Source organism: Myripristis murdjan, chromosome 9 (genome assembly GCF_902150065.1).
Source record: "Myripristis murdjan chromosome 9, fMyrMur1.1, whole genome shotgun sequence".
Classification (NCBI taxonomy): domain Eukaryota; kingdom Metazoa; phylum Chordata; class Actinopteri; order Holocentriformes; family Holocentridae; genus Myripristis; species Myripristis murdjan.
In genome coordinates, this window is record NC_043988.1 from 24,619,403 (window position 1) to 24,758,332 (window position 138,930).

General features: G+C 39.9%; 11 protein-coding genes across 14 annotated transcripts in view; 5 read left to right on the forward strand and 6 right to left on the reverse strand.

Annotated features, from left to right (window-relative positions):
- commd10 (COMM domain containing 10) overlaps positions 1–14,448 on the reverse strand; it is a 57,830-nt gene extending 43,382 nt beyond the window's left edge. Inside the window, exons 1-5 of one of the 2 annotated variants that reach the window (XM_030061100.1) lie at positions 14,179–14,448; positions 13,786–13,876; positions 12,694–12,804; positions 11,978–12,133; positions 7,416–7,526 (exon numbers count right to left, since the gene is read on the reverse strand). In XM_030061100.1, coding sequence (XP_029916960.1) covers positions 7,416–7,526; positions 11,978–12,133; positions 12,694–12,804; positions 13,786–13,876; positions 14,179–14,207 — 498 coding nt within the window. In that variant the 5' untranslated portion in view covers positions 14,208–14,448. The remainder of the gene's footprint in view (positions 1–7,415; positions 7,527–11,977; positions 12,134–12,693; positions 12,805–13,785; positions 13,877–14,178) is intronic. The other variant, XM_030061099.1, reaches the window with a different exon arrangement.
- Positions 14,449–15,407: 959 nt separating this feature from the next.
- On the reverse strand, positions 15,408–27,456 carry ap3s1 (adaptor related protein complex 3 subunit sigma 1). Of its 2 annotated transcripts, XM_030060308.1 has the most exons (7): positions 27,163–27,456; positions 23,104–23,195; positions 21,925–22,036; positions 21,725–21,796; positions 20,237–20,344; positions 18,576–18,617; positions 16,148–16,258 (listed from the first exon to the last, which is right to left on the reverse strand). In XM_030060308.1, the coding sequence occupies exons 1-6, from the start codon at positions 27,229–27,231 to the stop codon at positions 18,582–18,584; spliced, it is 489 nt and encodes a 162-aa protein (XP_029916168.1). In that variant the 5' UTR covers positions 27,232–27,456; the 3' UTR covers positions 16,148–16,258; positions 18,576–18,581. The 2 variants fall into 2 exon arrangements, with proteins under 2 accessions (XP_029916167.1, XP_029916168.1); XM_030060307.1 differs by lacking the exon at positions 18,576–18,617 and having other exon boundaries at positions 15,408–16,258; positions 27,163–27,453.
- A 2,128-nt stretch (positions 27,457–29,584) lies between these two features.
- On the forward strand, positions 29,585–36,539 carry cdo1 (cysteine dioxygenase, type I). Its single transcript, XM_030060831.1, has 5 exons — positions 29,585–29,822; positions 31,362–31,439; positions 32,339–32,490; positions 33,131–33,300; positions 35,527–36,539. The coding sequence occupies exons 1-5, from the start codon at positions 29,653–29,655 to the stop codon at positions 35,554–35,556; spliced, it is 600 nt and encodes a 199-aa protein (XP_029916691.1). The 5' UTR covers positions 29,585–29,652; the 3' UTR covers positions 35,557–36,539.
- A 4,885-nt stretch (positions 36,540–41,424) lies between these two features.
- Positions 41,425–62,006, reverse strand: cep78 (centrosomal protein 78). Of its 2 annotated transcripts, none has more exons than XM_030059385.1 (16): positions 61,870–62,006; positions 61,098–61,366; positions 60,644–60,819; positions 60,471–60,543; positions 60,001–60,104; positions 59,579–59,753; positions 59,358–59,471; positions 58,702–58,766; positions 57,720–57,825; positions 56,901–57,012; positions 55,733–55,775; positions 55,317–55,466; positions 55,045–55,122; positions 49,689–49,870; positions 43,530–43,698; positions 41,425–42,497 (listed from the first exon to the last, which is right to left on the reverse strand). In XM_030059385.1, exons 2-16 carry the CDS (start codon positions 61,357–61,359, stop codon positions 41,964–41,966), a joined length of 2,343 nt encoding a protein of 780 aa, XP_029915245.1. In that variant the 5' UTR covers positions 61,360–61,366; positions 61,870–62,006; the 3' UTR covers positions 41,425–41,963. The 2 variants fall into 2 exon arrangements, with proteins under 2 accessions (XP_029915245.1, XP_029915246.1); XM_030059386.1 differs by having other exon boundaries at positions 61,857–62,006.
- A 1,486-nt stretch (positions 62,007–63,492) lies between these two features.
- On the forward strand, positions 63,493–89,113 carry lifra (LIF receptor subunit alpha a). Its single transcript, XM_030059384.1, has 17 exons — positions 63,493–63,615; positions 72,712–72,920; positions 73,861–73,997; positions 74,452–74,605; positions 74,965–75,240; positions 75,661–75,790; positions 77,716–77,852; positions 78,341–78,483; positions 78,824–78,977; positions 80,166–80,230; positions 80,426–80,666; positions 81,853–82,140; positions 82,324–82,473; positions 82,653–82,790; positions 83,385–83,478; positions 83,782–83,848; positions 84,199–89,113. The coding sequence occupies exons 2-17, from the start codon at positions 72,821–72,823 to the stop codon at positions 84,901–84,903; spliced, it is 2,979 nt and encodes a 992-aa protein (XP_029915244.1). The 5' UTR covers positions 63,493–63,615; positions 72,712–72,820; the 3' UTR covers positions 84,904–89,113.
- A 613-nt stretch (positions 89,114–89,726) lies between these two features.
- spef2 (sperm flagellar 2) lies at positions 89,727–111,686 on the forward strand. Its single transcript, XM_030059328.1, has 38 exons — positions 89,727–89,784; positions 90,127–90,229; positions 91,228–91,480; positions 91,747–91,917; positions 91,998–92,144; positions 93,118–93,194; positions 93,620–93,833; positions 94,950–95,138; positions 96,178–96,365; positions 97,543–97,717; positions 98,274–98,496; positions 98,638–98,711; positions 99,359–99,462; positions 99,965–100,212; positions 100,427–100,586; positions 101,129–101,283; positions 101,494–101,679; positions 101,795–101,928; positions 102,496–102,623; positions 103,141–103,279; positions 103,414–103,551; positions 103,857–104,002; positions 104,540–104,608; positions 104,732–104,810; positions 105,598–105,660; positions 105,750–105,875; positions 106,323–106,362; positions 106,665–106,793; positions 107,063–107,201; positions 107,350–107,422; positions 107,654–107,810; positions 108,325–108,431; positions 108,801–108,983; positions 109,340–109,432; positions 109,583–109,753; positions 110,032–110,247; positions 111,088–111,210; positions 111,545–111,686. Exons 1-38 carry the CDS (start codon positions 89,727–89,729, stop codon positions 111,608–111,610), a joined length of 5,244 nt encoding a protein of 1,747 aa, XP_029915188.1. The 3' UTR covers positions 111,611–111,686.
- Positions 111,687–113,022: 1,336 nt separating this feature from the next.
- LOC115365366 (UDP-glucuronosyltransferase 3A1-like) lies at positions 113,023–119,244 on the forward strand. Its single transcript, XM_030060335.1, has 10 exons — positions 113,023–113,383; positions 113,784–113,885; positions 114,382–114,502; positions 114,796–114,959; positions 116,134–116,298; positions 116,878–117,086; positions 117,177–117,322; positions 117,564–117,649; positions 118,401–118,620; positions 118,761–119,244. Exons 1-10 carry the CDS (start codon positions 113,281–113,283, stop codon positions 119,026–119,028), a joined length of 1,584 nt encoding a protein of 527 aa, XP_029916195.1. The 5' UTR covers positions 113,023–113,280; the 3' UTR covers positions 119,029–119,244.
- A 3,313-nt stretch (positions 119,245–122,557) lies between these two features.
- On the forward strand, positions 122,558–125,189 carry pdxp (pyridoxal (pyridoxine, vitamin B6) phosphatase). Its single transcript, XM_030060062.1, has 2 exons — positions 122,558–123,445; positions 123,904–125,189. The coding sequence occupies exons 1-2, from the start codon at positions 122,845–122,847 to the stop codon at positions 124,236–124,238; spliced, it is 936 nt and encodes a 311-aa protein (XP_029915922.1). The 5' UTR covers positions 122,558–122,844; the 3' UTR covers positions 124,239–125,189.
- A 106-nt stretch (positions 125,190–125,295) lies between these two features.
- Positions 125,296–130,198, reverse strand: kgd4 (alpha-ketoglutarate dehydrogenase subunit 4). The gene is made up of 4 exons (XM_030060063.1): positions 130,078–130,198; positions 129,461–129,524; positions 126,461–126,669; positions 125,296–125,948 (listed from the first exon to the last, which is right to left on the reverse strand). The coding sequence occupies exons 1-4, from the start codon at positions 130,129–130,131 to the stop codon at positions 125,931–125,933; spliced, it is 345 nt and encodes a 114-aa protein (XP_029915923.1). The 5' UTR covers positions 130,132–130,198; the 3' UTR covers positions 125,296–125,930.
- Positions 130,199–132,000: 1,802 nt separating this feature from the next.
- Positions 132,001–136,626, reverse strand: LOC115365871 (betaine--homocysteine S-methyltransferase 1). The gene is made up of 8 exons (XM_030061071.1): positions 136,473–136,626; positions 135,475–135,607; positions 135,146–135,258; positions 134,281–134,472; positions 133,801–133,948; positions 133,075–133,257; positions 132,642–132,870; positions 132,001–132,526 (listed from the first exon to the last, which is right to left on the reverse strand). Exons 1-8 carry the CDS (start codon positions 136,491–136,493, stop codon positions 132,349–132,351), a joined length of 1,197 nt encoding a protein of 398 aa, XP_029916931.1. The 5' UTR covers positions 136,494–136,626; the 3' UTR covers positions 132,001–132,348.
- Positions 136,627–137,055: 429 nt separating this feature from the next.
- The window catches only part of LOC115364959 (betaine--homocysteine S-methyltransferase 1-like), a 2,838-nt gene continuing 963 nt past the window's right edge, over positions 137,056–138,930 (reverse strand). The window contains exons 3-8 of the mRNA XM_030059662.1: positions 138,842–138,930; positions 138,456–138,647; positions 138,182–138,329; positions 137,912–138,094; positions 137,560–137,788; positions 137,056–137,386 (exon numbers count right to left, since the gene is read on the reverse strand). The exon at positions 138,842–138,930 is cut by the window's right edge and continues 24 nt beyond it. Coding sequence (XP_029915522.1) covers positions 137,197–137,386; positions 137,560–137,788; positions 137,912–138,094; positions 138,182–138,329; positions 138,456–138,647; positions 138,842–138,930 — 1,031 coding nt within the window. The 3' untranslated portion in view covers positions 137,056–137,196. The remainder of the gene's footprint in view (positions 137,387–137,559; positions 137,789–137,911; positions 138,095–138,181; positions 138,330–138,455; positions 138,648–138,841) is intronic.

Below are 138,930 nucleotides of genomic sequence, written 5' to 3' on the forward strand. Positions count from 1 at the left end.
GCAGCCTTTGTCCTCCCTGGCTGGTGGGTGGCTCGGTGCAAAGGATTTGAATGTGGTACCGTTTACATCAGAGCTCTCCAATATATTGATCTGGCCATGTAATCCCTCCAATGATAAATAAAAGGTTGGCTCTACTCTGCAAGTGCTGTTTGTTGGGGCTACATGACAGAGCCTGTGGGAGGCAAGAAGCAGGCTTTACGTAACTTTTCAGGGGAGCTTTGCATCCTGTTAAAAGTTTGGCCTGCTGTTCGTGATGCTGGTTTGACAGGGACACGTGAGGCAGAGGGGAGCAGGCAGGGATGTTGAGGGAGGTGCTGATCACAGCACCTCCTCGCGTAAGTCAAAACGGGATGTTTAATTGCGTTCTTCATCTCTTGGTGTTAATAAATAAGGTCGCAGCCTTCACTGGGAGGGCTTAATATTTGTGTGAGTATGTGTCTGTGCATCTGTGTGTGTGTGTGTGTGTGTGTGTGTGTGAGTTTATGTGAGTGTGTGGGTGCATGTGTGTGAGAGTGTGTGTGTGTGTGCTTTCAAACAAAGAGCTTCCGTTCCTCTGTGATTACAGCAATGCTGCTGAAAGCCAGAACAGAGAAAATAAATTAGAATCACAAGAAGAAAAGTCTTTCATGTCTGATGCTTTGATAACAAAAACAAGCAGGTTTCCACAATCTAGAATTAGTTGGCTGGGGACAACTTGACACAAAAATTTCAAACAACAAATGGAAAATTCGCTCATGAATAAGTCACAAATAAAAGAAAGGAAAATAGCGTTATGACATTTATTTTTGGGATCTATAAAAAAGAGAAGGCTAGAAAAAGCATTGCTCGTGTTCAAGTAGACTGATGCAAAATGTAGCAGTCGAGGAAGCCGCTATGCTGACTCTTCTGCTAGAAATATGATCTTTCAGATAATTTTGCAGCACTTGTATATGAATGAGCACAATTAACAGCAGTGCTATCTGTGACGTTTGCAGGCACTCGTCCTATGAGAGGTTCAAGATAAAATAAAAATGCAGCCGTTGTAAAACTCCCACCTTCTACTGCATGCTTGCTGAACTGTTGGCACACTCTGGCATCATATCCAAAAGGAACTCCTTGGATTTTTTAAAATGTAGTCTGGTAGTTTGTCAGCTGAGATGCACTACAGTTTTGTTATTTATATTTTTAGTTGGCTGTAATATACAACAGGATGAATAAAAAAATTTTTAGAGGGCTTTTTTGTCTCCTTGATCTGACTATTGAGGAATTTTGATCGTGTTCAGGGGCAACAAAATAATAGAGTTGCAATGCATATTAGCAAATGAACACACACAATGAACGAGCACGATTTTTTTTTCTTTACCATAAATTATATCACAGATACAGGGTAACAATCATAAATCTTTTCAGAGGGCACTGGAAATGATCACCCAGTAATAGGGTCCTATTTATCACTATTTATTATATGGTGAAACACAGTGGTGGCACTCGTGTGGAAAAAAATACAACTCAGTGAAAATAAAACAGGGATCAAATGCAAAAACGGCTATTCCTTATTACTGTGGGCAATTTTTTGCACCCTCATTTTTTACCCTTATGGGCATTTTGTAAACTTTCAAGGCTGTTTTCGCCACAAGACCTTATTCATTTCTGAGCCTGCAATTTAACATTCAAGAAAAAAAATATATGTAGTAATACAGCAGGATAGATGCATTTAAGGTTAATACCTGTTTGTGATGTTTCAGTGAAAGAAATCTCATTTGAATTGAAAATGGGCAGCAGGGTGGCACAGTGAGCAGAGAGAGCATCCTTCAACTGAAGGACCGAGGTTCAAGCCTCTGTGTAGACAGCATCAGCCCTGCTGAAGTGTCCTTGAGCAAAACACTGAATCCCTACCACCTCCAGGGGTGTTGACTCTGACCTCCCTGTGGAGGGGGGTAAATGAAAAGAGACTCTTACTACACAAATCAATTAAGCACTGGAGTATTATAGTTCAAAAAAACGCTTTAAATACAGAGACTCATTCTCCAGGTCATTTCCATTACAGTAGCTTAAGGTTGTGCCTGTCTGTACAACATCACAGCAGAGTCACTCAAGCAGATTTGCTATTCTCTCTCTCTAGGAGAAAGTTGTATGTTCACAAATGTTGATGAAATTGTCTAAGATCACAGGAGTAACATATGCGAATTATGCTTTGGAGTGGCATTTGCTTTAAAGCTACATTTACCCAATTTTTTTCCCTGCTGTGCTTTTAAACTCTGAGAGCCTTACTTCATCAATTCTCATCAAGTCTGTCTGAAACTATCAACTAAAGACATCCTTTGAAGTCCAGGCCAGTATATTGAAGCTGCATTAGCTCACTAGCTATTATTCTAGGCCTTTGCGGTCGAGCATGTCCACAATAAATATTGAAATCGGCAGCGTCTGCCTTGCAAGTGGATGTTCTGTATTATGAATGTCAGTCTCCCCTGGGTCAGCAAAGCAGTGGCTCATTTTAATGCCACAGGACAGAGAGAGAGAGAGAGAGAGAGAGAGAGAGAGAGAGAGAGAGAGAGAGAGAGGAGAGAGAGACACCAACACTGTCAAGGGATTTCAACTTTCAGACTCATCAAAGTGACATCAGAATGTCTACTTGAATGAGTATTAAGAAAGAGGAGGATGGATGGAGAGCAAAATGAGCGTCATAAAAAGAGACTGGGTGAGAGAAAGGTTGAGGGATACAGAGGAGAGAGAAGAGATTGAAACAAAGAGAGAGAGTGGGTTCTGTCTCGCCAGATGTTCAGTGTGCCTGAGCTCATTGTGCTCTTCCTGATTGCACATGCAGGGGTACAGTATGCTGTACAAGCACACTAGACTGCACACCAAGCGTCAGTACGCACAAATGTAGCAGTTAACAATTAGTTTAACAATCATTGTCTTAATCCTACGATTTACATATTTGCTGCACTGTTGAGAGGACGTGCAAAACAAAGGAGTAACAGGAAAAAGAAAGATGCAATTTCTCAACTGGTTTGCACTCATTGTCTTTCATCTGTCAAGGTTTGACCTCCTTCACTGTGGGCCAATGCAGTGTGTGTCTCTTGGTTATTCTATCACAGAAGCAATCATCTGAAAACTATGAAGCCACTAATTTTGTCTCAGTTTTGATCTGTTTCTCTCCAACTCGCCTCAAATTCTGAGGTCTGTTGACCTCATGAAATTTTACAAATCCTTGGGCACCCGCAAGTTGGCCGACACTTATTTCTAGGGAAGGAGAAACTGCACAGCAGCCTGAAACACAGTGGACAGCAGACAAGCATGTGGTGCGTGGACCTCTGGGACACACCCAGCACCCACCATTAGAAGAGACAGCACACCAGATCCTGGGCACAAAGCAGTCTAGCAGCAGTTTTTGTGTTGCTCCTCTTCATGCACAGCGTTACCCCACTGAGACAAAACCTCTACTGACAATGCGCTTCAGAATTAAAATGGGTAGATTGTGCATTTCTATTTCAAGGTCTTTGCAGATGGCAAATGACTAAATCTGGTTATCTGCATTCACGGTGAGGTGCATGCAAACATCCTCTCAACATACCAAACGGCACAGTTTCTTGCTGTGTCTGATAACAAGATACATTCTGACATAACTGCAACTGTAGCTGGCGGAACTAAAGGGACAACCCATTCACGAAGGAGAGGGAAATGTACCCTAGAATCCCAAAGCAACCACTTCTACCACTGTCATTACTACTGCGCATACTGGAATCCACAACTACTTTCGCTTCATATTTTGCATATTCCACAATGAATGGTGAAGGAAGTGCACATAAGACACCCTCCACACCTCCTCTTCCTCCTGATACTCCAGTAGACTGCAGACCACTAGGGAGGCAGGCTGTTATGCATGGCGAGGGAGTCGTGCTCTGAGCTATTCTGTCTCAGCTGCTTATGCTTAGGGATAGTAGAGTATAAGCTACACTAGGCGACAAATCCCTTACCGTAGCTACAGTGAAAAAGACATGCTGCATATTGCGAAGCTTGTTTCAGATTCTACCTCTGAGGGCTGACTCTGGACCACATTGGGAACATTAAGGGCTGGGCATGAGTATATTTACCTGTGTGTCAATGTATTGTGGTATTTCCCCAATGCAGTTTTTGTGTTGGAAAGGCCTATGAAATAGTAACTCTCCACTGAACCCAATACAAATTCAATTAGGCAGGTAGTAGCTCCCCTAGGTGGGGTGCATACCTCGCCTATCCTGTGGTAGTGGAAACAATGATGTATTAAATTTAATTTCTGTTATGCACTGTTAGTCCCCACACTTTGGGGAGGACAGACTTGTGTTGTGGTCAAGGCAGAGAGCGCCAGAGCACAAGCATTTCATTGTTTTTTAATACACATGACAATAACGTTGGACTTGTATATAGAGAAAAGTTAAGAAAAGCAAAACTTAGGGGAAAAATCACTACAAATAAATCCCTCAAGGGAAGTGGAAATATCCCATATTCTAAAAAGAAGAGAACAGTCCATTAATTTCAACTAAAATGTCTTCTAATATCTCCTCTACAGTACTGTAGGGATATATCACATACTGTTTAGTGAAGGAGGTATGAAGCACCCCGGATCTACTCTTCTGCCTCCTCCTCCTGCTCCTCAGGGAGAGCGCTAATGAAGCAGGAGGCTGGTCAGATGGAAGAGTCTCTTACTCTCCGCTTGGGTTCCATTCAATCAATAATATACAGATGGTTCCCCCTTGTCTTTCTCTCCTTCTCTTTCATTTCCTCTCCTTTATCCTCCTCATCTTCATTATTTTACTCCCGATGCCATATTTCATTTGTTTTTCACCCCCCTCCTTCCCCTCATATTTCTTCTCCTCTCCCCCTGCCTTACCACTCCCCCCCTCTTCTGTCACCTTTAATCCTGTAATTTCCCCCATTTGCAGTTTTGCACTTCCCCTCTCTCACACACTTAGCAGCGAAGGTGTTATAAATCTGCATTCTAATTAGAATGACACTGCAGATGAGTTTCATTGCTATTCACAACTTATTTACTTCTCAGTCGTCACAATGTTTTGACATCCCAGAACTTATACTGAGCAATTCACAGAGTTCGGAAGAAAACAAACTTACTGACAGGAAACTCTAATCAGAAAACACCAATGGAAATGCTAAAAAAAAAAAAATGTGCACACTCAAACTCCCTGAACATAAAGTTAAACGACATAGCCTATCCTGCTCTAAAGCACTGAGAAGCTCTGAGAGGCTCTTCCTTACATGTGAGACAACACTGTCCCCTGCTGCTTACCAGAGGAAGTGCACATCGGTATTGTTTAGTGAAGTTGTTGGTGAACTGTGGCAGCTCCCTCTACACTATTAACCAGTCTTGCTTCAACCCCCCGGCTGTCTCCACCCACAAGGAGAATTGTGTAAGTGGATTTAAATAAATTAATTCCTCTTTGACTAGCCTGAGGAGAATATAGTGAAAAACAGTGAAAAAAATCCTCCTTCTGTCGCATCCAAGGAGATAAAGAAAAACATATATTTTCCCTTGCTTAAGCCTATAGGCCTACACTTAAGGACGGCAGCGATTTGAATATGTCATCCCTAATTCCATGTTTGAGCTGAGCCGGCATTCTCTAGGGACAGAATACTAAGCAGCGTACAAAAGAGACACTTGACTGGTCGACTAGAACAACACAATCTAGGCTAGAGAATAATCAGTCCCACCATTTTGTGACAAAAAAAAATATATTTTAAAGTAGACCAGTCAATTGCCTAAAGGCCTGGAATAAAATTTGCAGTGTCTATGCTAACAACCAGCTGTCCTGGCTTGTATTTAGTATCTATAATGATGATGCTCTAGTTTTTAAACAGGAATTTTATAGCAATAATTAGGAGCTAGATTCTAACTGAGCTGTAGGCACCACATAAATAAAAAATTGTAAGTTTCTCAAGTTTAGAGTGTCAGATATTTGCCGGTATACGCTTTATAGTATATGAAACTGTCTTCTTTGGTTTGTTTTGGACATTAATAGGTGATCAGTTTGCCACAAAGATGGGTTTTGTACATGGAAGGGTGGAGACTGTAATATCACATAGCCAACTTCCTGACATAGATAAGGCACCTTAAAGTCTTTCAGAAGTCTCCATGTTGCAAAGCAACGATGGATCTTATTTTAACATTGTGAAGTTAAAATTTCCTTTTACTTTCTCTTTTGTAACTGTTTAATACGCAGGAGCAACTCTGGTATCAGGCACTGATAACAACCAAATAACACCAGAGAGCCTGCTGCCACAATGGAGCTTTTCCCATTAAAGTTATTGAACAAAATCCTATGAACATGTTTTGTTATATTTGCCTTAATGTCTAAAATACTTGATTAAATTTATATCAAAAGAGATGGCTCCATATTTGTGGGTATTAAAGTGCCTAGCAGAAGCCAAACACTTAATCTGACATTTGATGTCAACACTATTGGTTTAGGTTCACAGCCTTTGTAGCCCTCACTGCTCCTGCTATAGCTACACAACTATTCGTCTCCCATAGGACGAGACAGAAATGAACAAGGCCACTCCACAAGGTCCCAGCTATGAGACTAACAAGGCAGCATTAGCTAATAGGGATCCAAACAAACGAGAGAGTACAAATGAATAGAAACAGTGCAATGCTACAGTGGGGAATCTAAAGTCAAAACCATATGCTTTTTTAGGTTTGCATTTTGTAAGAGGCCATTATGTTTTCACTGTTATGTTTACATGTCTTTTATACATCTGTTTTAATTTAAATACTACTATGTCAACAATTTCTACTACTGCTGCTACTATTACTACTCATACTAATAAAAATATTTAAATCACAACAAGAGTATTAATATGACACAGTAACTAATGAGATCAATAAGGTCTTTATGTACATAAATGGGAACATAAGGGCTACAAAATTTGCATAAAGGGACTCAGTGCAGTGCTAGCCACAACATAAGCCCTTTATAAATGCACAAATTGTCCAATCCCAGCTACAGTGTAAGCCTCTAAAGAGAATACAGAGACCCTGGAGGTTTGGGATAACAAGCTCCCTGGTCTCTGGTCTTAACACTCCACAGTTGCTGTGGACTCAAATGTACCTCAGGGTCAAACAGACACAACAGTGGGATTAGGATCTATTGACAAAAGAAGTTTGGATTGGATGAAGGACAAAGAGGTTCCTGAAGGAGGTATAAACACTGAACTGTTCTCTAATTAGAATCAGTAAGAAATACCATATGTGTATGTGTTTTCCGCTTGTGTGTGTAGATATGTGTATGTGTGAAAGAAAGTGATGAAGCGAGACAAATACAGTCTTTTACATTGTGTTGACAGATGACAGTGTGTGTGTGTGTGTGTGTGTGTGTGTGTATGTGTGTGTGTCTATTATTCTTATTATTACTCGTTGTGTTTGTTGGTGTGTGTGTTCACACCTCAGAGTCTTCCTTGCGGAGCCCCAGTTGCAGGACGGCACTGGGAGCCTTCAGTTTGGCTTGGCTGGACTGGGCCATCTGCAGGTTCAACTGCCAGCCGACATACTCCAGCTGGAACACACAGACACACACAGCATACAAATACACAGCCAGGCCTGTGCAGACACACAATCAATACACAACTTCAAGATTCAGAGCGGGGCACCACTGTGGTTAGTGGTTAGCACTGCTGCTGCACAGTAAGAGGGACTCAGATTTAATTCCCAGCCCTGGCTCCTTTCTGTATATTGTATTTCTGTGATTGTGTGACTTCTTCCAGCTACTCTAGCTCCCTAAAATATTCTCTAACAACACACAAGTCAGGAGGCTGTGTGAGACACTAAATTGCCCATAATAATAATGAATGGAAGTGTGACAATTTGTCTGCAGGCCCTCTGAATGACTGACACACTGAATAAATGGATGAATGTTTTTTGTTGTTGTCCTTTTTCCCACTATGAGCATTACGTCGGGGGGTGTCATGCTGTTTGTTATAAACTTGTGGGCATGTAAAGCCCTTTGAAAACAGTGATATTAGGCTTTAAATAAACTCGAACTTGAGCAAACTTGAAAATGAATGAATGACTCAAAATGAGGCAATGCAATATGCAACAAGGCCCGGCTTTGATCCCGTTAGGCCAGACCTGTCAAAGTATTCTTGACACCGATCTGCTCTAACGATGTCACAACCTGGCTGGCCTTACACTAGACCTAACTAACTGACTGAGCACAAGCTACAAGATTTGAAGAAAATTTATCAAAAATTTATTTTCAGTTTGCCAATTTCCATGTAATTTCCAAGAAAAAGAAGGTGTCACATTCAACTCTAACGACTAAAACTGAAGGGCAAGGCCAATTTGATGCTAAAATCAGCCAAAAACCTTGTTTTGTCTCCTCTAACCATCCTTACCAATACACAGACTGTCTGGCTGATTTACCGAGTGATACTTCACCAGTCAGCTGTAGCAGTGTGATAGATTAGCAGCACTGGGCCGAGGAAGGGCAGTTTAGTGTTTTATGATGCAGAGAGAGGCCATAATAATAAACCAAGTGTAACTTCTAGGCTCTACATGCTTCCACAGCATTAGAAGACAGGTGTGAAGAGTCTGACTCCTCGGGGAGGGGCTGTGTCACATCAGTCACAACAACATCCACACTGGCAAGAAATGTTGCTCTAAAGTCGAAGTGAAAATAATTCAATTAATTAATTTGAAATCACTTTGTAGTAAAACAATACATATTCAAGACTAAATAGCACATTTCTTAATTCAGATTTCAAAACTCACTTGTTTCTGCGTTCCTGCTTCATAATATGCTATTTATTAAGATTTTTCAGTGCACTGACGTCACACTCAGGCACAGCTATTAAGCTAGGGGTACACTGACTACAAGAAATAACCAGTAATGAGGGGAAACATTGTTATCCTCTGTAGTGGTAACAAAATGTCTTAATTCTCCAGAAACCACAACAATAATCACAGCAATTGGCTGGGTCAATCTTCTTGGAACTGGCCCACTTATTGGCTAACTGTGAAGTTATGTCACCGATGAAGAGAGACTTTAAGCTTGTTGCAAAGTTGTTTAGACAAGTATGAGGCAAATCCAGTTGAGCAATGCACAGAAGTTGTATGAAACACCACACAGTTGTGTGAAACACCACTTGCATGTATGTGATTGACACAGCCTCATTATGAGAGTGGGAAGAAATACAGAACAGGGAAATAAACAAATGCAGATACTACTTATTTATCTATCCATTTATTCTCAGTTTAGATATGTATTCCTTGTTTGTTTGTTTGTTTTTTTTGCATTTGTTAGTTTACAGTAGCAACATAATAGCTAGTCCAGGGAGATATTCCATAAGGATTAGTAAGTCATCAAGATCTAGATGATAAAAGTGGATAAAAGTGTTACAACATATCTTCTGAAATTTTGTATATTATTAACAATCATCAAGATGGGTGACTGAAATATAGTTTTACACTCAACATTCAAGTTTCGTTCCACAAGGTGTGTATTGATTGGTTCCTAGGGGGCACTATAATAGGTCCTCAAAGTCTGAGGCTCAAACCCACCATGCCTTTAGTTGTAGAGGTGACAAACTTGGTACAGATATGCATATAGAGTTATCTACTCAATATTTTGTCTCCAGGGCTTATGATGTTCGCTATAAATCTTTTGCTGTTATTTGCTGTTACTTTAAAGGCTTGAAAAAGGTCTATGACCAAAACGTCGCAATAAACTCTTTATTCTGGAAGTTGGCCAGTGTGTGGGAATTTATCCTTCAATTACTTTGGACTGTTTTGTCCTTTTCCGACGCACCTGCCTGAGGAATAGATGTGTGAAGTTTTTTGCTGTTCCTTTAATGGAAAACGTTTTAATTTCCATAAAGAGGGCCAACTATAAAATAATAAAAAGTAAAAATCAATCCAATTTAAACTAGTCAGAAACATCATTAAAAATATCTGGTAAGCCACATATTGATACTTTTAGATTTGAAGGAGCACAGCCATTTTCAACTTAAATGCTGTGAAAAGTCAACACTGCCTCACAGCTCAATCAGGGACAGTGCATTTTGGTCATGCTGTGGTAACCTGCTAATTGTTGATTGCAGCTTAATTTATTTTCATATTTATTAGCAGACCTTTCTCTAATTATGTCTGATTCTGTACTTATTAAAAAAGGACAAAGAAGCAAAAAGACAAGTATAGCAGAGTGATTTAGATGTGAAAGCTGCGAGAAACAGCTGCAGCAGCAACAGCCCCAATAAAAACAGTTGTTACTAATAATACCCAACAGGTTTGTTTAAGCTGTACAGTGTCCAAATCACTTTCAAGTGCTGGCAAACTAGCCTTGTTGTTTTAATCCTTCACAAGGATTTTCAACAATTGGACTCTAAAGAGCAACCCCATCCAGCTGCCACATGACATCAGATGTCGACTATAAGTGGATTTACTGGTATCCCTGAATCTGTACAGTGTGTTTTTTTGTTTTTCTTATTACTTACTACTTGCTGAGATTTTTTTGAGTTTTTGCAAGAGTATTTTTGCAGGGTCCTCTAAAAGAACCCTATATTTAAATGGGATTGCTTTTTAAAGAGGACTTAATAGAGCTGACTAAAAAATAAAAAGCCTTCCCCTCCATTAATGTTAAAAAAAAACTGGGTGAGCAATCATATATGTTGGTCATATACAGTGTCTTGTGTGACTTGACTTTTCCCCACAGCAGTGGCTGTCATTCTCTATTATAGACCCACCATGCCTTTAGTTGCAGAGGTGACAAACAATACTAGGTAGGGAGGGAGAAAAATCAATGCAGCATGGTATCAAATATTTCCTTTCCTGTGACACATTATCAATACATCGATGCCAACTATTGCTACTTCATTTTAATTTACGAGCATGCTATAAAATCTATGGTTTGGATGAATATTTTATAGTGGTTCTGTTCAACTGCCCTTACTTAACTATTAGCTAATGGCCTTGGTTCATGACTGAAGATATAGTCATCAGTTATCACAGGTCAGTCATGTTACTGGGCCTTGCTGAGAACCCACCAATTTGTTTATATTGCCTTACATGGGCTAGTGTCTGATTGTTGGCATTATGATAGTCCTTGTTCAGTTTGGCTGCTGAGCTTCTTGCTCTGCAGCACAGTAAGTTGTGCCTTTTTGTGATATAAAAGAGCTTTCTATATTTTATTATCAGCTCTGCTCTTACGATATGTGAGGCTGAGAGAGCTCTAAGACTGTAAACTTGCAAAGTTTTGATATGGAGAGAGGTCATGTGAATGGAATTTCTAAAAATCTTAATCCCAAATTCAAAAAATAGTTCACTAAAGAGATTTATGAATTGAAAGGTATTATTTTGGTGGTGTTCATTATCATTATTATTATTACTCGTATTTATTAATTAATTATGTTTAATTAATTTTATATGATATAGTTATATTTATCTTAGTAATTTCATTTAAACATCCTGATATCTCACTGTGCACAGAGCTTCAGCATCCTGCAGCATCATACTGTGAAGTGATTCTCACCTCCACTGTCTTGTGCAACAGTACCGGGGAGAGAAATATGACTTGATATTATTAAGACAGAACAAAGACACAAAACACCTCTGTGGGTATGACAGCAACAACAAGAACTCTAGCATAATGTGACTCATGTTTACCAAAGTATTTAGTTACATATCTGCATTAAGACCAACTGCTCACCAATTATTTTAAAGGACAATTGGCTGGACTAAACTGTACATTCTATACATTTCATACTCAAAGTCTGAGCGCAAAACTGGCTGGTAAATGATTTTTGAAAATCAAGAGTTCAAATGCCATTCATTCAACCATTCAACTACAGCACCTGGCAAAAAATGATGTTTAATTCCTGAGGAATTTGATCAGCAATACAAACTTTCCTGTTAATGACTCAAAGCTGTCATCTGCATCCTAGTAGCTTTCCATAATGTTTGAGAAATAACTCTAGGTGGAGCAAGGTGGGTCATTGTGCTCATCAGCCTTACCTTCTTCAGAGCAAAGATGCTCTGCTTGAGCCTCTCCACCAGCTCAGGGCCAGCAGTGGCCCAGGTTTGAGTAAACACTTCAGCCTTGTCTGGGTTCAAATGGACCGCCTCTAGCTGCTGTTGGAGAGACGCTGGCTTCACATTATGATACACTGCCTGGAGTAGAGGAGGGGAAAGGAGAAGAGAAAGGAGGAGAGAAGAGGAGAGGAGAGCAGAGGAGAAGGTACACATGAAGGTACAGTGGTCATAGTGGTCAGCCATGTTATCCAGGTGACAATGATGCTAGCAGCACTAACAGCCACTTCTTTGGCAGCAACATTCTGCCCTTAATAAGACTGAACACAGCAGTGACACAGTACTTTCACTCACACACACTCACACTATACAATACAACAGTGGCCCCTGCTGGAGAACCAGGCTCACTATGTGATCCGGATCAACAGGCACCAATGCTCTATTAAACACCCTATCTGATTGTTTATGCTGTTTTTGATGGAAATGTAAAAGCTGTTATATTTTTCTTTCTTTTCCATGTCTAAAGCTTTTGAACTAATTTATATAGAGCCTTTTGGTTTATGAGGGCTATTCCATGAGATCCAGTGGCCTAATGTTGAGTCCTTTTTATGGTTCAGTACTGAGTGTACTGCTACATACATGCCAAAGACTGACAACATCACCACCTAAACCACTCAAATGAATCACTCTCTCACACACACCTGCTCTAAAATGAACGCAGCAGTTTCCAGGACGAGATTGAGAGCCTGTTTGTCCAATGACAGGGCAGCCTGCAGTTTTTGCTCCTCCTCTTCACTGAATGTACGTTCTCCCTATGAAAAAAAAAAAACACATCATTGTCATTTTGGGATTTTTGTAAAAGGTATTTTTTTCAACAATTAATACTTGAAGAATATGTCATGCACTCATGAAAATAAACCATTCAGTGGCTTTGAGGTAGACCAACAATGAATAGTTCCCAAACTAGAAAATATATCAGCGATGGAGTTATGGTATTTTGGCAGGAGCACTAGTAAGAACTAGCAATATAATCAATGAAATTTAACTGTCTGACTCTAACAAGATCAGAAATAGACAACAGCAGTACTAGCCACTTTCATGACAGTGGCAAAGTGGCGGGTTAAAGAACATCTCAAAAATATCAAACATCACAAATAGGCTGCCAGGCTATATGAGAGATCTCAGTGAATCGCCAGGCTATGTAAATGAGGTTATAAAGTGTTTTCTTCAAAAGAGAAAAAAAAAGTGCAGCAAACAGTGCTCAACTCGGTGGACTAAGTCAGTAACAAAGACAAAGAGCAATGCAAAATTCAAAATAAAAGGCTTTTCAAGGTCATTAACAATACTGGGAACAAAACTTTCATTATCTGTCTTTCAATACCAAGTGCCAATCAGATTTACTGCCTTCACTGAACAGTGAGTGAGGGCATGGATTATTTGGTGTCATTATAAAAAATAATTGATATTGGACATTTTACTGACATTTTGCTCAATGCTTTTGGTATCAAGTATTGATCCTGAGTAAAATCTCTGCTGCTGATGCTTCATTTTAGCCAGGTAGCAGCGGATCCATAATAAATGGGACAAGAAGGTACACTAGAGGCAGACATCAAAGTCATTCCTCACTCACTAAACTAAATGAACACACAACTTGGACGGGTATGAATGAGTGGCACCTTATGGTCCTGTGTAACCAGACGGATGTGATCAGCTCATTATGTATGCACAGCTAAGCCTGCTGCAGCTCATGTTGAGGAACCTCTTTGATTTGATGCAGACACATTGCACTGTACCTTCAGATGGAGCTTCTGGATGATGCGGGAGATCAGTCTGGAGAACTTGTTCACGTCAATAGCGTTGATGAAAGTCACCGCCTCTTTTATGCTGTTGTGGATTAAGCATTAGTGTGAACGACACGCTTCAACAGAGTAACACCGCACACATAAAGCAGATTTCACACACCAAGGCTGGGCAAAACGTGGGTCACAACTCACAGAGAAGGAAAACCCGAAGGAGATACAGTTTAATAAGAGCTAAAATAGGCTAAATGTTGATGCAACAAATGACAAAAACGGTTATCTTTTATGGATAACCGTTACTAGCTAGCAAGATGGCCTCAGTGAAAGCTCGTACAAGATTTATGTTTTTATTTAAGACTTAAAAATATACCCTACGCATCAGCCTACCTTTGAGTTTCTTTAATAATAGAGGCCATGTCAGCCTTTGTACTAAACAGATAGACAATTAAGAGACTGAATTAGTCAGAGTAGCATCACAACACTGCTGTCACTTCTCTCTTCCTGTTGTCACAAGACGATGCACGTGACAGTCAAGGCTGCGCAATAATACGCTCATACCCAAGCTCAAAACCCAGACTATATAAAATACAATATAGTGCGCAAAAAAAAGAGTTAAAATGTATATCTGGAAGTGTTTAGACGAAATAATATATGCAATAACTATATAAACCGCTGACTTGAATGTCGCAGAGGATAGCCTGCCGGGGTGTTTGCGCAAAAGCTGCGCATAACGATTCTGTAAATAGGTCTTGTGCATCTGTCACTACGGCGTGGACGAGGGACAAACAGAGCGGGTGGAACTTGAGGGTAACTGTGTCATATATAGAGAGGTTCTCAAACCTTTCATGTCAAGGACTCCAAACTAAGTACACAAGTGCCCAGTGACCCCATTTAAAAGGATTTTGCCACAAGGACTCCTCTGTGGAGATTACTGTTATCAGGTGGGGAAATAAAGGAAAAACTGGTGCAGTAAAACTATGATCAAAAGATGATCACCGTAAGTAATAATCAAAACAGTCCCTTGGTGTTCTAACATCTGGGGAATATCATAAAACTGAAATAATCCTTATACTTCTTTTGCTGCAGACCTCCTGCAACCCTCATAAGGACCCCCGATGGTCCCTGGACCACAGTTTGGGAACCACTGCTTTACAATAGTCTGTTGCTGGATTGTTTCTGTGGAAGGTTAATCAGATATGTTTGACTTTATATTATATTTGATCCTTTGTGTTTTCACACCATGAACAATACAGTTAACACCCACCATGAGCAACAGTGCACTGGATGGCTGACTCAGCAACCCCTGGGGATCTTAAAAAACAATTAAGTATAAACTTTTATACTGGAGTAGGTAGTCCTACACATTCTCTAATGTAGGTACATATTATTCAGCCAGGCTTACTTTCTTTATGAAGTGTTAATAGAAATCCTTGACACTCGGAGCAAATCATAGCACAGTAGGCTACTGTTTGCTTTGGCCCACTGTTCACACTGCTCCTCTAATGTGACATGGATTAATATTAGGCCCAAACCTGCTGTTACATGCACATGAAAAGATCCATGTGTTAAGTTATACAGTAAAATATCATAAACTCACAATGAGAAATGAACACGCATTCAGATTGAACAGTTTATTGTGTTGCAAAAGGAGAGACAAAAAAAATCATGCACAGAAAACTGAAAAGAAAATTATTTGTTAAGACAAGATATATTTAAAATAGTTTTTTGCATACAGATAAGACTAAGGAAAAAATACAATTTCAGCATATATATTATTGTCATCATACAGCATATTTGCAATATAACAATATTTGTCATTTGTATTGAGTTTGCAAACCATCTGTATAGTTTTCCAATACTGTGGCAGACCTGTTCCAATTTGCTATTTGAAATGACTGCATTTACATGCCACCACTGACTGACTGATGGCTCTAGTCTGGCACAGTCAAGCCAGGCTGTCCCAAATCTTCATTGCCTGCCAATCTTTCTCTTCAGACAGGCTAAAGTAAACACAAATAAAGTGAAAACATTTCAATTAAAAACTGATCCAGGTCTGCACTGTAGCAGCTGAATATAAGGGCAGGCCTCCAGAAAGGCAGAGGGAATGTACCACTGCTAAATAAATACTTCACTTTTCTCTCAAACAGAAAAAGCCACATAAAACACATTCATTTCATAACAGGAAAATCAAAGAGATAACGCCAAAGGAGGAGTTTTAATTCACAGAGTACCTTCAAGAGTTATGCTTTTGATAAAACTTGTTTTTTGAGGTTTTGGTAAACAGATTGCATCACGGTAAACACTGGCTGACGTCTGCAGGCTGAGGATCTTGCTGCCACTATTTGAAGGAGGGTAAGTTTGGCACTTTTATGCTGATGTCACCAATGTTGATGTTTCTGGGCATTTCTGGGAGATTCATGTTCTTAACAGCTGAAACGGCACGAGCAGGTGCTCCTGCGATACCAGCCTACACACACACACACACACACACACACACACACACACACAAAACACACACAAAACACACACAAGCAAGGTTGATAAGAGTAACACCAGTAATTAAAAAAATTAATGCTGCACATGACAGAACATCACAGCCCACACAAGACAACATCGGACAGACGTACACACACACACACGACACAGTGCTAAACGTGAGACTGAACAAACAACAGTCAACTACTGACAAAATGCAAAAGCACTGACAGCTACTCAGACAGACAACATGTGCAAATGTACATTCAGATGCCTTTGTAGCTTCATATGCACATGCATTATTTGGTTCTATAATGATTTATATCACAACCAGAGCCAATTATGAATCAACTGTGAGGTCATTCTACGTCATTCATTATTTGTTAAGTAATCAGCAGTATTGGACATTTATCAATGGGAATAGGCAGCATTGCTCGGAAAGTGGACCCACCGGACTCTTGAGGACCGATAAGGGTAAAAATGCAAGGAGAGAATTGGGTAAAGCAGAAAAATGGATTTGGATATGGAAAGGGAATGATGTTTTAGATAGATAGATAGGCATAGAGTGTTTGTGTTGAATTTCAAAAACATTCTTCCCCAAAATGAGCAGTAAGTGTTTCAATTTAGGCCCAAATGCCATAGAAATTACAACGTTAGGGATACCTCTTGTGGGTTGACTTTACTCACTACTACTGGAACTAACACTTACAAAGAAAGACAACATTTAACTATAGTTGTATCATTTGACTGTCTAAATACTCTTTGTTTTGCAGATGCCTATGGTGTTAACTACTAATGACATGGATTGTAAGCCTAGGACTGGGCTAGAACGGGGAGATCTATTCTCAGGGAAAGAGGAGGCAACTCACTCTAACACAATGAATCTCAATGTGAAATTGTGTAAGCAATAAATAATACCACTAACACCCTCTGGGTAATGTGGTTTTCTGTGACAATTAACAAAAAAAAAAAAAAAAAAAAAAAAAAAAAATCTGGAGTCATTCAATGATTTACTTTTTGGCCTAAAATATAAAGAGACATTTGAGAATCACTGAGGTTAGAGATCCCCCAACAGAATCTTTAGCAGACAGACCCAAAAATGACAACTAGTCTAAAGCAGGGAGCTGCATGGCCATTGCCCAGGTTTTCTAGAAGAAAGTGTGAATCACATTCAAATGAATAAGCGCCTCAACATTCTGGTGACACAGAATAGTCCGGAATGTACATTTATCCACTTAAATTATTTTCACAAGGTTCTATCAATGGACCGTTTGTCTTTTGGGCATTCCTCTCAATGCCAAGTATCAAGGAGATTCAGGTTAGGAGGAAAGACAACCGTTGTGTTAGCTGATCCAGCACATGGGCTCAGGATTCAGGTGTCAGACTAAAGATTTTTTTTCTTTAAAAAGCATGTAACCAGGAGAACCTACTGTTTCAAGTCCAGTGCAGTGGGTTTCTGGTCACATGCTGATCATACCAGTTGTGTAACACATGGCCATGCTTTGGTTCCCTATCTAAAGCAATGTCTATAGGCTTTTTCAAAAAAGCGAGCAGGGCACCATCCCGTGTCTGAGAGCCACAGCAGAGCACGAGAGCCCGAGGACTGCAGTCTGGAAGGTTTTGATGCTTGGTTCCAGCACAAGTATTGGTGGTTCAAATGTGGGACCATTTCAGGACAGAGAAATCTTGATGCTGTCAAAGCTATATGCATGTGAATTTAGACATTCTCCATGTATATCTGATATGCCACAGCATTGTTATGCAGCTGCCATTTTCAGTGAGCAGCCAAGCAAAATAAAGGGGCCTCCCACACAAGGAAAAACTTCTAAAATTATGAAAATGTTTGCAAAATGTGTGTTTTCAAGCAGTCAACTGCAGTGCACAAAAGTCCAAAGTGTAACAGGGTGACGGGAAATCCAAAAAAAAAAAAAAAAAAAAAAAAAAAGAAAAGAAAAGAAAAGAAAAAACCAAAGCAACAGAAGGCTGACTAACAATGTGTAGGATGTAACCTTGCAAGGTGTGAGGCTGGCACTTTCATCTTCTGCCAAACTGCTATGAGACGTCTCTGTAGGCAGAACCTTGTGTCACACATGTTGCTTTCAAGTCTTTCATCTCATTGTGCTACACAACACTGAAGCAGTGTCGGCTACGGTGAATTAAGGACAAACGGCTACATTTTTGGGTCTGCCGTGAAAGATTCCTATGTTAGTGAGGTCAGTTTGCTTTTACATGGAGGGCCATATGGAAAGACTCGAGGGGTGTAAACTCCAGTTAAAGTTACAGTACTTGTTTGTAAATTTTGGCAGTACCTGTGTCTACCTGTCCTGCCTGGTAGACTGAAAGATAAAAGTCTGTAAAGAGAGAGAAGAATGGAAAGAACTAGAAAGGGTCAGGAAAAAGAGAGGAATGAGGAATGTTAAAGCAGATCAAAGTAATTACAGTTTATCTCCACAGAAATAGTGATAGGACCAATCATAGACCGCATCTATAAAATAACAAGTGACTGGAAACTTTTCCAACAATTTTAGCAAAAAAAGGTGTTTCAGAAGACACATCGGCTCAAAGAAAAAACAAATGCCACTTAATCAGCCCTTGCCAATTGGGAAGAAAAGCTATATTTAGCATTCTTTGTTCCCCAGGTATTGCCCTATAAATGGACAATGTCATTTGGAATTACCATCACCGTGATGAAAATCAGACACTGCAGTCTAGGGTAGGTCCAAGAGGGAAGAGGCAGAGCAGTTCTGATGATTGTTGAACAGTAAAAGACTGCTTACACAACATCGGTCAAAAAAGGAGATTCTGTTTGGTTAAAAAAAAAAAATCACACAATGCAGCTCAAATTATTCAAAAATTGTATGCTGTTAATTACTGCCCCACGACTCTGCAATTTGTAATTTCTATAAACATTAGAGCACACAACTGATTAGATGCATTCCTTATAGTGTCAGCCAGTTAGAAACCCAATTATTCTCATCATTCGACCTTTCACTTTGTCATCATGTAAACCATATACAGTAAAACAACCATGTAAAAATGTATAAATGCAACTTTAAGACTTCTCTCTCTAGACTACTTATTGCCAAATGAAATTTATCCCTCCAAATAAATGTATTGTATCTTTTTAACAGTGTATGATTTGTTTGTCATCATCAAACTAGGGACATAGCTTAGGACTGCTAATGTGTAATATTAACAGTAAACTCAAAGATAAATACAAAAAATACTGCAGTTAAGTCTTATGGTACCATAGACTGAAATGCACATTATGCAAAATAGAAATGATTTCATGAAATTGTCTCTGGCTGTAACAGTGGTATACAGTCACGGATGAACTTATGCCAACATGTTCCAATAGCTACATGAATAATGTTTATTTACTAGCAGAAGCTGTATGGAAAGCAAAGCCGTGTCCTTGCTTAGAGCAAAAATCTACTGCATGGTCTATATTAAAAAAAAATTGACTTACAGATCTTAGAAAACACACGTGGAAAGCATTTACTCAAACATGAAGGGCTTACTGAGTTCACATTCTCCTCTAGGAATAACAAGCACAGAAAAATGCAACCTACAACCCCCTCTCGAATTCGCCAAATTTGGATGGACAACATATCAAATATAAGATGGTGATTGAGAGTTTTCATGATCAAAGATTCCTGAGATGCATAAGACAATGGTAAAAATTAACCGTAGTAAGGACAAAAGTGATGACTTTGGTATTTTATTCACATCAACGAATACAAGAGAGCATATGTTGAGTCTTGATCTTTGTTGAGAGCAGTGCAGTAGCAAGAGGAAAGGCCAAAGAAGAGCACAAACACTCAAGAGTAGGTAAGGAGCATCCACAAGGGCACTGAAGAGTAGCATGCAGGGTGCAGCATACACACATGCCTGCATACTGTATACAATACCTTGAGGGGTAAGGTACAGTCAGGTCATACGTACAGCGGACGAGCAGGGTCACGCTTACCTCAGACTTCTCCATCTTGTTCTGCGCGTCCACCTGCGTGATGATTTCGTTCATGTTGGTCTCCAGGACCATGCCGCCCATCACCATCTCTGCCAGAATGTTGTGGACCTGCCAATGAAGACGTGATGCATACGCTAACAGAATTCAGCCATTCATTCTTCGTGCAAGCTGACATTATTTTGAAAAACAGAGCACACTGAGGTATGTTGTGACCAGAGCCAGGCTTGAAATTTGAGTTGAAAATACCAAAAAGCCTGCATCAAACATCTGGTAGCATCAGTGTATGCCTCAAGTTTTATTAATTCAACTTGACTTTTTCGCGGCAACCATTTCGAAATGAAATAGCAGGGTGAACACAGGTGTTACATGCACAATAGCAGGGCTCTGGGTCTGTTCCGCCGCGTTCAGATCCTTGTTGGATTCATGGGATGGATTTCTGACTTTGCACAGTCAGAAATGGGAGCCACAAAAAATCCAGTTGCATTCATGTTTGACGCAGAAACACTACTGTCATTAGCTTGCTAAGTTAATGACAAAGCTAGCTTTAGCCAATGGGTTTTTCACTGGTTCACAATAACAACCATAGCAGAAAGCAACCCATTTGGGAAGTGTATATATTATATATGTACGATTATGTTTTAAAATTTAAGCTGTGGCTAACTGAGATAATTTCAGGTCAAACTTATTATCATTCACAGAAAACTGCACACTATTTTGTGCTGCATGTAGAATCTTGATTTGCCTGACTTGAATGTACAATTTAACAGGTTTTCAGGTGCACTTCCTGCCATAAAACTGGGAAAAAACAAAAACAAAAACAAAAACAAAAAAAAAACAATAAATGCAGCACCACGTGAATGGGGCATAAGACCTACATGGAATGGAAGCTTAATTAATGTCATTAGTGGCAGTAAATTTGTGTTTACCCTGCTATTTATTTCAGAATGGCTTCTGCAAAAAGGAAGGTGATTGTTGTTTATTTTTTAGCCTCACGCTGAACAAATGACTCCGCTGGGAAGGAAACTATAATGTTGACCATGAACACATGATTATCATTCAATATCTGAAGCTCCCTATTTTGGCCAAAGGCTATTTACATTTACATTTGCAACAAGTCAGACAGAATGTCAAAAACGTATATGCTTATAGAATATAATTGTTAAGCTGCTTGTGACACTACAAAATATGTATTGCCATTCAGACACAGATTATGACGTCATTCAGCCAAACAGATTATGACTGTGGAAGCAGAACAAACTGTGACGCATCAGAGAGTAAGAAAGTACGCCACAGTGAATTTGTGACACCACAATAAGTCAGATGAAATATGGGATCAGATAGGCAAGACATTATAATGGCTCACAAAGAATGATGCAAACAGTTTGTGATACCTCAAAAGGGAAATTTTCAGATAAAACACTCAGAGTAATAATATGTCACATTACAACACGGTAAATGGAAGGGAATATAAATTTTTTTATTTCTTACCTTGTCTACGTGGAAAATTAAATCAAGTTCACACACATTCTCAAAGCATTTGTCCAGCGTTTCGACAAACACCTGTAAAAAGATGGATTAACTGAATGAAACAGAGTCCCCATTGATTGTAAAACAGAATAAATAAAGACAGGTGCTCCACGTCCCTCGCCAAGCACGGTAATAGATACTGTGATTTCCCAGGCTTTTACCTGGATTAAGTCTAAAATTCCTAGTTCACTCTCTGAGGAGTCCACACAAAACACAAAGTACAGTGTGGCGTAGTGTCTGTAGATCAGCTTGTTGTCTGATCCTCCGATCAACCTAAAACACAGGAAACAGAACAGAAGTAAGTATTAAGTATTACAGCAAAAACCATTCATGAGTATTCAAACACATTACATGCAACAAAAATATGTCATTTTTTTCTACAACACAATTACTGTCCACATTTACACAAATAAATCCATTGTTCTGGGGCATTTTCTGCTTTGAAGATACATCCTGAAAGAGTTATAACTCACACAATGCTGCACTTTAACCTGGACAAGACATAATTACCATGTGGTAAACTAAAGACAAGGACAACAAACAAACATACAATGAAAAACAAGTGGATGTTTTCAGTCCTGAGTCAACAAGTGTAAAGATAGGACACAAGATACACTAACAGGGGCAGCAAGCCCAGCAGAAATAACATCGGGCTATTAAAGGGTCAGAAAAGACCTCATTGGCCTCAGCCTTATCACATATTTTCCTTTGCAGAGGGCTCTTTCCCACAGAGGTGGTGCACACTCTCTCTCACATGAACACACACACACACACACACACAAGCACATGCAAACAGGCAGCTTGAGAAACAGGAACAGTGAGTGACCAAATGCACTGAACATCAGCTATGGTGAATAGTGATTTTTGTAATTGTTTTATATACAGGCCACTTGTGATACTTTAGAACTGTTCAAATTCTCAGCTGGACACTGCAATAGAATATAATGTCTGCAATCACTATGAATTATAAAATATTTTATAAGAAAGTGTGCATTTCCACATTTCCACTTGATGTGACAATTTCCTGAAAAAGTGGTGAGAGAGAGAGACAGACAGAGAGAGAGAGAGAGAGAGAGAGACCTGAGACCTCACTTATGAATGATAAATGATAAGTGATAACTTCATGAATGATGAATGAATATCAAACAATCCCTGTAACGATCGTCATTCAGAAAGTCCTCTAAGCTTTCCTTGAATAGCGTGAACTTATTTCCTGTGATGTTACATCAGAGAATAATGACTCTCCTGGATGAGGCAAGACACACTGATCTACAAATAGGGAGAGCCTTTTGCTTATTCGGCAGCAGGTCGAGCAAATGCACACAGACCTCAACACTTACATTCCACCTTCAAGGAAATTACAGACGTTCTCATCTCTTTTTGAGACCAAGTGAAAGGTTTCCCTGATGATCTGTTGCTCTGTGTCTTCACTCTGAGGGATGAATAAGAGAACAAAGACTGTTAAAAGAAAGACAAGAAGGCAAAATAATATGCACTTCATTGCATTCAGTGAGACATTTTATCACTATTAGCAAAGAGGAGGCCGGGCAAGGAAACTGTTGGATTCGCTTACCTTTTTTCCCCCTTATCTCTATAAGAAATAGGGCACACAAGCCTTTCAGTGTGTAAAGGAAAAGCATTATTTGGCTTCACACCGTCTCCCTTGTCACACTTAAAGAAAATGCCCAATGGCTGCATAGTCAATGATTCTACTGTGCAAACTGAACTGGGGCAGGTTTTTCTGATTGTTTTTCTGATTGATGAGATTGTGTTTAAAACCTCCAATATTCTAGGCTTGCTGGCAAACAATCACTAAAAGGGTGCACTCAAACCTCAAGATTTCTCAAAATGATAAGGAGCCATATTCCCACGGCACTCTTAAAAGCCAGAGCTCAGTATTATAAAATCTCTAACTATCATACTACTGCTCTAGGATCGCTTGTTGGGACACATAAAACATTTTTTGGCATACGGCACATGTGTCAAACGCATGGCCCGCAGGCCAGATTGGGCTCTTTGGCACAATTATATCCGTGAGATGATTTTTGATTTTCTATTGAGCATGCACTGCAACGCCACACGCTATCAACACCACAAAACCCCTGTGTGGCCCTCCCCCCTCCTCCTCGCGACGAGCTCATCAGCAGTGCAGCGGATCGCTTGCATCAAGACAGGTATTAGTTGGCAAGCTCACTAGCAAGCCAGCCAAAAGCAAAGTCAAAACAAAAAGTGGCAAACAGGTGTTCAAGACATGTGGGAGGTGGAGTGCCTGTTTGTTGCAATAAGGACAAACCTGTCTGTCTCACATGTGGAGCTGATGTGGCTGTAATGACACAGTATAACCTTAGGAGTCATTACAGGACAGTTTGCAGTGACTGTAGATTTCTCTTCAGCAAAATATCAGTTAGCTCGTTATTTCTGATTCCATGTGATGAAACTATTAGTTATTTGAAAGAATTCAGGGTAGGCTTGCAGATACAGTATGTGAGAAATAAAGGAAAGATGCAGTGGACTCTTCATGTCATTTTCCACTCTCATCAGTTGGGTTTTAGATATTCTTGTTTTTTTTTTATAAACCTTTGTCCTGTATATGAATCAATATTTTTACAAAGGACATATTTTAATTAAAAGAATGACCACTTTGGGTCTAAAGCATTTGATAAATATCGGTGCTGTTTGGCCCTTGAATTGGTTATGATTTTTTAATATCTTTTAGTGATTGAGCTTGACAATCCTGGCTAAGGGAATCATGGGTTAACATGTTTTAGGGTGAAATGCATAGAAAACATCCGAGAGAAAGCATCTGAAAAAACAAGATTTGGGATTTTCAATTTAATCTTATCAAACTGAGCAGAACAATCAAAAGCAACATGTGGTTGTAAGTTGTAAAGTTTGTATTCATCTATACTTATCCAACATGGAGTATTTTAATGAATCTGTTAATGCTCAGGGTCCATACTAGGTCAGTGGGTACAAAGAAAAAGGATGCTGTCAAGTGTGCAGCTGCATAAAGAGCTAGATCAGTCAAGTGACCTCCCCCATGGAACCAGCTGAGTAAAAAAAGCCAGCGTTTGCGGATGCTGTAACACAAAAACACAACAGTTAGACCCTAAATATCTGGCAATACGGTGCCACTTCTTAGCCATCAAATTGGGATTCAAAGTGCTTCTCTCCTGGGAAGTCCCAGGGGAAGAAACATTAAAATATAGTGTTTTGATTATCTGTGCCAGAATTTGTAGGAAATCACAATATTCAAAAGAAAGAAGTTTAAAAAAACAGTTTAAACATGTAATTCCCTTGACTGATGGAGTCCCCCTGTGGGCCAATCAGTAAAAAATATGTCACTTTGTTTTGACAATGTATTCTTCCCTTAAACTTTGGCTCAGTCACATCTGCAGTGGCGCCGCTCTGCCCGGTTTTATTTTGAAGGACATTACGAAAACAGTTTGCTGGACAATTTTTATCCAAAGCACCTTTTAGTTCTGCAAGTGCACTTATTTTTAGCATGGGTGCTCCCAAAGGGAAATGGACTTGTAACACTGACAATGATACACAATTAGCAACATCACACCACATAAGAGAATAGATAATACAAGGACAGAGAGACTGACTAAAAAAATACAACTCGTTTTTCACAATACACTAACATGTTTGTGAGATTTTCACTTTTTCCTCAGTGTCGGTGTTGTCTGCCCTTCTCCATTGTGCTATGAGTTTAATAAAACACAGCAGTCCACACACTACCATATGAATGCATGGTATGTGTGACAGAACAAATTGTTCAAGCCACATTCTGATTCCAGAGCCTGAAACTCCGGCTCGTCCCATAGTAATTTAGGCTTCGCTATCGCAGGACAAACCCCACAGCTGTTCCTTTCTCCAAGCTTTTTATTTATGTCGACTCAGCAGATCATCAATTAAGGGTGTGTGTGTGTGTGTGTGTGTGTGTGTGTATATGTGTGTCAGTGTGTATTACTGAGTATGTTGCTCATTCTCCTTGTCCACATGTGACCCTTATTATTTACAGATGCTTTCGCTACAGTCTGAGGCACCAGGCCGGTTCTAATTGATAGGCCACCTTCTCCAGCTCTGAAACTCAATTCTCCCTCTCCCTTAACGCTCCCACACACGCACACACACGCACACACACACACACACACACAGATATGTTCCACTGACTCCTCTTATTTCCAAAGCTCCTAACACATACTCTCACCTGTAAACACCAAACACCTGTGGAGACCCTACCCCCATCCAAGACTAACCCCAACTCCAACACAATAAAAATGTTCTCAAAATGGGCAGCCTGTGTGGAATATTATACCGTGCAACCTGTAACTCAACACCTCAGGTATGAATGCAAAGCCTGCAGATGGTGCCTGGACGGCCTGCTTATAATCCAATCAAATTCCACGTAGCCTCCTGAAATGAAAATACATCCGTGTCCATTTCAATAAATAGCATGTGGACACAAAGAACACGACGCTGCACTGTATTATTCCTCATTGTGTTTCTAGATGTAGAGAATGGGTTATTTGGGACAAGAACTGACTGAGTCACCTCGTTATTGCAGCACAAATGTTAATATGGGAGCCGGGCTCCTTGAGATATAAATCCAATTACTAAAACAAGCCAACACAGCTTGCCCAGGACAGGACATTACATAAGCGCTCATTTGCAACATTAACTCGTTCACTCTTTTTCCACGTCAGGTGAGGCCCAAGTCTAAATTACTGGCAAAATGGTTAATTCTAGGAGAAGTGGTGGGAGCGAGGGCTCGAGCACGAGTCAATCACAAGGGCGTGATTAAGTCATGTGACGTAAACATTGTGAACTCGCTACAATGTATCCGTAATGACAGCTCACTTTAACAGCGGTCTGCGAGTGAAAAAAAAAAACGCCGGGTTGGGGGGGGGAAACCTCGTATGGTCTCGACGGGAAGTATCAGTGGCTGGTGTAGCTTCGCCTCGCACATGATCAATTATTCATAGTTAAACGGACAGCACGGTTCAGACTGACATCTTACACTGCAGGATCAATGATACTCGCAAACACAACACCGCATCACTGAGGCGGTAAAGTCGGTCCACCCAGCCTCCCATCCAGCCCTCCGCGTCCTATGTGCAATAATGTGAGAATTTAGTATGTTCTCTATCGATACTGCATGCTCACTGGGAGAGGTTATCCACCCGGTTATTGCATAATAAACATGAAGCAAAGTAGCTTAACAATCACCACTGTGAAATACCAGAGATTTATTTTTTAGCCTATAATAATTTTACGTTGTGCTGTAAATCATTAATAGCTCGTATCGAGAATAACTGGAATTTGATCAACTCAAAACAACCCTACACGGACACAAAAAAATATATAAAATAAATTATAAACATGTTACTTACATAGTGCTCGTAGAATTTAGAAAGCCTCGGTTTCCCGTGGTTGTTGAATATTAGAATGGCTTTTATCATGGTTGTGGCTGAATGGAGGCGGGGGAACACAAAGGGATCAGTCTAGGAAAGACTGTTGTCTGTCAACCCACGTGAACCCAGATCTAACTGGGATTCAGCGCTAAATCCCGGCTCGGTTTGAGGTTAATACGGGCTAGCTTGAAGCTACACGCTACTACTCCATCGTATCCTTGCGGAAATACTCCACGTCAAACCAGCAGCACGTCTACCTCCCCCTACAGCAGCCGTGATGGCTCAAACCGATACACTTTGAATTGGTAGCACATCAGGTGATGCTCGGGGGGTTGTAGGCTACATCCAGCACCGGATTGAAACACAACGACCTGCAGTAACCCCAATTCATGTAGACGATAAAATACAATGTGAATAAAGGTGGCATTAAATCAAAAGTAAAAGCTTTTTGTCGCGCGATACTATGAGATGACATAAAAATAAAAGCACTACAAATTCACCTGTGTCCACCATCGACACACTAAATCGCAAAGGATCATACTGATAACTTTACCTGCTGAGGAGTACGCTATAAAATGGAAACAGCTTCAATTTGGGTCATTTCTCCACATAAAAATAATAGAACACTCAGCTCTTGTGGACATGCCACTTGGTTTAGTGCAGTTTGAGCCAAGGAGTGAGATGAATAACATTTATTGCATAAAATGGCTCGCTTAAGCTGGCTTAATTAATTAACATTTGAGATGGAATTACCCTATTTGTTTCCTCGGTCTCATTATTCATTCAGAAACACTGTTTAGTATAGCAGTCTTGCCTGTGTGTTTTGATTTCCAGCTACACAGATGTCACACTGATGTTATATCTTTTTTTTTTTTTTTTTTTTTTTTTTTTTTTTTTTTTTTTAGCAGCTATAAGGTGCTGATTACTTTTAGAGTCATATCTTATTTAGACCAGTGCAGGCTTACAGAAGACTAAATACGTTGAAATTATCACCAGGGTCTAGTGAACCATTCATATGCAGCTTGAGAAAATACCGGGCAAAGTTTTAATGTATGTAGGCCACAAGGTGGAGCACAAGTACATCTGGTGTTGATGATGTGGCACTCTGCAGGAAAAGTTGGCACAACCTCCAGCGCAGAACCAGTTGTTCTGCCAAGAAAACATATATGTCTGAATATTTTCCCTGGTTGGGAAGATTTCCTTGTGACCCACTAATGTAAGAGCCAAACAAAAGCACATTTTCTCTCGTGGGACAGCACAGTTCAAATCTGTTTTACAGATCTACACCATTCAGCCAAACCATCATACTTGTGCTCCCCAGTATATGTCACCTAAAGCCTCTCTGGATACATTTGTTCTGCAGCGCTGCTGCTGCTCTCGATGTCTTTAAAATCCATGCCTGAGTGTCCTTGAGCAAGGCACTGTGTAGCACTCTGACATCTCATCAGGGGAAGACACATTGATGGTTTATCAAACTTTGTCTGTGTAACTGCTGCAGGGAGACACATGCAAAGCACACTGTGCACATGCTTGTGATAAATGATTGAATCATTAGACTTTGTTAACTGTCATAAACTTGGAATGCATGGTTGTTTGTCTAAATAGAACATACAGAAGAACAAGTTGACCAATGTGAACAATGCATGTTTTTGCAGTGGGGAAAAAAGTGCATCCATGAAAGTGGTGTATGGGCAACGGCAAGAAGCTGGCTGGGCTTTTCTGACACTCATCTCTGAGAACTTTTTGTCAACTTTGTCATCCTAATATTAAAGTGTGCAGGAGGGAGGTGATGCCTGGGAAAACGACATGTAGAGGGATAAACTACTCTGCCCCCCACTTTCTCTCTTTCTCTCTCGGTGTTTTTTTTCTCTCTGTTTTTGGTTCTGTGGAGCAGTCTGTCTGTGAATTGCTCCAAACTGTCCCAAAAAGCATCACACGCGCGCGCACAACCATGAATCGCGCGCACACCTTGGACACCCTATTGTCCATTCAGTGTCTGAAGAAAAGGCCCACAAAAAGAGGCAGGACAGCTATTGTTGGAAGAATGCCACAGTTAGAAGAGGGGAGGTTGTGTTAGTGACAACGTGGTGGAATTGGGCTCAAAGAGGATTAGTCCAAGTTCTTAATCTGTGGAATGAATGGCCACATTGATAAAAAACAAAACAAACCAAACGAAACAAAATTTAAAAAACACAAATTAGAGCACTGAATGAAATTATAACCACCATGAAGGAAGTTTGTTGAAAGTTTTGACGATCGTTTCCGCTATAATTTATTATGCACTCATCCAAAGTTGATTCAAATAAGGTTATTCTGTGGGCGTTCACCTTCTCCCGTAATGGTACAGTCCAGCGCAAGTTCACCCCCCACCCTCTATAAAAAGTATACAGCTCTGCAAAGTTGGTTAGAAATTTCTATTGCTTTCAGAGAAGCAAAGAAGACCAAACGAGCAAACACCGCAGCACAGAGATGGAGCACACAGAGGTAGCGAAGCCAGAAACTCTTGATGATCTGATAAAGATGCTGCATGAAATCTTTAAGAGTGACAACATTAATGTGGAGGAGGTCCAGACCCTCATGGAATCATATGAGAGCAAGCCACAGGAATGGAAGAAGTTCGCCATATTCGACCAGTACAGGTAAACAGGATCATGAGAATTCAGATTCATGTGTATTTCTACAGCAAATGATCATGTACTGCATGTTTATCAAGATGATGCGATTTGCACTCTTTGTGGCAGCTACTTTTTATGATTTTGGGTCTGCATTGCTATGTTTTTGTCTTCCCTAGGTGATGTATAAATGTTTTATATGTGATGAATGTAATAGAAAGTGAATCGGGGCTATCTGCAAATTCGCAAACAGCTGCATGCGTTCTTTTAAAATCCTTGCATCAAATAGGCTGCGTTCAAAATATGTCCATTTCAGCCTGTGCGATGGATATTATCAACGGATATTTGTCGCTGGCAGATTTTATTACACTCCGTCTGAATGAAAGGAGGGGGGAAAAAAACAGAAAAGCACAGACTCGGTATAATGACGGTCTAAAATACTGATAGTGCCAGTGATGGTCTTTTTTTTTTTTTTTTTTTAATTAAATTATTTTTAAGCACAGCTACTTGGTTTTAAAAACACATATTTTCTTACTAAATGACTTTTAAAATATTTTATCTTAATTTTTTCATAGATGCTCCGTCACCGTGTTTTGATTAGTGAGGGGTATAGGGAGGGTGGGCTAGCGGGCTATCCAATCAGCACTAAGAACGGATACACACCCGTTGATTTTCACTGCGACTATTTGCTTGTTATGTGGTGCGCCCACCCACGGACCGCAGCTACCTCGAAAACAGCCGGGGACTGACGGAGCTGCACGGAGCGGGGAGAAACGTGCGGAGTGTTACCCCTGTTATCAGAATGTGTGCAAACAGCAGACAGGCCAACTTGCTTCTACGCCCTGAAGTGAACGGCAGAAGTTTTTCTATTTGCAGCCAAATATTTGATTTGCGAGCAGGGAACATGACTGGCACAGGAGAAGTGACCCCTTTGGCCAGGACGGTAAATAGCCCTGTCTGAAGTAATAGTTACATGCGTACTTGCAAAGCGTTGGTTTTCTGTATTCTGACAAGTAGAGCATGACAAATTAATATAAAGCTGTAACGCAAATAACATTTAGGCATATAGATAAACATATAGAACCCCCACCTGCGAGAATCCGGTTTTATTTACTTTTGCAAAAGGTAGACCTGTTGAGAAAATGTAAAAAGCCAAATAAATATCCTTATATCGACAGATACATATGGTTTAACAGAGAAACTGATTATAATATGAAATGAAATGCATGATATGAAAGGAACACTAACATGTTACAAAGAAGAAACTGTTGAGTACAAGGAATGACTGTGAAATCACTCGCTTTCAGATACTGGCTTTCTTATTGTGACTTTAAGATTTCAAACAATTTTTTGGATTTCAAACAAGTTTTGGATTTCAATGTCATGCCTAATGTCTTAAAATATCCCTCAGTTTGTCTCACATTTCAACTTTATCAGAATCCCCACATGACTCTGGTGCCAGCGCCAGCGTTCAAGCTTTGTTTGTCAGGATAACAGCAGAAAAGATGAGAGGAAGTGATGCTGAATTGCTTTTTGTTCATTTTAATAAATCACTGTAATTTGCAGGTACACGAGGAACTTGGTCGATGAAGGCAATGGGAAGTTCAATCTGATTATTCTGTGCTGGGGAGAAGGCCATGGCAGGTGAGATGTTCGTACATGCAAAATAATACTAATTAAAATAAAAAGTATTCTTACTGTTAGTGCAAGATTGTGTCAAAATGTGTGTTTTCTAATGTTCATTTCATATCAGCAGGGACTCCTAAATCAACAGAGTCAATTAGAAGAAACTGATTTGAATATGAGAAAATAAAATATCGTAGACACAGTACTGAATTGTTTTCTCTTGCCAAAGTTTCCTTTAGAACTACGTTGCCAGGTCAGAACTTGCATATAAAATACATTTTAACAGAAGCATTAAATGACTGTGATTCATACTGAGACAATAAACAGCTGATGCCAGTGGCCATCAGTCTAATCAAAAGTGGCACAATTGCACTGTTTTATATTCATATGAAGTAGCTTCCTATGGCAGTTATAACTATGCTGCACCGTGATAGTGCAGATAAGAGAGTCCAATGTTCTGCAGACAGACAGGTCGTATAAATATATATTCTTTGATGATACCTACACCATAACTGTATTTACAAATTAAACTCCACTTTCTCTCCTGAACTGACATTTGCTGTCGTTTATGACAAGTAAAAGAGCAGATTCGGGTCTTTTAACGTTTGATAAGACCGGATCTTGTGTTACAAAGCTGTGCTAACTGTAACTGTCTGTGAGGTTGGGGATGTTCCACAGTGGACACAGTATTTTATACTTTTCATCTGAATTCCACACATTTTTTAAAAAATCATATGACTGAATATTTTTCACAGATCGAGGAAGGTTATCAGCTCGCACACAAAAGATGGCACAAAGCTCCAAAGTTTTATAAGTTGCAAAGCTCCTGTTTCTCAGCAGCAGTGCCCGTCTGCCAGTTGAGATGACTAGGCATGAATTCTGACACTGTACTGGTTTGCTCTTTAACCACTTTGCAGTAGTATCCACGACCACACAGACTCCCACTGTTTCATGAAGATGCTGCAGGGCCAGCTGAAGGAAACACAGTTTGAGTGGCCAAAATCCCAGGGGGACATGGTCCAGAAATCACAGAGGATTCTACTGGAAAACAAGGTTGCTTACATAAATGGTAAGAAGCCAGATTTACCCCCCACCCCCCCACCTCCCTCCACACACACACACACACACACACACACACACACTCTCTCTCTCTATGTATGTATGTATATACACTCATAGATTTAATGAAATCATACTGTACATTCACAGTGTCATTGTGCTGATAATGTTGAAAGAGCTTCACTTGTTCTCCACAAGAGAACAAACATGTTATACATGTTCTGTCTTGCGTGAGATACACTGATCAGAGGTATCTGTTTGCTGCTCTAACCTGACTGGCTCAGGTTCAGACAGTGCACTTGTGGTGAATGTGCATGACATTGTGATGAACACTTAATTTTTGTAGCCTGCCCGGCAGTGGCACCGAAGTTTCCATCCCCTGCACTGTGTAATGTAATGTAATGTGACTTTGCAAAGAATGGTATTCAGGTCTCTCCCCAAGACTTTGCTGACTAAGTATTAGCCCAAAGCCAACAGAGCCCTGGTGCTATGTTTGGTGTGAGTTATTGGTTATGGCACTGCCAGTAACTGGTTATGTCCCCTAACCCTATGACCCCCTGTCTCACAGCTATCTGATATGTTCATACTTGGCATTCCAGTGGTGTAGAGTGTCATAAAGTATGTTTGTGCATGTGTGTGTGCGTTCACAGACTCCATTGGCCTGCATCGGGTGGAAAATGCCAGCCATACAGAGGGCGCAGTCAGCCTGCATCTGTACAGCCCCCCTTTCCAGACCTGCCAGACCTTTGACCAGCGGACAGGCCACAAGAACACGGTCCAGATGACCTTCTGGAGCAAATACGGAGAGAGGATCCCAGTTGTAAGGAACATTTGTGCAATTCTACCAGTCACTTAGTCACTTAACAAGACTTGAGGGGCCAGTGTAATTGATCCTAGTAAGATTTAGACTTAAACAAACACTTTTCAACAGAAAAATGTGTTGATGAATCTAAAGGTTGGTCTGAACCTAAGTATTTATCAGACGTTGAAAACCAAACCATTTTAAGGCATTATGTTTATAGATTCATATGGATACAGAGCGCTCGCTCAATGATGGCTTTGTACGCAAGGCAGGCTAAAATCCTCTCAGCAGCTACCAGTGAATAGAAAGAGATAAGATTAATTTCTTACAAGCTCAGAGTGTCACACATTTACAGGATAAATGATGCAGTTCATGAAGTTCAATGGAAGTCACAAAGACCATTTTATGTAGTTTGTAACTCCCCTTGTTCAAAAATCCATCACTGACTTGGCCCTATAGAATCACACCTGACAATGGAACAAAGTATGTGTAAATGCAATACCCTGGAATTTTAGTTTAATCTCAGCCGTTATTCACTCTCAGACTGCCTCATGAAATTCCTCTGAACTCATGCTCAGACTAAGAAGGACCTTATCTTGGTAGTTGAGACACAGTGATAAAGACAAACTCATTTTCTAAACTCATAAAACATAGGTCAACAGCACAGCCATAATGTGGTAGATTTTGCTGGATTGAAGGGTGACAGAAGTTAATGTTTAGTGATAAGCTATAACAGAAAGACCATATTTGACTCAGTATACCTATTCATATCAGCTTGGCAAAACACGAGTGCATGCCTGCTATTTTAGATTTAAATGCCTTTTGACATATTACTTTACCGGAAGACGTACTATAAACATCAGTTAATTGAACACAAGAAGTCCCCGGTAGTTCTTAACCAAAGACTTTTATGGCCTCATGCGCAGGATGTTGGTTGCTTTTACAGTGTCTCGACACTCTCATTAAGCCCTGCTGTCAGAGCAATTACAGCAGCACGTCTATTACGTGAACTTTTAATAATCCAATAGAAAGTTTCCATTTCATTGCGATACAATCTGTTCCCAGTTGTACCCAGATGCTTGGGCTGGAATGCCATACTCTACAGGCAAATAATTTACTGAGCATGTGAGAGCTTGTTTATTTCTTAATTTTCAAGCCAAGATGCTGCATGCTGTTTTTCATTTTACACATACAGTTTAGACTGTATACCTGCACTTTTCCAACAACAGTGAACTTATCTGAAATCTACTAGTTGCATAAGTATACCTTGACCATAGCACTGTCTGGTTAGCGCATCAGATTACAACACTGCACACAGGAGATAAGATAGTGTGAGTACATAATGAACTCCCCCTGCTTACCTCATCATACGCCTCTTCCTCTCCACCTGTTGCTGTTGAGGTCAGGAGTTGTTTTTGAATGGATAACCACTTGGTTCTCAAGAGAACAGATTAAGGGACTGCACCGGTCCTATTTGGACATTTTTATTTTAACAGTCCTGTTTATTTCTGTCCCTCATATATATGCTAAGTGCATAGGTTGCATAAGTGTCTACAGGATATGCTTTGGTAGCTTAGAAGTCGAGGCTAACCTTTCTCAATTCACTTTATGTTAGAAATGTGGCAAAAACTGCTCTGTGAAACTTGAAAGCTGCACCACACAGGTCATCCCATCTTGTGAATACTTGCACAACAGGTGCGTTCACTAAAATTACCGGTTAATGTAATCAGTTAAACACACAAATAACAATTGTATTCTGTGTTTATGCCTTCAAGAGTTTTTGGATCCAGTGCACAACTGTCAGAAAATTGATACAGTCATTCCTTTCCTCCACCAGACGTGGGTTCTGCCCTTTGGGCTGTCAATCACAACCAGTCACAACAAGCTGAAGCAAGCTATTAAGTACAAATTTTAATGGATTTATAGTACTTTTAGCAAAGCTACATGACAGCCAAGTATTCACAAAGTGGAATCCCATGTACATAGCAACCTTCAAGTTGCATAGGGCAGTTTTTCACACTTTTTCAATGTGAAAGACTGAATTGTGATAAATCAAGCCCAGCTTCTCAGCTAGAAAACCATATTCTGTGCACACCTATATAACCACTAATTGTGACAAATATGATCATGACTGTTGACTAGGAGTCAAAACAGGACAGGGATGATCCTTTAACTTTTAGATTAAGATGGCTTAACTGCCCTAAGATGGTCTAACTAACTGCTTGTTTTCACATTTTTTCCTAGGAAACCAAAAGGTCACAAGAGAACAACTAAGATCACCAAAGGAGGAGACGGAGGAGGATGATTGTTGCATTTAAAATGACAATGTTGTGTGACTGAGGCGAGGGAAACTGCAGAGGAGGTGAAATGTGGACGTACTATGACTAAGCAACCCATTTAAAATCAGGAGCGGGCCAGTTCAAAAGGACAAGCTAGTAATTAGAATGGCTTTATCGCTGCCCAGTGTTAGCTTGGCAAATACTGATGAGCACAGGACGAATGCATGAATAGGCTCGGCCACGGATTGAATCTGCCTTTTGTTTGCTAGGCCTGAGGAGACCCTTTTCCAATAACAACATTCCTGTGTGTCCATGACCTGTGTAACCACACTTTTGTACTGTTATGGCCCGTAGTTGAAGAGTAGAGCTTTAGCATTTCAGAGGGGGAAATAACTGTTAACATGCTTCAATTAAACATCTTAAGAAAAGGAAAACCTTTTACAATCAACAGTTTCTCTATCAATAGAGCACATTTATAGCTGTATTTCCTGTTGATTTGTGCCACTCAAAAATGTGTAACAAAATTGTGATGAAATGTAACATAAAATGTGTTTGTACAGCCTAATTAGAAAAAAAAGGCGATGGCAAAAAATGTAAAGCTTTAGAGATGCGTTGTTTTCAAAAGTGCGATGTCTGTAATTTATTTGCAGAGTATTTTGTTCATGGGGTTATGAAAAGGGTTTTAATCAGCAAGCTACTTAGTGTCACTCCTAAATGTGTTCAGACTCAAGCATTAGGTGACCATGAGAGTCTCGGGGAGGGAAGATTTTGTATTATCTGCAGGCAGCGTGTTTTAGGACAAGACTCTCCTTTTCTCAGGATTTTGGCCTATTTTAATTGTAGTTGTATTTATATAGTTTGTAGTTTTGCCACATAGCATCACTTATTGCGCGTCGGTTGCATGCATGATTTATATGATACAGTGAATTATAAATTTGAATATGTGCACCATTAAAACAACATTACTCTTTCACAGAACATTGTTTTGTGTTGTCTTCTCTGCCTATGATCTATATATTTGGTGACTGTGTTTTATCAAGACAGAATTAGTGTTTGTTATTAATAATGGATAACAATTATTAATGCATGTAACATAATCTAACATTTAAACAGAGAGCACACACACTCACTATGTAGTGTGTGTGGCAGACCTGTGACAGAGACTTTGGCTTTCCAGATTAACTTTTTATTGCATGTGTTGCACTTGAAGTAGACTGTCTGCATTCAAATTTTCACATTTTTGCAGTACCAAACACAACATAGGCAGTCAAACACAACTGCGTAATAACCCCTACTCTACCACATGGAACACACACACACACACACACACACACACACACACACACACACACAAACACACACACACACACACACACACACACACACACACACACACACAAACACACTCACACAAATCATAAAAAATAACCTGAAAATAAAGAGACATCCCTGAATACAAATGAAATACTAACAAAAAATAGAAGTGCATGTGAAAAAATGGTGTAATCATTACAATATAAACACTGCAGCACTTTTTTTCCCTAGTGATTATTTTAACAATTTGGACATATTCCTGGGGAGTGGGTGTGGCTATCTTAAATTTATTTTAAGAACCCTCATTGATAGCTAAGCAATATATTCTAGCAATTCCTTAATGATGGATTGGTACTGGTATAATCATTACAGCACAGCTACGGCAGTTTCTGAACAGATAACCTGTTGGATGGTATTAACCTGGCAAGCAAACAAATGTGTTTCCATCTGTACTTTGGCTCGTGAAAGGGTGTTGACTGATCATTGTTGTGATCACTGCATTATGGTTAATAGCACTGATTGCAGCATTAAGTCACAACGTATGAGCTTAAGGTTACGTTTGCGTACCACTAGCATTTGCTTGACAAGCAATCAAATGTATAGTTAATTGGCTAATCCAGTGTGTACATGTGAGATAAAGATGTGCAAGAGGGTGCGTGCAAACTTTGCTGACCAATAAAACAGACTATGGTTCGACGGCAATAAATATTAATACCTCACTCAGTCCACTGTGCCAATCACTGCTCTTTAGCTGGTGTTGCAAACTTGCAGGAATTTGAGTCTGGGTACAAGAGAAGGAATTGTCCAAGCAAGTCCAAGGAGCAAGGCCCATATATCGCACTACGAACGAGCACAGCGCAATCTGTCCTATTTGAATTAGCTTGTATATGCAAAAATAGCTGTGTAAGGATAGGTGTGTAAATGAAAGTGTTAAATCATCAAAAATTTAAGATTTTAAAGACTTCAAAAGCATGCAGTATCAAGTATCATTGAAATCAGATCATTTAAAATAAAACATACACACGCATTTGTGTGCCGTATAGTTAAGATTACACTGCCAGCATTCATCTCCATCTTTGGGAGGATATTTCTTCCAAGATGCAGCTCCTTTTGCTCTCACTGACCAAAATTTTGAGGCTTGTCAAATAATGAACTCAAGTATATTGCCAGTTACATTTCATCATCACAGCCCTTTAATATTAGCACACAGTGTATTTGCGAGGTAAGTTTGGTAAATAAACCTCCTCATTTTTCTCTTCTACTAATTCAGTGATAGGACGGCCCATAGCCAGTGTTACATAATCATCATGGCAGAGCCTGGATTATTTCTGCAGCACAGCTATTTCATTGGAGGCAATGGTTGTAGTGTGCCAGGCTGGATTTTGGCTCTTCCAGGGGAACCTTGACCTTTGTCTGATGACAAATTTGGGCACCAGGATACTCAGCATAAATTTGGTGATCACAAGGCTGCCCATTAGGGCAGGAAAACTTAGAGAAAACTAAGGCATCCCATGACTCACTCCTTGCTTACTTCAAAGTTAAATTCTTTTCCCATGTGGTGTTTCTGTTAATTTGTCCACTTTGTCACATTCATCTTGACATGAATGTTTGTTTCTCTTTTAGCCGCCCTTGCAATGTACAGACTGTCCTCTACAACAAATACACATTATCATATCTGTACAGTAGCTAGGTATGTCCATATTCATAAAACATTAATACAAGATTATCTCCCTTTTCTTAACCCCTTCCTTTGTTCTGGCTGAGGTGAGAATGGTGGAAAGTGCAAAGCAAAGTCTGGCATTCTGTTCTATAATAACAACAAGCCAGTGTTACAGAATAATAACAAAGGACTAACCTTGACATTTACTTCTCAAGGATGTCTCACTAGTGAAAGGTTGATTCAAAGATAAAATAATCAACCAACTTTGCACCTATTCTATATACAGTGCCCCTTGCTTATAAAAGACATTAACAGGACAAAAAAAAGGGAAAAATACAATAACATCTGCAGACAAATCTGGGATAGTTAAAGGTCACGTTAAAGAACTATTCCTTGCACATTATACATTCCAGATACATTGTAAAGCCTTGCATTATGAGACAATTTCAGTTTTGTTTTTGAATGTTTCAGTGTATGGCCTTTCAATAATAGGCCATCAATTTGAGGTTACCAATTGAGCACAGACTTATCGTCACTCTGAAAAACAAAGGTTGGAAGTTCAAAGGAGGAACATCACTGTAGTCTTTGATATCAATAGACCTGATCTAGCCAATCATACTGACTAGGCAAATATTAACAGCAACATCCTCCAGCTTGCACAAAAACATATTGTACAACTTGTATAACTCCAGATTGGTAAATACTTCCATGACCCTGGCTTGGTCAGGTTTATTTCCAGTACCTCGGTTTTTTAAGGTTACATTCAGTTTCATTCTAACTGTCTCTCACCTTGCTCCAAGCTGGATCAGCATACATAGCCTACCTTGTTTTGTTCAGCAGTTAGTGTTAAATCATTTTTAATCCTTATCTAACAAGGAAAGTTGACTAAGAGGACAATACATCCACAAGAAAAATGACCCATTGGGCAATTTTTGCCTATATTTATTTAAGATTTTATTTTATTATTGCTTTTTTTCCCCTCATTTCTTACCACTATAAAAGAGGCAAGTGTTGAACACACTATTAGTTTTTCACTGCTACGGTGCATTGCTCTGCTGGATATCCCTTTTACTTTCTGACCACAAAACAACTTTGTTTGCTACAAACTTCAAGTGCTTCTGTCTTGTGACATAACAAAATTATAGGCTGGCCACTGCCAAGAGGATTGGCCAGGCCAGTTCTTAGCAAATGAATCAGGAGTTCCCTGACTCACTTGCTGTAAACGAGTGTCTGACAGCAAGCCTACTGAAATATCTTAGTAGTATGCAGCAGGAATTACAGAAATAAATACCCTAAATAGACAAGTACTTCAGTAAATTGATGAGAATCTTTTTTATCTTGATTCTCTGTATTGTTTTCCTCAGTTTTCAATTTTAAGTTCAGTTATCAATTTTAATTTCTTGTCAAAATCTCATCACATATTTAATAGATTTATTGATTTTTGCATTTAATTCTAATTATTGCCAGTTTCACCATACAAAGATGTAAGCCTCTGCACACTGGAGCAGTTGAACTTCACTTGAAGGTTAAGTGCCTTACCTAGCTATACAGCACATCAACAGTAAATGCTTAGAGAAGAGAAACTTCAATCAGCATTCTAAAATAACTTTTTTTCCTGCTTCATTCCCATTTTACCACAAGCAGCACACCACAATATAATATTGGCATTCCTGCGCAGATTGCCCAAATGCAAACATAAGTTAAGAGTGTTGACTTGTGATGGCATTCCTTCTGTATGAAACTATAAAAGCGTAAACATAATAGCACTACAGCAATGTAAAATTGATTCTCTTGTGGGCTTTTTTTTTTTTTTTTTGCCACTCCAGCTACACTTCTAGTCTGACTGGGAAAAAACATAATGTGTAAAATATGTTTTCCACATAATAGTAAAAGCTCCATGAGAAGACACTTGAGATGAGAAAGCTTTGCACCCTTCTTGTCACCTTCGTAGAGAGCTGTAGTGGAATACTTTTGGCTTTTTCTTGGCTTGAGTTCGGTGCTCTCTCAGAGTGGAAAACATGATCATATCCCAACAGAACACTTTGTCCAAGGACTGACTGACTGACTGGCTCGAACAGATCATGCTTTGCTCCTGATTCTGTGTCACCCTGGACACAGCACCAAATAGGTCTGTACACAAGAAATGTAGTAAACATAGGCTCTAGTGCCACTGAGGGATCCTCTAATACTGTAAGTTCTCTTCATATCTGTGGATAGACTGTTCTTTTTGGCATTCAAGAGTGATTAGAGGCCACATTAAGGTGATTTCTAATAAGTAAGATAACTTACAATAAATACATCACTAGCAGTGACTCAAAAGCAGACTTTGAAACTCAGATGTTTTTTTTTTTTTTTTTTTTTAAATATTGGACTCCACCCATGTAACAAATTCTTTGTAGATGTATCCTCCACTGACAGCAACAATCTACAACAACTGCTCATGTTGGAAATTCCTTACATGTCTCAAGGCCAAGGTCATGCTGTTTATCCAGACAAGACCTGTAAAAACTTATCTTTAGACAAATAAAGCACATGTTGGAAAAAGTCTTCAGGCTCCACTTTACCTACTGAAAAGGTGAATGGGATGGGCAGAGTAATGAGCTTTAGCATGTGGGACAAACCTTGATGAAAGCCATGTACCAAAACACATGACTAATAAATTGTTATCAATACTGCAAGTGTTGCTGAGGCATGCCCGTAGGCCCAGGCAGGGCATTAGACAGATAATTAACAAATCTGCAATGACAACATGTTTATTGGCATCTGTGGGCTCACTATCAGGCTCACATCTGAATATGTATACAGTGTGCAATTGGTGTTACAGCTTAAAAAACTATTTTAATTTTACATTTGGACAATCAAAAACAGTATTTTGATAGAGAGACGAAGGAATGTGAACATGTTTATTGTAAAATATACACTTCAGATCAATATGCACATGACAAAATAGGAATCAAAATGTTTGAATTCCACATTATGAAAGATTTAAAAAGCACAAAACCAACTAGTAACAATCAAGTAATATAAACCGACTTATGCATTTAATGCATTCATCAAATTAAAAATAGGTTTAAAGCTACCATAAAAACATTAATATCAAGTGTGGAACTTGCATTAGCATTTATTTTCTAAGCTCTGTTGTGTTTTACTGTATATGCACAATGGTTGGAATAATTTAACTACCTTTAACGCAACCATTAATCCAGTCTTGTTTGTTCACTACTTACAAACAGAAAATTTCACAAATTTTCTTAAAGACAGTGACAAAAAAGGCAAAAAGAATGGGTACCAGGAGACAGCAGATTTTTTAATATTTCCCTGGCTGGCTGTCTAAAGGATCTGTTGTCTGACTACTGTCCAAGACTGCCCAGAGATCTGACCTGCTCCAGAGTCTCCTGCCCTCTCAGATCCCTCTGACCCTGAATTTCCTACCGCCCACTGCCCCCACCTCCCCTGTGTTTTGATCCTGATGATCCCACAGACGCTGACTTCTCACTCATGTCACTTGGACTTGACCTCACAGACAAGTCACTATGGGCCCTGTCGCTACGGGAAGCATCACTACAGACAAAGCTGTAACTGAAGCTGTATCCAGTGGAACCATCACTATGGTGGGCACTGCCATGGCTACGGTGGGAGTTGTCACTGTTCTGGTGGTGGCTTGGTTTTGACACATTTCCGTGAGAACTTTTGTGGCCAAGAGACACTATGTGATTGGATTTTTGACTACGGAAACTGTGCTCAGAACCAGAATCTTGCTGGGTTTCAGGCTTGGCGTACTGATCTGGTTCCTCTCCTCCAGATTCCATATCCACACATTGGTCTATAGCAGGTTCACTTGCTTGCTTCAGAGGTATTTCCAGTGGCTGATAATCAAACAAGAACTCTCTGGCAGGGGCTGGAGGTCTGGGAGCAACTGAGTCAGCTGGGCCCCCTGAGGGAGCAGGCAGGACACGATCCACCTGGGGACAACAGTTATGAGTTTCAATAGGAAAAAATAGAATCCTGTATAGATACAACACAAACATTTAATTATTATTATTATTATTTTTTAAATCAGACACTCAATTAAATGTCCACTACCAAAGATAAGCAACATATACACCCATAACAAGACCACAACTGGTGCAGAATACAGAAGCTAGACTTTTAATGAACACTAGAAAACGATCCCACATTTCCCCCATCCTGGCTTCTGATTAAATTCAGAATTGATTTTAAAATTTATGTTTGTTACTTTTAAAGCAGTAAACAGTTTGCCCCATCCTTATATTAAAGAACTTTTGCACCCTTATATTTCTGCAAGAGAACTCAGTTCTGCTGGTGGTGCCTTGCACAAAAACGGTCCACTAAGGACTGTGCTTTCTCCTCCAGGTTACCCATTCTCTGTTAGATCTGCTGCATCTGTTACTCAGTTTAAAAAGTTCTTAAAAACACATGTTTAAACTGGCATTTTTTTAATATATAGTTTTAGTATTCAGCTGGGTTTTATTGATAAAATGTACATTTAAAAACAATCATTTAGTTGTAATGTGCAATTGTCTTATGCTTTTAAGTTACTTTTACATGCTAATGCTTTCATTCACAGAGCAGGAATGAGTAGAACGGGCATTGAACTGTTTGCTGTGCTCATTTGGCGAGAATGAAGCGGCTCTTGTGGTTAGCTGCTGGAGAGACAACACACTCACAGGGCAGTAGAGTGTGTCACAGTTGCTAGAGATCTGAGAAGATATGTTGTGCAGCCTGCTATTGTTGATTATGTTTTATCATTACTATTGTAATTATTATTTGACATATTTTACTTTTTCCTGTAAAACACTTTGTAACTTGTGTTCTGAAAAGTGCTACATGAATACTTGTTGTTGTTGTTTTCAATTGACATATTAAGGTAACACTTCATCACCTGACCTGACCTGAATTTGCATCTTAACAAAATGGAGGACAATTCATATCATACCTGGTCTTCAGCCAACTCAGCTTTTAAGTATCCTTACCAAAGCTGCAGCATTAGTCTTGGCCCAAATATCCCGATTCTGGACTCCACTTCCAGTCAATGATCCTGCACCATTTGATGGCTTTCCTAATGTAGAGGAGAACTGAGGTTTTTCCAGGGGGCGGAAATCTGACTGGTCAATTCCAGCAATGGATGCCAGCTGACCTAGGCTACAAAACAGAAGAGATGGAATGCACTGGAATTAAAATAAGGGGTGTCTTCTTTGATTACAAGACTGTTCATATACAACAGGGAGTAAAATTTGAGTTACGTGAATGAGAAGCAGTCTTCCCTTCCTCATCAGTGAAGTGCCCTTAAGCAAGGCTTGATGCCCAACTCTTGCAGTGTGTTGGTGTATGACCCTCCCTTCTTTATTAACTGTCAAGACCTTACTGTAAAACTACTGTTTGTGGTTCCTCATCAACCTACCTGGTTAAATAAGGGTAGAAAAACAGAGATAGACAAATCAATCATCTACACCAGGGGTTTTTAACTGATTGTGATCAAGGGCCACCATCCTAACTAAGAAACAACATGGGGACTGCTGTTGTTAGGGTTACAGCATAGCAGTAGCCCACTTCAAATTCAGGTTCATCAGACAATAGCACACGTTTACTCACTCACTTTTCACTGAAACCTGCAAAATGGTCTTTTCATTGGCATAATCAATTAGCTATGTTGATATTTTTGGGTGCACATGTGTATATATAGGCAAGCAAGGAAAGCATGAGATGTTAATGATAGATTCCAACATTAGCAGAGGTCACCAAGGTTGGTGCCATTTGTAATCATCAGCCAGAGACATCACATTGACTTTACTAAATTTTTTATATTTGCATGAATTTGCTTGTTCACAAACAAGAAGTAATAAACGTAAGTGTGTAAAGACAACAACAAAAAACAAAAGAAAACCAACCCTTCCAGCATTCAAATTCACTCAATGCATGGCAGCAGACCACTTGCAATACCTTCACAGACAACCAGGGGGCTGTGGACCACCTGTTGAAAACCCCTGATCTACACAGACAACAGTGTCTGTCAGAGCGTCAGTGACCATAAATATCAACTGCCACTATTAGGACACAGAGTCAAAATGAAACTAATATTTAAAAAGACGTTTCATTTTCATTTGAACTCAAATCAAAACACAGCTACGAAAGTAGGAAATGAGATACCACAATGTTCAATGTTATCTATGAAATTAAGTAAGTGTGTACTAAGGCCAGCTCATGACTGCACGGAAGCTTGATTGATTTTCCACACAGGCTTTAAGGAAACAGCCGCATAAGGGTGGAGACCACAGCAGCTTACAGTCAGAATGAAACTGAAATTAACAGGTTTTTTTTTTAAAAACTCTGAACGTGATGAAAATGATCTCACACTGGGCAAAGAAGTTTCAGAAATACTTTGCTGCTCCTACTTTTGTACATTGTAAAACAATTTGGGGGGGGATTTAATGGATTCAGTTACTGCAGAAAATACTATATAATGGAGCGTGTGACTTGCACTCATACCAGCTTTGACTGGACGTCTGGTAAATGCTGCATTCTGTGGGCCATTTGAACTGAGCTTGTGAAGTTGGTGAAAGCATGAAGATACTGCACGTTATTCCAGCCTACATAAACCCTTGTCTGCAAAAGCAGAACTTGTGGGTGTGGCGGAATCATATTGCATATTTCTGTGTACAATATCAGTTCCCCGCACATTTGTGTCAACTTCATTCAAAACATCTCTGAAACTACACATTCTGCACATAAATGTATCCAAATTTCAGATCAATTGCACAAGTTCCTCTGCAGCTTTAATGAATAATAGTAGTTATACTGTAATTTAACTACTACAGAATAATTAATAAAAATATTCTCCATTGATATCACAGTCCACCATACTAAACATGCTGTACTGTCTGACTGAGTACTTCATGCCAGTGGCCTCTTTGTGCTACATTAATCTCAAAGTGAATCCACATGAATCAACATGAGTCGTAAGTTGTCAGTCCAACTTTGGTATCTGATAAAGAACAAGATACAAGCACCAAGCTACTTGCCAAGCTGTAAGACTCCACTACAAAGCACACTGGTTTGCCACTGGTTTGTGCTCTTCTTGAAATGTGAACTGTGTAACCTCAAGTGCTACAAGCGCTACTGATTTGTATGCCTTAGTAAACATGGATGCAGCTGCTGTCCAGAAACATGACACTGCATTGGCAGGACGTCTCCACTCCTCCATGATGTAGCAGCCAAGTGCAATTTCCCATTTTGAAAAGTGAAACAAGCCATAATGCAGCCCACTAAGACCAAGCTCATGCTCAAGAATAATTCAGAATAGATATGTTCCCAAGACACTGACAGTGCCATGAGGCACTGTAAATAGCAGGGGCAACAGCACAACCTTGAGCCCTGAATTCAAAACCATGTGTTGCAGCCTAATGGAAACACTGTCTTAAAATAAACCAAAGTACAGTGTTTCTGTCAGAAAGAAACTGAAACTGAAACTGAATTGAATTCCATTACATTTGATGAAATTCAATAAGACATTATGAAACATTACATTAAACACAAAACATGGGGAAGTATGATGAGGGGAAACATTGACTTAAAATAAATTGACTTAAAAGTATGGTGTCTCTGTCAGAACAAAACTGAATGTGAAAGTGAATTGAAATTGATGACAACATTAATGATACTTGATTACTTCTCTCTTTCATTTGTTTTATTTTCATAAAACATATCAAAAGGTAAGTGCAATGATAGTCTTATATGGCTTGGCTTTTCATTTCTATTATGTCCACAACACAGTTTGTAATCAAATGAATTTGCCACATTTTTCTTCGATACTGAATAAATCTGTAAGTGCAATTTGCACATTCAACACAAGCAACTTTTACATGAACAGCAAATGTACATGAATAGCTTTCTGTCCGTCTGTCTGCTGTCAAGTGGGTTAACAGTGAAGATACCTGAGCACATCTCTTTCAACTGCTTCACAGAGTCATTTATGACTTGGCCCACATTCAAAATAAATCTTTTGAGTGAGGGCAGTCTTGACTGTTTAGATGAGTTATTAATTATATACTAAAAACTATGGCCTCCAAAATTTCCATGAAACTGAGCCAACACCTATGCATCAATATAGTCTCAATCACCCAAACTTTTGCAGAGTAAGCACAATCAAGGTCACATCTTTGCCTACGTTACTCATGAGATCTGACATGGGGGCCCAAAACTGAATGTGCAAGTGAACTGAATTCCAGAAATGACATATGTTGAAATGTAATAAGACACACCCAAACAAACACACCAGTGTAAGAACAAAACTAAAGTTATCAGAATGAAACTGAAGTCAAACCGCACCTCCGATGATCTTTACCACAGCGTCCTTAATGTTTACTGGCACACACATGACCATTTCTTTGAAATCAATAGTATCACTGAATCATCAATATGGCCAAAATATATTATGTAAACATCTTGACTATTTTCAATTATGTCACATCTATTTTCAACTATAGTGGACATTCTCACTGAAATTAGAATTAAATGTTTAAATGTTGCCAGTATATTTGAATTCTATGTTTATGAATCAACAAAAACTAAATGACATATAATTATAGATTAGCAACTGTGCAGCTGTGCTTAAATAATACAATAAAAAAATGCTACATACAATGCTGTGAAAAAGTATTTGCTCTCTTCCTGATTTCTTTGCATATTCGTCACTTAAATGTTTCAGCTCATCAAACAAATTTTAATAATAGACAAAGATAACCCGAGTAAATACAAAATGCAGTTTGTAAATGATGATTTCATTTCTTAAGGGAAAAAGGCTACCCATGAACATCACCAAACTCTGAGTTTCCTCCCTTGAGATGCTCTGTCAAGCCTTCACTGCAGCTGCCTTCAGTTGCTGCTGGTTTGTGGGTGTTGCGGCCTTCAGTTTGGTCTTCAGCAAGTGAAAAGCAGCTCAGTTGGGTTGAGGTCTGGGGATTGACTTGGCCATTGAAGAATATTCCACTTCTTTGCTTTCAGTAACTCTTGGGTTGCTTTCGCAGTATATTTCATATCCCATATATGTGTGGGTCATTGTTCATCTGCACTGTGAAGCGCCGTCCTATCAGTTTAGTGGCATTTGGCTGAATCTGAGCAGATAGTATAGCCCTATAAACATCAGAATTCATCCTGCTGCCATGCCATAACACTGCCTGCACCATGGTGGACAGATGATGTGCTCTGCTTTGGGTCATGAGGGTCATGTTCCTTTCATTCTCCACACTTTTCTCTTCCCATCATTGTGGTACAAATTAATCTTCCTTTCATCTGTCCAAAGAACCTTGTTCCAGAATTGGGCAGGCTTTTTTTTTTAGATGGTTTGCAAAGTCTAATCTGGCCTTTCTGTCCTTGAGTGACACCAGTGTTTTGCACCTTGCTCTATAGCCTCTGTATTTATTTTCTCTCAAACGTCTCTTGAATGTAGATTTGGACAATTATGCGCCTACCTCCTGGAGAGTGTTTTTGACTTCCTTAGACGTTGTGAATAGGTTTTTCTTCACCTGGGAAAGAATTCTTCGGTCATCCACTTTAGATGTCTTCTGTGGTCTTCCACGCCCTTCGGTTTAGCTGTGCTTACCAGTGCATTCTTTCTTTTTCAGAATATACCAAACTGTTGATTTGGTGAAATTTTTGCCTTCTGTCTGATAGATTTTTTTTTTCTTTTTGAGCCTAATGATGACGTCCTTGACCTGCGTAGACACCTCTTTGGATTGCATGTTGAGGGTTCTGATAAACAGCTACCAAATGCAAACGGAAACACTTGGCATGAACTCCAGACCTTTTATTTTCTTAATTTGTCATGGAATAACGAGGGAAAAAGCCACACCTGGCCATGAAACTGGTTTTTTTTTCATCAAGTGTCCAATTACTTTTGAGCCTCTGAAAACGGGGTGACAATGTATAAATCTCGCTGCAATTCCTAAACGATTAATGTCATATTTTTGTGTAACCCCTTAAATTAAAGCTGCAAGTCTGCACTTCAGTCACGTCTTGATTACTCCATTTCAAATACACTGTGGTCTTGTACAAGGGCAAAATTATGAATATTATGTCACTGTCTAAATACTTATGGAACTAACTGTAGTTCAAGTGTGTAAACAAGGACCACTGGAAACTTTTCAGTCTACATTATTTTAAGATACTTTACAAGACTTGCAATAATCCTCATTTCAATCCACAAAGTCTGTTCCTAAATTTCAAGCACAGTGATGGATCCGTAATAGTTTGAACAGTCATCTGTTGGAGTCCTGAGGTTCAGTGATTACTTGGATGGTGTATAACGGTCAGGAGCACACTATGGTACAAAGACTGCTCCCTGTATTTCTATACACCCAGATGATAACGCCCCTACATTCAAGAAATGTTTCATGAACACCAGGATGAAGTCAAAGACATTCCATGGCCCCTTCATTCTTCACAAGATCTTTAATTACAATTGGGTAATATCACAGGAGAAGGAGTACTGTTATACTGAATATCAGCACAGGTGTGAATCGACAGAAGATAATCACAGCTGGGATTATACACTGATTTGAGTATTTAATGCATTTTAGGCTCCGCCAGTGCAAATAATTCCATCAGAATTCAAGCTTAAACTGAACTGGAAATAAACATTCTCTGACCACAAAGTAGCTTGCCTTAAGATTTCCTTTGTAGCATCCGCACATTGTACTTTGTTTCCCTGCCTGTACAGCAGTATTTCCTAACCCTCTTCTTAAAAGTACTTCCTAACCCTCTTCTTAACAATATCCCTAACCACAGCCAACTGCTTCAGTTGCGTCAACTGTAGAGGGGAAAAAACAAAGGGAGTGGTCGTTCCCAGTGCTGTCTTCCCTTGTTCTCTTCTCACAACCATTCCAAATTTAAGCCACTTGTTTTTGGAAATGTGTCCATCTTTGTGCTTAAATGTCAGACCGTCATACTGAAAATCAGCACTCATGGAAGGCCTCTTGTCCAATCAAATCACTTGGTCATATCTAACTGTTGTAGAAATCAATCTGAAGATCTGGAATTTATCAAATCCTACACTTTAACCAGTTTTACCAACTATAATGGTAGAATTAAAATGAAACCAGAAACTTTATATTGGAAGGTTTTGTAAGACTACCTACCCAGCATCCTTGAGGAGATCCAGGAAGGCATGGAACTTGGTGAACGAGTTCTCAATGCTCTCGAGAACTGCCTCGTCCTCAAGAGCACTGACAGCAGCTGCTGCTGATGAAGATGCAGGGGCTGCAAGCGCCTCTGACAGGGAGAAGTTGATGCTGCGAAGACGGGCATTCTCCAACTCATACTTAAGAAAGAGGAAAAGACAGAGTAAAGGATTATCTCAAAGCCTGTGTCTTACTTTTTCACTTACTATACAATATGCTATAAAACTTTAGTAGTGTTACTATTATAAAAATGGCCCCCCATATTTGGGCCAGCAAGAACATTGATGAGGCCAGCAATGAGATGGCCAGGAACAACTAAACTGTTTAGTGACAGTAATTTGAAAAATCCAATCAAGTTCTGCAATTTTTGAACTTTTAATTGACAAACTTATTTGCTTATGAATTAAGGCAGCTTATAAACTCTGTATATGCTCTGATCAAGAGAATCCACAATAGTGCATAAAAACTGTGCATAAAAGAGATAATAGAGTAACCAGTAGTCGGCTAGAGGACCATACTCAAGGATGAAATGAATAACCTGTTCGAATAAGCCAAATATTAAAAGAAAGAAAGAAAGAAAGAACCATTTACAATCAGTGATATAGGGCCCTATCTTATGCCACCCGCTACCCGTTACCACTACCCGCTACCCTTGAATTGCACATTTAGGAGCTTCCGCTATCCCTAAACGGTATCTTGTGCCCACGCTACCCGCTATCCATTATGCCTACTCCGTTATTTGCGCCTGGAGGTGTGTCCGTGGGCGTGTTCTATGCGCTTTCCCTACAATTGCTATCTTGAGCACACACTTTAGGATAGCGGGTGGTCAGGACCACCCGCTATCCGCTTTTGGGCTTTTACAAGAGCGCGCCCAGGGGGCTTCAATGCGCGCCCCGACAGAGCCACGCCACACACACGGTCGGACTGATATTGGGACACCGTCGGAATGGACTGAGTATATTACTCATATAGACTGTTTAGAGGAAAGACTGTTTTAATTGGACACTTATGCCAGCACGTTTTATTGTTTTATCATAAGCCAGAAGCTGTGCTATAGCCTATTTTTATTCTTAATATTTTATTTTCCAAATCTACCCTGTCAATAAACTAGTTTACACATAGTTCCACCTCTGCCTCTTGTGTCTGTGTGGTGTGACCCAGGGATTTTACTCAATCAGTACAACCTCGTGACACGTCCACTTGGACACATGTGGACGTGCACATGCGGCTCCACCTCCTGAATTAACTCGCCTGTAATATAATATATAATATATATATATATATATATATATATATATATATATATATATATGAAAAGCCACCTTGCTTTAGCCTCAGTTGAACCCCTGAGAAAATCTACCTTCCTCTCTACATCAGGGGTTTCGGTTTTATTTTGGATAGCGCAGCCTGCCCTTAAAGGCAATGGCACCTGGGACACTGATTGGTTTAACTGGCGTAACACCCAAAACACGCCTATACATAATATAACGGGTAGCAGAAGTGTTTTACGGATAACGGCAGGTGCGCAAGATAGCAACTTTTGCGGGGGAACGCCTCTTGCGCAATGCTAAATCACTAAATAACGGGTTTAGGGACTCTGGCGCAAGATAGGGCCCATAGTCTTTTTGATAATGTGCTGAACATTATCTTCTTAATTGATGGAACACATCCCTTCATTTTCATAAAGTCTGGACAGTTTTTAAACAAGAATATATGCAGTATGTATAGTACAATTTAAAGTCATTTTCAGTTACTTCACGTTCACGCTTTGGCCACAGAAAGTTTTGTTCTATATGGAAATAGGAACAAACATAATTATGCTGACATATGCCAACCAGAGAAATACAGTATCAGCAAAGTCAAAAAGCCTCTAGTTCAGGTCCAGCTCAGGGCCAGGGGCCAGTTGATAAAATGACAACATTAATGATACTTGATTACTTGTCTCTTTCATTTGTTTTATTTTCACAAAACATATCAAAAGGTAAGTGCAATGATAGTCTTATATGGCTTGGCTTTTCATTTCTGTTATGTCCACGACACAGTTTGTAATCAAATGAATTTGCCACATTTTTCTTCAATACTGAATAAATCTGTAAGTGCAATTTGCAAATTCAACACAAGCAACTTTTTACATGAACAGCAAATGTACATGAATAGCTTTCTGTACATCTGTCTGCTGTCAAGTGGGTTAACAGTGAAGATACCTGAGCACATCTCTTTCAACTGCTTCACAGAATCACTTATGACTTGGCCCACATTCAACACAAATCTTTTGAGTGAGGGCAGTCTTGACTGTTTAGATGAGTTATTAATTATATACTAAAAACTATGGCCTCCAAAATTTCCATGAAACTGAGCCAACACCTATGCATCAATATAGTCTCAATCACCCAAACTTTTGCAGAGTAAGCACAATCAAGGTCACATCTTTGGCCTGCGTTACTCATGAGATCTGACATGGGGGTCCAAGTATGGTGTCTCTGTCAGAACAAAACTGAATGTGAAAGTGAACTGAATTCCAGAAATGGCACGTGTTGAAATGTAATAAGATACACCCAAACAAACACACCAGTGTAAGAACAAAACTAAAGTTATCAGAATGAAACTGAAGTCAAACCGCACCTCCGATGATCTTTACCACAGCGTCCTTAATGTTTACTGGCACACACATGACCATTTCTTTGAATCATCAATATGGCCAAAATATATTATGTAAACATCTTACAATTATGTCACATCTATTTTCAACTATAGTGGACATTCTCACTGAAATTAGAATTAAATGTTTAAATGTTGCCAGTATATTTGAATTCTATGTTTATGAATCAACAAAAACTAAATGACATATAATTATAGATTAGCAACTGTGCAGCTGTGCTTAAATAATACAATAAAAAAAAATGCCCAGTCACTTTGTTGTAGCTACATTCTTGCTACATGCAATGCTGTGAAAAAGTATTTGCTCTCTTCCTGATTTCTTTGCATATTTGTCACACTTAAATGTTTCAGCTCATCAAACAAATTTTAATAATAGACAAAGATAACCCGAGTAAATACAAAATGCAGTTTTTAAATGATGATTTCATTTATTAAGGGAAAAAGGCTACCCATGAACATCACCAAACTTTTCCTCCCTTGAGATGCTCTGTCAAGCCTTCACTGCAGCTGCCTTCAGTTGCTGCTGGTTTGTGGGTCAGTTTGGTCTTCAGCAAGTGAAAAGCAGCTCAGTTGGGTTGAGGTCTGGGGAATGACTTGGCCATTGAAGAATATTCCACTTCTTTGCTTTCAGTAACTCTTGGGTTGCTTTCGCAGTATATTTCATATCCCATATATACTGTTCATCTGCACTGTGAAGCGCCGTCCTATCAGTTTAGTGGCATTTGGCTGAATCTGAGCAGATAGTATAGCCCTATAAACATCAGAATTCATCCTGCTGCTTCCATCAGCAGTCACATCATCAATAAACACCAGTAACCCAGTTCTATTGGCAGCCATACATGCCCATGCCATAACACTGCCTGCACCATGGTGGACAGATGATGTGCTCTGCTTTGGGTCATGAGGGTCATGTTCCTTTCATTCTCCACACTTTTCTCTTCCCATCATTGTGGTAGAAATTAATCTTCCTTTCATCTGTCCAAAGAACCTTGTTCCAGAATTGGGCAGGCTTTTTTTTTTTTTTAGATGGTTTGCAAAGTCTAATCTGGCCTTCCTGTCCTTGAGTGACACCAATGTTTTGCACCTTGCTGTATAGCCGCTGTATTTATTTTCTCGCAAACGTCTCTTGATTGTAGATTTGGACAATTATGCGCCTATCTCCTGGAGAGTGTTTTTGACTTCCTTAGACGTTGTGAACAGGTTTTTCTTCACCTGGGAAAGAATTCTTCGGTCATCCACTTTAGATGTCTTCTGTGGTCTTCCAGGCCTTTTGGTTTTGCTGAGCTTACCAGTGCATTCTATCTTTTTCAGAATATACCTGTTGATTTGGCTAAATTTTTGCTATCTGTCTGATAGATTTTTTTTTCTTTTTGAGCCTTATGATGACCTGCTTGACCTGCGTAGACACCTCTTTGGATTGCATGTTGAGGGTTCTGATAAACAGCTACCAAATGCAAACGGAAACACTTGGCATGAACTCCAGACCTTTTATTTTCTTAATTTGTCATGGACCCTCTGAAAACAGGGTGACAATGTATAAATCTCACTGCAATTCCTAAACGATTAATGTCATATTTTTGTTCAACCCCTTAAATTAAAGCTGCAAGTCTGCACTTCAGTCACGTCTTGATTACTCCATTTCAAATCCACTGTGGTCTTGAACAACGGCAAAATTATGAATATTATGTCACTGTCTAAATACTTATGGAACTAACTGTAGTTCAAGTGTGTAAACAAGGACCACTAGAAACCTTTCAGTTAACAGTGAAGATACCTGAGCACATCTCTTTCAACTGCTTCACAAAGAGTCATTTATGACTTGGCCCACATTCAACACAAATCTTTTGAGTGAGGGCAGTCTTGCCTGTTTAGATGAGTTATTAATTATATAGTAGTAATGTAATTAATGCTAACAAGATAATATCTTTATTACAATAAAAAAAAAATGTAATATTATTATTTTGTATTTTATCATTTTATTTTTATTTTTGATTGATTGCCTGTGGGGCCAGTCAAAATTGCGTCACGGGCCGGAAGTGGCCCGCGGGTCGGACTTTGAGTATCCCTGCCCTAGTTCATAGCTAGGGAGGGATAGGAGGACACGTCAGGTAGTTGTTAAACACCAAAAAAAAAAAACTATGGCCTCCAAAATTTCCAGGAAACTGAGTTAACACCTATGCATCATAGTCTCAATCACCCAATCTTTGGCAGAGTAAGCAAATTCAGGGTCATATCGGTGGCCTGCGTTACTCATGAGATCTGACATGGGGGCCCAATTTCTATCGAACATGCCCATCAAAAACCTATGAAACCTATTTTAGGTGGGAGGCCCTAACTGCTTAATACCAAATGTGCTCTAGTAAGTCCTATCCTGTGCTTAACTGATCAAAGTGTAGAAGACCCTGTTGTGTTGTTAGTAAGAATGTTTGACAATTACATGAACTCTGAATGTAACCATCATGTTCCCCAACTTAAGACCATGTATTTTGACTTAGAATTTGTCCTTTTAAGCCACCTTCAGTGGTACACAGAATAAATTCCTCAGTTTACTCCAGCAGACACCAGATTATATGCTTCTAAAGGTATACAAAGAGGTAACACTTAGCCAAAATAGTCTCCACTTTAAATATGCAAACCATTTAGTTAGTATCAGTACCTCCTTTAACCTTGACTCAGCTTTCTGTCTGCCTCTGCGCTCTTCTGCCAGCCTCAGACGACACTCTTCTAGCTCCATCTGCAGGACACACAAACACAAACAGCACACTGAAAGTCTTGAATGATGGAGCCTACTATACCACTATACATAATTCGCAAACTATCACAGAGCAGGTGTTGTGCTCTGCAATTACCTTTTGAAAACAAAGATGCAAAGTTTAAACAATTAAACGTCCTGCTTTGGGAACCTATGGCGTGCCCAGCATGCCTGACCTGCATACGCTGAAATTGTCGTTCAGTGATCCTGTCTTGCAGACGGACAGACGAAGGTCTCTTCTCCACTTCTACCACCACCTCTTCTTCTTCCTCATCCTCCTCTTCCTCTGAATCTGATTCCACTGTAACTTTCACAGTAGCTGCACCCTGAAAAAGACCACAGATTTTACAGTATGAAAATAGTCCACAGTAAAAATGTCATTTGAAAGCAATTCAATTACCCTTCTGGATTCCTGTCATAGTGTTGGTCTCAGAAGTGGCAATTCTGGTTTATCTTGTACTCCAAATGTAAATAGCAAATATATAAGATAACTAATTTATCTGTTTGATGATTGGTCAAAATTCTGCTACCTATCTAGACCAGTTATACCTGTTTGTAAGCAAATGTCTAGAGAAGGAAAGGTGTCCCTCACCTGAAAACTGTGCTCTTCCACAGTGACTCCAGGAGGCAGACCTCTGGAACAAAAGCAGGTACCATGGTGTTATGGCGCTTTTCCACTAGCACCTACTCGGCTCGACTCTACTCGGTTTGTAAGGTTTTCTATTAGGTAGTGGTACCTGGTAACAGGTACTATTTTAGTACATACTCAGCCGGGGTTCCCAGCGAGCTGAGTCGAGCCGAAAGTGTGACATAAAGAGAGTGTAGACCACTGACTGGACAGGGAGCGACGACACATGAGAGGGACTCCTTCACGAAAACCAAACCCGCGATTTTATAAAAAAAATGGTAACAGTGACCGTGCGCACTGATCATCACTGAAGTTGGCAAAGTTGGAAAATGGCAAGCAAACCGGTACCATGGTCAAATGAAGAGGTGGAGACTTTTCTGTGCTTGGTGGCAGACCAAAGAATCCAGAGGGAGCTGGACGGTGCGCCACAACTCCACCCATGATGAGGTGGTACTCAATTGTAATGGAAAACAACTGAAACCGAGTCGAGTCGAGTAGACCCGAGCTGAATAGAGCCGAGTGGGTGCTAGTGGAAGAGCGCCATTAGTCTTACTATCAACAACCAATGACAAACAACCAATGGAGTTTTTGACAACTAGCTAAAATATTGGGGTTTGTGAACAAATTGGGTGGTTGAACATAAACAAAAACAAGTGTATCATCAATCATGTGCCATGGAAGGCCATCTGTATGCTGGTTTTCAGTCCAAGGATAACACCAGGTGTTATCACTGATTAACAACCAGAGAGGAGGAACAAATCAGTATAATTGTGTTTTGTTTTGTTTTGTTTTTAAAATAGCACACAGCCACACGTCATCTTCATTTTATTATCCATGTCATTGTCCTATATCTATCAAGTGTCTTAGAATAAGAGGAATGATTGGAAATAGAATGAGCTCTTTAAACCACAGTGAATGATCAAGGAACCCTGTTCAGTGGTTGAAGCCAAGTGCTTTTTATCGGACAACAGTTATCAACTCAGGTTCTGTATGTAAAAACTAAATCCTTTCCAAAAGCAGTTTCTATTGACACACAATTTCGTTATGCTTTTTGGTATAATGACAATAAAGATTACCGATTTCTGATTTCTGAATGCACTGAAAGCGAATTGGCCAGCTAACACCTCCTCACCTCTGGCGCTCAGCACGAGCAGCAGTGCGCCAAGGCACATGGCGGGAATGAGGTTTCTTTTGTTGAGCAACTTCTGGACTCCGTTCACCAGCTGATGTTCCTCTTCGAGGGGCTGCATCAGGAAGAGACCCACAACTCAAAAATAAACTAGACTAGAAATCAACAAGAATTCAGAAACCTCACAATGACAGAACACAAAGCCTCAAGCCAAAGGTACTTTCTGTCCCCTTGGCTTGTGCCTTACTGAATTGGAACTTTGTTGTTGTAAGAAAATGCAGGTTCTATGTATCGCAAGCAAGAGAGAGTGGAAATCTTTACCAGCTGGAACTGTTTTCAGTTATTGATATTGAGACACTATAACACTTTCCCACTTTCTTAAATTACCACAGCGTAAGCACAATGTTAATACTTGTCTTTTCAACACACCAGCAAAAATCTATTTTCATCTTTACATTTTTAAAAATGTGAAAAATATAAGCAGCACTTGATTTTAATGTCAGGCACAGATCCAGAAGATCAAATCCTAATTACTTCAAAATATTTTGAAACATTCTATTTTGAACGCCTGACCCATATTAAACACTTCAAATTATTTAAGACCATTTCCAGCTATTTCAGCTAGGTAGAGGTCTTCCGAGTTGTAGCTGAATTAACAAAATGAGAATAGGATGAATGCTGAATGCTGAAGATGTTACTCTGACTGTGGTGCCGGAGGGCATGTTTTCTAGTTGTAGACAAGAAAGCATGTTCGTGAAGAAAATGAGTTCAAAATCATGTTGAATTTAGGGGAAATTATGATAAATGTATACACATATGTACCTATCCTATATGTGGCTTTCCCTCTGACTGTACTAGGCAGAGCTCGTCTCTTTACACCGGGAGGTTTCTGCAGCTCTTTGAAAGCTGTTGGCTTGATCCAATAGTACTGCAAAACAAAACAGGGAACACAGAAGCCATCAAACACACATATTTACTGCTACATGTAAAAAAAGTAAGGAAACACTCATGCCCAGAGTTCCCTCTTCACTTAGATATTGAATGAAATTTTCTTGGATATTAAATGAAACAGCTCAAAATGAAAAACCTGTTGGTGAGTATTTACTCACCACCATGTGAGTCAAAACACCAGCGAAATTTGTATGCCCACATTGCAAACGGCAAGTATGCTAGCACAGCTATTTATCAGCTTTTGTTACTTTCCAAAGTTTTCACATTTGCTCTTCCCAACATGATGCATGTTCACCCTCTGCTTGATGTAAACACGACAATGGGTGACAATATGGTAATAAACAGCATATTGTGATTAACTGTACAGATAATGCGATTGCAATATGATTCACAATTTTAGCAGGAATGAAAATTTTTGCATTAAAATTTTTATTTTCACTGAAAAGCTATTAAAATGATGGTGTGATTTTTTTCTAGGGTCTGCGGTAAAGAAACATGTTTCTTATATCTGGGGAATCCAATTTGAAGGCCAGTGCATCTCTGTAGCACCATAATATTTTATTTACAGCAATATTGTGTCACACATTTCACCTGTTAGCAAAAACTGCAGCTTCTGAGATCTGGATATTACACTTGGTCATACTGCGATTTCGATAATATAAAAAAAATGTCCCCTCTCATTTTATTTGTTTTGGAAAAGACTGAGGTAGAGTTATGAGAGCTAATTCATTGCGTGTTATATAGAGATACAAACTTCAGTGTTTCAACTGAAATGCAGGTGAGCAACTGCATTAACCCAAAACACACACACACACACACACACACACACACACACACACACTCACTCACTCACCTCTGACAACTGACCATCAGCATTCATCAGCACTTTCTCTATTGTGGTTTTCATCAGGACCTTGTCTGGAGGAAGATGAAGGAATGAATATAAAATAAACATTAAAGCATGACTCTTACTGTTCTTGATATGTGATTATTAAAAAACAGGCAGTCAGCCCTTATGGGTAGATTATCTCTGTCTACAAAGTTTTAAAGGAGGACGTGCTGGGTATTTCAGAAGGTTACAAACAAACTTGGCTGCAAAGAGAGTTTGAAAGAGCTTGGTGTGCAGCATCAACTGTTCACTGAGGCTGTATAGGGAAATACACTGATATTACATTGAGACTGTGATATGAGACGAGATACAGTCTGGATTTCAGTCATCATAAAATTATAGAATAACTGAAATGTTGTCTTCTTGGTGTTAAAGGCTGTATTACAGCAAAAATTATTTAACTTTCTTTACTTATTAGACTGTTTTAGCTGATCCAATGACTGCCTCAAGGCTATCATCTCCACATTATTAATGGCTGTTCCCCAAAACGTTACTGTGTGTAAAGAGAACACCAACTATCATTCCCAAAATACTGTTGAATTATTGAAATCAAGATATTTGGTAAAAATATTGTGATATTGGATTTTGTCCACCACAATGTTTTAAATTCTGCATCTTACCAACTAACGGGTTATTGCGGATATCCAGCACACAAATGGTAGAGTTAGTTTTCAAGGCTTCCAGCAGACAGCGAGCTCCCTTGTTGGACAGACCACACTTCTGGAGGTCTACAGCTGTTCAGAAGCAGTCATGAAAGAGGGAGGGAGAACGTGAACAGAACTCATAATCAAGACAAGTAGTGGAGAGGAGCACTTTGTCCTAATATTAATGTACACGTAACCTTTAACCCAAAGGTCCTCAGCCAATTCGTGTGCAAGCGCTGCAGCCCCCCGGTCTCCTATTAAAGTGTTACAGTTGAGGGTGACACGGCGAAGACCTCCCATGCCCTCAAACTGCGGATGTCGATACCTTAGAGACTCTGCCCATGCTGCACCATGCCTCTGCATTCCCTGATGCTGAGAGAAATTTTGCATGTTTTACATCTTTTACAAAAATGTTATATTCTTGTAAAAGGCTGTGGAATGTTTTTCTGACCTTTCTACAGTTAAATGAAAAAATTTCAACCAAATAATGAATAACAGAGAAAGCCAGATGAGGTCCATGTCTATAATTTTTGTTTGCATATTCAACACTAGGTGGAGACAGAGTCAACTGAATTTGAAGAGCGGTGTTTAGTGTCTTGTAGCATTTAAGATAGTATACCTTGATGATATTGGCCAAATGCTCTGCCCCTCTCCAGGTGAGATTACATCCTGTAAAATCTACAGTCTTAATGCTTGCAGAATACTTCACGCTTTGGCAAATGACTAAAAAAAATGGAAAATGACAGTTAGAAAGAGAATGAACCTACGCACAGTACAATTCCTGTAAGCACATCAAAGCAGCGTAAAAACAGTCCATTATAAAGGACTTTTCACACACATCAGAGTGCCTTGAACCTTTTCAGACTGCCAACTAACAAAGATGTGCCTGTGCAGAATGAAATGGGCAATCTTTGCTTTATTTTAGATGTTGCTGCCCTGTCCTGAGGAGCATATGACTTTTTCACAATGCCATTACTGTTTGGACCCAGACCAGTACTTTCCATTTCTGTGTACAGTGTAATGTACAGTGTAAATTTGCTGAACAATAAAAAAAAACAAAAAAAAACAAAAACCTCTTAATATTCATACCTTCTAAACCATCATCAGTTATTGGGCAGTGAGCAAGGGATAGGGTTTCTAAGGGAACACTTTTTGCCAGACCCTAGAAAAGAACAGAATAGAACAGAATAACAAATATACTGTCAACAATCAGCATCTGAATACTATTTCCATTTCTTTGTCCAATCTCAGCCTGTCTCTACCTTTGTCAAGGCGATGAGGTCCCTCTCTCTAAGTGGAAGCCCATTAAGCTGCAGAGTCTTGAGGTTGGAAGAGACAGTCAAACAGTCTCTCAAGGCCTTACATAACCTAAATGTCATGTCCTTAGACCGGACAGCTGGGATCTTCTTCCTGAAGCTAGACTTATAGTACCGACTATCTGAAAAGAGTAAAGAAAGACATTGACTGGATTAGCATTCATACATGCACAGTTATAAAGTTATTTAAGTTTCTAGTCTGCCCTCTACTACCTATACTGAACATGTAAAACAAATGTCATTTCACACAGGTGTGTAGTAGCTGGGAAGACACAATGACATTTTCCCTCATGGTGTTAATGCAGCCTAGACATAATGAGCATTTGCAATGCACTTGTTAGTAATTAAGAGTGAATAAACATATAATGTTGTAGTACGCTGATTTGCCGTGCTTCCTCACCTGTGTCTCCAGTACCTAGACTTGCTTGGTATGAGCTACTTATTGCAATATGGTGCAGGTGTTTGTTGATGGAGATGGAGTTGAGAATAGGTGGCCAGTCTGTGAGTTTGACCCTGTCTCCACTGAAGTTCAGCATGCCCTTGGGCAGGTTCATCTTGACAGCGGGGAGGGGCACTGAGTCCTGCCTGGCACAGACATACTCATAGTATGCCATGAAGTCCTGGGCACCCCGCCGCCGAATCTGAGCATTGTCTTGAACCATCCCAGGGCTAAGAAAAACAAACAAACAAACAAAAACAAAACAAAACAAAAAAAAAAAACAGAAAAGTCACTGATACAAATCTTACGATTAATTGTAGACTTCATGATTTCTTGCGTACACTGGTTTTTAATATTGACTCTTTGCGCTGATGAGCTTCATATGATCTCGGAAAGGATAATAGCTAGAATAACTGACTGAAATTAACATTAAAAAGAGCAAAACACGCTTCCCAACTTTTGACAAAGTTTTAAATATCCTGACAAGTATTTTAACTCGCTTTAACTACCGTTAGTTGCATACAAAGTGAAAAATGTAAAACGAAGGTCACAGTTGATGAGCACTGTCAACTAATTTAGCAAAGTTATTGAGTTAACGATACAGAGAGCCAAAACCCATTAACTCCGTCGGTAGCATTAGCACGCTAAGCTCCTAGCAACCAGTGGAGCAGTGTGGTCAGCTAACATGCTACGATATGGTATTCTACAAGGCTTTTGTACCTTAAAGCACTACCTTTGATGGTTCTCCAGTCGATACCTTCCACATTTAACGGGTGAATCTATCGTTATGACACTCTGCGTCCCTGGTTTCCCTCACCACCCACTTAAAGCTCCTCTGTTTGTTTATCGAGCTACTGCCGCTCAAAAGTGGCGCTGTTGTTCCGCAGAAGCCCCGCCCCGGCTGCGTCTGGACGGTAACCCCAGATTTGCGAAGCTCACGCACATGCGCACTTGATTCAGCACAGAAGCACTTAATTATGCCTTAACCTTTTATCTAATCTAACCTAACCCTAAACCCAGCATTAACTCTAGATTTTCGAAGTGTATACCATTGCATACCACTGGCGCATCCTGTAATGCGTTATCTTTTGTATAAAGCATCTTTGATTGACAGGACCTGGAGCTGGGCACCTAGTGGAGTGTGCTACACCCACCCTCTGTGAAAATCACAACCTTTCTATTGCTATATTCAGTGGACATGAAAACTGGAGAATTCACCTGTTTCCTCTTCATCCTATATATCTTCCTCTAACTAGACGAAAATGACAGTTCCATGCTACAAGAAAGCTACTTATACTACCTGTATAACGTTTTAATAATAATAATAATAATAATAATCAGATTTATTGAATTAATTTAAACATGTTTCTAAGATAAGATGATTAAAAAAAACATTAAACGCTATTGATCCCCTCGTGGAAATAGAAGCAGGACATTGAATGGGATTCAGCAGGGACAAAAAGATAGATAAGCAAAAATAGTTAAGGTCGTCAAAACACAACAATAACACAGGAAAATAGAATATGGAACACGGCCATTCTCATATCATTTGTTCAATGTGAAAGATGTTTTTTGTTGTTGTTGTTGTTGTTGCTTTTTTTGCAAATAAATAGGCCTGATAAATGCAACAAATAATTCATTTGATAGCATATTAATTGAACAGTATTAATGAGAATTAATAGGACTATGATCGAGTTTTACCTATGGGAAAAACTTCTAAAACTTAAAACTGTAAAACTGTAATTCTCTCGGTTCGAATTGATAGAGACCCAGACGAGTCACCGTCAATGAGTAACCACTAAATTGCTTACCGCTTATTTTGCATTTATGACGCATATATTCTGAAAAAGCTAACAGTTGAAAGGAAAAATATGTTTAAAGTGATTGTTATTCGCTTAGGCGACTTCTCACCAATAACAAAATCATCCTCTTAGTGAGTGATGCATTCACGGCCATGACTTACAGCCCACCAAACATTAGCTAGTACCAAACAAAAAAATCAAGCAAATGGTTGATTGTTCCACGACATAGAAAGAGTTATCGCACATTATTTATATATGGCAATTTTTTTCATTTGAAATAAATGTACTTTACTAAAACTGACGACTAGTATATCTTCCAGTGATACCGGAGTTAGAGCGTCAGAGAAATTGGGGTCTGTCGCCAAACGTTAGCGGTTTATGAATGTCCCATTTTTTCCATATCCAACGAATGCAGCACAACAATGGAACTTGTCCCGATACAAAGAAAGAAGCTCATTGGCTGTAAGAAATGTCAATCATGGTCCTCGGTTTGAGCCTCGCCCCTTTCCAGTAATCCCAACCTAGCCTGGCTTCATTGGGAATTGCGTACACACGGGGTCTGGGCTACATCGAGAGGCTGTTGGACCGTTAAAAACAGTTTACTCGCTTTCTGAGTTGACGAATCGATGAATATCCATCTGAAATTGAGTTGAAAAGGCTGTCCAGTTACACCAGAGGTAATTTTGCTGCCAATTTGAACTACATAACAGGCGAGTAGCAGTAGATAAATAGGCTGTTAGCTAGCAGAAATTTTCTAAACATGAGTGGCCTGCATCTGTGTGTGCGGTGGGCTGCTGCTGCTGCTAACTAAACTACTTTGAGAAATGGCCTGTAAATGTTGTCCTAGATATTTCAGCCTTCACTCGCTTTCTTGACGAGATACATCGGCGAGGTAGTGATAATTTATAACGAATTTCATGTAATGTGAAGTTGTCTGTCTGTCCTTATCACTGTCAGTAGAATTAACAAAATTTGTGTCCACAATGTTGACCAGTGGCTAATGCTAATGATGCACTTGATGTACCTCAAGGTCTGTACTACGTGTTATTAGCCCCCCCCCCCTTCTTCTTTTCTTTTCTTCTTCTTTTTTTTTTTTTTTTTTTAATTATAAGAAGCAGAAACAGATATTGCATGGGGGTCTCTTACTGAGCAGACGTACACGCCTTTTAGTCATTATTTGTGTATTGGGTTGCGCATTGTGCCATTTCATCATCACGGTGCTGGTCTTCTCTACAAGGTAAACAGCGTCAGATTAAGTAGTCCTATTATTTATAGTTACTTTTCTTCTTATTATTATTATTTGTATTCGAAATTAATGCCATATTCGGTGTCTCAACCCCCCCCCCCCCCCCCCCCCCCCCATCCCACCAATCCCACCACCACCACCACTATCCCCGATTTTTTTTTTTTTTTTTTTTTTTTTTCTCCCAGTGTCAACTTGCTTCACTGGCATGACATGTAAATACATTTGTGATGCCAAATGTAAAGAGGGAAAAATAATAGATATTGGGAATAAACATAGTGATATTAACAATACAATCTAGAAACAACAGTTAAAGTAAAATATAAAAGAAGAATTAACATATATTATGAATTACCAGTATTGTACTATGATGTGCTGGTCTTTTGCTTTATGAGTTAAAACTGTCTCTACTCATTTAGCCCTGCTCTGTGGCAGCAGAAGACAAATTTAGTTGCAGTTCTTTCATCTTCCCTCAACAGAAAATGTGGCTTTTCAATATCTGGCAGGATCATCAAGTCTAGGACTGATGTTTTTTTCAATGCTTTGGAAGTACTTTGCTCTTATTTTTCTGTACTTGGGACATGTGCATAAGAAATCTATTTCTGTTTTATTATTTCCATTTTTTTTTTTTATATCTTTGTCAGATTTTTTTTATTTTGACCTATTCTGCCACTTCAGTTTTTCTGTTAATAGGCCTATAACAGAGGAGATTGTTGTTTTTATTCTCATCTCTCCATTTTTAGTGGTGTTATTTTTAAATGTATTTTGAATCTTTTGATGGATTAGTGAGATCTGATGACAGGCAGATCTTGTTGACAGGTTGTATTGTGCACTGAACGCTTAGAAGAGCTTTCTATGCAATAGTCTTGTTCTGCCTTATTTAGATGCAACCAAAATGTAATTGCTTTTTTTTTTTTTTTTTGGGACATTTAGCAGGAATATACCAACTTCTGTTCTACATGCATTAGGCTAGTCAGGATACTCTCTCTCTCTCACTGCCTGTCTGTCAGTCAGTTTGTCTTCTAAAAATGTCATGGCCATGTCCATTTTTACACTGAGTTGTGAGCAAATATATTGGATGGTTGTGGTCCGATCTACGGTCTACATGCACACAGAAGGAGTTGTTTTTCTAACAGTGCCCAATGATGTCTCTTGCTTTAGGTTTGGTGAACGTTTGCTTTCACAGACAAGGTGGTAGTGCTTTAAATCTTAGATAACCTAACTGTGGTTACATAGCTCTACTCAGTAGTTGGTTCATAGTTTGGTTTTAATACTACCAATAATGCTATTTATAGTAATCTTTACTCGCAACACAATTTCAAAAGTGTCAAATGTCAATATTTAAAGTGCAGTGGAAAATGTAGGGGAAACAGTGAGGAAACTCCCACCTGGAAGGACAAAGGCAGCTCTGTTGGTGTATTTTCTTTATGACCAGTCAGTCTCATTTGTCTGTGCTAAGAGACATCAGACTGAGTTGTATATTTTGTGGTGGTGGGGAATTGGCGGCATGTTTTCAATGTTCCTGTTTTTTGGGACAGTTATTTATTGGAACTAGAGATAGCTCGTATATTTTCATAATGACTGTTTTGCTCACTTCCTGTGGTTTCCATGATTTAAAGTCACAGAGGATTGGTCATCTATTAAGAAAGGAAGGTGAGGAAGGAAACACTGTTTGGTCGACATCCAAAAGCTGTGGTCACTGAGGACTGAACGTCCTTTCTCCATCAAGGCCAAGAGGGACAAACATTGCACATAGACACATTCACTCTTTCACTCTCCCTTGCTCTCATGCTCTTTATATGCCTTTGACTCATTCTCTCACCAATTTCCTGTCTGTCTCTCTTTCCGTTCAAAGGTCAAGCATAATTAGCAGCTGCTCTCGGATCCAGTTTCAAAATGTCGCTGCGAATATAGTAGACTGGAGCTTCTGCCTGCTTATTTCTTTGGCTGTGGTGGTTATAGTATGACAGCCTAATGACAGAGTTGTTGAGCGTAGGCTTAACAGAGACACAAGTTTTTGACTGGATTTGGCTGTAAGTAGGCCATCCCACACACTCTTGGTGGAAAAAAGAAGACAAAAACACATGGTTTTTCTTAGAGGCTTGCATCTGGTTTTTAAGTGTTGGTTGTGGTACGTAAGTTGGTGTTTATTGACTTTAGAAATTGATATGAAGATGAAGATCATGCGACATAGGTCCTAGAAGGTATGGTTCACTTGATCAAGCATGGTCTTAAACTGTTGCAGCTTATATTGCTGTATATACTGCTTGCTGCAAAGGTATTCTCCCTCTAGGACAAGTAAACACTTGAGAGTTACATACTTAAGTTTCAAAGAACATAATTCGTAACCATAATCTAAAACATACAAATTAAATTTGATAGTGAAGAAACTTTTGGATTAGTGTGTTGCAGTGTCTTCCATAGAATTTTTTTTTTTTTTTTTTTTCAAGCAGTGGTAGTTTGGAGTAATTTTGGTTTTGGCTCCAGGTCTGTCCCTATTTCTGTCTGAGTTTTGGTTCTAGTGGAGGATGTTATGCCACTGTTATACTTTTAGATACTTTTTTTGATACTTATGTGACTGAAAAACAAAATTGTTTTTGTGCACAGCGACATGCCACACATTTTCTAGCACAGTGCCTGAACGAATATATCAGCAGCAATGGTGTGTTAGATGTTTTGAATTTCTTTAATACTGGAGAATGGCACCACTGGCCCAGACTTAAACAGAACAGAGGCAAAGTCCACTTTGGAGAGGGGAGATGACCTCTAAATGATGCTGCTGTGTAGTGCAGGCCAGTCTGTTCTTTTCTCAGATGCAAATACTGCAGGGCAGGCATACAGTGCAGGTTTTATACAGTGTGTTTTTTTTTTTTTTTTTTTTTTTTTTTTTTAAGTAAGAACAATGTCTTTGTTGTCTTTGTTGTTTGTGGTCACATTTACTACTGCTGCAAGGACAAGGACCAGAGCACAGCTAAGAAGTATTGATTTGTGTGCATGTTTGTGTGCACTTGCAGATATCAGTTTCTTGGTTAGATTTCCCAGAATGTATGTATGTTTTTTTTCACCCTTCCCATCAATGCACTGTGGCTTTATTTGATTGTCAGAGCTCAAATTGTTAGAGTGCAGATTAGAGGTTGTAAATTGTTTCTGCCTGGGTCCCAAATTGGAAAAATAATTTTCTCTATTATCTCAGACACTTAAAAGTTATTTATTTTCTTTTTTATGTTGTGACCCACTAGGCCTGCATCAGACTTAGCGATCACTTTGGGTCCAGACCATTATTTTGAAATATTCTGAAAGACTGTCCTGGACTGTTGTTGGGGATATCTTTTCCTGCTTGAGCACTGCCTCTGAATTATCTGGAGATGATGTTATTTTGGCCAGATGATGAGTAAATTAAAACTAATAAGAGGTACAGCAGTATTTACATCTTACTTAATCAGCAGCAACGGATTCCCAGCTGCCATAAAATAAGGACTGAAAATGTGTGCATGCAAAACAAACAGAAGGTCAATATGCAAAGTTTGTCCATACAAGCCACATGTTCAAATAAGAGCTATTTTCAAACCGTATGTGGAACTTGGTACAAGCAATGAGACCAGGAGTGAGCACAGACTCCAGAAGTGAAATTTCTTCCTGCGTCTGTGCTGCTACAAAATTTCCTGGAGGAAAGAAAATGCTGTAGTGATCCAGAGAAATGATTATCAAGATGTTCTTCATGAATTCCAGTGGACTTAACAGCCTAACTGGATGGGATTATTTTTCCACGACATTGTGCTCTGTGATTTCGTTGTCCATTTGACTTGTGTCTTGACTTTTTTATTTTTTTTGGTTGTTCATGCTTTTTTTTTTTTGTCTTGAGGTGAACTGTGTTCCTAAGACCCATTGTATTTTTTTTTTAATTTTTTATCTCAGTTGCACAGACCAGAGGTCTGTTTCCATTCTTCTTGTGCTTTTATCATCACATTTTATCTTTTGTTTTGTTTTCATTTTTATTTACACACTGAAAAAAGCTAGCTCTTATACAAACTCAGTGGCTGATTGTTCCTGCTGTGATTTCCCATGATGATTTTTTCCCCTGTGATCCCAGTTGTCAGCATGGACTTCCTTCAATATGTCAGGAATTTTGAGAGCATAGTGGTTATTTCTGCCATCTTTAAAATTTGTAATTGCCCTCTGTCCATAGTCTGGGCTGTTGTAGGGGACATGATGTCCCCAACGTGACGTCAGTTTGGTCCCCACAGGTGGTGATGTTTGTGGATAAGGTAATGAAAATAGACAGATTTACAGTATTGACAGAGACAGATAAACTAATAAGCAGAGGCCAGGAAACTGAGGGATGCTGTCTTATTTCTTTCATAAGCCCGGCAATAGCCTCGAATCATCATAAATCCAAAGAATATATAGCCTGTCTGATTATATTAGGGTCACAGTGTTACCTGTGATCTAAGCTACACTGTCTCCCACCAGAAAGGAGGTTGCATGCATAAAGACATGACACACACATACACAATTTTCTGTAAGGGTTTGGCCCTTGTGTTTGTTGTTTTATAAAGATGCTGCAGGTGACTGGTTTCAGTAATGGGCTGGGCTTATATTTGTATGTGCTGTGCGCGCATGTGTCTGTGCCTGTGTGTGTGTGTGTGTGTGTGTGTGTGTGTGTGTGTGTGTTTTGTATTCAGAAAAGTCTCCCTGGTTATGTTTTGTAAGTGATGGGTTTGGCAGTATGCAATGTGTTTGTGAGTGTGACTTATCAAGCTCTCCAGCTTTTCAGAGCCTGTCCCAGCTTGTCTCAAGGGAAGCCAGACTGCACACACATGTCCACAAACGCACACAAGTCCATCCAGGTTTAGACTGAAACTTAAATCCCTGTGACATTTCTTCTCATGGGTTATGCAAGCAAGTTCATTTTCTGTTTCATTCTTGCAGACAACAAACACATATTGGAGAGTGGTTGAAGCTTGGCCTTACATTCCTCACCAAGTTGTCGATGTTGATATAGCCTTTAGAAGCACTTTTTTTTTCTGCCACTATGCCAATCTATAGCCCTTTGTATCCTGCTCTAGTGCCTTTGCATCTCCAGTAATAACCTGGAGATGCTGACCTGTATTTCTCAACTGCATCCTTGTGCAATATATATTCTGGTCTTGCAGGGGTAGTGGAATCAATGGTTGCCTGAAAATATGTCTGCAGTTCAGTGGTCAAGATTATTTGCTTATTTGTTTGAACATTTATATTTTATCCAAGTCCATTCTTAAAGTTGTAATTGAATGCTCCAGTGAATCATGCAGTAGGCTTATGATATAACTAAAGTGTCAGGATTTCCACTCGTCTTCTGTATTGACCAGATGTGTCTCAATATATTCATTCATTTTGTTTGTTGTTGAATATGACTTGAAAAATGCGAGCAGGGGAAGTCAATAAATAGCTTCCTCTTCTTCCTTCAACAACTACGATCCAGGTGCCTTTGAGTAAGCCACTTGAGATCTTAGTCATTCAACTTGAGCTGCTCAGTAGTCAGCAAGAGAACCATGAGGAACTGTCCAGCTCCTGTGTGTTAAATGTGTATGTGAGAGGCAGGGAGTTTCTGGAAAATTGCATAGTGCAACCTTACCTGAAGATTTAAAAAAAAAAAAAAAAAAAAAAAAATCTTCAGGGAATAGCAGCATGGCCTGTCAAGTGTACCTTTATCATATGTTATGGCCATGGTGACCCTTGTCATTTTAACGTGACTTTTGTGTTCAGAACTCAGCTGTGTCTGCATTTGTGTGTCCCGACCTGGCACTTCAATGTGATCTGCCTGATCGGATATTGATCCGATATATTCCACTAAATGTATTGATAAATCGTCCGGATAATGCCCACATTCTGTCTGCACCTCTCTGAGATCCGAACTCAATTGCAAGCCAGGCCACCTCCGCAAGTGGTCTGGAGCCAAGTGCCAGCAAAATCCGTTCTTGGAATGTACAGAATTGAAAGTTAATGTGTCCTGGCATGATCATATGACAAAAGTCGCATTGAAAAGACAAGTGTAACCACGGCCTATGACATCACTATGGGGAAAATCGGCCAGAGCAGAGGAGATAATTATACAAATGGGTCATTGTAATAAACAACACACCCACACCCAGTGAGCAGGATTAATGGCAGTGTACCATATTGGCTAATGGTGCCAGTGGAAGGAAGTGGGTATGCTAGCGGTAGAGATGGGTACACTGACCCCTCCATTCAACATAAGACAGTGCGTTTGCTGAATATTTCTTATGCAGCAGTGAAAAAGTTGGGCCTGTCCCATGTCCGTTGTGTTTTGGGTTTTTCAGCTGCACTGTTGAAGTTAGCTATTTGAAGCAGGAGTAAGAGGGCTCCTCAAGTTTGCAGAGGGAAGTCTGGATTCATTCAGCTCTTCAGTACTTCAGCTACCTTTCTACATTTTACATATGTGTTTCTGTTATTTGGTTAACCTACTCTATGGCGTGTCTTGTAAAGTGCTGTCTGTACCTATCTATATGATTCTGGGCATTTGATTCAAACTGTGGTAAAACTAGTGGTGTAAGGATGATTTAAGCAAATGTACTCGAAAACTCACTCTTCATTGGGAGGCCCACCATTTGCCATGACATCATTAGCTGTACTGCCTGTGTCTGCTCACGGTCATTGTTGCTATTCACTAAGCTAGTAGGTAATTAACAAGAATATGCCTCTCGGACAGACATGAACAAACAGTTGAAGGAGTCATATTTTTAAAAAATTTGTGTGCTTAAAAAAAGCACATATTTTGGCCTGAATTTCAGATAAATAAAATTTTTGTCTCTTTCGGGGAGGTGGGTGGCACTCCCCCAAGGCAATGGTAGGGAATACGCTGATGTGGTGGTATTGTAGAAGTATATTAGACAAATAGGCGATGTGCACTCCCAATCATATTTACCTTTAATCAGAAGCACACGTCTTGAAGTGAATAAAGCCCTCTGCTTCACGAGTTTTAAATCTAGCTTTGGATGTGGAAGATTTTGTGTAATACAGCACTATAAAATTGTCTTTGATTATAGCTCTTTTTGATGCATGGGGAAAAATTTTTCATTCATTCAGCTAGTTCCAACATGACCAACATGTGAGTTTGTCGCCATTAGACATTAGATGTGTCTGGACTGAAAGAATGGGGCATTTGACAGAGAAACCGAAGCAGCCGCCTTAGGTGTCATAGCTAACTTCTAGTCTGTCTGGAGGTGAGGAAGTATTTACCTGGTCCGCCCTATTATGATAATAATTTGGCAGTGAGGATATTCAACCTTGTTTCTTTCTTTCTGTCTTACTTTCGGCACAGAATAGAGATTCAGTAATTAAAAATTAAATATTCAGTTCAGGGTTCATGATCACTGTGTCTGAAAATAGGCTGCAACAGTAACCTAGGACAGTTTTATTTCAGACTAGACTGCGGGTTTCTTCCTGCAAAAGTAAAGAAATGCTGTAAAAAGTCAAAAGAGCACAAGAGATTGAAACTGCTCCTCAGAACAGAGCAGTGAAAGAGTCCAGCAAATTGCCAAGTATCTAATTTGATGAAATTACTGGGCATACCAGAATGTTCTCAGAATAGGGAAGAGCTATAAGGAGGTATGAACTGAGCTTCCAAGTGGCCTCACAGCAGCACAAAAACAGCTCTCATCTCAGTACGGTCATATTATTAAAGGCCCCATTAAAAAAATAAATAAATACAAAATCCGGTAACGTATTTATATGTGTTGCATTACTCTGATTGCTCAAAAGTTCCCCTCCCAAGTCCTGAGCATTTTACATTGTGTATTTGTTTTGTTTGTTGTGTTGGTGTCTGTATCCACTCTCTTTTCCTTCACATGTGCAGACATAAAAGCCATACAGAAATCTGAGTGTTTTTACATGGCCCAATAAATCGTTTTTTCAAGTAGAAATCTATCTGTATTAACTGGATTTCTCTCAATCCCTTTTATTTCTTCTACCCCCGATTACAAAAACTGGTTCTCGTTTTACATGGCATTTGATAAATCACATAGCTGCCTGTACGAGGCGAATAACCCAATTACTAAAGTGCACGTGAACACAGTGACCGACAGTGCACATGCCTGTACCCAGGGGACCTGGAAATGTAAACTGAACTCCTCTTTCCTCTTGTTTAGAAATATATATCTTCATCGGGTGGATTGTGGCATAATGAAACATCCACAAGTGAATTCTGTAGAAGTTGACTCAAGTGGCCATGTTTCTGCCTATCTCTTTTTTATGGTGTGTTACAGACTTTGATATGAAGGGTCAAACGGATAAAAGAGATGATATCTTATGTCATTATTTTAGAACCGTAGGCAGTCAGGAAGTTTGGTTTAATTAAAAAAGGTTTCCCGTTTGCTTATTAGGACTAGTCTTGACTTTTAAAGTTGAAAGGAAATGATTTCCCATGTACCCCCTGGGTTTTTGTTTTTATTTTATGTTTGTTTATCTAGAGTTTTAGAACATCTTCGATGGATTTATCTCATTCCCTCTATGTCACTGTCTCTTCCCACAGGGTGCCCTCTGTCCGTGTCTTGCCTCTCAGGATGTCTAGCCTGCTGTTGCTGTAGGGAAAAGGACCACCACATTAAGCTTGATAGGCACTGACCTGCCAGCTGATCGCCATGCCTCGCTCAAGTTTTAGTCCCAAGCCTAAGTGTAGCCCAATCTGGCTCATCTGTATCCTTCTGGGCCTCTCTGCTGTGCACACGCATGGCAAAGATGGTAAGAACCGATTCTCCAACAGGAAAAATCCACCCACTGTTATACGATTAATCTGTATAATCTATGCTTTCTCAAGAAATTTCAAGGTCTTCAGTGTGAAAAGTTTGCTTGATAAACTCTGTGGTATTAAATTTGATAAAATGATGACAACACACGATGCATATGATGAGGCAAATAATCTTTTCAGTGATGAACTCTTTGGCACTTTCACTGAATCCTCTGCACATAAAAATCAGCCATCAAAACTAAAGCTTGCAAATCTTGCTTGAGTAAAGAGCTGAAAAAATGTATCTCTAGGATACACAAACTATATAAAGACTATCTAACCAACTTCTCCCCCTTAGACTAAACGTTAATTATTCCAAATATAGAAACAAACTTAATCATATGCTGAGAAAACCAAGAAAATCAATAAAGACAATATTATCATCATTAATAATAATAATGATCCATTTTTAAAATGTTGTGGTATGAAAAGTACATGGAATATCATTATCAGTATTTGTCTGTAAATATGTGGCAAGCATATACAGATGTCTTTAATTTTAATGTTAGGTGGGTTTGTTTTATAAGCCTTTTTTGTCATCACATTTTTTTGCATTTTTTATGTTACTAGATATTTCTTATCTTTTGTTTTATTTTATTATATGCAGGAATAAAGAACTAAAATGCTGATAAACAATGTGTTATCTGATAGTTATTATATATCCTCAACCCCTGGACACAGAAGTTCTGGCCAAAGTCAAGATGAGTGTATGCCTCAAAGAATTGAAATCGGCTCGTATCGTCCATTTAGCACGAGTCATCAAAGAATGCTGTGTTGTTTTCTTTTTCAATCTCTGCTTCAACAGTTGAGTCTGTATAATGTGTATATACATAACACTTAATTATCTATTTCTCACTGTATGTTTGTGTGTGCATGTGTTTTTCTTTTTTTCAGTACCCACTGTGCCCCAGCAGGTGAGCCTGTCTCCCAACTTAGAGACACAGCAGCTGACTTTGTCCTGGCTGGGAGGAGAAAGCACAACATTTGACATCATGATCCTAAGAACTGAACTCAATGAAACTGTCTTCTACGTAAGGGCTTTTCCAATATGTTTTTATTTTCTGCATTTATGGTTTTACATTTTTCCTAATGTTTTTCTTTTTGTACAGTTGTATTAAGTTGAACTGTAATTTTCTTGCATCGTAAGGGGAGCTTTTCAACTGATATCTAGTGCAGCAAAATGTGTTGATGAGGCAAATAAATATTAGTACACCCAGCTCGGCAGCAAAAATGGGATCAATGTATCTATAGCTATATCATAGCTTAGGTAGGTGGTACAAGTGAGAATAGGTTTTGATGTTAGAAATTGAATGAGTGAAAATGACCACTTAAGTTAAAGTGAATCACATCTAATTTCTATGGTTTTGTCGTTTACTGCTTGAGGTATATCTATTGTTATCAGAATAAACATAAAAGCCATTATCCTACTAACCTCTCATTGTTCTTGTTCTTTTCCTTTTTGTTTGTTATGTGCATGAACCATAGGAGACGGTGTCAGTGACAGCAGACAAGATCAGCGGTCAACACCAGTGGAACTGGACCTCAGTCGAACCTCTGGAGTGTACCTCGCTGTCAGTCCAGATCCGCTCTCGAGATGGACAGACAACAAGTGACTGGAGTGACACTCACATACTGCCAGGTGAGATTATCAATACTTTTTACATTTCAGATGACTGATTTATCAGTGAAAATACCTAACCTACCTAACCTAACCCTAACCCTAACCCTAATAAAAAACAAGTTCTAAAATGTTGTGCAAGTCTGACTTTGCAAAGGATCTACAGGACACCAGTGACTGGAACAACATATAAAAATCAATTTCCTATTTTCAATAAAATCCAGTTCCTCTTTCTTCCTGAATTTTCCCTCAGGTATGCACAGTAAAATATTTGTCTTGCTTGCTCTCTTCACCTTTGTCTTTTTATGTTCCTTATGCCCCTATATCCTCCCTCTGAAAACTGAAAACCCTTCATTTGTCTTGTTTTTCCTCCTCCTCAGGAATGGATCTCCCCAGCAACAAGGATTCCCAGATGTTCCCGCAGGACAGAGTTGTATCTGTGGGAACCAACACCACTTTCTGCTGTATAGTGGAAGAGGGCTTGGGCTTCGGCAGCATTCGCTATAGAGATCTAGTCATGAATGTGACGCGACTGAGTAGGCGGAGCTACGCCATGACACAGATCAATCAGGGGCCTTCTGGCGTCACAGGAACCAATGTCTTCTGCAGCAGTGACGAGAAGACACTTCTGAACGGAGCAGTGGTGTTTGTTGGATGTAAGATGGATGGGAAGATGAGACTGGGGCTGTTACGGCTGTCAAATCTGAGATGGATAGATCCAGTTTGTGTGGGGGGAGAGAGGGAGTTAGGGTTAAGGAAATGGATCAGTCAGACAGATGGAGATATATATTATAGATGGGAATGGATGGATCAGTCTGGGATGTGAAGTACTTGAATACAAAATTGGCAATGTGTTTTTCAATAACGATAATTATTTAATGCAATAGGTCTTGGGTTATGTGAAAAAGATTTTGGATAATCATGCCAATTTCCACACTGATACACAAATGATTACCTGTAATTGAATCTGCTCAGAATAGATTTGTGAACAAGTTTTGGTGCAGAATTTGATGCTTCAAAAATTCCATAATTCCAACATGAATAAATAATTTAGTACTTGTTCCCATTCCCATCAGATCCTCCGCTGCCTAGTGATTTGGTCTGTGAGACCCATGACTTGGTATCAGCTGTTTGTCAATGGAACAGAGGACGAGACACACACCTCTATGGGAAGAAACGAAAGACGTACTACACACTGAATGGAAGGTACTTCACACACACACATACACACACCTTTATGGTTCGATAATGCATGCCAGGTGAAGGCTGCACTTTTAAGTATCAAGGTGGTCTTCTTACCACAGCAACCTGGAGTTGAATTCAGTCCGAACCCTTTGCTGCATGTCATCCCTTCTCTCTCCCCTGCCTTTCCTGTCTCCGCTGTCACTATCAAATAAAGCCAATGAACAGAGCGTAAAATCAGTGAAAAATCACTTTGATAATATGTATTTTACTGTTCCTGTCTGTTACACAAGAAACACCTCATTTTATTATTATGGTAGAGAGATGGAGATATGGTTTAGTGTATTTCTGTATTGATCAGCAAAGAAAGCCATCATTTCTGTGGTGCACTAAGGAGAATTGAGTTGCAGTCCATTTTTGAGACAAATGCATCTAATAGCTTTTGACTCCAGTATGTGCAGAATAGTCTGTTTTTCTACAGTTTAGCTGAACATTTTGTTGACATTGGTTTCAGAAAGAGTTAAACATTTACAATTATTGATTTGAACACTGCTTTTTCTCAGTGTTGAATCTTTTAATCTTTGCATGTCTGTATGTCCTGTTCTTCATGTCTTGTTGTAAAAAGCACTCTGCTTTGACATGAAATTTTAATGGACACAGTCTTTCCTCTAGAATTTTTGAGCGACTGTGGTGCTTTTGATTCAAGCTGAGTTTCTCGAGCTAAATTCTTTCTTTGTCATAATATAATCATTACTTCTAAAACAGTGTACTGTGTGTGTGTGTGTGTGTATGTGTGTGTGTGTGTGTATCTATCTATATCTATCTAGATATAGATAGATATAGATGATAGTAAGATACAATGTTTATTTTAATTTCATGTTTTCTCTGCAGTGGTAGCAATTTCCATGCTGTAGCGCTGCACCACTGCTGCAAATGAATAGAGAAGAAACTCTGTTGGAAAAAAAGGGGGGAAAAAATCATTGATTTACCCTTATAGTTTTATTTACACACAGCAAAAGAGGAATACAAGTGAGGTGTTGATCACCACTTTGGACACACAGCACCATAAGTGTAACTACACTTGGCTACACAAACCTAATTCCAGCATGGGATTTGTCTTAAAGTTTGTCAGTGATGCTTATCCAGCATCTGCCTTAAGACCAGTAGCAGAACTGATATGCAGTGGGCTGCTGCAGACATGTTGAGACCTGGAATGCATTATTACTCAGTCCAGCAGCCTCCTAGAGCAAAACAACATGCAAGAGAATAACAAAATAGGTAGTGCATACACTGTGCTCCAAAAGAGAAGGCAACTGTATCCAAAACCTGTACTGTTTTAATATTACCTTTTGTAAACTTAATACTGGGGAGGGGCTTTTTTCCTTACCCCCACTCCCATAGTCATGGTCAAGAGTTTCCAAAATTCAAAATCCTTCCATCCTTCCAATCCCTCTCAAGTTAACCACTGCCTGGATCAAATTCAGAAGTTCAGTGTAACCCTAATAAAAATGGGGATGCATAGAATGAATGAGAAAAATCAGTTCAAATTCAAAGCAATTTATTATGAGCCAGGAAATAGTGTTCTGTGACTTTTTCTGAGAAAATATCTCTGCATTATTCATGGTTGTTCACCCTACCTCTCTTTAAAAACACCTTTCTCCTAAGAAAAAAATGACCAGAAGACACAAGGTTACATGGAATACAAAGCACTTAGTCTAAGTAACCACTTGCTGCTTTTTAGCATCCATTTAACACTGACAGGAGATTGGCTGCATACCAAACCCTTTACAGGAATTGCACTGGGACCAGGAAAAAAAAACAAAGTGACATCAGGAATGTGTCTGGGCCTGTGTCTGTTGACTAGATTATTGTTTTGTTTTGTTTTTTTCATTTTATGGTAGTAGTTAACATGTTTACAGCTGTAACTTAATGTATACATATATTTTCAGGGACTGTACAGAGGCCAACCAGAACCAGAAGTGGTCAGCTTGTAGTCTGGCCCAATGGGATGGGAACTTTACCCTGGTAGCAAGGAACCTGCTGGGTCAGTACAGTCTGACTGATTCCTCTGAACTCAGCCTCAGAGGTAGGTGTCTGTTAACTTGAACTTTCATCATGGATGGATGGATACACAGTAGCAACTAGTCATAAGACCTGATTTGTGTAGCATTTTTCAAAACCAAGGCTACTACAGCAGAGACAATACAATTTTGGAAAAGCAAGATGCAATTTCACCAAACTAAGATGGATAGAAATGAAGAAGCATTTAACACTAATGTTTTGACTCTTATTCAGATCCATAAACACTGGTCGACATAATTATTATAGTAGATGATGTTTGTTTTAAGATGCTCTTAGGATGTTCCCTGTTTTCAGCACAGGAGAGACACAAAATCAAATTATCTTTAAGGGAAATCCAGTGAGGAAGAATGTTACTCTAGTCAGAATTGTGAAATTTTAATTGGATCTGTTATTGTTTTTTCCCTTGTAGAATTTGTCAGCAGAAATATTTTTTTGTGATTTCATGATTAGAGTTCCTCTTCTGTTTTTTGATTATTGTCTCTTTTCCCCCAGTGCGTCCTGTGGCACCTGCTAACCTGACTTCAGTCGTTCGAGCCTGGAACGCCACTTTGCTGTGGCAGTGGAAGCACAGAGGCTACGACTCACTGGCTCTCATATGCCAAGTAGAGCTCACCTCCCACTGGCATACCACAACAGTGAGTTGGCTTTGTGTGTGTTAGTGTGTGTGTGTTGGAGCAAGTAGCTGTGTTGTGATTAATATATAATTATATGCTCTATTGCTTCAGTTTAACTTCCTCAAGTCCTTTGGTTTAAGTTTAATGAGGGTGTGCCACTGAAATGGTAAATCTAACCAATCTTTTTCCCTGTTGAAGAAAACCCTGGCTTTTGTCTTGTGTCATTTTAGTGCACATTTCCATAAGAGTGCATCAGCCTGATTACTCTCCTCAGATTCTGACTTGTATGGCCATTTTCCCCATCTTTGTGACCACCAAAGTAGCAAACAGTAATGAAACGTAATCTGATGTATGTTTTCAGCGTACTTTCTCTGGTGTGGGTCTGCGGTCAGTCATTGTTTTGGACCTGCGTCCTGATGAGGACTACAGCATTAAGGTTCGCTGTGGAGTCCAGCAGAACTTCTGGAATTGGGGTGACTGGAGCGGCCCACTTGCCTTCAGAACAAGCATTGACAGTAAGAAGGCTTTACAGTGTTTGTGGTACTTCCACTTTAAGGGATAGATCGCTGTTGATATGCCTCAGCCAACTGACACAGCAAACACAGCAAACAGGATGTTCTTGGTTGTTGATGTTAAATAACAGTTCACTGATACTGCATTTTGGCTTGATTTTAAGTTTCACTCTCACTCATCACACAAGAAACGCTTGAAAGTGAAAGTTTGAGACCTTCTTAAGAACCTCACCAACTTCAGAATGACAGCTGTAAAAAGGGCAGATTTTTTTTTCTCCACAAGGTGATGCGTAAGTCGTCCAAAAATATATATATTATTTATATTATTATTATTTAGTCCATAAATATATAGGCTAAGCAGTTGTCAACCTACTAATCTCCAATGCTATAGGCCTATTATATGCGCTCTATCTGTTTAATTTATTATTAAACATCTAACAGTAATATTAACTACAATGTTATAACAGAGTGACAATGATTATATCACATGAGCCATTGTGAAATAAGTATGATTCATGGTCACACACTATTAGAGTAATATAATTAAATTAATTATATCTTAATGCATTTATTTTCATTTTATTTGAATGTAGCATAATTTGAAATTAGTCCATATACTAACGGGTGTTGAATTAACAAATTCATTGGTTTACGATTGGAGTCATTGACTAATAGCAATTTCACAAAGTTGAACAACAGGGCACTGGATTAATTTAAGCTTGACTTCTAGCCTGGTCCGGAGAAGACTACGGCTTAGGTTAAGTTTCCATGGTAACTAAAGTGGGATTACTTTCATGAAACCGAGTTCAGGCTAATTATAGCCAGGCTTACTGGCCAGGTTAATCTCGCAAGATAATCCACCTTTCATGAAACCCATTAATCCCTAATCCTGGCTAGATTAAGACAGGATAGCTGCTAAATCCAGGCTTAAAGCCTAATCTAGGTTTCGTGAAATAGGCCCCTGGGCATTTGTAGCTATTTTCATGTTGTTGTTTTTTTGTATCCACTGTGCATTTATGTCTAGCATTTTTTCTAGTATTATTTCAGTAATCACCACCTTATTGTGATCAGTAATCAACATATTATGCCAATTTATTTTCAATATGAAGCAATGTGACTTATCTGTAATCATTACATAACAAAAATGGTGCTATTTTCAGTAATCCCTGTGATTTTTTTTTTTCCCCTCAGTTCCTGATGCTCCTGATGTGTGGATGTGGATAGAGAGAGACAATACTGGGCGGCTCATGTGGAAGGTGAGTATTATTATTTATTACTATTATAGCATTGTTGTTATTATTATTATTGTTCTTTTTGTTTCTAGAAACAGGCAAAGGTTGAATTGGTTTGATTTAAAAAAAAAAAAAAAAAAATACAAAAGGCTGTTTAAATCTAAACTGCACTGTCTCCCCATCTTCTTTTCTCTCTCTTACCCCCTTGATTTCTTCCAGCCTCTGACGCACAGGGAGAGCCATGGACAGATCACAGGTTATGAAGTGACACTCTGGAGCCCAGATGAGAACATACAGCACACAGAAACGCTTCCTCAGAGTATCTGCACTGTGCCGATCAATCTTACACACATCAGCACCACCGGCAGCAGCAGCAATAAGGTCATAGCTACAGTCATAGCAAAGAATGCAGCTGGGGTGTCACCGCCTGCCAGTATAGTTATGCCTCTGCGCTGGACAGGTAAGTGGATCTTGAGAGAGGCATCATTGGGGCAATGTTTGGGATGAAATAAAGATAAAAAGTGGAGTAGGCCAGGCACACATGCTCTCTGGCATTATCTGCATATATCTACAGTATAGACACATGCTCACCTTTTTTAAGCCATTATTAGGTTAATTGGGCCATTTAGAACTTTTATGAGTACTAGTTAGTTACTACACAGTTTCCTCAGCAGTTTTATAATCAAGGGGGTTAAACTGTGTCGTACAGTACAGTACAGGACTGTAGTGCTGTCTCTTTTGTGTTAGGCATTATGGAGTTAATACTATGTCTGATGGCTCGAATTTTGTAATTAAAGAAGGCTGAAAACTTGTAACAGCCACAAAAGCATGTTATGAAGTACAAACTACAAACTAGTTCAGGGGATACTGGAGCCGGGGGCAATATGATTATCTAGCGCTTTTCAGTTTGAGACTATAAATAAGAAGTCCCTCTTTTTAGATTTCATGGTGAATCTGTAGGTTTGATTTACGCCATATTGCTCTGCTTTTCCAGTACTCCCTTCTCTGGGCCCTTACTCAATGAGTGTCCATGCTTTCTTTTGCTTACTAGAGACCGATTTAACCTTAACAGGTGCAGTGGTATCATTTATGTTAGCAATTTCACCCATACCAGTGTTTGTCCTCTGGTATGGGTGGCACTTTTACATGTGACATGTGACTGATCAAATGTGTCAAGTATAGTGGAAAGTTCTTTGGCATTTTTGTCATTTACATCTGTGTATACATTAAAATTACCTGTAATGACTCAATGAGTCAAATTCAGTGCAAATACAAGAAATTGTAGATTATTTTGGTGGCCTGTGATCACCATATATAGCAAAAGGCTTGCTTATTATTTGAAGCATATTTTTTACCTATCATTGTCACCTTTTAAGATACTGGATGACTTCCCACTGATTTTTATATAATTTGGCATTTAATCATGTTTTTTCACTGCATGATCTTGGTCCCAAGGTAATGAAACAATTTCTCCCCTTGAAACACAAAACCAAATTTCAAGTGGTTATTTAAAAAGTGAGAGAAATTTAAATTAATTGGTAACTGGGATGTGGTTTTGTCTTTCACTTATTTGTAACTAATTTAGAAATAACTGGAAGACAAAAGCACAATGGAGTTTCTTCATGACACTTTTTTACCCTTTACAGACATAGATCCCCCTGCTGTGTCCAGGACAGCCTATATGGACGGAGGTTTCCCTCTGTCCTGGCAGAGTGATGCTAATGCCAGCTGTGGCTATGTAGTGGAGTGGCATGATGCCTCCTGCCAGCAGGACTGTGCTGTGGAGTGGATCAAGGTGGCTGCTGAAAACACTAACATCTCTGCACAATCAGAAAACTTCCAGCCAGGTGTAAGGTACACTCTGTCCCTCTACAGCTGCTCCTCAGAGGTTCCACAGCTGCTGCAGCGCTGGGAGGGATACATGGAGGAACTGGGTAAGAACAGCTATACATGTGCAAGTTTCTACATTGCCCTCTTCTGAGGAAAGATTATTTCAGAAATCGCACTCCTTGTTTTAATTACTGACTACTTTGGTCTCTTGCCTCTCCCATCTCAAAACCTCTTCCTCCCACCTTTATCCTCATCCTTTCCCTTCTCTTCCCCTGTGTGTCCCACAGTGCCTTCCAGTTCTGTGCCCCACCTGTCAAGTAACCAGCAGGACTCTAACATTAAGTTGAGCTGGGGAGAGATCCCATTGGTCAGCAGAAGGGGATTCCTCTTGGGCTATCACATTTACCTCAATAATGGCTCCCAGCTCATGCTCCTTGGTAAATATTTTAAAAGTGAAGTGCCGTCTCTGTATACACTCACGCTTGTTGTCTTCAGCACTGAGGAAGTGAATATATGTATTATTTATGAAACCTCCAGCACAATTTGTGATGTAATCACATGATTCAGCAGAAAAAAAACATTGTGTAATAAGTGCTTTTCTGCATTTTTTCTCTAGCCAACGTGTCAGACCCCACAAGCAGGAGTTACACAGTGAAGGGTCTCCCAGTGGGTTCCTATAAGTTCACTGTCAAGGCTTATACCTCAGCAGGCGAGGACACAGGGGCCACTGTCTCTATAAGCCTGGAGTCATACAGTAGGTTTTTGTTTAATCTTGTAATAGTTAAGTGTTGTATTTATTTATTGACATCAGAGCTCCAAATTTCTCCAAATTATTTTTTAAGTTACCAGAAATGCCCAGTCTTTAACTGAACAGTCAACTGTTAAAGAACATATTCAGTGACTATATGCACTGTATGCAACTTTGTTATTTTATGACAAAGTTGCAATGATGATTATACTTTTGGTCTTTTTGTACAATTTTTATTGGTGCAACTGCAAACAGAAAAGACAGGGTCATTTTTTCCCCCAAATTGCATTTCTGAAATTCCAATTGCCAGATAGCGACACAGATTGAAAGAATGTCACAGAGGAACTTTACACTGTCTGAAAAAAGTGAAACAGAGTTAACTAAGATCATTGATATGCTGCTTCCATGTGGGATACAATTCATTGGGATATTCAGCTAATTATCACAATCACCAGATTTACCTTAGTAGTAATACTATCTGTAAATGCCTGAAAGTCACTTAAACGTTCACCTTATTTAGGCTTAGCATTTCACTGGCAACATTCAGCTTTGTTTACACAAGTTCATGACAACACTAATACTTCCTGTCTCTCCTTATAGCTGATTGGCTAATCCTGGAAATGTTGGCATCTCTGGGAACAATGACATGTTTCCTGGTCCTTGTAACCTTCATTTGCTACAAAAAGCGGAAATGGTGAGACAGTCATGCTGTGTGTTTGTGTTTGTGTTTGTGTGTGTGTGTGTGTGTGTGTGTGTGTGTGTGTGTGTGTGTGTGGTGTATTTCCCAAATTATGCATTAATTATAAGACATTCTATTTGTTATGTAACCAAATTGTCTAAAAAAAAAGAGACAAGTATCTACCACACTGGCTATTACCCAGTCTAAGCATCAGTTTTTTGTATACTGTAGCTATTATAGAATACTACTTGAATTCATTAGCTCTTTGATGCTGGAAAGTAGTTAATGAGATAACATTTTGTTTTCCATTGTCGCCAGGGTGAAGAAGGCTTTCTATCCAGACATACCTGAGCCTAAATTGGCTGGTGATTGGTCCAGGACACAGGTACCATATCTGTCTAATTTTAGGCTATCAGACATGGTGTGGATTTTTCTATTCACGATGTACTTAAGAAAAAAAAAAAACTACACTGCTTAACTTTTTTGTGTGCGAAATTTATACACAAAACTCAAACAATGTCAGTATAATGTTTGTTTTTGTTTCCGTGCAGTGTATTCAGGCTGCATTGTGACCATGTGTACAGAAGTTTGAATATGTTCTATCTAATTTGATTTGATATGCCTGTCAATATTTGTATGTTTTAATCATCTGTGGGTAGAAAAAGGTTGTGTGGTTCTTTCCTGTTACAGTCAATCAATTTAGTGAAGTGCTTATGCATCCGGTCTGTCTAACAGGGTCCATTGGATGTGAAGCCCTCTCCTCACAGCATGGTTCATATTGTAGAGGAGCCTGAGTGGGATTCCAGTAAAGAAGCGCTCGTCGTTATCCCAGAGGAAGATGAGGATGAAGACGAGACAGGAGACGAGCCGGTTGACACAGATGAGCCCACGTCACTGCGCTACTACAACCAAGTGATAGATGACCGACCCATAAGACCACGTTTCCCAGACTCCTCTGCTTCCTCTGCATCTTCTTTAGACTCGGCACGCACTGATGTGACTTACACAGGGATCCAGACCTCAGGGAATTCCTTGGGTTTCCAGCTCCAGCCCCAGGGCTCCTCAGAGGGCCAACAGCCTCAGATTGATGTGCCTGCCAGCTGTGTGGATGGGGGAGGAGGTTACCGGCCCCAGATGCAGCCTGGATCCCTAAGCCAAGACATGGGCCTACCTGCCCCCCAGGCGTTCTCAGAGCCTCAGCCTACCAAAGGAGCCTCATTTGGTGGCTACCAGCCACAGTGCTCCTGGCATTTGGACTCCCCTGTGGAGGCTGAGGAAAGTGGAGGCCTGGCACCCTCTCTGGGCTCCCCCACTTCTGTCGCTTCCACTCAGTTCCTCCTCCCTGATAGTGGGTCAAAAGAACAGCCAGAGGGCAAAGGTCAAGGGTCGTCATCAGCAACAACCTGGTTCCACAATCTTTTGTCATCTGCAAAACCCTGATATTGTCGTCTCACTACTAGTGAGTCCATGGAGTTGCGTTCATTGAGGTGAAACCTTCATAAATCATTTCAAATTGAACATTCAGTTACCTGTTGTCACTGTCATGCATGAAAAAATCCAGCCCATATGGTTTTTTTGAGGCAGGAAGACAATTTAATGGCAACTAAACCCTAAACCTAAATTTCTGTGAGGCCTGACTTCTTATTATGAAAAGAACAGTGCCTGGTCCATAGTGTCAGGTGATGTCACCACTTGGTGTTCTCCATGGATGGTGATAGCAACTGCCACCATCAGCTGGGTGTGGGGTTTAGTTACTCCTCAGTTAAACAGGTACAGTACATTCAAATGACTATGCTTTGACAAACCAGCAGTTTTAAAGGGGCATGAAACACAGGTGGAGCATCTAGCTTTTGCTGGCATCTAGTGGTTGAAAATTTGTCCTTGCCGCAGGGATGTAGTTGTATCTCATTTGACTTATCTACATTACTGGTGTGGTCAAAAGTGCAGCACAGCTTACACTTTCAACCCATAGAGGTCAGTGCAACTTTTTTCTGCCATAACAAGATTTATGGTTTCATCACCGTTTTAACAATATTATCCAAGATGTTTATTCCCCACATATAGAAATAAACATCAATCATACAAACACCAGATTACTGAGGCAACTGTCTCTTATGCAAAAATAATATAGATTCTATATATTTATCAGTCAACAAATGTCTATTCTCTCAGCAAATCTATTCAACAGATTTCTTTCTTGCCTGTTCCACCATTCTGAACGTACCTCCTGGCTGCCTGATATCTGTCTAGTCCCTCACTGCCTTCCCTGTGACACTCAGTGACTCTACAGTGGGCATTTATCAATGTCATATCCTGTGTTTGAATATAGTGCATTCATGTTTTAGGTATCCATTTCAACTTTTTTTTTTTTTTTTTGTGTGTGATGTGAAATCTCATGAACACTAAAGAACCAAAAACTGAAAATAAGAGCACTACAAACTAAATGTCACGACACTAAAAACAAAAGAGTGCTTGGAAGGAGGGTGCACTCACTATATAGCACGAACTCTAAAAAAGCCACTCACTACAGCGAGGATGTCTCCTGCTGGCCTGCTGTTGGGATGACCTTGCATTGTTGGGATTGGACTGTGTTGTAATGACAGCTGATGGGTTACTGAAAGAAGGAAAGATGATGCAATATATAGTAATAAGGGACCAGGTACATAAAGATGGCACCTCACCTGGATCAGTGTCATTGAATCATTCCTAGTACACCCAGTAGTTTCCCCACCTCTTTTGTTGAAAGGGAGAGAGGGGATGTTGGCTAAGTGACTTTCACAACAGCCCATTGTCTTTACTTTTCTATATATGTAAGGAATAGGAAAATGTAATTACGTTGGACCAGATGGCTGCCATCTTTATAGACCTGATCCATTTTACAAAGTTGACTGTTACTGAAGGTCGAGTTAGTTGTAAGGCAATTGAAAGACAAGCTTATGAATTATAAATGGTCATTATTTTACACGCATATTGGAGTGGTGCTTCTTACTATGGTATGGGATTGTGTGGATGATGAGCCCACAGGATATACACTGATATAAGCTAGAACAAAATGTAAACCAGTATCACTACAAGAAAAAAAACAACTCTTATGTACCTTGTTGTTGTTTGTTTTTGTTATTGTGTATTCCTTGAGTAGGGGTGATGGAAGGTTTCTTTGTTACAATACCCCCAGCTGTTTTTTTTTTTTTGTTTTGTTTTGTTTTTGTTTTTGTTTTTTGTAAGAAAACATTTCACAACATTTCCTGTTTTTTTTTTTTTTTTTTTTTTTCATTTTACATGTTGTAACAACACCAGTAATGTGCCAGGAATATCTCCGTTGAATTGATCATTTTGTACAATTGTAAAAGCCTTATGAGGAAAAAAAAAACTCTTGTATTGACCTGATAAATGTTAATGCTTCCAGTCATTTGCATCATATCACCTTTCCCCACATTGCTTTGTTCACAAATGATATGTAAAATTTAAAAAAAAAAAAAGTGACTTAATTCACCTCAGAACTGATGAGAAATGCATTGCATGGGAAAATGCTGGTTCCATTGACACTGAGCATACCGAAATGTACTGATGTTAGTATTTATTTAGTTATAGCCATCTGCTAATTTTTCAAGTTTGGTTATTGTGGTTTTATAGTACTAGTTACTCCCTCATACTATATCTGTGTCTGTGAAGAAGCCTGTTGATGTTAGCAGACAAAGCATTTGCGGTGGAGTTGTGTTTGGAATTTTATTTTGTTTTATTTTTACACATGCATTTTTGAGGGAGAGCTAAGTTTAGACATGAGTTTTACTTATCTTGAAAATGTGCCCTTTTCATTTTCCTAAAGCCTTCCTAAAACATTTTTTTTATGATAAAGGGGCTGAGGGTGAAGCACATAGTGCCCCTGTGTTCCAAAAAAATCCCCCAAATTCCATGTAACTGTTAGGCCTACTGGTTATTTGTTGCGACAATTTGTGGAAATGACCCCTTGTGAGTATGGGTCACTTGGCAGCGCATTGGCAGCAGGAAGTCAGATATGGGATACTAATTGCCTGTAAGGAAATCCCACATGATCTGCTTGCTCTCCACTGAAGTATGTGTCAAGGGTGTGTACTCTTGGCTAAATTTCCCAAAAGCATCGTAATGCCATATGCAAGTTACTTTTTTATTATTATTATTATTGTTTTAGGTCATTTTTACTGATAACTTAGGAAACCAGGCCCTGGTTTGTCTCAGTGGCAGCCTAGGGCCTATTGTTTCTCAGAGCCTCCAGCCAACAAGCTTTAAGTAAAACTACTGTGACGTGAATGATGTTTTAGAGTAACTATAATGGATGGCTTCAGTGATGAACTGATAACTGGCAGTCCACTTTGACTACTATGAAAGATGTATCCACACTGCTCTGTCCTGACTTTAATTGCTGATCTGAGTGAGAAGAATTTGTTGAAAAAGTGTAATGGAAAATTGGCTTGCATCAATCAAATCAAGTTAGACAAGAATGGGGGATTAGCGATTGTGTCAGGGCAATTAAGAGAGGATATTATTTCAAGTGCTTAACTGTGGCTGCAAGATTCTTTCCTTTGAAGTCTGCTTTTATAAAACAAGCAGGGCTTTGGAGAATAACCTATGAATGCTATGTGTTAACACATCCTTTTATGTTGATTTGGGTCAACAAAACAGCACCTTTATTTTCTCTAAACCTTTGTTTTTTATCTAACAAATGTACATAAACCTTTGTCCTTTTTTCTCTTCCCTCTCAGAGTAACTGTTATACTCTTTAAAATAGTAAATTATATTCTCTATACTACATTGCATTATGGCTTGTGACTAACCAGCTTTTTATGAGGGAGTAAAGGTAAGGAATGCTAATATTGATTCCAGATGTAGTCCTATGTTGTGTAGCGGCATTCCTCTTCGATCATATATAAATTTGTTGTGTCACTGCTTACACAGCTGGAAACTTTGAAAGTGTGTCTCAGAAATCATGTAAAATAAATTAGAATTGTGATATTGTTTCCTCGGTCTCCCATTGCACAGACTTATAATAGTTTAGCCTGCTTTGCATTCGCCATCTTATAACAGCAGTGTAGCTTTGCCAGAAATTCTAAGACTAAATATTTGTTGGGCCAGTGATTACTTTCCGTTCAGACACTCTCATGGAAACTGCAGAGATGCACTTTCCTATTCTATCCTATAGAAACCTCTGTTAATACTATAGAAAATAAGGAGTGTGTGATTTAAGCTGTAGGGTACACTGTCTGCTTTACAAATCTGCCTTTCTTCTCTGGCCTTAAATGCTTGTGTAAAAATCTATGCATGTTGTACAAACTGTTACTATGTTGGAAATAGTGTCTCCTCATACCAGTTAAATCTGTTTTTATGGCATCCTGTTGCTTTGAAACCCGGAACATTGACTAATGTTGTGCATGGCAACATGAATGAAAAATCATTGTGAAACTGAAAATCCTGTCATTACTGAAAATGCTTTAAAATCCACGCTATTTTTTATTTTAGTAGGGATCGAATGGAGAGACACTGAAGTGTTTCTGATAATAATGCTTTACTGAGTGAACACAACATAAAACGCTAACTGTAAAAAAAAAAAAAAAAAAGCACTGCTAACAAGCTGAAATGCCACTTGTTGAAACGCAATAAAGTTATTTAAGTGTCCTGCAGCTTTTTACTGTTATCTTTCACTTATTCCACTTGTCCAGAATTATGTTGTTTTAACAAAAAAAAAAAAAAAAAAAAATTACCTCTGTAGCACCAATGCAATGCCATGAAAGCTTAATGTGTTTCTTTTTATAAAAATTCTTACAATAAAATACTAAAAAAAAAAAAAAATCTGAATTGGAGAGTTACACCAGCTGGATTTCAGCCACAGTTGGAGATTTGGGTCGACAGCAGCAGCCAGTCCAAGTTTTTCAGACATTAGTTACCTCAGCCAGGCAGTTTTTTTCCCTCTTCATTTCCTTTGTGTAACTAAGTGTACAAACATGTTAGTCAACGTGAAGATAAGTTTAATTCTTCTTAAATTACAGTCTTTACACTTAATACCCTGCTTTCATAACACCTGTCTCTAAGACCCGACCAGCCACTCCCAGTCCGTTGACGTGTCACCATGGCAACAGTGCACCGGCGCAACAGTGGGGTTTCCTCTGCGCTTGTTGCCTGTTTTCTAGTTATAATTACACGGCTAAAAGGCCATAATACCAGCTAACTTCATGTGAATTATTAGGCAGCGTGTTTGAGGAGTAGAAGCGACTACATTTAAAAGCAGAAAAATGTCAGAAATATTGTGCAAGTGGCTGAACAAGGAGCTGCGACTGTCCAAGTCCGTTGGTAAGTGTGTATGAATTAACGTTACAGCAAGCTAGCGACAAGTCAGTTAGGTTAGCATCTGTGATTTTTTTTTTTTTTTTTTTTTTTTTTTTTCCATTTGTGGACGTCATGTGCAATGGAGGGCCAAAAATAAAGCAAAATACGAGAAGAAAGTACTTACAGCCTGCAGTTCACCTGTTACATTATGAGAGTATAGGAACCACCGCGATAAATGTTAAGCTAATATAGAACAAGAACTGAATAAAGGTAAGTTAACCGTTTTGAACTGGAAAGGCCAAACTTCATGTGTTGTCAAACAGTAGTAGTAGTAAAAACTCTATCCTCACTAACTTGTTTTTACAGAACCAAATACCATTTCCAAGGATTTTGCCAGTGGCTACCTTATTGGGGAGGTGTTACATAAATACCAGCTGCAGGATGATTTCAGTTTGTTTACAAGGAACAAGTAAGTCCACACTCTTTCATTGGCCCAGTCTATCTGCTTCTCTCTCTCTCTCTCTCTCTCTCTCTCTCTCTCTCTCTCTCTCTCTCTCTCTCTCTCTCTCTCTCTCTCTCTCTCTGTGTGTGTGTGTGTGTGTGTGTGTGTGTATCTATCTATCTAGTTTCTTCCATCACTCACTGCTCAACAGAACCCAAGTTAAACTAATGATATACACTACTCATAAACGTTAGGGATATTCGGCTTTCGGGTGAAATTTCAGGATGAAGCTAAAATGCATTATAACCTTTACAGGTACTTAATTGTGACCTTCTGTAAACTTTTGAACGTACATGTCCAACTGTTCAGTGTTTCAGTACTTTTTGCACAAGTTGCTGTTCTCTAACAAGGAGTTTAACGGCAAAATTCACATCAGGTCTTTGATGCTCCAGCTCATCGAGGTCGTATCATTAGGGAACGGCTGCTGGAGACTGGGGTACCTCAAATGGAGTGGCCTGCACTTTCTCAGACCTGAATCCCATAGAAAACCTATGGGATCAGCTGAGTCGCCGTGTAGAGGCTCGGAGCTCTGTACCCCATAACCTCCATGTCCTGAGGGCCGCCCTTCAAGAAGAGTGGGATGCCATGCCTCAGCAGACAATAAGTCGACTTGTGAACAGCATGAGACGTCGTTGTCAAGCTGTAATTGATGCTCAAGGGCACATGACAAGTTATTGAAACTGACATTTTTTGTTGTGGTATATCTACCACTGTTGTTGGCTTTTGTTTCAAGAAATTGTTTGAGATGAGGAAATCACCAGTGTATGCTTCTACTTAAATGCCCTACTTTCATGATATAATATCACTGTAGCGTGAACTTTTTACATTTTCCATAAATTTCACCCAAAAGCCAAATATCCCTAACTTTTTGTGAGTAGTGTATGTTGGCTGTAGTGTGACATCCCCATCTAATTTCAACTCTTTAAATTTGACCATTGTAAGATTAATCCCATCTTCCATTACAGCACCTCTAACTCCAAGCTGAACAATTTTGCTCGCATCAAGCCCACTCTCCAGTTACTGGGGGTTCCCTTTGACCTGACCACAGCCCAGGCACTGATGCAGGAGCAGCAGGGCGCCACCACACGTTTTCTTTATCAGCTCTACATCTCACTGGAGAAGAAGAAGAAAGCAGGAATCAGTGCAGCAGTGATGGAAATTTCACAGCCTGCTGCTGCTGCCTGTCTGCACAAAAAAGAGAATGAAATCTATGCTGATGTAAGAGTTTGTGTTTTTATATGTGCTTGTGTTTGTGTATGAGGGTAGAGGGCAGAAAGAATTTTCTTTTAGATTGGAGAATATTGAGAAAAGTTTAGTAACCTGCACCAGTGCTTGAAAATGGTACAATGCCTTGATTTCTGATGTTTAACTCTGCCTTTCCTGACTTTTAATTATTATTTTTTGTAATTCACATTTTATTAGTTTTCACATAACACATCAATGGCTCCCTAACAAATAGCCATTTTCATGCTTCTCACTGTCAGCGCCTGCATATGGTGGTGAAACGCGATGCTGACTTGAAGCTGGAGAAAATTTCTCAGCGCTATGAGGACAGGACCCAGCAGTGGAATGACAAGTCTGCGATGGCTCAGCTGGTCCAGCAGCAGAAACAACTCAAAGTTCAAGAGGAAATGAGAATGAAGAACATTGAGAAGGTACTAGAGACCAGGCAATGGAAAACACTAATAACACAGTGTTGATTTGTGTTAACTTTGCAGTATTGTATATGTTGCAGCTGCGTGCATCTCGCCAGAGGCAGAATGAGGTCATGGCACGTATTCAGGCCTCCATCGTCCAGGTGCCCAAGCCTCCACCCAACAGATTGCTCCAGAACCTAGAGAAGAGACGCCAGCAACAGCGACATAGAGAACAACAAGCTCAGGTCTGAGCCAAATACTGTATAATAACAATTAATAAAGCTGCAAGCAACAATTCAGCCACCAGAGTCAGCTTAGAAATTTAGTCATGGAGAAAAAGGGAAAATAAAAATCCCCATCAGACTTCCCATTGACTTCAAATATATATGACATGACTGCAACATGACTGCAAAAAAAAAAAATCTAATTTAAAGAGCAATTCACAAAAAATAAAGTATTCATAAAGAGATTGTTTACAGTAATATTTTCAGTCACACTATTTGTTTTGTTGGATCAGGTTTCATAATTCTTCAGAACAGCCAGAATAATTAGGCTAATTCTGAGTCCGAGGATGGTTTACTGCACTTGGGATTTGGACTATCCAAAATTGTGAGAGCTGAATGATTTGATTAGGTTTACAGTATTTAAAAAGTGGAGTGGTGAACGTCATAATTTCTGCTAGGCTACAGTGTATCAGAGTTTCTGTTTACTTTGGCCTGTATGCTCATGAAAGCATACAGCTACATATAATGGCACCTGTTGAGTTTGTGGCAATTCATTGTCTTGCTCACATATATTTGTTATCATGAGCTGTTGAGTAGATGTTATGGAACAAAGTTTACACTATCTTCAAAATCCACTCACAGGATTTTCTGAGAACTTAAGCCAGCAACTTTCTGGTGACAATCCAACTTGTAGGTTATTGCTGTTCCACAAATTAAATTCAATATTTGTAACATTACAACAATACAACATTTTTATTATTTGTCATGTCTTTTTCAGTATAATGCATCCTGTACTAAACTTTTGTTTATGAGAGAATGGATAGATAGCTTGATAGATAGACAGCTAAATAGATAGATAGATTGGACAACAATAAGTGATATTTCTTTTCTTCTGTTAGATATGGCCAACTCTTAAATACCATTATGGAAGAAGTGGATTTATTTTAGCTTTGTGGTATTACAATAATGTGTGTCTGTCCTGCTGTCCTTGCAGATAGTCCAGGCTGAAATAGCCCAGGTTGAGAAGAACAAGAAGACTTTGATTACATCTGGTTTTGGTTCTTCCTCAAGGTGAGAAACAGAAGCATTTACAAACTGAACATTTTATTCATCTAGTGCATGTTAATGTTTGTGCAAATGTTTTTTTCTTATCTGAAGTTTTATTCCCAAATGAGATCTTCACTATTTAAAAGAGAGACTCCTATAGCACTTAGAAAACACCTGATAACACAGAGACTAAACAAGATGTTTTTTAAAGGACAGCAAGTAAATCATACCTTTGGTTGACTATGAATGATAATACTAATATAGACTGGATATTGAATGACAAACCTCAGTATGAATGCAATTAATGTATAGTCTTTTGCAAAATACAGTAACTCTTTATATCAACTATTCATAAACAAACAATCCCAAAGACCCAGAAGACTGAGGGTCAAAACACAAAGATAATGAATCCTTTTATTATTTGAACCAAAGTGTGTTTTCTCCTCTAGTAGCCAGACCCTTCCTGGAGATTCTTGCACTTGGGGCAGCAGCCATGGCCGTAAGGTTCTTGGAGGGGGGCCTGAGGTGGTGCTGCAGTCCAACAGCGAGTATATCCAGAGGATCCATCAGAGGCTGGAGGAGGATGCCATGGCGCGCCAACAAAGGGACAAACGACGACGCCAGTTTCTGGTGGAGCAATTCAAGGCCCATGAAGCTCAGGAGGTGAAAGATACACCTTATATCCTGTATACTATGGCTGTACCAGACTCACAATTTCCAGGGTTGACAGGGTTTGTATTGTGTTTATGTTTGTTTTATTTGCTCTAAAAGTCATATGAGGCACACATTTTCCATAAACAGATTAAAAATTCACATGACCATGGCAGAGGAGACACGTGGCCAGGTCACAGTAGATGATTTGTTATTTAGTTAGCAAGGGGGATGCTAATAGTCATTTTGCTAACATGGGGGACAGCATCGCCCCTCAAATTGCCTACTGCCTGCGCTTTACATTTATTGTCAGACTGACAACTTTACTGCAACTTTACAGATTACAAACAACCTTTTTCGTTAAAGGTGATATGCTACTCTTGTAACAAGTAACCTGAAAAATACACCTAGAATGATCAATGAAAAAACATTGGCAACATTAGAAAGGTTAAAGGAAAATTGAATGGATGGAACTGATGGATGCCATTTTTCTTTAAACAGCATCAATTACAGGACAAAACAGCACATTTGTCTTTTATCTACTTGCATAACTTTTTATTCTCAAAAGCAAGTGTTAAATTAATTCAGACTGACCCAGACAAAAGGGCAAATTTTGAACTTGCTTAACTTGCAATACATTTTAAAAGAAATCCTCCCAACACTGTCAGTTAGCCTGCAAGACACCTGAACACCAGGGGAAGTAAGATTTCAAAATGACAGTGGCTGTACCCTTATATTGTGTGTTTTAAGTTGAAGCTGAGCTTTGGGACAGCTGAGTTTTATTTCCAAGGGTACAATTGTTATTTTGTAACTGTTATATTGTAACTCAAACTGAGTTCAACATTTCTTATTTCATGAAAAACTCTCCTCTCGTTTCCTATTTTCTCTTCTACTCTTGTGAAAAAAGCCCATTATGTCTAATGTACAAATAGATATATATCCACCGAAGAAACATAATAAATAATCCACTTTAGTCTGTTTCTTCTCCCAGAGGGCCCTACTCTAATCATCCAATGCTTTTCTATTTTTAATGACCATATGGAAAGTAAGTGTTAGACATGCTGTTCTTTGATTTAGGTCATTTCAACCCCAGATCAATTGCTTGGTCAATCATCTCTCTCCCTGCAGGAGGCTAAGCGTGAGGAGCAGCTGGTGAAACGTCTGACACGTCAGACCCAGCAGGAACGTCGCCTGGAGGTGCAGCTCCTACAGATACGCAAGCAGAAGGAGGTGATCCGGGAGAACCGCCTGTTCCGAGAACAGCAGTACCAGCAGCGGAGAGAGAGGGACTTCCAGGAAGCTCTGGAGAGGGAGGCGGTGAGATAGGATGAACCAGGAGGAAATGAAATCTGAATTAACATGTATCAGTGATAATTTGTGTAGTGTCATAGGAAAAGAGATGGAAGAACAGACTTCCGGGAGGGCTGACAGGGAGGCTGTTAGACTGTACATGAGGAAGTATGATTGTCTTGATTATTGATTACTATAGTCAGTCCTTGGTATATTATATTTTAGCAATAAGGTATTTGGTATCACAAAGAAAGAGAAAAGGAGAGAGACAAAAAGGGAAGTGGTGAGATAGACAGGATGGTTGAGGACATGCACAACAGTCTATTTATCTGTTAACTGTAGATGACTGAAGTAGTGACAGTCTCTAAAATGTCATGCAGAGCCAGTATGAGTTATATGCATAAATGCCTAACAAAGGATGACTAGTATGGTCCAGCATGGTTACAGTGTTCATAGTGCAGTAACATCATTATTAACTTCATTATCATGCAGTCCCAGGCCAGATTGTTGAGCAGTTCAGTAGTCACATAAGTGGTTATTTGCCATATACTCTAAAATCGCATCTCATCTGTGTAGGAGATGTTTTTAAGAGAAGAGTATTACTAACTATATGATATTGTAGTTTCAGTGTGGTATTACTTTATATCTTTATGGTGTGGATTGTAACAAACAGGAAAATGAATCCTGAGGCTCCAAACTCTCCTTCTAGCCCATTTTTAATCTGCTCAGATCATATGTTAAATCATAGAATCAGTATGAGAAAAACTGGTATTCCCAAAGAGTCCAATTTTCAGCTGTCTGATACAGATATATCAGAGTTAATTTGTGGGTTTTGTGTTGTGACTCTGAGCTTAAACTTTGTTTGCAAAGAGAGAGATAGCAGGAAAAAATCACTGAGTAAAATTCTTTAAACAGCAAACCAAAAGTTCACTGTTGCATTCTGTTGCATTTGACCTACGTAGTATCTTTCATCTTTCCTTAATCCTTAAAACAGTAGTGATAAGGTAGATATTTTCTTTAATGTCCGTTTCACTCATTCTAACTCTGTGGCTGAGGCTGGGTACAGGCTTTGGCTCGGCAGGCTAAACTGGACCAGGCTGAAGAGATCAGAAAGGAGCTTGAACACTATAACAGGATTGCTGCTGAACGTGCTGAGAACAGATACAAGAAGCACTTTAAGAGCTGCCGGGAGATTTTGGAGCAGATAGTGGACCTGGCGACCAAGGTTGGAGAATACCGCCTGTTCACTGGGAAGTATGTCGCACATTTGCTTTGAGTGATGCAACAGAACCATGTATATCTGACCTTAAGACTTTTCAAACTGACCTGCTGACCAATCAGATAATGAATATGTGGTAGTTCAGAAATATGTCATATCAGTTCTGTTTCTTGATAACTACAATTAAGAAGGAATTGAATATACAGTGAATAAATTATTGTAAAAATCAATCAATCAAAAATATGTTGATTTCATCTGCTAAATGTACTTTTGAAGGCATAATCTGTAATTTCAACTGTAACTCGATCTGGCCATTTAGTTATGGTGATTAGAGCAATGGGGTTTAGGGAATGACAGCACTTACAATCTCTGTTATGCTATTTGAGTGTGCACTGCATGTGCTTGAGACTCTGTGTGAGTAAATTAACTGCCATAAGGTCAGATGCTGCAGTCGAAAATATGCAGGATTATGCCTTTACTGTGTTTCTGTCTTCCTTAATTTCCTTGTTTCTGTGTTTCCTTGATTGTTTCTACAGTAAAAAATGACATAAAAAATGGCATCATAGGACAGTATTGTGAAACTGAAATGTTTGTGGTATAGTAACTGAAGCATATCAATGCACTCCTATGACAGAAAAGAAAAGGTGTGAACCAGTTATCAATATTGAAACCATTTTATGTACTACTGACCAGAGGTCAAATAAAATTAGGAGAATTCAGTTCTGTCTGCTTCTTCTCATGACCAAATACATCTTTACCACAGATAAACACTAACTGTGAATGCTTGCAGATGACTACTTGACCCACACAATTTAGAAGTTTAGTTCCCACAGCCAGGTACAATATTCTTATTGACCCACTTGAGGAGGTAGATGTACCATGTTAGCTTAGAACCTATGTATCTATCCAATAAAAGATTGGAATGCATTTATATTATAGTTATAAATATTTATCTTAATAATTAATTAAAACTAAAGTAAAATGAAATAATCAAACCTGAGAAAAATATTTTAATAATCATGAGAAGAGCTTCACTTTATCTTACAAAAGATGTGTGCAATTTAGAGTTTATTTTAGTTTCTGAGGTAAACTAAGGCCACTTCAAGTTCAAACATGCAAAACCATTTTCAAATGTGTTGTCCAAATTTGTAATCATGATTCAATCAATCAAGCCCTTGTCCCTGTTTCATTGTTCTGCCGTGCTATGCCCAGTCTGATTCCAGTGAAGATGATGAGGGAGTGGAAGGAGTTGCTGTTCTGTGGTCTGCCTCAGTATGAGCCAGTGACCGAAGGCCAGCAGCCAGGGTTCAAGTCATCCGCCCCGATAGACTCTGTAGAGCTTGAGAAGCAGGAAACACTCAACAACCAAGACTATGATGAATACACTGTGAGTTTGAAGTGACATCTGCTCTGTGTTTGCACCATGTTTGTGCATGTGTGTGCCTTTGTTTGCTTGCAAGTGCCTTGTATGTGTGCTGAACATGACTCCAGGCTTGGTCAGCCAACATATTGCGTAGATCTGGCCTCTTAAATTGCTTGTTTTCAAAACCTCAGCGACTGAAGTGCTAATTAAGTGAAGTGCTAATTAAGGAGCAGGATTAGGCAAGATCAGACGGGAACTAGAGAAAGCAAACTGAAGCACATTTTTGAGATCTGAGACTTGATTTTCTTGCTTGACTTATTCAGTTTCTACAAGGGCGACAAAATCTATGAAAAGACAGATCTCAATAATTGATCATTTGACCTGTCATCCATCTTTCATGTGAATGATATGTCTCTCCCTCACCATTCTTCTCTCTCACCTGTCCCCCACATTGCTAGCTGCTCTCCCTCATTTTTTGCACCAAACAAAAAAAATATATGAATGGGAAATTTTGCTAACTCTAAACTGCCTCTCTGGATGGATGGTTGTCTTCATCCTAGTCCTCTGTTACATGTGTCAGAACATGGTAGGTAACTGGGCGTGGCCAGAAGAAGCAGGGGAAACCAAGTGCCCCCCAACCAAAAACAGGATTCTTGGACATATAATCCTGCGGTTGAGGAACATTGCACATCCACCGACTCCGGACAGCCCCTCTCCTTCCTTCACTCACTTTACCCTCAAGGCCTGTGTTTTGGGCAAGCAATACTCTGGCAAGACCACCTGCTTGGCCAGGATTGCTGAAGGTACGACCCATATACAGATAGATGCACATGCATGCATACACACATCACACCACTTAATCACACATTTACTGAGGAGACATATGAAAAAATAATGTGTACTATCTAACTTATTTTGTGTGTGTGTCCTGTTCTACACTCCAGCCCATGGTATCTGTGTCTTATCAGCTGACATATTGATCCAGGAGGCACTGATGGCTTACCAGAATGGAGAGGAGGTTAGTCACATATCACACAATATTCTAATTCTGGTAGTATCATACCTTATCAAATGTAATCAAGGGCATTTTAAAGGCCCATTCACATCTAGAGCAATAAGGAAAACTATTACTATAAAAAGATTAAAATAAATACCCTACTTTTGTTAATAGTGCAACAATATCTATTAAACCCCCCCAAACAAGATTTTTTGTTACAATTACACCTAATTAGCCCGTAATTCCTTACTGTACTTATTTTTAAAACTCACAACCTTTTCAACATTTGCAGGCAGCATACAGCAGTGAGATGGGGGGAAAGTAGAAACAGGAAGGTTAGTTAGGTTTTTATTTGTAATTCTCCAACTTTCTGTCACAAAAATTATAACTGCTATTTGAGTTAAAATGATTGCTCGGTTAAAAATAAAATTCATTGTGAAATATCATTTAATCATTATATTATTGTTATCATTGTTGTTACCATCACTTAATACTGAGTATTATTGAATAATAAAGGTTATCTCACATTTTTCTCCACAGAATAGTTGTTTGGAGTGAAACACTTAATTTCTACCCTGCTCTGTAGCTTGTAACTAGCTAGCAGTCATTTCACCCATACAGTGAATTAACCTTTTTCTTTCCCACATGTGTCCCCCTCCCCACCCCAGCTGTCTACACGGGCCCAGCTGGGAGCAGCTGCTGAGAAGGAGCTAAGAAAATGTAAATCTGTCCCTAATGAACTGATGGTGGACATTATGGTGGAGGCTATCAGGTAAACACAGAATGTGTATTCCCTTATGATATTAGGCTTTTTTACAGTTCCAGTAAATGTCACTCTGGCTTTTCACTCTGTGTGCATTCTAATTTACATTCCCAATTTCTTTATTAGGCAGGACACTGCACCCCCCTATTGTACCTAAGACTGGATCTTAGCTGCTGTGGGTCCCACTTGAGATCACACAGGCTTATTAATGTGTTTTAATGTAAAGCACTTTGGGTTGCATTTGTTTTATGTATGAAAGGTGCTATATAAATAAAGTTTGATTTGATTAGATTTGATATTAATCTATAAAATTCTCTAGCATATTTTGAGCTAGAATCTATTCTATTTTTCTCTCTACTATGCATGTCTGAGCTTATTACATACTGTATCTGTTGAGTGGTACCTCCTCCCAGGGGACATGACACAAGGTTGTATAAAATGTATAGAAAAGGCTGCATTCTATATTCAAATACAATAAGCTATGTGAAAATATTTTTTCTCTCCTTATAAGGCAGATTCCAGCTTATTCAGGCTGGATCTTGGATGGATTCCCAATGAACATCACCCAGGCTGTCTTGCTAGAGAAAGCCCTGGGTGGGTCAGGAGACCTCCAGGGTAGGGCTGTGAGCAGCAGAACTAACCTGGCTATTGAACCTAACGCAACTAAAATGCCACAACCCCCAGCTCCTGTGCTGGATGTGGCTCTGCTTCTGGATATTTCTGATGAACATGTCATCGTCCGTGCAGTCCAACAGACCTGTATGTTACACTGTTGGGGATGTGATGTCATTTGCATGCATCTGTGTGCACCTAGACATGTATGTGTGTGTGTGTGTGTGTGTGTGTGTGTGTGTGTGTGTGTGTGTGTTTGTGTAGGTTGGTGTGTACCTGCATTCAGACATGTATCGATTTCACTGCAGATTTGTACATTTGTGTGTATGTGTGTACCTTGTTCACTTTTGTGGATGTGCAGCAGAGGAGAGTGGACCAGAGGAAAGATCAGCACCAAACTCAATCCAGGACCCTGTGACCATCACCACTGCTGGGACTGCTACTTCTAGTGGTGGTGCTGTTGTTGCTACAGCCTTCTCTCCCAGAAACAAGACCTTGGAGAAGGCACAGATACAACACAGGTGAAAAGGAGTGGCAGGACAACTCAAATGAAAACAATACATAGTTGCTACTGTATGGTCCGCTGTCTGATATCATCTATTTTTCTCTGGCTTGACCCGGGCCTGTAGTTATCAAGTGTCTTAAAGTAGGACATCAATCATAAGTGTCCAGAAGTTCTCAGAGTGATGTAAATTTGGTCCTGCTTTTAGGTGTAGAAGTGGCTGCTGAGTCTCCCCTTAGTTGTGGTCAGCACATAGGGTAGCCAGAGCCCAGTACCCTATATTTTTTTGTGTGGAAAAACTACAATACATCATCATTACTTTCAGTTTGTGGTTGTACCTGTTGCAAAATTGTGAGGTCATTCTCAAGGGAGAATTCCTACTCCTTGATCTGAGTATGTTGATGTTTGCTTGATAACTAAATCTATCCAACTTTGAACAGTGACCCTTGTTGGTCTTAAGAAAACTTCTAGCCCTATTCCTATGAGTAATTCTGAGAGGCATGATAATTATGCGTCCTGGCCTTATCTGATGTCACTACTCTTCTCCTCTCACCCATCTAGCATCATAGCTTTCCAGGACACCTGGTCAAAACTAGAGAAGTGGTTTGGCAGGAAGCAAAACATTTTGGTCCGAGTTGATGCAGATGTGGAGGAGGAGGAGCTGTACAAGAAGGTGGAGTCTGTCCTGCAGCATGTTATGATGCAAAGACAGAAAGGTAACTGGTCATGTTTTACTTTAAAGTGCATGCTAATATACTCTATCATAGGAAGATAAATAGATAGACTCGGTACCACACAAAACTTACCATATATTGCACATTTTCCCTCAGAATAAATTTCATGAATGTTTATTAATATAGCTTTTTAACAGCAGTATGCAAATATGCACCAGTTCCCAAGCAACTTCTCTTCTGTTGTCTCATCAGCAGTTTTCACTCCTCCTGTTGATGATGTTGTGTTGGATAGTGGAAAAGCTCGAGACACCTGCTCCTCTGCCACACCTCCACATGCAGACCAAGTCCCAGGGCTTACAGAGTCCAGTTCCAGCCTCAACCAGGAAACAGCCCTCAGTAGCAAGTCATGTACCCAGTCGAACACTCTTTCCTCTAGAGGTTGGGTGACCATTTGGTTCATTTTTGTTCAGTTGGACCATTATGTTCAAATTAACCATTTAAGTTCATTTTATGGTACAGATATGATAAAGCTTTCCCTCTGTCTAATCTATAGGTCATTCTAGGAAGATGTCAGTCTGTTCTGTGTCCAATGAGACCTCTCAGGAAGTTCTCAAGAGCCCGTCAGAGTCTGGCCCTCCTCATCCACACTCAGTCAGCTGGGTCTATGTGGATGAACATCTGCCTGCAGTAAAATATAGATTTTTTTTTTTTTTTTTTTTTTTTTTTTTTAACTGAATAGGGCAGGAAGTATGCTCTAAAGTAATGTCAGTAGTATTACATTTAGATTTAGATGCAATAACTGCAGCCAACAATCAGGAAGCCTCTAGCCTTATTAAAAATAATACCACATAATAGCAATCCAATTTTGCGTTGTATTTCATTGACATGTGCCAGGTATTTTTTAAGAGACCTGCTGAGGCTTTTTGCTTTTGAGAGCGTAATTAAGACTCCTGGAAATAATATCTTTTCCAATATGTTTTTGTGCAAAATGCATTCTTTGTGACATCTTTGTGAAATATCTTGCTCTCTCCAGTATATCAGATTTTTCAACTGCAGGTTTTTTTCAGTTTCGACATTTCCTCTCTTTCTTTCCATTTACAATCTGTACTTATTCTTCAACTTCCTCCTTTTCTCTCTTCCCCTATATTTCCTAATATCCATCTAACTTTTTTATAATTGTTCCTTTTATTTTACCTCCTCCTGTTCATATACCCCTCCTTTTGCGGCACTCATCTTCCCCTATCGTGCATCCAGGAGATTGCAGCGTACCTCTGCCCCTACTGGGACAAAGTGTGCGAATCATACGTGAGCAACATCAAGACTGTGATGCAGGACTTGCGGTCAGAGCGCAACCTTATCATCCATCACCTATTCAACACCAGGTATCCAGCTAGGTCTACAGTTTGATAACCTCTTCATTCCAGCCCCCAGTACTTTAACCGCAGTTAAGCACAGATTTGTACATTTGCATATCTGGACATACTCCATTACGGTGCACATGCTATCGCCATCTATAAATATAATTATGTGAACTGCTGAAGACACATAATCATATGTCTGGACATATTTTCTTTCATCAGTATGCCTGACAATGTGAATAGCTAGTGGGTTTTTTTCTGCTCTAGAAATCTAATTAGATGGAGAGCCAATGATACACCTTGGCACATCCAATAAATGTGCTTTAAATTCAAAGGATTTTCTAAAATACAACTATGTGCTAACCTATTAATCTGTCAATAGCATAGCTCCTAGGAATTTGCTTAACAATCAAGATGGTATCAAGATGATATCACTTAACTTGACTACACAGCCTTGCACTGTAAGTATTACCTGGATCAGTGTGACTTGATTCAAGTTTTTGAGCTGTTTAAAATTTGTTCTTAAATATTATATCTCTAGAGAGGAGTTTAAGCATTACCTGAGTCGTCCAGACCTGAAGCAGGAGTTTGTGTCTCAGTGGCAGAGGGACTACAACAGCATCCCTGAAGACATGAGAGGTGATGATGATACCAGAGCAGAGCTGCATCAGAGACTGGATGTAAGAAGAGATTATAAAGGGAGAGTACATATGATAATCCAATCAATATGATATGATAGGATATGATGGGATATGATATGATATGGCTTTGAAAAGAAATAACTAGATAATGATGTGTTGTATTATGTGTGTAGGACCTGCGTGAATGTCTGTGGGACATTTGTGACAAACGTAAAGAGGAGAATGAGCAGGAGAGGGCTGCTCTCATGGGCAACAGGTGGTTGGAGGACCACACCGCTGTTCTCATTAATGACTACTCTGCACTCATGCAGGTAACCTATATTTCCACTTGACCATTTAGCTGCAAATATGTGTTTTTCATTTGTCCCTATATTGATATAGCAGTTGGTCATATCCATTCTGTCTATTTATGATTCTTTTTTACCCCTCTTTTTGTAAACCTAGGCTGCAGACTCTGAATATTCTTTGTTTTTCTTCAGTTTTTGTCCCTTGGGAAGTTTAATCATTCTGTCTTTAAGTTCTCAATGTGTTTTTGTTGTTGTGTTCCATGCATCTCCTCAGTGCAACTTTTACTTATTTTGGCTGATCATTCTCTTGGATGGTATGTATTGTGTAGGTGGAGGTGGACCGTTTCCAGAACACTCTATGTATTCTCAGGGACTACTATGGGGGAATGTGCAGACATGCTGTGCCTGATCCACCCACAGACTTAATCTGTATCCCCCTAGTGGACATCACAGACACCGAGGATCAGGAGGAGAGGTGAAACAGAAACTGGCTATAGCTCATTACCAGCTAACCAGTGCAGACTGCCATACTAAACTGAACTCAGTCATTCATCACGTCTTGGCTTTACAAGAAAATGAGGTTCTGTGTTCATAGTAATGTCCAACATGTTCTCTTACTCTGGGAAAATAATGAATAATTCCTCTTTTAAGATACGATACAATAAGCCTTCATTATCTCAAAAGAAGAGAAATTTGCCTCGGACATTTATTCACAAGTATGCATGAAAAAAGATTAGTATATTTTCTTAGTACACCAGTCTACTGTAGTTAATACAGCAGTTAAGGTGCAGCCACATACAACCACCAGTACATGACTGCACCTTAACTACAAAAACATATGGAAGAATGGGTATTATTACCGCTGTACTGGTACAGTTTAGGCATTTACAGTTATCATATAGAAGCTATTTATTACTTTGATAAATACAGTCCTAAAATATGAAATAATTAGATTATGAAGAGCATGGACAATTACTGCAGAAAAAGGCAGAGAATTATTTTTTCTCATCAGTTCTGAGCAAACAACTGGAGATGCGAGTGGTGGGACGGATGATGGAGAGGAGAAGAGCAAAACTAAAGTGTAAGAAAGAGCTGTTCTTGTGCATTATGTTTCCTTCAGATTTAATGTAGTCTGATCTGAGGATGGCATGGTATATTACATTTTCCTCACAGTCAAAATAACCCACCTCCCACTCTCCTGCAGTATTCTCCTCCCTCGACACATTCCCTCTATAGAAGAGGTTTCCATGCCCAATGACCAGCAAGAGGCAGACTCTGAAAAGGTCAGTTCAAATCCAACTTTTTGCCTTTCTTCCTGTACAGTCTCTTTACCTCTTTTATTCTTTAAGGTTTTCTAAGGTCCAGTTATTTAGTTTTGATTGAAAAAACTCAAAAAACTCACAAACAAGGCTGCCAGACTTCGAACATAAAGGTCATAGATGCTGAAACTATCATTGTTTATCTGATTTATTATTATGTTGTTGTTTCGTGGAAAATGCTATCTATAATATCTTCAGTGTTCTGTTTTATCTATATTTTATTCACTGCAAAAATCCCTCTTTCACCATGCGGTCAAGCTTCATTTAATTGTCTAAACTAAAACATGTCTTTCTTTTATAGATGAATCTCATGTGTTTTACATTCATCCCTAGTTGTTTAATAAGTTGTTTAAGATGAGTGTTTAAGATGATCGATAGCTGTTATTTACTGACCAAAACAAAAAATAATAATTCTTTGGCTGCTCTTAATGAAGTTCAGTCTATCAATGTTTGTGGGACATCTGTGACAGAATCTCCAAAATCAAAATCACGGTTGTTAGAAACTACAAGTTTATTTTTATTTTCCAAAACTACAAATTTCATTTCCCCTCTGCTCCACAATACAAGGTGGTTTCAGTGCAGACAAGCTACCTGTCAATCACTGAAACCACCTTGTATTGTGGAGCAGAGGGGAAATGAAATTTGTAGTTTTGGAAAATAAAAATAAACTTGTAGTTTCTAACAACGGTGGTGATATAGTGTATATGAAGTAGTAGTAGTGATGCATTTTAACCTTTGCCTTGTTCTCCAGCCACCTGATGAGATCCTGATCTCCAACATCTATGAGGCTGCACTCTTAGCCATCAACAGCTTGGTAATGTTATATGTGTACAAGTGTGTGCATGAGCAAATGTATGCATTTATCTTTTTTTAGCCCTAAGTTGATGTGTTATACATTTATAGGTGTCACAAGAAACCCAAAAGAGTGAGGTGGAGATCAATGAAGAAAACCTGACACAACAAGAGAAGGAGAAGACGGAGAAAACCCCAAGGGCATCTGCAAGTGAAAGAACAAAAAATAAAAACAAAAAAACATCAGGAAAAAAGAAAGGCAGGTCTTGTGCAGAAGACTGGGGCACACTTGTGCAGTGCACTTGAACACTGATGTTATCACTGAAGTCTTATGAATTATGTTGTTTGTACTCTTCTCTTTTGTCTTTCCTGTCACTCCAACAGAGCAGAAATACTAGATTAATATTATTAACAATAAGAAATAATGATTATTTTACAAGACCTTACAAATTGCATTACATGAAGGCAGAAAAGCAACATCAGTAAAATAAAACTTTCTATAAAATTAGAAAAATTAGGGAAAAAATAGATATTAGTTAAAACTTGAGTTTAAAATGACATAAAAACATAAGAAACATGATTAGCATTCCAGAAAAATAAGCATGAAACTGTACAGTAAGAAGTAACTTAATAGATTATTAATTTGCTAGCATAAATGCCATACTAGTATGTCATACTAAAAAGATACAAAAGGAAGCAAGAAGCAAGAGTGTAGAGAGGCAAGGTAGCTGAAATGGAGATGTAGGAGACAAATAGCACAAGACCTCAAAGAATTAGAGGAAAGAAAGACGACATGAAAATCTAAATTCAGCGCAGCCTCATATATTTGTTTGTTCAGGGACTAAGGGTGGAAATTAGCTTTAGGGCTATAGCCTTGTACAGTGCATCTCTCCCTTTCGGGTTAATGTCCCCTGTACCTTGTCCCTGTTTTCAAAAAAAAAAAAAAAATCAAATCAAATCAAACAAAGTATGACAAGCCTCTGTTGTTTGATTTTCATTATATTCCTCCTCACCCTCTTCCTCCAGCTGACCCCTCCCCTCCACGACAGCCCAGCCCTGCACCCGAAACCAAAAAAAGACGAAATTCTGAGATTCATAAACAAGACAATAGAACCAAGATACAAAAGGAGTATGATGCTGCGCGGGAGCATGAAGGTATACACACACACACACAAATGCTTGTACCCCCCCCAAAACACACACACACACAAATACAGAACAACAGTAGGTTTTGATTTTACAATATAATACATTATTTTATTAACATATTACCAAGATGTTACATTATCATACAGTCATTTATTCTGAAAAAAAAAAAAAAAAATATTACAAAGAATATGTGTGCTTTTGTGTGTGAATCTGCATATGTGTGCACATGGTGCCTAATTGTGTGACCTTTTGTGTATATGTGTACGTGTTTACAGAGCATGCTGTAAAGGCACGTCTTGAGCTGGTGAGAGGTTGTGCTCTGGTGACGGTGCGCTCCCTGCAGAGAACAACTGAACAGACCTTCAGCAGCTTAAAGAAGTGGCTAGAAGCACATTATCTTGCAGAAATGAAAAAGTATGATGAGTATGCGTATGTGTGTGTGTGACACGATTTTACAAAAGGTAGACACTGTTTGTCATAATATGAATATATAGGCAATATGTATAACTTGTACATATAGACAATTTATATAATGATTTTGCATGTCTGTCTATGTCTCCAGTATTGATCAACTAACAGAAGTGGTGCGCCACCACATTGAGTCTGACGCTAAGCTACAGAATGAACTGGTGCTGGTGTGTATCTTACAATATTTTTGAAAGTAGAAGGACTATATGTACTATATATCCAACATAAATTTAGCTTGGCTCTGACTGACTTTCTAATTGAAGGAAGTTGTCACACTGTTTTTTTTTTCTGCCAAAAAAACCCTTGAAAAGCCCTACTAATCAAACCATTTAATCCCCAAAAAATCCATCACCTTTCCCCTCATAGTTCTAAGGAGCCATCCTATTCTCTCCCTGCAGGAATGCACTGACTTCTATGTGGATGGAGACCTGCGCTTGGTGGCTAGCCCACCTCCACCTCCCCGCCCATCTGCCATGGAGAAACCTACTAACTCATCCCTGACCATAGCTCAGCTAGAGGCACTCTACCAACAGCTATGCAAAGTGGCTCCATCAGGTACTGACAAATGTATCCAGTACCAGAAATACTAACCACTAACTGGTAAGATTCCACTACGGCTGTTAACTTGGTTTAGTCTATCACAGTTATTTTGGTGGGAAACCAGCCATCCTTTTTAATTTTAACCCTCGTAAAGCCTTAAGGGTCAAAACGACCCGAGCGTCCGAAAGTCTTTTTTCCGGGGTCCTGCGGTGCGTTCGGGGCCGAGGCCGGGGAGTCCGGGGGCATGGGGGAGCGCTGGAGGCTGCCACCACTGCCACGGAGCCGAGGGCGAGGCATGGGCATGCCGCAGGACCCCGGAAAAAAGACCCCTTAAGGCTTCACGAGGGTTAATTGTAAAACTCAGAAAATTGCTACTATTTCCAATTGCATTTTGCTATTTGCATTTTGTTATACACCAATGAGCAGATGGAAGGGCTTCCCATTCTGCTGTTTGACCAATTAAAATGTATTTTGCAATGTAATTTCCTCTAATCTTCACAACCCCTGTACCCCACCCCCGCCCCCTCAGGCCTGATGTCCAGTTTTGACTTCACCAATACACTCCAGAACATCATCTCTGTCAACATGTGCAGCAGGTCCTTGCCTGAGTCCTGGATCAGCATGACTGAATCACAGGTTGAGTATTGCTTAAACCAGTGTTTTCTAGAAACTCTATCAAGTTTTTTTTTTTGTTTTTTTTTAAGAGAGAGGGTGAGTGTGAGAGAGAGAGAAAGAGAGAGAAAGAAAGAGAGAAGAGGCTATGTCAAGATTTATTTATTTATTTATCTATTAGTGAATTCCACCATTTATCAAGTAACCCTAAATTCTATAAAGCAATAGCACATTCTCGTCCTTGAATTTAGGGAAGACAGACTGGTATTTGTGAGATGAGATGATAATGAATATCACAGTTGCTCGCACATTCACTATATGATCTTAAACACAGATGTATACAAACAAAATCTACATTATACAGTGTAACAGACCTTTCTCTCCTTTCCTCAGCTGATGGAGATAATCTCTCTACTAACTCATGATGCTGAGATGTTAGACTGGCATCGGTTCCTGCTCAGTGCTGCCCTCCCTTGGCCTATTCCCTCCCTAACACAGCTGCTGAGTGTGCTGCGGCGCTTCCAGGGATTAGATACCCACAGCTCAGGCTATATCAATGAGCAGCAATACTTACAGGTCAGTCTCCAAAATACACAAATACAAAGTTAACTCTAAACTGCACACACTAGAGAGTACATTATTTAACTGCTAATCCTCTGATCATGCATTCTTCCTCACCCACCAACGGTCTCCCCAAGCCCTCTTTACTGTTCTGATGTTACTGTAAAATGAAATAAACAGCAGGGGGGTGGCATGCCAAGAAGGAAGACTGCCCCTCAATCAGAGGGTCTGGGTTCATGCCCTTGTGCCAGCAAATTTAGCCCAAGTATTGGATGTGGACCCAAAACATACTCTATTCTGCAGCATTATTAAAAAGAGAAAAGTTAGATTTTTTGATAGTAGTTAAGACATACTGTGCTTATCACCTCCAGACTGAGTTGTGGTTTCCCAGTGAGACAGTTCAACCTGTCCCGGAGGACCCCTCTGAGCCTCTGCCATATGATCGCCTGGCCAACCTACGCAAGGTAACTAACTTAAATACAGCCATCCTCTTTGTTTGCTGAACTCTTGAATAAGCCAAGAACACCAAACTTAAATGCTCAATATTTACCACTAAATAAACAAATCATTATTAATATATCTAGTACTGTTTGTCACTGTTTGTCCCCTCTCAGTTCTTTTTCCAGTTGTTTGCAGACCACTCGGTCTCTCCTCCTCGTTTAGAGTACGTGTCCATGCTGCAGTACTTTTCAGCCCACCCTGACTCTGCCCAGGGCTTTGTCAGAGCACTCAGTGTGGTGGTGGGACAACATCTCAAGCATTCCTCAACCACCCATCTTGTCAAGGTGAGTGAGTGAATTTACACAGGAAAGTGAATAAAATTAATTTTTAAAAATATAAGTGATTCTGCTCTTAAAACATAGCTACTTTATAAGCAAAGGTCTTCTTCAGATGATGTAGAATTTTGATAGTAAAAATTGATATGATTTACTGTAATGACAAGGACAAAGTGTAAGCATCAGGTTTTTCATGTGGTTCATATCTCATTTGAATATGTGAGCATGTGAGTGTTAATGTTTCCCTGTAGCCCTTCAGTTCTGTATGTGTCTGTATGTGTATGTAGTCTATGCCCAATATAAAGGAGGCTGGAACCCCAGAGCTAGAGGGAGAGCACACTGAAGGGGACGGAGAAGAGACTGCCTGTGGATCGAGCAGTTTGCTGGGGGAGCAGGGAGTGTCCATCCCTGCCCTGCTTGATGTCATTTGCTGCAAAGGCACCAAGATGGAAGGATACAACCATTTCGCTCAAGGCTGCAACAGCCAAGAGGAACACACTGAGGTACAGCGCTGAACCATGTTGTCTCAGACTGAGCCAAATTTATAGCAACAGTGAGACAACACTGAGTCAGGGGTGCCTTACAAATGCAAAGTGGAGTAACTGCTATTTGAGTGTGTTAAAGGTCAAAGGTTAGGGCCGGGGTCTACATTTAATCTCAACCAAAATTACACATATGTATACTATTAAATTACTAACTTAAGAGCACTTTTAAAGTTTATGTGTTTATATTTTTTAAACTTTATATTAAAGCCGTGGGAGAGTGAAACATAGGTATTTTGTTCAGTGCTTAATTTGGACACATTATTCTTAAAAAAATCTCTGTAATCAATTAGTTTGTGAATGGGCAGAGGTAACCAAAACATAGTTACGCAAGACTATCTGGCCTCCAGTCAACCAGTTTCATCAGCTGAATTTTATTGCTTTCCACTTTAGTTTTACACAGATCATGTTGGCATCATTTAAGCTTGCTAGTACCCAGCTGAGAAAGTTCTTTATTTCTGTGCCATTTTATATCTCTACCCCTTTTCCAGAAGATGGTTTGTATATTTGCATATATGGAAAATTAGGTATGGGAGTAAGGCTGTGACCATTTTCAAAACCAGAATAACTTGTAATTTCTCTTTACAATATTCCCTAGTTATAGTGTGATGCATTGGTTTCTCGTAATTGGTATGTCTGGTCCAAGAGTTGGGTTCTTGCCTGAGGATCTATGGCCTCTTGTACCTGCTGTATGCATTTACCGTTGAGCTGTTAAGCCTTTAGGCCTATTTGCTGTATATAAATGGATATTATATATTCATTATCCTAATAATATTGTTCTCACTCTCTGATGGCTCCTAGAACCTGGTCCGTATATTCGGAGAGCTAGGCTACAGGCCTGAGGAGCATATCCCCTTCTCAGTCCTGTCTCAGCATCCTTTCATCCAGGGCCTGGTGGACAGCTCAACATACTACAAGCTCATAGTAAGTCTCTCTATGAACTCATTCAGTCTCTCACTGAAGTGTGTCACTACACCACCCACTCTCTGCCAAGATTAGTCACGTGTTTTCTCTATCCAGATTGAGCATCATGTGTGCATCATTTGTATGTATGTATTGAGCATCATGTATGTCATTTGTATTTGTTAAAGAAATACTTAGCTAAGGATCCTCCACATATTGCCACAGAAGTTTCCATTGCTTCTTAAAAGAATTGTCTTTTGTTTTTTTCTACTTTTCACATTCCTTTCTTTCCATCTCTCTCTCTCTCTCTCTCTCTCTCTCTCTCTCTCTCTCTCTCTCTCTCTCTCTCTCTCAGGACATTTATCAACTGCTACACATCCATAAGGATGAAGGAGAGTTTCAGCGCTTGACAGTTTCCTGAGACTAATTTTTTTTCTAGGATTACAAGTTGAAAGTAAATACAAACAAGTACGCTCTGATTTAAAAAATGAAGAAAAAAAAGATCTTTTAGCTATTTCTAAACTAACTGAAATAAGTTTAATAATAATAATGATAATATATGATTATTGTCATAATGTATAATAATTTTAAAATGTCTTATGATTATCAGTTTATTTGTTCTTTTAATTCTGTATTTGAATTCTCAGACAATAAATTTGTAATCATACTTCAGTACTGACCTTGTGTTCTTATATAGAAAGTCTATGATTGGTGAAGATTAGAGTGATGAGACAATGACTGAAATGACCACAATAATGTCAGTGATGGCAGCACTGACCCCTCTGACTTGTGTTCTCTCTCCGATACACTCCAGCAGTCTTTCTGACTGACTTGGTTTTTCTAATGACCTCTCTGACACAGCCAAACATGGCTTCGTCCACAATGACTTCATTGTCCAGGCTAACCTACATGTCAAGCCTGACTTGCCAGTAATGGCCTGCCAGAGCATCCAGAACCCTATCACAATCTGTTCAGCACTGATGCATTATGCTAACAAGTCTGTTTAGCAGTCACTCCTGCTTGTATACCCAATTAACTCAATGTGCATCCTGATTGGAAAAATTAAAAAATAGGTATCTACATTATCATGTAGCTTTGCTTATTTCTAAAGGCCATTTAACTCATTGTTGCATCGTTACTCTGTGAGGTGGCAAAAACAAAGTTTTCTGTACATTCATCTGAGCCTACCAGTTGTCATTCAGGCTTTCTGTTTTAACCTTCAGGCCCCAGTCTATATGATTATCATCTCTACATCTGTTTTCTTGTAAACATGTTTGAAATTCTCCAGATAGCCATAATTCCTATTAACAAATGTGATGGTAGAATTGTTTGTGTTTGTTCATTTTGTTTCCTGCTCAAATTGCAGTTCTGCCTCCGACTGACCAAAGATCAAAGATCAAAGATTTGATTGGGAGATTACTCAGTATGCTTGACAACAACCAAGCAACTCTATCATTACAAATCAAACAAGCACCTTTGCAGTGACAGCTCCCCTGATAGGATGTAGCTCACTTCCCAATTTAACTTTTCCCTTTGTCTCTTCTGTGATACAAAGGAGGAGTGGCGGGTGGGATCTTACCATTTCTCTCTCCCTCCCTCCCTCCCTTCCTCCCTCCCATTTTTCCCTCCCTGTTCTTTCTTGCTGGAGGTCCAGTGCTGCAGGACTTTTGAGTGTCTGACTTCTAGAGGAAACAGAGCTGCTCACACATCACATATAGCCTCTAGCCATTTTTATACTCACAAACTTGCACTCAGAACCTGGATTGATAAAGCAGGACCAAAAGTACACCTGAACACTGGACCTTTTCCATTTGTTGCCTATCAAAGCATTGCAGAGCCATCTTAAGTGCACTACATGAGGACTTTGGATTTCCTCCACTGTAAAACCAAACAATGTGGATTGTACAGTAATCTTTACTGCTGGCTGGGCAGGACCTGAGGGCTCTCCACTTTCACTTCCAGGATCTAACCCGCTGCTCATACAAAACTGTTTTAGCAGGAATGATTTTTATCTTTTTTGTTGGTTAAGGTTTTTTTATATGCCAGGGTGAACTTTTAGGAACTCGGAAAGGACTTTGGCCACCTGCCAGAATGCGTTACAGCAATAACAATATGGTGATTGTGTTCTTGGTGTTTTCTCTCCTGACGGTCCCTGTCCTTCAGTGTGCCAAGATCCTGACCGTCTGTCTCATTGGTGAGTAGGGAAGCCGTGATAAAAATAGCACAGAAATAGTGATAATATCACATGATAAAATGTACTTGCTTTCCAGACCGGTGAGTAAAGTAATAATGAAAGTAAAGGCTTTATAACTTGAGGATTATATTTTTTCTCTGCATAGGCTGTTACTTGTGTTTGTATATGCAGAAATCAGAGTACTATGAGCGTGGAAGGTGATTTGCCTTTATGACAGGCTTCTGATCATTTACAATAGACTGGGTGAGTGCTGTCACAGCTGAACTTATGAAGGGAATGAGATGACGTGTAGCATTAAAATAATGTTAATATAACAAACAGAATATTGTTTTTAGATACCGATTTCCAGTTTTGCTTCTTGTCTTGTTTTCTCCTTCCCGTCTCCTCCCTCCTCTCTCAGGAGGAAGCCACTATTTGTTATTAGATGAGATCTCTCATAACTTCCACCAGCATGGCCATGAGGTCCGCATGCTCTTGCAGCTGGGCAACCCTGTCATTACAGGTATACACTCACAAACCTTCCCTTTTATTTTTCCCTATGTCTTTTTTGTAATATGGGATATTTGTCAGGGGTGAGATTCAGAAAGGTAAGAAATAGATTGTGTAACATAACTGAAAAAAACAAAACAAAACAAAACATCATACTATTTTGAAGTGTATTCACTTAAAATGGATGAACAGCCAAATAAACTGACAAAGAAGAAAACTAAAGGCATTTATGTTTTGCAAAAACACAATACAGTTTCATTTAGTTATCACTTTTTTGTAAAACCTTTATTTTTATTTCAGTAAAGAAAAATTTTTTTGCACCTACTTTTCATTCACAATAATCTTGCTTCAAACACACATAAACATGCACAAAAACACTGTATTTTGTCTTTCATTCTCTCCGTAAATTCTTTGCCTCCTGCTGATATTTATGCAACGTAATGTAAAGTCATTCACTTTCTTCACTTATAATGACTTACACTTACACCTCACTGTTGAACTCCTCCCAGGTTTTTCCTACACAGGCCGTGCAGACAGCTACCAGACAAGCACCTGGTCCTTAGGAGAGAGCTACATTAAAGAATACAATGGGTGGTTCCTGGAGCAACAAACACAGTTTTTACTGGGCAGGTACACGTTTTCATGTTGATAGTGGACATTTACAGCCAGAGTTGGTAACACATACGCACAAGACTCGACTTGGGCTTGACCCCAGATGATCTTGGCCTTATAAAGGAAGTGGTCTGGGGTGCAGCCTCAGTGTAACCTCCTCATGTTGTCTTAAATTCTTTAATCTAAATTGCTCTGACTCTCAAACTGCTCATTTATAAGTGGATCATATTGTGCCCTCACCTGACTCCTGTCCCTCTCCACTCATCCTGCCTTGCTTTAATTCTTCCTTTCACTCACTCTCTATGTCTTAGAGATGCCTTCAGTGACTTCCTGAACTTCATGGGCCACCTATCGTACCAGTGTGACCATCTGCTGGGGGACAGGGAGATGATGGCCTTTCTCCAGCGGGAACACTATGACATTGCCATCCTGGATGCTTTCAACCCCTGCTCATTCATCCTGGCACGCAAACTTGGTAGATAGACTGTTCATATCACTTAGGTTTCCATTCTGATTACCATTATTTTTATCATAATGTTATCACAATTATACATTATACATATGTAATACATATATCATTTACAGATCTTGTTAAAGTTTATGTTACTGTGGCAGTTTCCCCTACCACTGGTAACACACCACAGCAGCACACCACACCATCAGTCACTCCACATGCAACAGGTTAGCCAGGTAGCATGCTTTTGATAGTTTGGTGGGTGCACACACTGAGCTACATATAACAACAATGCTGTTTCCTGTGCTATTTTCCCTGTTAAGTTTACCCCAGACACACAAACACATAAGTGAGGTGAGATAACTCTTTATTTAAATAATGTTAATTATATTTTGAATTGTTTGTTTCTAATGTGTTCCTTGATCTTACTGCAGTCCTTCCTGGTTCTGGACAGTGCCAAAGGACCCAAGCACAGCTTCAGGCAGCCTTTTATACTGCCTGATTAATGAGTAGGGAGCGTGCTTAGTTCACTCATGCTGCACCATCCCAGTGAATAAAAGTATAAAAGCGGATTGTAACCTTGTAATGGTGTTATGTTAATAATTTAATGTGATTGACTGATTTATTGTACTTAAATCATGTATAAAGGCTTAAAAATGTTTTTGTTTGTTAGAAAATAATTGAATTGTTGCTGTGTTCAATTAAAGGTGGTATGGTCCAGTGGGGCCTTGCCTTTAAGTAGAGGGGATCTACCCTTCCTAGTCAGTCAGTGAAGGGCTGCCTTATGGTGCAGACCTAGTGGTGCTGTGTTAGTCTTTTGCAAATATTTTTTTTCTGCTGTATTTTTGCCTTATTTTCTGCTGGGTTGTTGTCAAAAGGACAGTAAAACACCTAATTTTCTTTTGCATTAAATGGACTTTGCTACCTTTTTTTTTTTTTTTTTTTTTTTGGCATTTTTAGTTGAACTGCACCCTTTTCAGCTAGCCTTTCGGCAAAACTACCCACACTCAAAGGCAGAGTGTGACAGTGCTTTCACAACTTCTCCTAATTTTGTTTTGACCATTGTGATGAAGTGGCAGTATTTAAACCTGCAATGGACTGAATTCAACCGAATTTTCAGCCTGATTACTACTCACTGAATTTAAAAGGTTGCTGATGTGATATCACTCTGTCCTTTATTTTTTATTAACTCCAGGTGTGCGTCATGTAGCGTTCTACCCCGGCCCTCTGAACGGCCCTCTGTCCATTGCCCTCCCCAGCCCCCTCTCCTATGTCCCAGTCTTCAACTCCCAGCTCTCCGACCACATGGATCTCTGGGGTCGTACAAAAAACCTGCTCTATTCTCTCCTGGCTCCTATAGGTACTAACAGGTGGTCATACCCATAGGTGTTACAAGCCAAGGCACATTCACATTTTTTCATAATCTAACATTTTCCTCAGTTTATACATTGTATCTATGGATATTCTCATGTGGAACGCAACATTGTACATTGTACATTTGTAATCACTTATTTTCATACTACACATATTTCACATTAAATATTTTACTTATTATTTTTCCCATTTCAGAAAGCTGAACTGCTGAACTACTTCTGCTTTGGCAAACCCGCTATATACTTTATTTAATCCATATTTTCACCCATGTATTTTCTACTTAACAAGTTCTTGTGCTGTAGTTTCCTTTATTCCTGTATCTTATTTTCTTTGTTCTAATCTACCTAATTAGACCTACTATTTGCATTTCTAATGACCCAATTTCTCTATTGGGACCACTTAAGATTCATTGCTAATACTGTCTAACTAAATTAAATATTGTAAGTAAAATCTGAGGGACTAGAGGTCTAAAAGTTTTCCACACTCCTCACCGCCACAACTCCTGTTTGGATATGGGAGTTTTGGACTTTGTAATAGCCTGCCTTTTCTTCCTGTTTTCTCTAAGGCCAGGAGTTTGTGTGGTCAAGGTTTAGGGAAGTTGCAGAACGCCACTTGGGTGCAGACTCACCCCCTGGTGGTCTGGAGGAATTATATCAGGGAGCTGAGCTCTGGGCCTTCAACACCGACTTCTCCCTGGAGTTCCCCCAGCCTCTTATGCCATACACGGTGCTGGTGGGAGGACTGCTGAACAAACCTGCTAAGCCTCTGGATCAGGTCTGTTCTGTTCTATTCTACTGTTGTCCCTCTATGCTCTCTTTAATTGCTAACCCTCCATCCCTATGACTCTCCACCCCAACCCTTCAGGATTTAGAGTCATGGATTTCAGGTTATGGAGAGGCAGGTTTCATTGTGGTGACCCTGGGGTCCATGGTGTCCTCTGTCTCTGTGGATCATCTGCTGGTGGAGATGACTGCTGGCTTCTCCCAATTCCCTCTGGGGGTCATCTGGAGGTAAAAGCATGACAACATTTACATAAGTAAATAAATAAAATCAGATTTGTGGTGCACATCTTATTGTTGCTGGTTGTAATAATAGGGAAAAAGCAAATATAATCAATTTTCCAAACATTTAGACCATCATAAAAAGATGAGATCTGTCACACGAAGACAAATTTGGTACTTCTAAATAATTGAAAGGTCTTTGAATGTTTCAGGAAGTTCGTCTAACTTTACAGTGTTTCTCCAAACCTAGGTATGACCTTGAGCGATGGCCGTCTCACCTGGACGTACCTCCCAACCTCAGGCTGGTGGACTGGCTGCCTCTGAACGACTTGCTGGGTAGGAGAAAGCAACAGTCATTCTCTAATTGTATATTTTCTCTGAATGTATATTACATCTTATTCTTTCAACAGCCTTGTCTTCTAAAGAACTAGATTGACCAGATATGTGAAAAACTTGTGTGTTCAGTGATTAATCTAGTGATTAGTGAGCTATGAAATTTAAAATGGCAAAGGAAGGCAGACAAAACATGACCTATGTGCCTTCAATAAACAGTTGTAGCGGTGTTGTGATTCATTCATTGCTTTGTTGCATCAATTATAAATGTTTCCATTTCATTTGAATCTGTCTGCTAAAAGAAATATGTGAATTAATTTCAGTCAATCAATTAATTTAACATACATAAAAAAGACTTTATAATGATGGAATCTAACAAAATACTATGACAAAAAACTACAACTTTTTTGTTAAAGGTGTTTTGCTTTCCTTTTAAAATCTTTTGATAGAATAAATTTGGTAAAATAATTCTGTTGTCTGACATTGTTTCACATTTCAGAGGAAAAATAATCATTTATTATTGCACCTGTTAATTAATTGATATGAAGTTTAGGCTCAATCAGTTTGTTTACCTCAGTTGTGGTTAACAAACTTGAATCAAATTCAACTCTTGCAAAAAATAAAAATCTTTCCTCAGTCCAATCACCAACCAGTGAATCTTGAATCAAACTTAAGCCAAAGATTTACATCCTGAGAGAGTAGCATTGCTGCATCTGTTTACAAATGAAGTTCTCTCTCTTTCTGTTTCTCTCAGGCCACCCTAAAGTTCGTCTCTTCGTCACCCATGGTGGTCAAAACAGCCTGCTGCAGGCAGTGTACCATGCTGTTCCTGTGCTGGGAATCCCGCTGTTTGGAGACCAGTTTGATAACGTGGTGAGGGCTGAAGCAAAGGGGCTGGGCCTCATTATCAGGCCCACACACATCACCAGAGAGCTGCTCAGCTCCACTATCCAAGCGCTCACACAGGACAGCAGGTGTGTAACAGCTGTGGATAGATGGATGGGTGCCAACTGTGACTGATTTACAAAGTGAGAAATGTGTAACCACTGGCATTCCTCTTCCCTTCCTCTCTCTTTTTTCCCTCCCTCCTTCAATCTCCTGTTCCCTTCCCTAGGTTCAAGTCCTCAGCCCTGTCCCTCAGCAGGATCCACCGGTCATATCCCGTCCCTCCAGGTCTCCGACTCATTCAGTGGGTGGAGCATATCCTGCACAACGCAGGTGGATCTCACCTCCGGCCGATCTCACTGACACAGCCCTGGTACCAGAGGTGCCTGCTGGACACGGCTCTGCTTTTCTCTCTGCTGCTGCTGGGACCGGCGGCTCTCTGCTGGGCTTTGTGTAGGCGCAGGAAGAGCAGGGATAAAAACAAAAAACTACAGTAATGGCACAAAGCTCTCACTCAGATGAGGGACAGCTGTTCAGATCTATACCTCAGTTCTGGGTGAGTTGCTCTTTGGGGACTGCATTGTGTACTATGTAAATACTGCATAATTTATCATGATTATTATTTTTTTAATATGATTTCTTGGTGCCCTAAAATACAGTAGGTGATCAGTTAATAAATCTTTGCTTGATGACTAATTGTAATTCATATTCATATGATTCAGTAATAAATAAATAATGGATTAACAAATCAAGGGAAAGCAGGGTGGTTATTATAGTTAACTAAAACTAAGCTAAAAACTAAAATTTGGTGTGAGAAACATTTAGAAAAATGGAAAAAATGGAAACAAACTTATACAATATTTTGCACTTACAAAATGAACTAAAATAAAATAAAAAAATGTACAGAAAATGTCTTCTGTTTTAATCTTCAAATTTGTCAACAAAACAAACAGGAGGAGGCATTGGTGCTGATGTTTATTGAGACTGGGGTGGTGACATGACTGAGAGTCAACTGCCTTCACAAAGTGTTGAGTCTGTGCTGTACTGTAGAATATCCATCAAATTATAATAATAAAACTAACTAACTAACTAAAAAACTAAAACTAAACATTTTTAAGCAATAAAAACTAAACTGAAATGAGAAAACCCACTCTGGAAAATAAACTGAATTGAAAACAAAACAATAACAAAATAAAAATGAAATGAAATGAAAAATACAAAACTATAATAACTGTGGCAGTAGGGAGGCAGTGGTGGTAGTGATTTGGGAGATGCTGCCTTTACCACAGGCCCTGGAATAAACTTCCCTTGTCAGCATGCAGCTGCCCCTCTCAAGTTTCCTTGAGCAAAACACTGAGTCCCTACCACGTCCAGGGGTGCTGGTGTGTGTTCTGACCTCTGACCTGGGGAGGTGAAGGGGCCTCCTTTCTTGTGACAGACGTGGGAGGGACCAGAAAAATCTGTTTTAGCTTGTTTGTTTCAGGTAAAACTGTACCTCAGTCTGTCAGATTCAAAATAGATTACTTTTATTGACCTGTGACAGAGTAAGGGAATATTTCCTTTCTTGTTCTTCCTCACTTTTTCAGTACAGAGCAAAATTACTTTTCAGAGCTGCCATCTGTCTGATCATTGATATGCTTTGGAAAAGGATGGCACTTTCCTCTTTTGAAATAGATCGATGCCTATATCAATACCAAGAAACAGTGTATACTCAGGCAGACGTAACCATGAAAAGTTTTTACATAGTCATGATAATATAACAATATAGTATTAGAATTACTTATTCGTTATTATCACTTAAACTGTGAAAGATGAAGCAACACAGTACAGAGATGTGAAAGAATAAAAAGACAAATGTTTCCGAACTTAAAATATAAAAGTGAAAGCATTCTTTGTATGCTGAGAGCACTTCAGTGTTTTCAGCTGTAATTCAGTGGAATAATCATCATGCCAAGTTTCCCGCCCGCTCCCTTCCCAGCGCCACTCTGTCTACCGGTTGCCTCATTTGCACTGCAGTGCTGCATTGTCCAACACCTCTGTGTTGCTTTGACCTGGCTGTGCTGCAAGCCAGGGGTGGCTGTCTTTACACACACACACACACACACACACACACACACACTCAAGCTTCACCAGCATGGCTTGCTGCCATTTTGAAACAAGGAACATGGCTCGGTTACTATTTGTGTGTATGTGAGTGCTTGCTTGCTTGCTTGTGTGTGTGCATGAGTCTGCATGTTGTGAATTACAAAACACACCTGGCGCTTCTATAATATGCTCTAGACTGGAAAGGCTGGTATCATGTATTATGTGTGCATGTGTGTGCATGTGTGTTTGGGGTAGCGTCATGGTCTAGTGGCTTTTCAGTTAGTAACCAGCAGTACCACCTGCGAGTCCCAGCTCTGACCCCCACTCCCCCTCTCCTGGCTTCCACCGAGTCTCCCTCAGCTTCCTCAACAAGACACGAGCACAAAAGCGTCAGCACACCAATGTTCACGGTCACCGCCCCAGTCAGTTCTTGAGAGCAGCTCGGGCCTCGGAGGACCCCCTATGCTCTGCGCCCCTTTTCTGTCCTCTCCCGCTCTCCCTGCAACTGTGTTGGGGGTCAGCAGGGAGGAAAATATAGATTAGCAAGGAAATAATGACCAATTAGTACGGCTTGTTTTTTTGCCCATTCAGCTGTGCATTCATTTTGTCTCTGTTTTTCATTTGTCTGTTTGTCTGGCAGTTGCAGGTGCCAGTGAGTCTTCCTCTGTCTCGCACGCAATCTGAATCAGGCAGGTCAAAACAGACAAATCTATGACAATACAGACAAGAGAGAGAAAAAAGAGGGGGCGAAAAAGCTATAAACAAGCAAACTAGAGCAAGGCAGAATGGGAGAGAATGGAACAACACAGCAGAACAAAGCAAAGCAGAACAGAAGAGAACGAACGGAACAACATAAAGCAGAAAGGAACAGAAGAGAGGAAAAAGAGCAGAACAGTACAGAATGAGACGGACAACACGGCAGAAGGCCATAAGTGTCCAGAAAAGTGTAAAATGGGTCATCTGAATTACTAAAATGATGGAATTACACATGATTGTGGATTTGCCATTATGTTTACCTTTTTGTTCGTATCTGGATTTACAAGGTGGTATGTTCAAAGCAGAGAAAATATATAGAAGAAGATTGTAACTACAGATTTGTGCAAGTCAACGTAAAAATAAAAGACAAAAATCTAGCTCATAGATGGTACATCTCAATGATTCTGTTCTGGTCTGGTCTATACTATACTGGTCTATACTGGTGTATAAAATTAATTTCCCCATTTGCATCCCTTTTAATTTAATGATGTATAACAATAAAAAAAAAAAAAATAATAATAATAATATGTCATTGTTGCAGAGAAAAAATAGAAAATTAAGAAGTATGATTTATCATGTTTTACACATTTCCTAAAATATAGAGCACTGCCATTCTATTCTATTCTAGTCTAGTCTATCCTACTCTTGTATAGTTTTGTTTTTGCTCTATAGTGTTGAATGTTAATCAAAGTTTAATTTAGCAGCACCTCCTGTGGGTTAGAGCCCCATCTAGTGACCTTCAGAGAGGCTTGTTTGTGGGAGTGACTCAAGTAGGCTGAAGTCATCATTCCAAGGACACCGTTTTGCACCACTTTTTTCCATTGTGCTGTAACTATTTATTTATTTATTTATTTCACATTTTTAGGGAGACCCAAACTCCACCACGTAGCCTGACACCGATTATTAAATTCCTTAAACAGAAGGCCACATTCAAAGAAACATCAGGTCAGTTTACTCCCAGCAGACTAGTTATAGGTGTGCATAACTGGCAGAATTTCAACATTGTACAGTAACACTGTAACGAACAATGCAATTTGGACTTTAAACTGTGATTGATCATTTTCAAGGGCTCCTCAGTCTGTGGATTTGTTTCACAATGACTGTATAATGCAGCTAATACAGTTGTTTATTGGCAACACTTAAAATACTTCCTAAGGTTCTGCGCAGAGATAACTATGAGGGTTATCTCTACCAAGAGCGGGTTGGTTTAGCAGGCTTATAATGACGACGATTTTGATTGGTTAGAGCGCGGCAATTTGATTGGTCGGTAATGACAAGGTGGGCGTGGCTAATCGTCAATGTTTATCCAGCCCGTTGACCGTGTGTAACCGCATCAAGGACTCTACAATGTGATTTCATGACATTGGTCTTTTAATATATTTTCGCCCTTTGTCCTGAAAGCAATATGTACCTGAGTCTGACATGGGGACTCGCTGACAGGTGAAGCGCAGACGACCGAGGAAACAGTCGGGATGGCGGGCGCCTTTGGATTCAAAGGATCATGCCAGAAAATTCGAGGTCCGGAGATTAGAAATTTGCTGGAGGCGAAGGAGTTTTTCCTGTTCGACTGTGATGGGGTGATATGGCACGGAGAAAACGCGATCACGGGCGCGCCGAAGGTGGTGAATTCACTGATCAGGCACGGCAAAAATGTGTTTTTCGTCACCAACAATTGCACCAGGCCGCGGGAGAATTATGTGAGCAAGTTCTACCGACTGGGCTTCACTGATGTAATGCAGGAGCAGATCTTCAGCTCCTCCTACTGCTCGGCACTGTACCTGCGAGACGTCGCCAAAGTCCAGGGTAAGGTGTTTGTGATCGGATGCGAGGGAGTGCGCAAAGAGCTGCGGGAGGCGGGGGTCCCCTTCCTGGAGGAAGACGACCCGCCCGACGCCACCATTTACAACTGCGCCCTCAGTCCGGATGTCAAAGCAGTGCTGGTTGGACACGATGACAAACTGACTTTCCTCAAATTAGCCAAAGCATCGTGCTATCTGAGGGACCCGGAATGCCTGTTCCTGGCCACCGACAATGACCCATGGCACCCCCTGAGAGATGGACGGATACTGCCAGGTACGGTGACGCTGAGCCCCAACTCTCAGTTCAGATCAGCCTGCTGTATTGTCATATGAGTTTAATTAATCATCGGCTCAGGAAATAAACCCTTCCCATCCCCTGTAGCCTGTGTGTGTATGTGTGTCAGTGGAGAACCTGGGTTGCTGCAACCCTCCATCACCTAGTGACTATCAGCAGTCACTGCAGTCCAGCAGTAAATAACACAGTTCAAATGGGAACTCTCTCTCTAAAGAGTCATAGCCAGTGTTATGGAACAAATCTGAAATTACCATTCATCACCATCACAGTACCCTAGTATCTTTTGTATGGTAAACACACAAGGGTTAGATCATCAGATTTTCATCCCTAGTGCAGAGGAAAAAGAGCACTGGGGGTCCCTCGCTCACATGCTCTTGAATCCAGCTGGTCTGTATTTCCATCTAAGCTCTCCTCTGCATCCCCTCTCTCTCTGACAGGGTCTGGATGCCTGACTGCAGCCCTGGAGGTGGCCTCAGGTCGCAAGGCCACCGTGATCGGCAAGCCCAGCCGCTTCATGTTTGAGTGCATCTCCAGCCAGTTCAGAGGGGTGGACCCGGCCCAGTGCCTGATGGTGGGGGACCGGCTGGAGACAGACGTGCTGTTCGGGTCCAACTGCGGCCTGGACACCATGCTTACCCTCACCGGCGTGTCTCAGATCGAGGAGGCCGAGGAATACAGAGATAGCGAGCACTCCCCCAACCAGAGTCTGGTGCCCGACTACGTGGTGGACACCATTGCAGACTTCTTACCTGCTTTTGAGGATCAGGACTAGCTGAAGGAGTCCTGCCGCTTCATGCATGGAACATACTGTAGCTTACATCTATTACATTCCAAGTGCAATGGTTGATACTGTATCTGCAAAAAGCACAATCTCATCCAAGGTTATCAGAACTGAAAGGGATGCCGTCTGTTTCCCCATAACATGGCACTTTGTGTAAATTAATGCCTCATGTATATCAGAGTATTGAGACTTAGTAAGGGCATGAGGTGCTGTGTTTATTGTCCATTTAATTTGTGATCAGGACACACCTGGGATAGAATATTCCACTGCAAACTGTCAAAATATCCCAGTGCATAATACCCAAGTGTTGCTTCTAGTGTTGTCCCAATTGTGACTTAAAACAGGTTTCTTGTTGCTGTTAAGTGTTAACTATGAATATAAGGCACTTTCCTGTTTGTAATAAGTTTTTAGGCTGTGTTTGATATTGGGTTTTGAATATCCAAAGGTATTTTTGTAAAGCAGTGAATTGTTCTGTGATGGCATTCTTAAAATCCACGACGCGTTTCAGAGCTGACTGTTCACCCGTTGCCAATAGGCAGAAAAGTGGAGTGGAGTTGTTTTCCCTAATATTTGACTGGGAGTGAGGTTTTTCCTTTAAGAATGATTGATGACGGCAAGTTGAGAGAAAAAAAAAAAACAAAAAACACTGAAAAAATGGACTGTGGGTGAGCTTTTTAGTTCTAGTAGAGAAAATCTGCCAGACAGCCAATGTGTATACTCACTTTTGGCCTTTCTCTCGTGTCTGTAACGCTGTGCTACTTGTGCCAATATTCATCTGGGTAATAAAAATAAGTTATGAATTCACATTGTTAGAAAACCAAGAACACATTCATGGTGATCAGTCACCTAGCACTATTGTGAAATTTCTTTGTTGTTAATGTTTACCATATACTGCATGCTGGCAACCCTAAGCTACAATAAATACCTGAAATTATCAGTTTACTTCATTTATTGTTGAAAAAATCTCATGGTCTTCTACTTGATTCTCACTGCATCAAGCTTTATGAGTATCTACTTTCATGTGTCATATGAAGAACAACACAACAAATTACAATAGTCTTTTAATCTTTCAAACCCTGCAGTTCACATGAACTCATTACCATCCCACTCAGTAGCTGTTGCAACTCGACATCCAGCATCTCTGCAGCCCTGATCAGTGCAGTAGCCCAAAAGACAGTGCACTTCACTGGAAAACATAAAACTCCTCAATTTTCTAAGTCCTTAGTATCTGAGTGGCTTCACAAGTGAGGTACAAAATGAAACTGACATGAAACAAAAAAAAAAATCAGAATACTGTAGCACTGTGTTGGTATAACGTTTGTTAAAGAACTATGAACAGTCAAGGTTTGAAAACAGAAAACATCTGTAGTGGATGGTTACTTTGCTCATAAATAAGGATAAATGAAAAGCTGTTTGTATGGATTTGCTGTGTCTAATACAACACACAATCAATTAAGTCCCTCAGTATCAAGATACAACAGAATCAAGCATAACATCTACACAGTGTTTCAAAATAAACCTCATATGTACATTTTCAACATGAATCATGTCATTCTTTATTCTAGCTACTGTCAGATGTGGCGTGGCAGTAGGTCCTCTTGTGCGGAGAAACGGGATTAAGCAAAGACACATACTGATTTCCACAGATAAGGACTTTGGCTGTGTTCATTGAGTCACCGTACATCACTCTGGTCCACCGCGCTGCGGGACACACAAAGTCATAATTAGAAAAATGTTTCAGTGGTGCATATAATCGATAAAACAGAGAACTGATATTTCCCGATAAAGTGAGCTATATACTAATGGATTTTTGAAGTAATTACTTTTGGAATTTAAAAAAGAAAGTTACTAAATCATTTTTAGTCGTCTGAGTGGACTTCATCTTCATAGATCTTAGTGATCCAAAAAAAAAAAAAAAAAAAAAAAAAAAAAGCCAACAGATGGAAAAAGCCTATTTAAAAAAAAATATATATATTAATAGCTACATGGGTAGGATTCTACAGTTATGATGAAATTGAAATTCCCTGTCTCTTCCATGACTAAAATGTTAAATTTCCATGGCTAATAAAATAATGTTAAACACAGTTCAGATTTAGGTCAAATGAATAAAATCTGAAGCAATTTTCTCGCTGCTCACATAGTTTCTAGTCTGAAGCTTTGCAGTGAATGCTTTGAACACTGCGTAGTATATGGACGGTAAGCTTTACCCTCACCTGGATGTACTCCATCTCGTCCACTGCCACTGCTCTCCTGCGGTATCTCTGAGGGAGCATCTGAATCGAGGCCAGGGTGTCTGGCGTGCCGGGAAGTCGGGTCAAAGGTCCTGAAGGTCTTGATAGTGGAGGCGCCGCTGCAGCTGAAGGGAAACCTGGAGAGCTCTGCTGTGGAAAGCTAACTGCTAATGATTTCAGTGCCTCTTGGACTGAAAAAGAAACAGCAAAAACAATACTGTTGGTAAAGGCAGTTTGAGAGGCGCAAATGAATAAAACATAGATCTTTAAGCCCTAAAGCAAAATCTGCAAAGGAACCTTCAGTCAACATTTGTTATCTGCTGTCGACATGACTGCCAAGCACTGAAAAGAATAACGCCGGTGTTTCCCTGGTAATTTTTACCCAGCTGTGGTGCTTTGAGTGATAATTCTAGTTCTGTTACATATCTGTTGCTGTTTGGGTCTAAGCTCTGTTTCAAGTTGAGCTTCTATTGTTGAATTTGACTTTAATCACAATATAATCATGGCTTGTAAACCATCTGGTCTATGGCTATTTTAGGTTTAGATAAAAAATAAAACAAAATTACAATATTCACTTTAAGTTCACATGTTCTCGGGCAGAGGTGGTAATTTTCTTGCTGTGGTGGTTCACCACTGCTGAATGAATACAGAGGAAACACTGGACCCTTTCCAGTTTCTCCCAAATACTTGACCCAAATTTCTGAGTTTATGGGTCAGATGCAGTAACATTCTTTTAAATTTCTCTTAGATTTTGCCTTCTTTTTCTGTTAAGAGGAAAAAAATAATGTTCTTAACAATCCAAATCTGATCTTAGCCAAGTGTGCTGAATGACACATCCAACCTGTTCATCCAACCTGTTCATAAGCTGGGGGCGTGTGCCTCAGCATTTGTTGTGAGCACAGGTGACACCCCCTAAACACTATATGATGGCAGTTTGCTGTGTGCAAAATACTCAACAACTGGAGACTCCACAACACGAGGCTGGAGGAAGAAAAAAACTCAGCGGCTGAAATCAAAGTTAACTGTGATTGTGTGGTTTGTGCTGAGATTTGCTAAAAGTCAAATTTCCCTTATCTGACCTGATCTGAGCTGAAGTTATGTTAAATGACCTTACAAAAAGCAAATGTGATTTTCCAGAGCATCACTGCTGGACTTACAGGAAATCAAAATTTGACCATAGGAAAAAAAATCTGTGAAGCTGTGAATGTCGTGTGAATGTTGCTGAAATAAAATTAAAATGATTCGGTATTAAAATGGAGAGCAAAAATCACATTGCCTAAGCCGAGCTCTCCATGGTGACGACTGCAGGAGGACAGGACAGCTTCTGAAGCCCCGAGACCAACAGAGATGAAATGAGAAATCAGGTCTACTAAATAAACACTCTAAAATTAATTTATACATGTCATAATTACTTAATACCAATTGTAGTCTATTGGCTTTTTGCTTTAACTTTAATGAATATTCAAACACCTGCATTCAAACATTCTTATTTTAATAATCTAATGCTTATAATTAACCTAAAAGATACAGCAATCTAAAGGTGATTATTCATTGTTTTTTCACAATTTATGCACTTCTTGTTATTCCATTTTGTAATGCATGCGTCCATGCTTTAGACAACTGATCTGTAGACTGTGACAATGAGAAAATGTTTTCATATCTTGGTAAGAGTGCCACCTAGGCTACCACTCGTAAAATGTTTTCCTACTAAAGAGAAAAGCAAGAATAAGAAAACATTTGGTGAATCCCAGAAATCAGAGGGTACTAACAGAACAAGAGCCAACTGTGGATAACAACAAACATAACAAGAAATGTGTTGGTCCACTGCCCTCGGCATCTGGCGAGGGCAGTGTGTGACAGACTCGGGTGTATAAAGGTTCGTAGAAGAGCTGCAGCTGCTTCTGGAAAAGTCCAACCTTGGACACTCATAAACTATTAAGTAACACCAATATGTGATTAGTTTAACAAAGGGTTGCTTGTTTGACACACCCACTTTCACTCCACCTGCCTGGTCTATTTTATTTCTAGTTCAGTTACTGACTTCAGAAAACCCAATTAGTATATCTGCAGAGAGAGAGAGAGAGCAATCTCAATAACTTAATAAGTTTTCTGAATCATAAAAAAAGTCATAAAAAGTCATATAAAAATTCATTAAAAAAAATTGTGTCAGCTGGTCAATGTACAAAAGAGCCATGGAGGAGTGTGTTGTATTAAGGTCTATTATGGCTAAACTGTATTCTAATCTATTGATACTACAGCTCGGTGGAGAAATTTATTTCTCTGCCTCCTGAACAATTCATTTCTCCCTGTACAACTATTTAATATGCAGGACATGGTGGGTTTAAAAAGAAACTTTTGCTGGTAGATTCTGACAGACTGACATCGAAACATAACATGATGTTATGTCATCTACATGAGGCCAAATAACCACAGTAAGAAGACAAACACACTATCGCCCAACAAAACTGGCCCAGAGATAAAAGATATAACACCAATAGCCATTCTTATAATAGTTTATAAGTGAATAGGCTGGAGGTAATGCCAATCAAACATCTGATTATTAGCATTATTTATATTCAAGCCTAGATAAACAGATAGTCTTTATTGTCCTGCAAGAAAATTTGTTTTCACAGCCCAGGTACATACACAGAAACATACAGATAACCACATTGCAATACACAGATCGATAATAAAATAATGTTCAACCCTCCCTACGTCCCAACACAAGTATCACACACACAGATAACCCTGGGTCTCTACTCGGTCAGTAAGGCAGTTTGTTGTTTCTAGTCCGTGTTATAGTCCTGTATGTACAGTCTGAGAGCAGCAGAGTGAAATGTGGGTTGAGGAGGTCACTCATTATTGAGGGCAAGGCGTGTGATGGCTCTGTCATTCATGTCTGAGAGACTACTAGGTGTGGGGGAGTGGACAGTCCTGTTAAGTCTGTTCATATTGGAGACGGTCAGCACGGCACTTACTTACCGTTTGGTTTTGGGATGCCTTGTCTGTTGGGAAACTTGATGAGAGGAGCGTGAGGCCGCACAGCCTGTGACAACAAACCAAATCAGACAGTCATGACATGTGAGGATGACAGCAGTTTTAGTCTGGAATATGTTTGCTGGAGGAAGGTTGACACCATAACCATCAAAGGCTGACAGGTTTTCATGTCTCTTGGGGGGGGAAAGTGGCAAAAACTGGGCAAATAACTTGGCAAAGACACATATTAATAGACTAAAGTTCAGCTTCATCAGGCAAGCTGGCAGGCAGTACACTCAGTCTGTCTCACGTTAAAAACACTTCAAAACAACAGAAATACAAACTTCCTTTTGCATTAATTTCCACTAACTTCGTTAAAAACCTGAATCGTCGGGTGTTTCTCTCAACATCAAATACAAACAAGGTGATTTTATTTTAACGTTGTGCGGATAAACAAGGACATTAGCAAGGGTACACCCGGTTTGACACCAAACTGAGGACACGCCAAGACGAAACCACCAGCTGACAATGGTCGAAGACAAACCACACTTTAATTCGCCATTGTTGATTTCAGCAAATGGTACAGCCGTGGCACAGAAATTGAACCAGTTTGTGAACCGTACCTGAATTATTCGGGCTGCGGGAGCTGCCATTTTGGAACTGACTTTGCTCCCCATGACGACCTCGAAGATTCACTTCCGAGTTAAAAAAAAAAAAAAAAAAAAAAAAAAAGCTGCCAAAAGACACCACAAGAGGGAGCTATTGTTATTGTAAAAAGTCCATAACATAACATTTAAAGGTCCATAGGATACCGTTTGCGGTAACGGGGCCAAGAGAGAAACCATTATAATGAGTGGTATCAAATAAAGGAGGCGTCTCATCGGGTGAAACAAAGAGATGCATATTTATATCTATATGACGCACTTTTGCACAGTGAAGTAGATACGAAAAGTTTAAGCTATTTTAAAACAAGCATATCCTTACCTCTCTGGTGGTTTAAGGGAGACAGGTGATGGTTAACTTACGCTGGTGCAGAGATACGGTAGCCGGTAAGTTCAGGCACTCAGGCCATGCTATCGCCACTCGTGTCAAGAGGACGTCTAAGGAGAGAAAATCACCTTAATCGAATAATATAAAAGAAACAGGTGCCGAGGATCGATTCGGCGCCTCAGTCAGCTACAACAAGCCTGACACCGCAGTGCACAAAGCCGCTATGTAGGCAGAGGATTGAATTACATGTATGGAAGTTACAGTAAATGTCAATGACACAGGCGCTAGCAAACACGGATAACATACCCACTATCTATAATATCACCCCGCCTAGAATAAAACAGCGGGGGGTGGCGAAGGATAACCTGGTCACGTGGTCAGGGCACGTCCAACGGAGGCGGACGAGGCGCGCGTCAGAGAGTATTTAGTAAGAGAAGATGTTTCACTAGTGGAAAATTATACTTCACTGTTAACCTATCAACTTATGAGACGCGTATGCCTGCCGATAATGTCGACCTGTTGTCCTAAAATTGTCTAAAAGCCCGGAATTTGGGAACAACCAGGAAAAAACTAACATTTGTCGTTTAATATTATGTTTTTGCGGTGTAAGAACCCCACTGCAATGCATTACTGTGGTGTCAGGTGTACATCTTTCCATTAAAGTCTCTTTGGAAACTGGGTCACTCTTCTTTGTGTTTTAAGACATGCAAAATGCTACAGTACCGCCATCTGCTGGATGCACAACTCACTTACAACATTTCTCTTAAAGTCTGCTGTATCCAATCCGTCCATCTAATAAATTAACAAGTCGCCCTGACTTTTGGACTATATGGTGCGTTTTTAAATGTTTGCTGAACGAGTTTAATGTCTTATTCTTTTTCTATGCCATGTTTTGACATTAATTGTGCACATGGTTGTTGATTAATTTAATCTGTGCTTAGTAAGTACATTAAGAAATATGGTTCTTTATTATTTACTTTATTCCATCCTAATCTGATGTAGTTTGCACCAACACGACATCTGCATCAACATGTGCTCATGGGATGATGGCTTTACTAAAAAAAAGAAAAAGGGACAGTTGATGACCATGCACATTTGGAAAGCAGCTGTAATTAGTATGTCCTGTGCTGTAAAGCATGATAGAGGCACACACATCTGGAAACCCTGGGGTCATCATGCAGAAGACAGCACACATCAATGATGCAATAACCCAATGTCATGCCAACACTGGATGAATTCAACATATTTACAGTACTTCTTGGCACTGCGCGGTCCAGGAAAAGCTTTGCTAACACACCTTTACACACAGACTGTTACAGGTCAGACTGAAATCATGGGCCTAACATTTAAAACATGATCATCATAGGTACTACCAATTTCGCCAGGTTTTGTGGCCAATTTCGCATTTCTTTGGCTTGTGAGCAATCATTTTAGTTTTGATGTAAAAGACTCAAATTAAGTCTAGTCAGAAGCAGTGTGAAAAGGTAATTTAAATTTTTAAGACAGGCTATCTCAGTTCAAGTCATGCACACACACAAGGAAAATGACCAACTGACTAAGTTTTGCTCAATCTTATTTTATTAAACAAACTGGTCCAGAAGCAAGGAAAGGTCCCACCCAACATGGGCCGACTCCTAACTCGAGATACAACAGCATATGGAACTGTGGGTGACTTCACAAAAAGCCATAGTTTAACAGTCTGTTGATGTACACAAAGATGCAAATCTCAAGTCAGGATGGGCCCCTGGTGTGAGGAGCAGGTGTGTGGGCAGGGAGGAAATGCTGATTCACTTCTTATGGGTGTTTAGAGGGTGCAGCACTCCGTACAGACGCTTGTCACTGGTGTGCAGCATCGGCAGCTCCGTGGCAGGGTTGTTACTCAGCTCAGAAGCAGACAGGCTGGCTCAGTGGCTCTTTGACTTATCAAAGAGCACCTTGAGTTGGTCCTGGGTGGTGGCCTCTTTCTGCTGCATGAGTTCAGTGTGGCCCTTGGTGACGCCCCAGCTGTCTGGAGCTGACATGGAGGGACACAGTGGACGACCAGATGCTGGCTTCAAGTTCTCCCAGTAGTCACGACGGGCCCTAAAAGAAGAAGACACAAGTTAATGCTCAGTTTGGTGCCATGAATCACAGTTTGAAAAGATTTGTTGCATCAAGGCTTTAAGTTCACTGGATGTGATGTGCTGAGTTTTCTGACCTGGCTCTGACCCAGGGCTTGGTGTGCATCTCCAGACCAGCACCCCAGTTGCCATGTTTCTCTGAAGCCGCTGGCAGGAAGCCTCTCTCAGGGGCCAGCTCCTCTGCCACAGCCCTGATATGGTAAGGCTCAAACCCACAGCAGCCACCGATGAAGCGGATGCCGGCATTATAGGCCTCTCTGGCATACTTGTGCATGTCCCAGCGGGAAAGGATCCTGGGCTCCAGGGCTGAGAAAACATTTGGTTTTAATTACAGATTAGTGTCTCATGCAAATAAAGCATTTTCAGCCATTTTTGCTAGCATACATTTTAGAAATGGTGCTCCAGTTACATACATCATGCAGCAAAGTGTGTTTCAAGTACTGTTGAGAAAGTTATACGACATAAACACATGTGCAATAATAAATTAATTGCAACACCATATCTCATTACCAAATGGGAATTCTGGCAGATCGATGAATCCCTGGCAGCCGCAGTCAGGGGTGTGGTATGCCAGAGGCTGCACCATGTAGTGTGCCTTCAGCCCAGCTTTCTCCACTCCATCCTTCATCATCTTAACAGTCTTCACACAGGTCATGGGGTCAAAGTGGCAGTTGATTCCCACGATCTGGGCACCTGGAAAAGAAGAGGGTACAGTTGTGATCTGACTGTTATTAAAAACAAAACACACCAATGACTTGTACTTCTGAACTACAATCTCGTAGTATGACTTGACATCATATGTTTGGTCTAATGTTACAATGACTATACTTTCTTCATCTGCATCATGCATTTTATGATCAGCATGTTTGGTCTTGTGACTCACTGTACTGGAGGAGTACAATATATACTCCTCCAAAATGGGGAAGTAAGGGCAGAGTAACAGGACATACCATGACAAAATGATAGAGGCATTTTGCTTTAAGGAAAAAAAAAGTAGATTTAAGTGTGTGGTGGACACAACATATTAGAGATAAAACAATTAGTTAGCGATTGTCATTTCTTTCCCAGCACTACAATTTTAGTTTAAAACTAAATTAGCCCAAGAAAAATGCAGGCAACCTGAATCCTGTTTTGTCCAAGGTAGATTGAAAGCCTAATATTTCTCATTGACACATTAGCCATTTTTAGATTCCACAGTAGTTAGTTAATGAGTTTATGTTTTGATGCTACACTTACCAGCCTTAACCAGCCTGACGGCACACTCTCCAGGTGAGACTCCATGCAGGTCTCCCTGTGGTCCAATGCACAGAGAGGCTGCAACAGGCTTCCCTGTCTCCTTCAGCACCTGAACAGCCCACTCTGCCTCCTCAACATGCTCAAAGTACTGCAGAACAGAGGCATTACATTTAGTCAAAACACCTCTCCCTCTAAAATGTGTCAGAAAGTCAACCTTGCTGTTGAATGAGGTCCATGCAAAAGAAATGTCCAGCTATTCCTGGGGCCAGTGTATTCACTGAAAACCTCATCTTTATTGGCACAGAAAAAAAAAGTGTGGTTCAGCAAGTTGTAACATTCACTGTTTCCAGGTGTAATTTTTCCCCTCTCAAAAAATGTGGCTGTAGATCTAAATTTAGTCAACTGATGAGTCAGTGTGCGCATAACTTTTGAAAGCGATTTTAAGCATAAAAATGTTGCCAACCCCAATAAATACTTTACCTCAGCAATCAGGAAGTCCACATTTTTCTTGATGAACACATCCAGCTGTTTCTTGAAGATGGCCTTGACATCTATCTCACTCTTACAGCTCAGGTAGGAGGGAGTCTGAGATACCCCACCAGCAACCAGACCGTCGCCCTCGTTGGCTACCTCGCGGGCCAGATCGCATGCGGCCTCATTGATCTGGGCTCCCTACGGAACAACTCGGAGTTAGTGTGACAGACAGGAATTAAATAAAAACGGGCAACATGTTGGGACTGAAAGGTCAATAGTAGTCATGATTGCCTTTACCTTTGAGAAAAAAAAAAAATTCAGCTTCCGCTTTCAACATTTTATTACAGCCCCCCCCCCCCCCCCCCCCCCTCAAACAAAGACAAATACATCAGCATGCCACTGCTGATTGCATGCTGACATAGGGCTGTGCATGCTGCTAGCTGATAAAACATCTACTCAGTCTGATGTGTGGCAGAGAGACACCTGGTCCACAATGAGGTAAGCTTTGGCCAAGGTCAACTCAATACTCTGATAAGTTGTCCAAGCCTAACATTGCAAGGAAAAAAAGTCATGAGAGCCAGTGAAACGCTGTCTGTACACCCAGACTGTCACCTGTGTGGGTGCCCATGGACTGCATCTCATACAGGTCACATTAGGACGGTGGCCTTGATCAGAGGCACTTTCACTTAGCCTCTACAGAGGTTCTCAAAACCAGCCCTGCAAGTTCGCTCCAGCTCTGTTCTTGCACACCTGATCCAATTAAGGGTTTAATGCTGATTGGTTAAAACAGGTATACTTAAACAGGGCATACATGGCGGGGGGGGGGGGGGGGGGGGGGGGGGGGGGGGGGGTAATGTTCTGTTCAACTTACTGTGAAGGTCAGCTTGTTGCCTCTGTTCTCCAGTTTGTCATCACTGGCATAAAAAGTGAAGGTCTGCATAACATTGGCCCCAGCCCTGAGGAACTCCCTGTGCAGCTGGCGCACTGGAAATCATAAGGAAAACACATTTATGAATGGCCCCATTATCGAGAAACTGATTTCATAGTCAGAAGGTCACATGCTATTGAATTAATTTAGTCAAATGGGACATGCAATACAAGAGGAAATTCAATCTGCAGGAACACTTTGAGAGAGATTAAGAAGCCATATTAGACTGATAATGGAGTGCTGAGCCAGCTGAGCTGCTGGTTTGTCCTCACCGGCTTCAGGGTGCTCTGCAGCAGCCTCAGGGGTCCAGGGACCAGCCTTCACATAACCCCTCTTCTCCAGTGCAAACACAAAGCCTCCATCTCCAATCACGATCTCCCCAGCATCAAGACGCTCCAAGACTCCCTGTAATGGCAGATATTTAAAGTGAGACATCATCATGATGCAAATAGCTTACAAATAGAGAATTTATATTTATTGAAAAAGCTAGGCCTGAGATGGACAAATGTGTCACAGAGGGCCAGGAAAATGCAGGTTCCCATTCAAAGTAAACTCCAACTAGTATTAAAACCTGCACAATGCTTCCCCCTCATGGCACAGAGCAGCCCAGCCCTCTGCGAGGCTCATGACGGAACTCAGCTGGTGCATGAAGGAGAGCCAAGTCCCTGGAAATTTATTTTTGGCCTAATGGAAAGTCTACATTGCAGTCATTTTATCTTAGGTAAAGTTACACTGTTCACACTGTGGCATATGGCACCACATGGCCACGGCTACACGCACACACATACACACACAAGCCTCAAGATGTGCATATCTTTGCATAATGGCTTATGGATAAAGCTTCTTGTAGAAAGCGATTCGTCCAAAAAAAAAAAATGCATTAATTTCATAAATCGATTTGGACGCGGTGGTGCGTACAGCGACGGACACACCTATATCTTTTGTTTGCAACATGCCAAGTTTGCCTTGCAAAAAGTCAATGCATTGCCAAGCTCTTGATAGGAAGTAGGCTAATTAACCGCGGGCACCGTGCTGTGCCTGAAAGTGCTGATACGAAGCTGGATTTTTTTTTGATAGAAAAACCGCAGCAGGGGGCCTAAATTTGGCACTTTCACGTGGATATCCGGAGAAAAGCGTCTGCCTGCACTGCCAGAAGTTTTTGGAGCTGATCAAGGAAGATCCTCCGCTGCTATCACTAATGCCGCTCGTCAGGTCTGAGACCAAGACCGCCTCATGCGTAGGCCGCGTTTAGTCAAAAGTGAACTCGTACCTTCTTCGCTGATGGTGCCATGATCCTGCAGCTGTGTGGACCCCTGACTGCCAAACCTTTGAGGAGCTAAAGTGACATTAATATGGGGCAGAGGGCTTGTATATATCCGTCTGAGGAGGGGAGGGGTCTTTCGAGGAACTGCTCTGATTGGCAAGAGCCAAGTTACACAACTGCAGTGTTTACTCCCTAACCCACCCCTCTCTATCTGAATGCAAGTATTGTAAATGTTACTAGTTTGGCCCGGATTAATTACGGTTATTGGTGTGATTGTGTCTCCTTTTGTAAGCTTGTGGGTTTCCATTTTATTTCCCATGAATAGACACATTCTGGGCAACAGAATGCTATTCATTAGATCCAGCTCTGTATAGGTGGCAGCTATGTAAACTGGTAAGAAGCTCTTGAAAATCAGTTAATGAATGGGATGTGTGACTTATTTCAAAGCAGAGAGAGTCAGATAAATTCTCTCCTATTGTTTTTGTGTTGGTGCAACAAAGTTTGCTGCCAAATCAAATAAGACTCCTTTCACAGTAACAACAAACAGCAGCAAAATGATTATCAAACTCATTTTATTATTTTGGGGTGTACAAAGTGATGATCCATGCTACGAACAGTGCTGTTACAAGTGCTTGTTATCTCCAAACTGAACTGGGAAAGACTCTGCACCCTCTCCCTTCTCTTTTCCCTGTCCGCCTTTCCCAGCTGTCAAGTGGGTTTGCTCTCTCTCTCATGAAGACATCTTGGCCTTCTTCTGCATCTCCAGCAAGTGCTTCATTTCCTGAGTGCTGGTGGCCTCTTTGTGCTGCAGCAAGTCAGCGTGGCCCTTGGTCACGCCCCAGCCCTCTGGAGTGGACATAGACGCACACTTTGGACGACCAGATGCTGGGTGGATCTGCTCCCAGTAATCACGACGGGCCCTGGGGGACACAAACAGACACAAACTCGCTTAGTGTAAACAATATTAAGACAAACTAAGCAGGCTGCATTTCAAACTTTGAGCCAGTTGAGACATGGATTAACCGTGAATCAAGAAAGTCATGACATTTTGTGCATCTGTGCAATTTGAATGGAATATGTTTAAGTGGCACACCTGGCTCTAACCCAAGGCTTGGTGTGCATCTCGAGACCTGAACCCCACAGTCCATGTTTCTCTGTAGCTGCAGGGAGGAAGCCTCTCTCAGAGGCCAGCTCCTCTGCCACAGCCCTGATATGGTAAGGCTCAAACCCACAGCAGCCACCGATGAAGCGGATGCCAACCTTGTAGGCCTCTCTGGCATACTTGTGCATGTCCCAGCGGGTCAGGATCCTGGGCTCCAGGGCTGAGAGTAGGATGCAGAAAATGGAGACAATTACAAAACTGAATATAATTATCTTTTTTTTCTTTAAAGTTACAGTTAGTTTAGTTAGTTAGTTACTTCTTATGTCCAAACAATATGTATTACCAAATGGGAATTCTGGCAGATCGATGAATCCCTGGCAGCTGCAGTCAGGGGTGTGGTATGCCAGAGGCTGCACCATGTAGTGTGCCTTCAGCCCAGCTCTCTCCACTCCATCCTTCATCATCTTAACTGCCCTCACACAGGTCATGGGGTCAAAGTGGCAGTTCACTCCCACAATCTGGGCACCTGGAAAACAGGGAAAGTACACACTATTGCCACTGCTTCAGATCACACAGACTCATAAAGCATGAAGTGTTTGTAACAGATACAAACCGGCCTTAACCAGCCTGGCAGCACACTCTCCAGGTGAGACTCCATGCAGGTCTCCCTCTGGTCCGATGCACATAGAGGCAGCTACAGGCTTGCCGCTGGTTTTGAGCACCTGCACAGCCCATTCTGCCTCCTCAACATGCTCAAAGTACTGAAAAGACAGAAAGAAAAAAAAACATTTATTCTACTGAACAGCTTCCAGTTCAGGGCGGATTTGATATGAATTCATTTGACTTCACATAAGCGTGTGACGCAAGGGAATAGAATGCAATGCAACCTCAGCGATCAAGAAATCCACATTCTTCTTGATGAAGACTTCCAGCTGTTTCTTGAAGATGGCTTTCACCTCTGTCTCACTCTTACAGCTCAGGTAAGAGGGTGTCTGACACACACCGCCAGCCACCAGTGCATCTCCTTCATTGGCTACCTCCCTTGCAAGGTCACAAGCTGCCTCATTGATTTGTGCCCCCTGAAACCATAAGACAAATGACGACAAAGGCATGACGATAATTAAATTCAAATTTAGTGTATTATGCTCAGTGCAATGCAGAACATTTTAAAATAAAAGGTCAGATTGACAACGGGTCACATGAACTCTATTTTATCTTGCATTCCAATGCTCTTGGTCATTTTGGCCATAAAGTGCTGCCACTGGGTACTCACAGAAATCTTCAAGGACTGGCCCCTGTTCTCCAGTTTGTCATCGCTGGCGTAGAATGTGAATGTCTGCATGACATTCGCTCCCGCCCTCA

Bases quoted from the DNA above. Each gene is read 5' to 3' on its own strand.
- ap3s1 (XM_030060307.1), bottom strand. From the start codon at position 27,231: ATGATAAAAGCCATTCTAATATTCAACAACCACGGGAAACCGAGGCTT. The intron at 23,196-27,162 runs GTAAGTAACATG...TTCATCCCTCAG, and splicing joins CTAAATTCTACGAGCACTAT to AGTGAAGACACAGAGCAACA. The intron at 16,259-20,236 runs GTAAGCGTGACC...GTGTGTGTGTAG, and splicing joins ACAAGATGGAGAAGTCTGAG to GCTGGTATCGCAGGAGCACC.
- cdo1 (XM_030060831.1), top strand. From the start codon at position 29,653: ATGGAGCACACAGAGGTAGCGAAGCCAGAAACTCTTGATGATCTGATA. The intron at 31,440-32,338 runs GTGAGATGTTCG...ACCACTTTGCAG, and splicing joins TGGGGAGAAGGCCATGGCAG to TAGTATCCACGACCACACAG. The intron at 33,301-35,526 runs GTAAGGAACATT...ATTTTTTCCTAG, and splicing joins ACGGAGAGAGGATCCCAGTT to GAAACCAAAAGGTCACAAGA.
- cep78 (XM_030059385.1), bottom strand. From the start codon at position 61,359: ATGGTTCAAGACAATGCTCAGATTCGGCGGCGGGGTGCCCAGGACTTC. The intron at 60,544-60,643 runs GTAGAGACAGGC...GTTCTTTTCTAG, and splicing joins ACCTCATCGCCTTGACAAAG to GGTCTGGCAAAAAGTGTTCC. The intron at 60,105-60,470 runs GTATGAATATTA...CATTTTTTTTAG, and splicing joins AACTGATGATGGTTTAGAAG to TCATTTGCCAAAGCGTGAAG.
- lifra (XM_030059384.1), top strand. From the start codon at position 72,821: ATGCCTCGCTCAAGTTTTAGTCCCAAGCCTAAGTGTAGCCCAATCTGG. The intron at 74,606-74,964 runs GTGAGATTATCA...CCTCCTCCTCAG, and splicing joins TGACACTCACATACTGCCAG to GAATGGATCTCCCCAGCAAC. The intron at 83,479-83,781 runs GTGAGACAGTCA...CATTGTCGCCAG, and splicing joins TGCTACAAAAAGCGGAAATG to GGTGAAGAAGGCTTTCTATC.
- spef2 (XM_030059328.1), top strand. From the start codon at position 89,727: ATGTCAGAAATATTGTGCAAGTGGCTGAACAAGGAGCTGCGACTGTCC. The intron at 104,003-104,539 runs GTGAAACAGAAA...TTTTCTCATCAG, and splicing joins ACCGAGGATCAGGAGGAGAG to TTCTGAGCAAACAACTGGAG. The intron at 105,661-105,749 runs GTAATGTTATAT...ATACATTTATAG, and splicing joins TCTTAGCCATCAACAGCTTG to GTGTCACAAGAAACCCAAAA.
- LOC115365366 (XM_030060335.1), top strand. From the start codon at position 113,281: ATGCGTTACAGCAATAACAATATGGTGATTGTGTTCTTGGTGTTTTCT. The intron at 113,886-114,381 runs GTATACACTCAC...AACTCCTCCCAG, and splicing joins GGGCAACCCTGTCATTACAG to GTTTTTCCTACACAGGCCGT. The intron at 118,621-118,760 runs GTGTGTAACAGC...TCCCTTCCCTAG, and splicing joins GCGCTCACACAGGACAGCAG to GTTCAAGTCCTCAGCCCTGT.
- pdxp (XM_030060062.1), top strand. From the start codon at position 122,845: ATGGCGGGCGCCTTTGGATTCAAAGGATCATGCCAGAAAATTCGAGGT. The intron at 123,446-123,903 runs GTACGGTGACGC...TCTCTCTGACAG, and splicing joins AGATGGACGGATACTGCCAG to GGTCTGGATGCCTGACTGCA.
- kgd4 (XM_030060063.1), bottom strand. From the start codon at position 130,131: ATGGGGAGCAAAGTCAGTTCCAAAATGGCAGCTCCCGCAGCCCGAATA. The intron at 129,525-130,077 runs GTACGGTTCACA...TTGTTGTCACAG, and splicing joins CCGCAGCCCGAATAATTCAG to GCTGTGCGGCCTCACGCTCC. The intron at 126,670-129,460 runs GTAAGTAAGTGC...TTTCTTTTTCAG, and splicing joins AGGCATCCCAAAACCAAACG to TCCAAGAGGCACTGAAATCA.
- LOC115365871 (XM_030061071.1), bottom strand. From the start codon at position 136,493: ATGGCACCATCAGCGAAGAAG. The intron at 135,608-136,472 runs GTACGAGTTCAC...CTGCCATTACAG, and splicing joins TGGCACCATCAGCGAAGAAG to GGAGTCTTGGAGCGTCTTGA. The intron at 133,949-134,280 runs GTAAAGTATTTA...TCTGTTCTGCAG, and splicing joins TGGACTTCCTGATTGCTGAG to TACTTTGAGCATGTTGAGGA.